The following is a 144179-nucleotide window of genomic DNA, read 5'->3' as shown; positions in this document are numbered from 1 at the left end:
CACGGAACTCTTCTTCTATGGAAAGGCTAGCTTCAGATTCAACTATATAGCTCTATTTCACTGTAATCTGCAACCTTAAGAAATTCATTATCACTGACATTTGAATCCATTTGGAAATACTTTCCCTTATATTGTCCTCATCTATAAATCCTTCATCTTCCTCAAGGCTTTGAGCGATAATTACAAGGCTATAGTCCTCCCGTAAGTCAAAAAGAGATTAAATATCCACATCAGTGACAAATATTCCCTATTACCGAATATGGATAAAGGGATGACTAAGGCTGGAATGATCTCCTCACATTAATAGGGATTAGGGTGTCTCTTTGCAGAGCATCAGTATTAAATTGCTCACCAAGATGCTTTATTTAGAAAGTTTTTTTTTTTTGCTTTAGATTCTCAGACTTTGTCTTCCACTTCAGGGGTTTCATTTGCTACCTCCACTATCTTTTTACCTTCATCCTCCCTTCATCATCATTAGAAATAACATGCAAGTAGCACATGAAGGCATAATAACAATTGGCAAGTCAACTTTTTGCTATCAACACTTATTTCATTAATTTTGGACTTGTCAATGTACAAATTCATTTTTACATATACTTTTGGACTAGTTTTCGGATAAAATTTAAGAAAAAACTCAATCTTCAAAGCACAGATGAAAATGTAAAAACAAGCATTTTTTAAAATATTTTTAAAGGAGATGAAACTAAAATTATAAAATTTAACACAGTTTAGATAAATTACACCAAAAAAATGAGATTCAGCAACTTTGTAAGCTCTTTAGTATTTATAATGGTGTTAACAACCATCTTCAAAAGTTACAGTATTAAGGAAACTCACAATATTTATAAAGGTGTTGAGAAACACCAAAAGTTACAATAAGCCTGAGATAAGTTACACCAAAAAATAAGATTCATCAGTTGTAAACTCTCTTAATATTTATAATGGTGTTCAGTAAACACCTTCAAAAGTTACAAGTGGACAGAGCAAACTCTCACAATATTTATAAAGGTGTTGACAAACACCAAAAGCTACAATAAGCCTCTCATTGGAAGGCAAATCTATTTTCTCTTGAAATCCTACATTTAACCCATTCAAGGGCTGAGTTCATCTCATCATCATCGATGTAGTTAAAACTATAGAAGAGAAGTAAGGAATTATGAATTTTCTCTTGTATAGCACTTTGTTTATTCCGAATGGGTTATGCTTCTTAGGGTGGAAATCTTCCATAACGAGCCACACATGAAGATATCTCACTTTGAAAGTCTATTAGCTCTTCTATATGAATGCAATTTATCTATTTCACTAGTAGCCGTACTTATTTTTCCTTTCTCCTCCTTCTCTAAGCCCTTTAGACAAGCAAACTCGTCCTTCTTGTACTGGGTTAACAGAGTTGGATTTCTCTTTCTCTCCTTCCTCTTCCCCTAGTTCCCGGCAATCCATTCTTTGCTAGTGCTAATGGCTTGCTCAACGGAATCGATGACTTCAAAAAGATCCATGGAAATCAGAGGAGGAAGGTAACAAGAGGAGGTAAGGCAAGATGGAAGGAGTAATCTTGAGGAGAGGACATAAGGCTGCAAGCAAGATGGAAGAGTAAGCTTGAGGAGAGGAGTGGACTCCCTTTTGATGCTTTGGTTTATACTCCTTGGGGGTATGTTGAATCTCAACTTTTACGGTGGCTGGAGTCGATTGTGATGCTTTAGGAGTAGACTCCTTCAAAGGCTGTGATGGATTGAAAGTATATCGAGTCTCTACTTCCTCAAGAGTCTTTGATGCAGACTTGGGTGTCTCAATTATTTTAGTTAGAGATTGAGCAATTATGAATCGAATAGTATGAGCCACAAATGTAGATAGTTCTACATCGGAATATGTAGACATTGAGGATTGTGAGCCCTTCACATCAAATATTTCATCAAGGAGCAACTTGCAGTTATAGCACACTCTCCACCCACAGCTGTATGGATCATTTTGCTCTACAACCTCGCATTGTTGTAAGTCCATTGCTTCTTACAAGTCACCAACATAGTTTGTGACTTGTTCAGTTGCACTTATTAACCTTGATGTGGACCTATCCATCATAACATACAAGGGAATGAATAAGTGCATCACAAAAGATACATACAATGAAAGTTACAATGCATTAAGAGCAAGTGTACCACAAAAGTTATATACTTACACTAACACATTGCCATGATATCTTGGCATTGAATTGGCAAAATAGCATTTATTGGCTTGTAGGTCCAAAGCTACCAAACTCCAATGTTTCCTAGATGACCAATTAATAATCTTTTTTATTTAACTCCATCTTACATCTTGCAAAAGTAAATATCAGGTTGCCATGTCACTTACGTCTCATTATATGGAAAAATGATAACTCATATGTTGTCCATATTGAGAGTTTGCAGGTAGGTGTAGATATCTTCTAGTGACTTTTTAGTATTGTTAAGCCATATAGAAAGAAGGGAATCTACGATATATACACACTTTGCAAAATTTAGAGGAAACCAAGAAATCATTATACTACATCAAAGAATAACCAAACATTAGCTCATTAGATTTAATCAATATATAAATACTAAGCCAAGATAAAGAAAATAACCAAACATTAGTTCATTAGATTTAATCAATATATAAATACTAAGCAAAGGTAAAGTTTGTATCTAACTTGAGGGCGGCCATTATGACTATCTCATTAACCTCTTTTCCTCGATATCTTATAATTTGAAACTCTTCTGGACCAAATGATAGATATTGAGGTCACTGTCCAATCACAAACTGAATATCAAAGTTGCTTCCTATTTCTTGTAGCTTGGATAAATCTTTAGAATTCTTAAGCATGAGCCACGCCATCATCATATCCTCTGAGTTCCCATAGAAGCAAAGTAGTTGACTCTCTATATCAGGAAAGTCTTTCGGTGATCCTTTTATTGTCATAAATATTTCACTTTCAGTTTTTCGAGCAATCATTATATCAATTAAACTTGAAGGTAATAATGTGGCCTTCCTGACTTCAAATCCACGTGAACTCATTTCTTCTTCCTTCCCCTCTGCCATCTGTAAAAAATACAAAAGCTTGTGAGATTGATAGGTTAGAGTTAAATCTAATGCTAGTAAAAGAAAAGTAAAGGGTCATACCAGGATATGTGTCTGTGATTTGTTTGAGTAATCTTGTGAACCAAAAAGATCATCCATGTCATCGTCTACATCACCTTCATCTTCATACAGGGAGCCATCAAGATCTTCCATGTCATCATCTCCAATCCTCTTATGTTCCACCTCTTTCTTGTAGCCAATAGTTAGATCAGCTTGCAAGTGGAAGTGTGTCATGTAAGCCTTTCTTTCAATAATATTAGTGGAATATCCTTTTCTGAGAAGATCTTTGAAAAGATATCCCATCCGTAATAGGGTGACCTCCCAATTAGGTGGTTGCAAGTATTCCAGCATAGTAATCAAAAGACTTCCACTTTTTGGAGGACATTCATAGATTTTGGAGTGTACTTGATGATGAGAGGACTTGTGGATTTCTTTCTCCTCTAGCATGAGACACAAACTATTTGAAGCGTTAGAGCTATATATAGCTTTCCCTAAGTTGAACTAGGTCTCACCTATATATATATGTAACTAGCGATCAATATGAATCAGTCTTTGGGAGTCTATTTAGTGTGTCTATCATCTCTTCTTCTTCTCTCTCAACATGGTATCAGAGATACAAAGGTGTTGCTATTGTATGCTCACTATAGTGAAGAAAGACAGGAAGTATTAGTTGTTGATTTGATTACATAGTGCTTTCAGTATCTCATCGCTTATTTTCTCTTGCTGATTTTGACATATCTAACTTGATGTGGTTTCTTGGAGGTATTCTGGTGCAAATTTGAGAAAGTTATCAGTGGAAAATGGATTATAGATCATTTGTAGAGTGCATCTCTCATTGTGCTCTTCATTCTGAGCACTTAAATGCCCTAATCGGACTTCGGAGCAGAAAGTTACGTCAGTTTTCGTGACGACTACTTTTTTCTTGGTTTCGTGATTGTCACGCCCATACTGCTTTTCACCAAGAATCTTGTGGCTACATGATAAATGTATTGGTTTCATGATCGGCACAATCATAGTGCTTTTTACCAAAAAAACCTCTGTTTCGTGATCGACAAGTTTTGGTTTTCTCCAAAAATATCATGGTTTTGTGATCAACAAGCTCAAAGCGCTTTCTTGGCATGCATGCTATTTCTAGTATACTCCTGTCTCATGTTCTTTCCTTTTTTGGGGTATCTCGAGTTCTATATTTTCAAAGCGACCATGGTATTCTTGATCATTGATGTGAGCTCTGATAAATGTATTCTCCCGAAGTATGATGGCAACGTCTATAATTGTCAAATGGCCTTCCTTCTGGCCGATAGACCATGCCAAGAGACTCTCACTCAATTGTACTAAGGGCAGGGGTTATCATGAAGCTAACATTGTAGACAGGGTAGTCCAATCATCCATTTGGTTGTGCCAAAGTGATACCTATAGCATACCTCAATACAATAGCATGTACATGGAAAATCACATCCCACCTTGGATGACATAAAATGGGTATGAAAATTTGGACATAGCCATTGTGACCATTCATGAATGAGTACATCTTGTGGCCTGCAACCCGGTATAAGATGTTGTTTATTGAAGGGAATTGGGAGCAAACATTAGCTTCCTATACCGACACACACTTGTAGCTTGTGAAGAGAGTGGGAGAGAAGTAAGGAGTCTCACTTGCAGCTTTCTCACATACACAATGTGGGAATACACACAAAGGTGGAGGCTGAAAATAGTTTTCCTCTTCTTAGTTGTGAAAGCCAAAAGAACTCTCTCTAAGTACAAAAGGAATAGATGAACCCTTATGTGGGTCTCAAACCAAACTCAGCTAACCTAGGTGGCATACTAACTGAGCCACTAACTAGAGTACATAAAGATAGCTGTCATCCAGCTATTATTCATGGGTGGTGTACCAACCGCATCTGTAGCTTACAAGTCAGTGACATAAATGCACAACAGTCACCTTGGCATATCACGAGTGGAGCTCGATATCTCAACACTCCCCCTCGAGCTCAATACGTAGCTTCTCTATGCCCAATGCCTTTGTGAATATGTCAGCTACCTAATCCTCTGTATTGACATAAACTAGATCAATAAAACCTACTAGAACATTCTCTCACACATAGTGATAATGCACCTCAATGTGCTTTGTTCTAGCATGATAGACTGGGTTATTTGCCAAGTGTATACTGCTCATGTTGTCACAATAAATGACAACTGGCCCATCTGTAGACTGATGCATATCATAAAGTAGCTTGCGCAACTAAGCTACCTCACATGCAGCCATTGCTGCACCCCTGTACTCAGCCTCTGTGCTCGACAAGGCAACTATAGGCAGTTTCTTGCTGCTCCAAGTGATTGCAGCACTCCCAAAAGAGAACACATATCCATTGGTAGATCGTCTATCAGAAATACTACCAGCCCAATCAGCATCAGTGTATCCATGCAACTGTATCTGAACCCCAGTCTCATTAAATAGTCCATACTACAATGTGGACTTAACTGAAAAATGAAGAATCGACACAACCATTGCGGCCTAAAGAAATACAAAAGATAGAGGAAGAGGAAGAACGAGCCAAGGCCACTTTGGTGCAACCTATCAAAGGAAAAGAAAGACACAAAACAAAAAAAGATTAGTACTACAAGGGCCATAGTTCCAAAGGCTACTTTCATACAAAGACAACGTTTCTCCATTCAGAAAGTACAGGTAAAAGATAGAGGACACAATTCCAAAGGCTACTTTGAAAAAAAGGCAATGTTCCTCCATTTAGAAACTTCAGGTACAAGAGAAAGAGGAGGACATAGAAAATATAGAGGAAGAAGAGTCAGATCAAGAGGTTGAGGAAGATCAAGATGAGGTCATGTTAATAAAGAATCGCAATTTGTGTCTCAATGAGACGATCACAGTAGATGATGTCAGATATATATGGGGACAAAAGCCCTATGCTATGAATGCTCGAGATGTGGAGTCAGCATCTATTTTTACCAATAATAGAAATCTTGATATATCTTATGCGATGCAAATATTCAAGGCTTTTGTGGATGGCAAGAAACCCGTGGTCTCTAATGTGGTCTTACGTCCAATCATGTTCTGTCCAAATATACATAGCCATGACAATGGAGTTACGTTTAAAGGACCTACCCATTTTGAGGAGACTTTCAGCAAATTCTTCACACAAAGCCTTTGACAAATTTTGCATGAATAGGGTGAAGAGGAAAATTCAAAGGAAATTTTGAAAGAGGCAAAGAGAAATTTCTTGCTGCATTATAAATTTGAGCCGATTGATGGTCAACATCATGCATATACCTGTACTGAACTTGCTAGACAAGCAAGGGATTCAAGAAGACTCACTGTAGAGCAAATGTCAAAGGTTCTTCCCTTCAATTTTTATATGGCTACAATATGAATTTTTAAGCCTTTAAAAATTATTTGATTGAGTCTGAAAGACTCAATCATGATATTTTTGCAAAATGTAAGATAACCTCGACATCGAAAATCCTAATGAAAGCGAGGAATCTATGGACTACACTTGGTTCTCTAGCAACACATTTGAAAAGAATTGCCACAAAAGCAGATGCAGACACATTAGTCAACTTTTATACTTGTTTAAGTGTAGTTGTACTAGGGGAAGTCAAGAAAGGGAAGAATCTCTCACAAGCTTCAAGGTAGCGAGAGATAGATATGCTGACCACACAAGTATAATTTTTTGACTTGATGAGGTTTTTAAGTTATCATAGTTTGCAGTGCATACGAGAAGCGTGAGGTTACTTATGAAGACCCTTTGTTACTATCACAAAAGTCAAAGGTTGAGAAAAAAGAGGTGACACCAAGAATGTGGAGGCCTGTGAAGTATTTGTTAGATAGCTATGTAACAATGGCAACAGAAAAACTCCTCAAGAAAGAATGGTTTCACTACAAGGCACAGGCCCTTTTTCGATGGAAATATTGACCTTTTTTACACTAAAAAGTTTTTTTTTGACGGGCGTAAAGGTCGGTATTTATGTCGCTATTAGCATCAAAAAAGAATGTTCGCTATATAGCAACACTGGTAAACATCGCTATATAGCAATATTGGTAAACATCGTTATATAGCGTGTTGATTAACAGAAGCTAAAAAAAACATTAGTGGGGCTAAACACGGCCACAATAAGCCCTGTTTTACTCCACTAATGTTTTTTTTAAAGTAATCAAATGCATATGCTTATGAAAAGAACATAAAAGAGGATGAAAGAGAGGAAATAAGAGAGGGGAAAAGAAGAAAAAGAAGAGAAAGGAAGAGGGGAAAAGAGAAGGAAAAAAGAGAGGGGAAAAGCATATGAGCATATGAGCATAAGCATAGGCAAATCCATATGCTTATGAAAAGAAGAGAAAAGAGGATGAAAGAGAGGAAACAAGAGAGGGGAAAAGAAGAGAAGGAAGAGGGGAAAAAAGAATGAAAAAAGAGAGGGGAAAAGAGCATAAGCATAAGAGAAGGAAAAAGAAGAGGGGAAAATAAGAAAAGAGAGGAGAAAAGAAGAAAAGAGGGGACAAATGAGAAAAAGAGAGAAAGAATATGCTTATGCTTATGAATGAGCATATGAGAATATGCTCATGCATAAGCATAAGCTTATGAGAGATATACATAGACAAATGAATATGCTTATGAAGAGAAGAGAAAAGAGGATGAAAGAGAGGAAATAAGAGAGGGGAAAAGAAGAGAAAGAAGAGAGGGGAAAAAACAAAGAAGAGAAAGAAAGAGGGGAAAAGAGAAGGAAAAAAGAGAGGGGAAAAGAAGAAAAGAGAGGAAAAAATAGAGAAAGAGAGAAAGCAAATGCTTATGCATCATGAGCATATGAGCACATGCTCATGCATAAGCATAAGCATATGAGCATAAGCATAGGCAAATGCATATGCTTATGAAAAGAGGAGAAAAGATGATGAAAGAGAGGCAATAAGAGAGGGGGAAAGAAGAGAAGGAAGAGGAAGGAAGAGGGGAAAAGAGAAGGAAAAAAGAGAGGGGAAAAGCATATGAGCATATGCTCATGCATAAGTATAAGCATAGGCAAATGCATACGCTTATGAAAAGGAAATAAGAGAGGGGAAAAGAAGAGAAGGAAGAGAAAGGAAGAGGGGAAAAGAGAATGAAAAAAGAGAGGGGAAAAGAAGAAAAGAGAGGAAGAAGAGGAAATAAGAGAGGGAGGGAAAGAGGGGGGAAAGAGGCAACAAAAGAGGAAAAGAGGGCAAGAAGAGGAAATAAGAGAAGAGAGGGGAAGAAAGGGTTCCTACACCCATCATTGTAGCTAGTTGTTAAAGTGCTACCTGCAGGCCAATGCAAATAACAAAAAGTTAAAAAAAAAAAAGAGGAAGCACTTTCTTACTTGGAAAAGTCCCACTCAGTGTTTCATCGAATAGCCCTATAAAAGAGAGGAAACATACCATTTTTCAAATAACTAGTTAGAGGAAGGAGGAGATTAGAGAAGCAACTTTCCAAAGGGATTGGATTGAGGGGACAAGCATAAGCCTACAAACAAGGAGAAAGCACGAAAGGAAGGGAAAGAGGAGGAAGAGAAATACCAAAAAGAGAAGAGGTGAGTCTTCTTTCTTTCACCAAATCTCATTTTTTGTCCTTAATCTCTAAAAATCAAGCATGAAAATTAGCACATAGGGTTAGCAATGCAAGGAGAAACATGCTTCAGCACTCACAAAACAAAATCTCACAAAAAATGAACCTACATTGCTTAAAGAGACACACCTTCTTGAAAAACTTCCTTTCACACAAGCAGAGAGGGAGAAGGGTGGAGAGGGAGCACAAGTGTTGGGAGAGGGGCTTGCAGGTAGGGGTGAGGAGTGTGGGGAATAGAGGAGGAAAGCGAGGTCACCAAATATAATGTGAGAGGAGAGATTTTTGCTTTTCTCACAATAGAGTTGTGAAAGACGGTGTCGCACGGGGTTTCGAGTTTTAGTCCCCCTAGCATCACTATATAGCGACACTTATACACTAAAAGTATTGCTACATACTTATACCCTAAAAGCATCGCTATATAGCAACAAAACAAGTCAAAGCATCGCTATATAGTGATGGTTTAGGGCACTTGATCTAAGAAGAGAGGGAAGGAGCTCATGGGTGGCTATTTTTTGGATCTTGATGGATTTCCTTGCATTTTGTGTTGTGATTTTGGAGGTGTCCAGATGGAATGGAAGTTTGTCAGATGATGCGCCAATGCTCAGGAGCGCAAAGTGGCTTACGGAGAGGTTGTATTGTCATTGCACTCATTGCAAGTGAGAAGTATGACATCAATGCTGTGTTATGCATCACTTGAGGATGTATGGGGAGGATCCCAAACTAGTACCCATCGTTGGTGGTGCACGTGGTGATGGATCATCGAAAAGTCAATGCTATTTGAGTTAACGTCAGATTAATATTGCATGCATACATGACACAAAATCTTAAGACAATATCTTATATTTACACAAAACCTTGAGACAAGATGAGGAGGGTGGCAAGGGTGTGTGTATAACTTCACACTTTGAGAAGAAGTATGGTCTCTTGGATGTGCCAGATGATGACAAGGGTATGGTGGACATGATGGGATTCCATTTTTAGGGGCAATGCACACCTGATGTCCGAGTCTGAGGCCGTGTACATGGCACCTTTGATAGAGGAGTTACAAATCTTATGGACAGGAGTGCGGGTCTTTGATATTTCCAAAGCTCCTAGACATACCAATGACATTTTTGCATGGAACACATCGATTGAAAGAGAGTCATGTATGATTGTGGAGTCATGGATAACTTCACACAAGATAGCCAAGCAAGTGCTTCAGATACCAATCTTCTCTCCTCGTAGTTGGATTATTGTGGGACCATATGCAAAATCTATGAAATTGATTTTAGACGATTTGGTATTTTCATTCTTGATGTAAAATGGTTTAGAACTATTTACGATGATCTTTGTTCTTCCTGAGCATTGTATGCAGGTAGAATGGCACCAGTGCCATTCTCCAAACTTCAACTCATATAGAATTCAAATTATTTCATGTATGTCAAATTATCACAGATGATGGTTAGAGAGTGGCACTGGTGCCATATGATTATATTCACAGTGGCACCTATGCCATTAATCACAAGGATTGAGCAGAATGTCACAAGTCCCATTCACCATTCTCCAGTCTCCATGTGATGAATGGTATTGCATTGAGGAGAATGGCACACATGGTTTGAGGAGAATGACACACATGGATTGAGGAGAATGACACCAGTGCCATTCTTGATTCTCCATGTGATGATTGGCATTGGATTGAGGAGAATGACACCAGTGCCATTCTCCATTCTCCATGAGATGAATGCCATTGGATTAAGGAAAATGACACACGTGGATTGAGGAGAATGGCACTAGTTCCATTCTCTATTCTCCATTTGATGAGTGGCATTGGTGCCATTCTCAAAATATTCATATAATGCTCTCTCTCTCTCTCTCTCTCTCTCTCTCTTAATTGGTCAAAACCTTATCCATATAGTGATAACCTATGAAGAGTTTTATGGCCAAATCTTTTGGTTATGGTGGAAATCAATTGCATGAGGCTAGAGGATTAAGCCATGGTGGCAAATGGTCAAAAATATAATGCCATATGGTCCAAATATTATGGCTCTAAGGTCTAAAAAGGTTTTAAATTCTTAGGACATAATGTCTAAACATCAGGCTAGATGGTCAAAACTTTAGCCATATATTGATTAATATCATGGATTACACACAATGGTTCAGGTCCCATTCCCTAGATGTCAATGTTATCGCAGATGATGGTTAGAGAATGGCACCAGTGCCATTGTCCACCACACCATATGAGTAAAATATTGATATTGGCACCTATGCCATCAATCACAAGGATTTAGGAGTGTGGCACCAGTGCCATTCTCCATTCTCTATGTATGAATGGCACTAGCGCCATTCTTCAAATATTCATATGATGTGGAGAATGGCACCAATTCCATTCTCCAAAGTTCAACCCATATAGAATTCAAATTATTCCATGCATGTCAAATTGTCACAGATGATGGTTAGAGAATGGCACTGGTACCATTGTCCATCTTTCTCTCTCTCTCTCTCTCTTGGTCAAAACCTTATCCATATGGTGATAACCTACGAAGAGTTTTATGGCCAAATCTTTTACATATGGTGGAAATCATTTGCATGAGGTCAAAGGATTGAGCCATGGTGGCAAATGGTCGAAACTATAATGGCATATGGTCGAATTGTTATGGCCCTAAGGTCTAAAAAGGTCTAAAAATCTTAGGTCATAAGGTCTAAAAATCAAGCTAGATGGTCAATTGAGGAGAAATTCTCCATGTGATGAATGGCATTGGAGCCATTCTTCAAATATTCATATGATGTTGTGGAGAATGGCACCAGTGCCATTCTCCAAACTTCAACTTGCCTTGTGAAAAAAATTCAAAATTAGGCGGGAAATTTGAATTAAGAATTCAAAACTTTCTCAAATTTAAAAATTTAAGTTCAAAAAATTATAATGTTAAAATGGAACATTTCAATTTTGAATTTGAATTTGCATTTGCAATACAATTTCAATTTGAAGTTGAGAGAGCTCTCTCTCTCTCTCTCTCTCTCTCTCTCTCTCTCTCTCTCTCTCTCTCTCTCTCTCTCTCTGTGTCTCTCTCGCGCCCTCTCTCGCTCTCTCTAGGTGTGAGAGAGAGCATGAGCGGCATGAGAGTTGCACGAGAGAGAGAGAGAGAGAGAGAGTAGTTGCAGCAAAGAGTAGCTTTAGGAGAGAAGGGAGCATTGGAGGGAGAGGAGAGCATCGTAGGAGAGGAGAGCATCAGAGGAGAAATTTGATGAAACCAAGTCGTAGGATGAGAGTCAAGAAAGCAAAATCCCAATATGCCAAACCTATGTATCGATTCACCTCTTGCCAGATGGATTGTTATCGCCTTCCTTCAGTTTCTAAACTTCTTGTGGATTGCACGGACGAAACCAGCAGCTTCTCAAATCTCGTGAAGATTTGACATGACAAGCAGCACATATCAATTCCGGACTGTGGATGCAGATTTCGAGAGGAGGATGATGATGATGAATTTTGGGAGCAGGCTAGACAGAGGTGCGAGAGGCAACAGAGGCAACCTGGGGATTACGGAGCCCGAGGGCAAAAATGTGATGCAACTTTAATGCTCTCGAAATTCAGGATGTTGAATTTTGAGAGCAGAATGACGATGCCATGAGCTTGGATGATGAATTCGAGAGACAATTTTAATTCATTGAAGGGGAGCGTGGATGACAAAATTGAGATGTTGCTAGAAGTTGCGAGGGGAGGCCCCGGGCTGCGTCGTCGTCGTATTAGAAACAGAGGCCGTGCGGATTTTGACCTTGGAGGGAGAGGAGGAGGTAAGGTCTTTTGATTTTTTTAGGCTTCTTTTTTTTAATCATTGCTTTTTTTTTTTTGCTTTCATTTTTTTTTCATAAGACATTGCCTAAACTAATAGTGGGCCTAATCATAGTGGCCACTAAAGGAAAATTCAAAATATTATTCTTCAAGCTATGTTGAAGAGTAATACTTGGACCCTCATCTTGAAAAATCTTTGACTTTGCCTCTTAAGAGGTGGATTACGGTAATCATCCAAATTGATTACCACTTCTTTACGCTTTCTCATCTAGTCATCGAGAACATTTGGACACCTCCTAGAAACTACTCCTCTCTTGGTAATACTCTTCTAGTTGTCTTTCTAGGAATTTTTCCGGCTTGTTGTTGCTCGTCTAAATGTTGATCCTCCTAGGTATTGGATCTCTACCTCCACCAACTTAATGGAACGGACTACTCAGAGCTCTCCAAGGCATAAACTATCCTTTTAATTGTGGAAAAGTACCTATGGATAGATGCCAAGTACAAAATATTCAAGCTTCCTTGCCTTAATTGCATGTAGCCCAGAACAAAATTTTGCTATGATGGCTACGTGCACCTTAATAGGCCACTGAACCCACTATACTCTTGTTCAACTTCACCCACTGGTGGTATTCACCATCTTGGCCTGATAAGATTCATGCACTCCATGAGTAGCTAATTCAGCATTTAATGAGTTCCTCAATTGAGAATGCTTCTTACACACCCCTTGTACTTAAAATCCCCTCATGCACAAAGCATAGGTGCTAGTGAGTGGAGTGGATAGGAGGATCCCCTCTAATGGATATCATTCTCTTGTGGTTGGTACAACCTTGCTATCTATAAAACCTAAGTGGGAGAGCCTCTAATGGACTTCCTTCTCTTGTGCTTGGTACAACCTTGCTATCTCTAAAATCTAGCTGAAGTCAATCTTAGGGTATTCAAACTTAACAAAGTGTCAAGGTTCGACTCAACAAACTATCAAGGTTTGACTGAACAAAGGATCAAGGTTTAACCATTGTAGCCATCCATTGACTTCCCCCTTGTGACCAAGGGGTTTGTATTGATGGAAGTTTTCAACTATAGTGAGACACTTGCTACCATAGCTCAAATGAAGGCAATACCAATGATAATTGCAATGGTATCTTATTCAAAGTGGTACATCTTCTAGATGGACATGAAATGAGAATTTTTAAATGGAGATATCAAGGACATTTATATGAGAGAAGCCACCTAGATTTTGAATGTAGGGTGACCAAACGGGGAAAGTGTGCATAGTCTCAGAAACATTGTATGACTTGAAATAGGCCCCTTGAGCATCATACCAATGGATCTATGACTCCTTTGGAAGAATCATCTTGATATAGAGTGCATAAGTTGTAAACATCTATCAAGAATCATCTTGATATAGAGTGCATAAGATGTAAACATGAATCTTCATTCAAAGGGGCCCAAGAAATAAATGATGATTTTATACATTGATGATTTGATCATAAAACAACCCACTAAAGGGATATTAGGTTCTTGACCATGATTACACTAGCTCACCATGTCAATGATATTGATATCCATGTCACGGTAAAACCTAAGCGTTCCAAAATTCTTGATCAAAACCCTCATCCTCATTCTCACAATGTATATCTCATAGAAATTAGAGTATCCAAACTATGCAAGTAATTAATGAAATATCACATGCAATGTAAAAATCTGATTATGTAGAAGATTAAAGAGAAACTTACATTAAAGGAGGGGTGGCCCTCTCTCTCTCTCTCTCTCTCTGTATATATATATATATATATGAAATTCTTACCAACAAATAATACCTACACACAAACAAATGCAAGTTCATGATGATGGTGGAAATAATTCATGCTTTAGAAAAAAGTTCTATCAAAATACCAAAATTTTTAGGGACTCATTCATAGATTCTGGAGATTGGCACTAGTGCCATTCTCCAAAAACCCATGAGGGGATTGGCATCACTGCCATTTCTCTATGTGGGTTTGGGGAGAATGGCACAGGTGCCAATTTCCATAAACCCACATGGAGATCAGCACTAATGCAATTGTACATAGGAAAGCTAGACTCATATGGAGAATGGCACCGGTGCCATTCTCCACAATCCTACATGGAGAATGGCAATGGTACCATTCTCCCCCACTTCAGGGACATCTTTGTTGATCTTATGAAATTTTGCACAATCCCACATGTCTCCCCCACTTCAGGGACATCTTTGTTGATCTTATGAAATTCTGCACAATCCCACATGGAGAATGGAACTGGTGACATTCTCCATAGGAAAGCCGGACTCACATGGAGAATGGCACCAGTGCCATTCTCCACAATCCCACATGGAGAATGACACTGGTTCCATTCCCCATAGGAAAGCAAAACTCACATGGAGAATGGCACCAGTGCCATTCTCCACAATCCCACATGGAGAATGGCACTCGTTCCATTCTCCATAGGAAAGCCAGACTCACATGTAGAATGGCACTGGTGCCATTCTCCGCAATCCCACATGGAGAATGGGACTAGTGCCAGACTCACTTGGAGAATGGCACCAGTGCCATTCTCCACAATCCCACATGGAGAATGGCAGTGGTGCCATTCTCCCCCGCCACAATGACATCTTTGTTGGTCTTATGAAATTCTTTGGTTGTAGTTTGTTCATAATTAACATCCTATAATTGTAATGAGAGGGGTTGGCTATCAGATGCAGTGACAAGGTCATGATGATGGTGGAAATCATTCACGCTAAAAAAAGTTTTATCAAATTACCAAAATTTTAGGGACTCATTCATGGATCTTGGAGATTGGCACCAATGCCATTCTCTAGAACCTACTAGGGGAATGGCATCAGTGCCATTTCTCTATGTGGGTTTGGGGAGAATGGCATTGGTGCCATTCTCCATAAATCCACATGGAGATCCACACTAGTGGCAATGTACATAGGAAAGCCATACTCATATGGAGAATGGCACCAGTGCCATTCTCCACAATACCACATGGAGAATGGCAATGGTGCCATTGTCCCAAACTGCAAGGATGTCTTTGTTGGTCTTATGAAATTCTGCACAATCCCACATGGAGAATGGCACTGGTGCCATTCTCCATAGGAAAGATAGACTCACATGGAAAATGGCACCAATGCCATCCTCCACAATCCCACATGGAGAATGGCAGTTACGGTGCCATTCTTCCCCACTACAAGGTCATCTTTGTTGGTCTTATGAAATTCTTTCGGTGTGGCTTGTTCATAATTAATTTCTTTTAACCGCAATGAGAGGGGCAGATGCGGGGACAAGGTCATGATGATGGTGGAAAGAAGTCATGCTTTAGAGAATAATTTTAGGGAAATAATTAATAGTTTCACAAAAAAATTGTATAGACTCATTCATGGATTCTGGAGATTGGCACCAATGCCATTCTTCAATAACCCACTAGGGGATTAGCATTGTTGGTAAACTGAAAGGAAAGCAAAGAGTGGACACAAACTCAGAATACTTGCATTATAGAATGAAGAAGAGTGAGGTCCTTAAGTAGGCACCTCATACATGCTCACTGACATCACTGATGACTTCAGAGCTCCACAATCATCTCCTCAATCTACTCCTAGATTCTCTCAATCATCCTATGTGGCTTTCCACCACCTAACTATGCTTATGGGCACCTAACTGTGCCTCTAGCACTCACACATAGAAACCAAGGTGTGCTTGAGGCATACACCTTGAGATATCCCAACATACCCCCCCTCAAGGGAATGCCTCAGGCTATGTCAAGGATACATCTAGTCTCATAGTTTCTCATGCCATCTCATGGTGGTCAAGGATAAATCTATGGCTAGGTTCTCATGCTAGCAAGGGTTCCCATGGGTGTAAGGTAAACAAAAGGGATACTAAAAGACCTTCCAATGGTTATCTCCCCTGCATGTACATGCACACAATGTCTGCAGGAGGTACCATGGAGCAAAAACACATACACATGGCCTACATCATATGGTGACCAGAGGTGTTTACAAAACACACAAAACACAATAGTTTATTTCATTCATTTTGGAGGACTATCCAGGCTGAGTACCTTGACATAAAAAGAGAGATCTGGAGCATACATAGAGATGATTTAAAATGCATAATCTTCAAAGGATGCCTCATCTTGTGGAGGCTTATCAACTGAAAGTAGATTTGCATTTTCTATCTTTGCTTTGGCTTTGCAAAATTTCTCATGATGGTTGTTCTTGCCACAGTGTTTGCATGGATTAATTTTGAAGCAGTATTTTGAAAGGTGATTTGTCTTTCCACAGTGATTGCAAGGGGTAAACTTGCCCTTCTAGACTTTTATAGCATAAATAGTGTCATTGCCTTTCCTGAGCTCCATATGCCTTTCTTCTTCTTGGAGCGCAGAGATAATACCTTCAAGATTAGGATTAGGAAGATTTTTCAAAGTGGTAACTATATGATCATAATCTTCAGGCATACTCTTAAGTAACACTGCCATAGCATCATTTGGAGTAATAGGAGAGTTGATAGAAGCTAATTGAGTCATAAGACTCTGCATGTAGTTGACATGAGCTACCAAAGTAGTGCCACTAACCATCTTCAATTCAAACAAAGAGATTTTAAGTGATAATTTAGAGATGTGAGAGCTAGCACCAAAAATCATGTCAAGCTTCTGCCAAGCTTCTGAAGGAGACTCTAAGTCAGAGATGTGGTGAATATAATCATCTCCTAAAGCAAGAGCAATGATACCATATGCTTTCTCCTCTCTAGTGGGATCCCTTGTCGGGCATGTCAGAGTTGAGGATTCTCCAGCATTGGAGGCTATAGAAGAAGCGGTTGGAGTCGGTTTGACAAGTCCCCAGAGGTTCTCCCTCATCAATGCAAATTTTCACCTTCATTTGCCATGTGTGGAAGCCCTTTCCATTGAACTTCTCTAGATTCAATAGGGTAGCCATGAGAGGGTCTAACCCAGATATTGGGCAGTGTCTTTCTCTCTTACAAGGCAAAAAATAACTGAGAGGCTTCCAAAATATAAGCACTTGATGTAGCAAAGACTAGTGACCAATATTCAATCAATGATGCTTTTTCTTACATGTTCCATAGAGGTGGCTTAAAATGAGAACTTTCCAATCAAAATCAGGTATATCAATTCAAAGCACAACTGAAGCTACACTTGTACTGATGTTATTGAAAGTTTCAAAAAAACAGAAATGCTAGAATAGCATCTTATGTAGCATCATCTTCAAAAAGCTTGTCAAAACTATCAAAACCAAAAGGCTGAACTTGGAGGGCTTGTAGCTTACTCTTCAGAGCAAAGGAAAAGGGGGTTTTTGAGGCAAAAGAGAGTTGATATACCATAGAAGGTCCTCTGGTAAGAAGAGGTGCAAAAACGCATCAAAACTCCATAGCTTGCCCCTTCAAAGTCGACTTGTTTTTCACTGATTTCTCCTTGAATATGCAGCCATTGCTGCTCAGATTTTAGCACAGGATAGCGCAAGGCATGGAGAATCTACCCCTAAAAGGAATTAGAGGAAGATGAAGTATGCTGAGAGAAAATGCAGAAGCAAAAGTAGATGATCTTCGTGTAATGGCGACGAAACGAGGGTGTCTTTCTTCAATTCCTTTCAGCCAGGGGTTTGCCCCTTTGAGATAGATCTCCAGTAGGAAGGGCGTGGGAAATGGTTGAGAACCGGAGGAGAACAAGCTTAAGCAAACTTTGGGAAGAACAGGAAGAGATGGTGAAGAAGAAGATGAAGAAGAAGATGATGAAGTGGCAGAAATGGGCTCAAGGGGGATCAAAGGGCTCTGATACCATGTTGGTAAACTGAAAGGAAAGCAAAGAGTGGACACAAACTCAAAATACTTGCATTATAGAATGAAGAAGAGTGAGGTCCTTAAGTAGGCACCTCATACATGCTCACTAACGTCACTGATGACTTCTGAGCTCCACAATCATCTCCTCAATCTGCTCCTAGATTCTCTCAATCATCCTATGTGGCTTTCCACCACCTAACTGTGCTTATGGGCACCTAACTGTGCCTCTAGCACTCACACATAGAAACCAAGGTGTGCCTGAGGCATACACCTTGAGATATCCCAACAAGCATTAGTGCCATTTCTCTATGTGGGTTTGGGGAGAATGGCACTGGTGCCACTCTCCATAAACCCACATGGAGATTGGCACTAGTGCCAATGTCCATAGGAAAGCCATACTCACATGGAAAATGGCACCGATGCCATTCTCCACAATCCCACATTGAGAATGGCACTACTGCCATTCTTCCCCACTACAAGGACAACTTTGTTGGTCTTATGAAATTCTTTGGTTGTGGATTGTTCATAATTTATTTACCTATAATCGTAATGACATGGGATGGCTATCAAATGTGGGACAAGGTCATGATGATGGTGGGGAATAAAGTGGTTGGAATTGATGTAGTGTGTGCAATAGATTCGGAGGGTCGAGGCCTACTGTAGAGGTGTGAAGATTGGGGCAGAAAATGTATCAGTGATAATGGAGAAGTCTATCAATAGTAACATGCTCTTGCCATTTCCCACTATGGATGCAGTGCTTATTGGTGAGGCACTTTGGAGTGTTGTCAAGTGGTCTAAGGGCTCTCTAAAACATGTTGGTGATTCTTTAGATGATCCTATGACTCAAGAAGGTGGACCAAGTGAGCCTGAGCCACCTTATGTTGAGGTAATGCAAGTTTCTTCATTGAAAATGAAAATTTCATTTGTGAATCTTGGAAAGAAAAAGATTGTCTTGTGGGATGAGAGCAAAACAAAGACCATGGGGGAAGGTGTGATCTTGTATGTTTTCCCAGGTGACTCTATAAACTTTGACCTATTGGGTAACGATTGCATTGGTGTGGGTATTGAAAAGAAAGAACAAATTACAAGAAGTGGGTCTTCTATGCAAGCTGCTAGCTCTCTCAACCTAGTTAAGTGTCCCATCAAGCAGATTACCTTACTTGATGGAAGCCCATTGCAACAATATGTGCCCATGGACCACGTTGCTGGCATGGATGAGATGGTCAATGATCGAATGTTGAAAAGGGGTGATCCATCTTCAAAGAAAAGAAGGTACACTTTCATTAATAGGGTGCCTAAACAAAGAGACCCGAAGTCTGTCACGGATGCCATGACAACTTCCATTGCAAGGGCTACATACACATGTACAAATTTGTTGCTGTCAAATACAAGAGAAAACCCACCCTCTTCAGAGGGAAGTGTTGTTGTTGAGCCACCATACCAAAAGTTGCCAAAGAACTTGCTACTCCAACTAGATAATTGTGGGTGTGAGAACAAAAATTGTTTGCATACCTTTCTCTTCTTGTAGCAAGGGGCATTTTCAAGATAGTTCAATTGGTCTTCTTGATGGCAAGACACACCCATGAGGACATTGATGCAATGTTCAGTAGGCTCTATGAGAGCTTCCAAGTGGGGACAAACATTCACTTTCCCTCATTTGATAGATACATTCAAAAAATGTACATCATCTTCACCAGCACCATTTCTTCTTACATGGGTTCCTAACTTCAAGGATTATGTGGATTGCTACCTATGTGATGGGAAAGAAATGCCAGTTGGTCATGCAAAGCCATTACAATTTCGATTTTACATGCAAGGTGACAGACCTATGATGTAGTACAAGGTGCATCCAAAATCACCGAATCGGATGCCCACCACTGAAGGGGAATTGAGCTGTGGAAGAAAGATAGTGAGGGTCAACCATTGTTGCCAACAAGTTGTCCAGATATACTGCCAATGGCTGCATTTGTGAGAGATCACTTGCAATTAATGTCAAGCATAAAGGATTACAGTAAGTTTTGGGAGAGATTTGCAAGTGGAAATAATGCATCGTATGAGTCCTAAATTAGGCCAGTGATAGACTACTAGAAAACCATGATTGTTGAGCTCGAACAGGAAAACATCTTAGAGATAGGAGTGTACAGAGATTTTTGGCCAAGAACACAATTGCCTCATGAGGAGGATGATATAGATGCTTGCATTAATGAGTTCCAAAGCTATGAGGAATGGAATGATCACTGGTGGATGTTAAGCAAGGCGACTTCGTCTTGGTGAGGCCATCAGACCCTATATACCCCATATGACTTGGGGTTGCCGTATCAAGTGCCAAGATGTCCTAACTTTAAGAAATTATTAATTCAGTATTGGACACCATCAATTAAGAGAAAGGGGCTCAGTGATGCAGATGCCTATGTTGACTACTAGAACAAGTATTGGGCATAGAATAGGTTGGATCCACAGGTATGGGAGTGTATTGATGCATTGGTCTAGTCATGGACATTAAAAGCCATAAATAGACCCAAGAAGATTAAGATTCCATGGAGTGTATGTATCAAAGCATAGGAGAGTTTGCTTGGTATTAGAGCATAGAAAATGGTGATGATTTTCTCCCTCTTGATCTCCCAAACTTCTGTCGTAATATGTGTTCTCATGTGATGTTTCTCAATTGTTGTTATCTTATCAAGGGATATTTTAGAAGTTGTCTTTCACCACTGACAACTTTGTTTCTAGTGGTTTACTTTGCACGGTGTTTGTTAACACCACCAACTGGTGTTTATTAACACCTCAAATAAAATATACGTGTTGTCCGCAAACAGTGTTTATTAACAGCACCAAATACATGATTTTCAAACTCTACCACAAATGCATGCTTTGTTTTGGTTATTATACCCAATGAAACTTTTCACAACCAATGAAGTTTTTCATAATCATTGAAATTTCCAAATATCAGCATATTCAATATTGGAAGAAATCCCACAATCAATGAAAATTTTCCCAAATTTAATGAAACCTTTCCCAAATTTAATGAAATCCACCCAATTTCAAAATTCCCAAAATGCAACTTTTGTCCCACTTTATCTAATACGGTGGTGGCAAACTTGAAGCAGTGAGAAGGTGAGATGATGCATCAATATGTGGATCGAGCGGCCATGCTCTTGGACCATTTAATTGCCATGCAGGAGGATAATGGTAGATTTTGGGCTGGAATGATTCAACATGTGCTGGGTGTGGGAGTTAAAGGTCACTGTGCCTTAACCCCAGTTATGTACAATACTCAAACACATATATAAATGAATGAAAAAGAAGATTAGGGTGGTTTTGCACCCACCAAACTTGTGTGGCTCTCTGTCTCTCTCTCTCTCCTTCTTCCGTTCTTGCTTCCGTTGAGAGCACTCTCAACTGGTATCAGAGCCCGGGTGATCTAGCTGAGCGTGCGTGAATGCTTGAAGCTCAGCAGCTCTGTGAGAGGAAGGAGAAGCTCTGTGGGAAGCTTTGTGGGCGACTTTACTTGCATCCGAGTGTGCAGAGACCTTGGACGAACATTTGGAAAAGTCACTTTGGCTTTACGAAGTGGTTTTGAGAGCCTGTTAAGAGCTTTCAAAGAAAAAGTCGTTTTTTGAGCTTTTCTCTGTTCCGTGCGACGACAGAGACTCCATATTGACTTGTAGAGGCAACTATTGCTTGCTTTTGGTGTCCACTTCACTTCAGGAGCTTGGAAACACCTTCATTCTTGAATCTGGGATCATTTCGGTGGATTTCTGACTCACTGTGTCAGTTCCTACGTTTTTTTGCCTGGGTGTTGGAACTCAAGTTTGGAGCAACCATTTGCAGATCTGTCAGTTCCGGTGGACTCAGGAGGTCCTAAAACTTCTATGTTGCTCATCATTCGCACTCCGGTGGAGTTTACAGATAGCTCTGTTTCAAAAAACGTTTTTCAGTCCGTGTGTTGGACCCAGTGATTGAGACCACGGTTTCCAAAACCGTCTGTCCCATTGCGTTCCGGACGCCCAAAAACCCCTACCTTTCAGTTCTTGCGTGATTCGGTGGAGGATTTTCAGAGTTATAAATCTCTGTGTATTCGATTTCGTCTCTCTGTTATGCATTTTTCATTCTAAGGTTTTGAAACCTTAGATTTATGCCACATGGCAGTGGATAAGTGTTGACTCCCATTTCTCACTCATCGGTTGGGATTTTGGAGTTCTGGCAGAAGAGAGATATTTGCAGATTTTCTTGTTGAGTCCGATTATGCAATGGCGCCCATGTTTTGAAGCATCTCAGGTTCTATTTTCAGTAGCGCTCATTACCGTGGGACTATGATTTCTTGAGCATACCTTATGCAGATCACTCTGGTTGCAGGTTTGAGCAATGTGCGCTCATTCGTGGTATGCATTGGGTTGCAGTGGATGATTTATAGGCCATTTGGATGCATTGCGGTCCTTGTTGGATGCGCTGATAGGCCCAAATTGCCTTGTGGGATGCTATTTTTTATGGACGCTTTGCACATGGATGCTATTTTAAGCTGAGGGACAGCTTTGACACATTGCAGGTGATGCACTGATAGTGCTATGCTCTCTTGGATGAGACATTATTGATGCATATGCCAGTGGACAGTGTTTATGCTTGAGTCATTTGGCACTTATTGGCATTTTTTTTGGGCCAGATTTGCTCATATGGATGCATAGTATATGCACATGAGTCAGATGCTTTGAGCTTTGAATTTTGGTGCTATTTCACTCTATTGTGGCATACACATTTGGGTGCACCTGGTATTTGGTGTGATTCTCTCTTGCAGGTACTAGCATTTGGGATTTTGCTTTATTTGCATCATGGCATCCTCTTCCACGTCTGAAAAGGAGTTTTTCAGCATTAAAAAGTTTGATGGGACAAACTTTTCTTTGTGGAAAGAACAAATAAGGGATGTGCTTATTCAAAAGAAGCAGATTAAACCCTTGGCAGGGATGGAAGCTAAGCCTGCAAATATGTCTGACGATGATTGGAATGAGTTGGATGCATTAGCAAAGTCTACTATTAGACTTCATCTTACAGAGTCAGTTTATTTCACAGTAGTAAATGAGCAGACTACGGAAGATTTGTGGAAGAAACTGTGTGCCACTTATGAGAAGGAAACTGCCTCTAATAAAGTTTACCTCATGAAGAGGTTGTTTGAGCTGCAGATGAAGGAAGGGGTCTCCATTGCTTCTCACTTGAATGAATTCAATATTATTTTCAGCCAGCTTCAGGCTCAGAAAATGAATTTTGATGCGGAGACTAAGGCAATATTTCTCTTATGTTCATTGCCATCCTCATGGGATACCTTCCGTACAGCTGTCAGTAACTCTGCACCTGGTGGAGTACTGAAATTTGATGATGTTGTGGGTAGCTTGTTGGCCGAGGAGATTAGACAGAAGTCTATGGATGGCAACAAGCAGGATGCAGCCTTAAATGTGCAAAGGGGCAGATCACAGTTCAGGGGGAAGTCCCAAGAAAGAGGAAAGTCTCGTAGCAAATCCAGGGCACGGAACATTGAGTGTTACCATTGTGGCAAGAAGGGCCATATGAAAAAGGATTGCTACAAGCTGAAAAGAGAGCAAAAGGATAAGAAAAAGAATGCAAATTGGGGTGCAAATCAAAAGGAAGAGAGTCCAAGGGAGGACAAAGGAAAAGTGAAGATCGAGGAGATTAATGCAGTCACACGTGATAGTGACAATGATGTTCTCTTCATGTCTAGTTTATCTGCAGAGTTGCTTACCACTTCAGATGATGCATATTCCCAGGATTGGATTTTGGATTCTGGTGCTTCATTCCATGTTACTCCCCATAGGGAATGGTTCTCCACTTATGATAGTGGAAAGACAGGTTGTGTGCCTCTTGGAAATGACTATGCATGTGACATAGTGGGAGCAGGTGACATAAAGTTTTCTTTTGCAAATGGGTCTGCATTTGTTTTGAAACATGTGAGACATGTGCCTAAGCTGACCAAGAGTCTTATTTCAGTGGGTCAGCTAGATGATGCTGGTTTTCACACCACTTTTGGCTTTCAAAGTTGGAAAATTCAAAAGGGCTCTATGCTTTTGGCTAGGGGTGCCAAGTGTGGGACTTTGTATCCCTTACATGTATCAGGGGTATTTGATCATGTTGTTGCAATAACCGAGCAGCCAAGCACTTCTTTGTGGCATTGCAGGTTGGGGCACATGAGCCAGAATGGAATGAAACTCTTATGCCGTTTGGGTTATGTACCGCATTTGAGTTTCTCTGATTTTGAATTTTGTGAGCACTGTCTCTATGGGAAGCAGACTAAATCAGCCCATAAAAGAAGGGGAAAGAAAGAGCTTGAAATGCTTGATTTGGTGCATTCAGACGTATGTGGTCCCATGCCTACACGGTCATTAGGCGGGGCTGAATACTATGTGACATTCATTGATGATGCAACTAGGAAAGTGTGGGCTTATGCTATAGCTCGGAAGAAAGATGTGTTCCAGGTATTTCAGAAATGGCTGGCCTTGGTTGAGAATCAGTCAGGTAGAACGCTTAAATGCCTACGGACTGACAATGGTGGAGAGTATCTCTCTCATGACTTTCAACATTTCTGTGATACACGTGGGATTAAGAGGGAGCTCACATCCCCTCGTACTCTAGAGCAAAATCCAGTTGCAGAAAAGATGAACCGTACCATTCAAGAAAGGTTGCAATGCATGCTTTCCAATGCAAGTCTTTCTGGTGGTTTTTGGGCTGAGGCAATGAAGACTGCAGTGCATGTGATCAATAGATCACCTAGTAAGAGTTTGGATGGTGGTATTCCTGAAGAGGCATGGAGTGGCAAGAAGCCCTCTTACTCTCATTTGCGTATATTTGGGTGTGAGGCATATGCACATGTGCCAAAAGAGCTTCGAAAGAAGCTAGATCCTAAGTCTAGGAAATGCATCTTTCTGGGTTATGGTGAAAGTGGAGAGATGGGCTATCGTCTCTGGGATCCAGAAGCAAAGAAGATCATACGCAGCCATGATGTGGTCTTCAATGAGAAGAAGATGCATAAGGCACCCATGAGGGATGTGGAAATGAGGAGAATCACTTTCCAGGATGTGAATCCACCTACATATGAGTTAAACAACTCCAATTACGGTACATGGAAATACCGAATGGAGACCATTCTTGTGCTTTAGGATAAATGGGAATATGTTGATGGGTCTACACCTAGACCATTGGCCAATCCAGCCACTAGTAGCTCTACTCCATCTATTGTCACAACACTAGCAATAGAATCTACATCGGGATCTACATCTACACAAACAGTTTCAGCACCAGTAGTAGATCCTGCCATTGCCCAAGCTCAAGCAGAATGGGATAAGAAAGACAAGTATGCCTATCATCTGATCAAGCAGAATGTGCAAGATGTCATGATAGGACAACTCAACACAATCAAGACATCAAAAGAAGCATGGGATATGTTCGCAGCTCTCCACGAGTCCAAGAACATATCCAAGATTCTCACCCTGAGAACCAGAGTTTCCGCAACAACAGTGAAACTGGTCATGCTTATGTACTCCGTATTAAAGACTACAACAATCAACTTGCAGCAACAGGAGAGACTATGAACCCCACAGAAATGGTTCAAGTTATTCTAAATGGACTAGGAGAGGGATACGAGAAGCTAGTCTAGAGTATTGCCATCCAACAGCAAATTCCAACACTGGAAGAACTTCACTCAGTTCTACTTGGTGAAGAACTCAGGACTCCTGAGTTCTCAGGCCATTGAAGCACGTAAAGGTCATTCTAATGATCAGGCATTCATAGCTTCAGACAGAAGCAGAGGTAAAGGTAGAAGCAGAGGTAGATCATATCAGAAAAGTGGTCATCATCAGCAACAAAATCAAAGTCAGAATTAGCATCAGCATCAGCAGCATCCTCAGCAACATCAGAATCAGCAAAGAGGAAATCATTCCAATCGAGGAAGATTCCAAGGACGAGGGAATGCATCCACCAATGTGTCAAACATTCAATGCAACTACTGTCACAAGTTTGGACACTATGAAAGAGATTGCGCAAGAAGCAGTACGACCAAGCGGTCAATCCAACAGTAATCGAGGGAATTCCGGAGGAAGAGGAAATCATCGTGGTGGACATTCTAGTCATAGTCAATTTGCAAATGAACATAGAAATATGTTTCTTGCAAGCGAGGAATTGCATCAGACTGATACAATGCACCTAGACACTGATTTCAATCCCAAACAACATTTCAGTTATCAAGTCGACCAAGTGGAATAGGATCCTTGGTACATAGATAGTGGTGCATCATCTCATATGACAAATCATCAAGAATGGTTCACAGAGATAAAACCATTAGAAGGACATAAAAATGTCATCTACACAACAGACAATACACCGAATCTAGTTCAAGGGATAGGTGTTATCCCTATGAACAATTTCACTGGTACAAAAGGATTAGTCAAAGATGTGCTCTATGTTTCGAAGCTCAGCAAGAATTTTTTGTCAGTAGGTCAAATGACAGAACACAACTACAAAGTCATCTTCGATGGTGACGAATGCACTATCAGAGACAAATCCAAAAGATGTCAGCTAGCAGCAAAAGGTGTCAAGGAAGGACACTTATACAGAATGCTAGCTACAGTACTAGATAAGCATGGTTAGATCTAAGGAATCAGAATATGGCAATTGGGATTCCGAAGCTACAATCTCTTGGAAAAGTTTGCGAAGCATGCTGTTTCGACAAACAAAAGCGAACCAAGTTTGTCAGAAGTACCTCTCGTGCACGAGATATTCTTGATTTGATACATACAGATGTATGGGGTTATGCCCAGACCTACAGCATCAATGGTTTACTTTATTACTTGACCTTCATCGACGACTATAGCAGATATTGTTGGGTCTAATTTTTGAAAGAGAAATCTGAAGTGTTTTCCAGATAAGATCAAGGTCATGAGATCAGACAGAGGAGGTGAATACATGTCTTTAGCATTTATGAACTTTTGCAAAAGTCACAGCATTCGAAGACAATTCACATGTGCAGATACTCCTCAGCAGAATGCAATAGCTGAAAGGAAGACTAGACAGTGCTAGAGCAATGCTTAGTGGAAAGCATCTTCCAAATCAGTATTGGGTAGAAGCAACAGCTATAGCAAACTACTTGCTTAATCGGCTTCCTACCAAACCGATACAGGGTATGACTCCTTATGAAGCATTCACTGGACACAAGCCACACATTAGACATCTCCGCATATTTGGTTGCATAGCATATGCCCACATACATGATGATCATCGCAGGAAACTGGATGCGAAGTCACGCAAATGCATCATGGTTGGCTACAATGAAGAAAGCAAAGCATACAAATTGTATGATCCCATCAACCGCAAAGTCATTATCTCTAGCGATGTAATCTTTGATGAGGAATCAGAATGGAAAACCTCACCTACACAGGAGATTGAAGCATCGACTTCACAGTCATCTACAGAACAGGTTGATGAAGAAGAGCAAGAATTGCCAGCAATACCCCAAGCATAGCCATAGCAGCTCAAATGGTCTACTAGGGAAAGCAGACCACTAGCCAGATTGACATGCTAAAAAAGGCAAAGCAATTCAGGTGGAAACCACCAACTATGCTCTTATGACTACCATCATGGCTACAGAAGAGCCAGTGTACTTCGAAGACGCAGTAGACAAGCCAAAATGGCAAACTGCTATGAATGAAGAAATGGATTCTTTGTATAAGAATAATACTTGGGAATTATGCAACCTTCCACCAGGAAAGAAGGCCATAGCAAACAAATGGGTATACAAAGTGAAGTACAATCCAGATGGCAGTATTCAGAGATACAAAGTTAGATTATTTGCAAAAGGATTTGCACAACAATATGGTCAAGACTATGATGAGACTTATGCTCCAGTAGCAAAGATGGATTCCATACAGTTCTTGATATCACTAGCGATACTCAGTAAATGGAATGTGTATCAGCTCGATGTCAAGAATGCATTTCTCAATGGTTATCTAGATGAGGAAGTCTACATGCAACAACCAGTAGGTTATGTTGAACCAAGAAAGGAGAACAAGGTTTGCCATCTCAAGAAAAGTCTCTATAGCTTAAAGCAAGCACCTAGAAGTTGGTACAGTAGAATTGACAAGTATTGTGCTGATCTGGGATACATGAAGTCCAATGCCGATCATACTCTCTGCTACAAAGTTCAAGGGGAAGACATTACTATTGCACTTTTGTATGTAGATGACTTGATTGTGATAGGACGCAAGGATAGCTTCATCAGAAAATTAAAACAAGACTTATCTGCAGAGTTCGAAATGAAAGATCTTGGACTTATGCACTATTGTCTTGGAATTGAGTTCTGGAGAGATTCAGATAGCACATTCATGAGTCAGCTCAAGTATGTTGACAGTCTCCTGAAGAAGTTTCATATGGCAGATTGCAAGATTGCAGCCACTCCCATGGAACAGAGTTTGAAACTTACTAAAGATTCAGAAAAGCCTATAGTCAATGACAAATACTACAAGCAACTTGTCTGATCTCTTATATATCTCACAATCACACGGCCAGATATTTGTTATGCAGTAAGCTCACTAGCACAGTTTATGGCAAATCCAAAACAATCTCACTGGTGGAATGCAGTCAAAAGAGTCTTGAGATACATCAGAGGTACAAGACAGTTTGGGATAGAATACAGAGGAAGTCATCCATGGTTGCATGGATACTGTGATAGTGACTATGTTGGAGATCATGAGACCAAGAGATCGACATAGGGATATGCATTTTTCCTTGGTCAAGGTGCTATATCATGGTTGTCAAACAAACAGCCAACTGTTTCTTTGTCTTCGACTGAAGCAGAATATAGAGCACTCACTACAGGTGCATGTGAGGCTATATGGCTCAAAAGACTATTGTTAGAAATAGATTACTTTGATGAGTCAAAGCCAATAACAATATACTGTGATAATCAATTGGCTCAAGCATTGGCCAAAAATCTAGTATATCACTCCAGGACAAAGCACATTGATGTCAGAGAGCACTTCATCAGAGAAAGAGTGTTACTTAATGACATCACACTGCAGCATTGTGATAGCAAAGAAAATGTTGCAGACATCTTTACCAAACCACTCGATAAAGAGCTATTCGAGAAACACTGACTAGCTCTTGGTTTGATGCAGAGGAAGGACATTCCCATTAAAGGGGTGTGATGGAATGTAATGCTCATTCCTTCTTCGATTCCCCAGAATCATCATCTTGAGGGAAGGCCTACTTCATGATGTTGATCTTGAGGGAAGGTGTTGAGAGTTCATGCTCAACATCATGTGATCATGTGTGCATAGCACCATCATGTGATCATATGTGCATAGCACTAACCTTATAGAGTGCTATAAAGGAAAGGGTTAGATCCCCTAACCCTAACCCTAACCCTAAAAGGGTTTGTATATATTCTATTTTTTCAACTAAATCTAGTGTACAGTTAGTCATTTGTGGTGTGCTCTCTAGCTATGCCCTCTCTCCTCATTTCCACTCTTCTCCTCTCCCCTCTTCATATTTTGTCATGACTTCCTAGGCTATGGGGAGTATTCACATAAGCATTTAACTTTTAATTATGAGTAGGCAATCAATGTGGCACCCTGAACCCACCTTAAACTCTTAATTGCATCTATTTTTCAGGTCTCACTACATCGGGTTACCATGCATGTCCTGTTTGTGGTCCTTCGCTAGTTGCCTCACGGGCAAACGCATTGAATTAGGTCATCTATGAGAATCACCATTGATTTTGCCCACCTGATCATCCTAGATATGTCGCCCCTTGGAATGCAGTCCCTCCATAGTCACTCACTGTAGGAGATTGGATGAGAATTTGGGATGGTTCCACGATGACTCTACCACTTGGCGTGAGCCGGTAAGGGTTTATAACTATTGTGTGCTATATTGAATGGAAATAAAGATTGCACACTAACACCAACTTTTGTTTAGATACTCCATCTTTTATTGACTACCATATTGGTACCCAATCACCTGCTTGATCCCATGCATATCTTCAAGAATGTGGCATCTACCATTTGGGAACATTTGAATGGGACATGAGATTTTGCAGGCATAAGGGAGGATCTACACACCACAGGGAGGATGCATGAAGCCTTGCCACAAGAGAGGCCAAATGGGCATGTCTTTTTACCTCGTGCACCATGGAGGTTATCAAAGCTAGAGTTGGTGGTGGTGAAGCGAGCTATCACTACAATTCGTACTCCCACTGGATGCATGAGGTGTTTGAAGGGGGCCTTCACAAAGAGCAAGAAAATAGGTGTAGAGTAATTATATGGTTTGAAATCTCATGATTGGCACAAGATGCTCCAAGTAAGTATTTTATATGCATAATATCTTTTTCCTTCCAAATTTGTGAGTGAATTAGAATCAATTAATCAACCATTCCTCGTGTGTTTAGTTCATACTACCTACTAGCATTCCTCGTGTGTTCAGTTCATTTGTGAGTAAATTAGAAGCAACTAATGAACCATTCCTTGTGTGTTCAGTTCATACTACCTAATAGCATTTCTTGTAGTGCATCGAAGGATGTGAAGGATTGTATTTACAAATGAGTGAGCTTGTGAGGTACATTACGTGATACAAAATAATAGTTTTCTGCGCTTCAGTTCTCTGGACTGCCGCGACTTCTGGTTGCGGGCAGTTTTTTGTGCGACAGTTCTCTGGACTACTCTAGTCGTGGACTGTTTCCTGAGCCCCTGCAAAAGAGTAACAGCAGATCCCGCGCCCCCCTATCTCTTCTCTTCTTGTTCTTCTTCTCCTTCTCTTTCTCTTCTCCTTCTCCTCTCCTCTCCTCTCTTTTTTTTAAAGAGTAGGATTGGAACCCAAGACCTCCCCCTTCACAAAAGAAAGTCTTATCATTGGGCCAACAAGTTGGAAGTGGTAAAATTGTAATGATTTTTGTTCATATATTGAAATCGCGGGAGCTGTAACTCTCTAACCGTAAGGAGTTTGCTCTTGTTGTAAAAAGCAAAAATATTTCATTTTATGTGCTCTATCCACATCTCTTGCTAGATTGCCAATTCAGAACTTCTCCAAGCTCATTTCACAAATGCACGCCTCACGAGAAGGGTGGACATTTATGTCACTTCTCGACGCGTTTAAGGAATTGGTGCCTGTTCCTCCGCACCTTACGGCTACCAATGCACGAGATGTCTTCCTTGATCTTCATGTCGACCTTCAACGGCTGATTGTCCAGTGCATTATTGATGGTGATGACAGGTGGAATGACACACCGTGGATGATTCATGGTGATGAACTACTGATACGCTGGGAGGATTTTGACTTTACTTCTACTCATTGTGCGGTGATCGAACTACTTGCTGCTTCAGAGGTAATCAAAATGGTTTCCTTCTTCGAAGGGTGGGATGCTCCCCAAGCTTGGGGGAGATTTGGTGCATCTGCTTGTTGATTCCTGTGGAAAAGCTCATCCTAAATGGTTTATTCACAATCTCATTACAAAGGTTTCTAGGCCTTGGCTATGGTTGGTAATGTTTCGACCAAGGAATCCATTTGTACCTAATCAGCCTTTTTGCCTCAGTTCGAGCTTCAAATTGTAATTATTTTTGGGCTTAAGATAAACTATCAACAAAGAATTGCAAGCTTATTTGGTGCTGAACGTTTGGCTCAAGTGTTGAATTCTCCCCACCCTCTCCTCCTACCTATCTTGGACTACCGAGAAACTTGGGATGTCCGAATTCTCGTCTTGGTGTGATGACATCTTGGATTCTTCAATTTGATGGAGCTTACAAACCTTCGACCAAGGCAGCTGGCGTGGGTGTGAAGCTCACTTCATCGGGTGGTGAGGAGTTTTGTTACAGCAAGTCTTCGCCCGCAAGTACTTGCAATCAAGCTGAGTACTCGGCGCTCATTTTTGGGCTACAAAAGGCACAAGAACATCATGCCAAGCAATTGGAGGTGCAAGGAGATTCTCAACTAGTGTGTGAACAAGTTAGTGGAAGGTGGAAGGTGCGGAGCAAAGGCTTGGTTCCACGACATCAACAAGCCTTGGAACTTTGCAACCAATTTGAAGAGGTAAAAATTCAGCATATCCCTCGAGCTCAAAATCTTGTTGCTGATTTCTTGGCACGTGAAGCTTGTATTTCAATCACGCATGACGCGAGTGGAAGCGCCACCCCAACAAAGCCGCAAGCCACGAAGGAGGGTGATCATTTGTAAGGAATGCAAAGGTTGTGGTCATCATGAAACTAAGTGTTGGGCATACTTGATACGAGCTCACCGACTTCAGAAGATCATCAGGAGGGTTCTCAAGGACATTGCTCAAAAGAAGGATGCCAGACCGCACACCCCTTGAAGAAATAGCATGGCGACTATAAGAACTAGAAGAAGCTGAAGGTGATGTGCAAGCTCTCCAACTGCTGACATTTGTCATGGCATTCTTGTTTGCCTTGATGAACAACCTCATGCAACGTCGCACTTCTAACCCTCGCGTGTCATGATCAATGTGATATCATGAGGATTGGTCCTTTTAAGATTGTCTATGTGCTATTCTATGCTGAAGATTCTTCTCGTGTAATATTTCACACTACACCAGTCACACCCTACCCTGCCTATGTGTGCTTTTTGGATGTATCTTCACCCGATTTTCAGTTCAAGCTTCCTCTTACTATTGTTCGTCCATAGATAAGCCCCTCTTTTCCATCTTCCAAGCATGGCTGACATTCCCGTGTTTTGTGGACGGGTAGAAGAAAATCCAAATGAGTATCTTGTGGCTTTCAAACGCCGTTGTGTCTCTCTCAACTTTCTTACTGAAGACAGATGGCTATTGGTTCTTCCCACATTTCTAGAAGGTTTGGCTCAAGTGTGGTATGAGAAGCAAACCGAAGATGTTCGCCAAAGCTGGCCAAGGTTGACAGCAGCAATGATTGAGTATTTCGGCAAAGAAGAAGAGCCGGAGAATGTGTACTTGCAGGTGGCAAATTTGAAGCAGTCAGAAGGTGAGACGGCGCATCGATATGTGGATCGAGCGGCCGTGCTCCTGGACCGTTTGATTGCCACACAGGAGGACAATGCCAGGTTTCGAGCTGGAAGTTTCGAGCTGGAATGACTCAGCATGTGTTGGGCTACCTTGTAGCAGGAGCGAGTGATGAATTCCGCCTCAAGCTTAAATGGAAGAATCCATAAACTATGGTGCTAGCACATGAGATTGCTCAAAAGTTTGACAAAGTTCAGTCTGACCCCGCTTCAAAGAAGACGATTGTCCCTCCGCATCCCCCTCCATTCCTGCAACAACAACCTGGGGGGTCTAACTCAGGGGCATACCCCCACCCCTCATTAGGAATGTATCCACCGCCTCCACCTCAAATGTATGGTCCTCCCTTAGATGCTTACCCTCAACAAGGTGGATATCCTCATCCTCTGCCTCGAAGATTTCCCCAGCCTCGCCCACGAGCTCCCCTCCTCTCTACTCTCGTGGCCCCTCCAACTAAAGAGGCCCCCCCTGCAACAGAACCTGGAGTCAATGACCTAGCCAAGGCCCTGAATGATCTTCGGCTTGAGATGGTGGGCATCAGAAATCAAGCCAACCGCCCTCCAAGAGATCGTGCTAATGTTGTATGCTACGAGTGCCACCAGAAGGGTCATTATCGCACAGAATGCCCCAATATTCCCAGAGTGAATCTTCTAAGTGAGTCAGGCACTGAGGATTCTGATGTGGAGATCCTTGATCTCGGGAAAAGAACTCGTGCTACCTCGGACCCCTCTCCAAACCGTGGACCGGGCCGCCCCAGGAAGAAGGTGTCCTTCTCAGAGCCCTCTGATGCTGAGATGGCAGACCCACCAACAGAGAAGACTAAAAGATCGCGTAGGAGTAAGTGGTCACCCTCGGATTTTCCCATCAGCTCAGGGCAAGAGGACTATTCGGTCGTTCAAGACCTTGCTCATCGTTCTTTGAGCATCACACTCCCTCAACTAATAGCATTAAGCCCTAAGGTGAGACGTGAGCTGCAGCAAGGTCTCTCAACAAGGAAGAGCAAGAAAAAGGGAAAGGTACGAGAGGTATCTTCTATCTCTGAAGAAATTGATCGGCACCCACACACAGTAGATGTCATCATAGATAATTGCCATGTCAAAAATGTGTGTGTTGATGGGGGAGCTGCATGTAATATCATGGTGCCCCGCATCATGAAGAAATTGAATTTGAAATGTACAAGGCGTTCCTCCACTCGAATCAAGGTAGCAGATGGTCGACGACTCGCCACCATGGGAGTCATTGAGGATTTGCCCATCACTGTCAACGGGTTGACCACCACTGTCAATTTCTATGTAGTGGACATTGAAGATACAGGCAGAAGTTACCCAGCCATACTCGGGAGACCATGGTTGAGAAAAAGTGATGCAGTCAGCTATTGGAAGACAGGACACATGTCTTTTGGTGCTTCCAAGGAGAAAATCCCTGTGCAACCTGGCGCCATGGAACTGGAAGAAGAAGAGGAGCATGACAGTGATACTATCTCATCTTCAGTGTCTGAGTCCATGGAAGAATCAGACGGGGGGGAGGAATTCTCAGAGGAGGAAGTTTACATGATGGGGGTGTCTCCGACCCTGCCACCTGCAGAAAAGATAACAGCTAGTCCTCAACAGCTCGAATCAATGCTTTCTCCAGACCTCACTCCAGGTGAGAAAGATGAGTTTCTTGAAATGTTCAAAGATTTCCCTGATCTCTTTGCAACTAGCTACCACCACCTTCGCCATGTGACTGCCATAGAGCACAAGATAGAGCTAAAGCCTGATGCAAAGCCTGTGGCTCAGTAGTATTGGAGATTAGGGCCCCTGCAGACCGATGCTTTACGCTCAAAGTTGCAGAAGCTTGTAGAGGCTGGGTTTATTGTTCCGGTACACAATACTGAATAAGTTTCACCAGTGGTAGTCATCCCAAAGAAAAACAACAAGTGAGGGTCTGCATCGACTATAAGAAGCTCAACGCTGCCACTAAGAGGGATCATCATCCTCTACCCTTTCAAGACCTCATTCTTGAGAAGGTAAGTGGTCATGAGATGTATACTTTCTGTGATGGTTACTCGGGGTTTTATCAAATCAGAATTGCCGAGGAAGATGTGCTTAAAACCACATTTGCCACACCCTGGGGGACATTTGCATTCAAAGTAATGCCATTTGGCCTCACCAATGCTCCTGCCACCTTTCAAAGATTTACGCAGATGGTGTTTGCTCCTTATTTGGGGGATTTCTTAGAGGTGTTTTTAGATGATTTCTGTATATTCTCATCACGTAAGGAGCACATCATGAAGGTTAGATTGGCATTCCAAAGGGTCAATGATGTAAATGGCAGTCTCAACCCTGAGAAATGCACCATTGGAGCCACTCAAGGGAGGTTATTGGGACATGTTGTCTCATCTGAGGGCATCAAGCCTGACCCCGAGAAGGTAGAAGCCATCCTCAAACTCTCCCCACCTACAACCAAACGTCAGGTACGCTCATTTGTCAATCTAGCAGGATACTATCGCCGCTTCATTGATCAGTATGCTGCTTTGACACGGCCCATGAATATGCTATTAAAAGATGGGGTTGATTTCTCTTGGAATGAGGATTGTGATCATGGGTTTGCACAAATCAAGAATGCTCTAGCTTCAGAACCCATTCTGCGCAATCCAGACTGGTCAAAGACCTTCTATATCAATCTTGGGTTTGGTGAGCACACTCTGGCAGGTATTCTTCTCCAGCAAGGGGAGGATCGGTTCATGTATCTCGTTCGATTTGCTTCTCGACAATTGCTCGACACTGAATGATGCTATTCAGAGGCCGACAAGCATGCCTTGTCTTTGGTGTTTTGCATTGAGAAATTTAAGCATTATGTGGTTGGAAAGTCCTTCTTTATACTCACTAGCACTGGTCTTGCAAAGCAGGTTCTTCAATCACCAAATCCCATGGGCCGGTTGGCCAAATGGTTGGCAGTTCTACAAGAATATGATATTTCTTTCAAAATTGTAAAAGGGGGTTGTTCCAACTTGAAGAATGCTTTGATCGATTTAGAAGAGTGCCTTGATGTAACCCTGGTAGCAGCCATAGAAGTTGGGGATCCTTGGTATGGTGGTATCTATAAGTTTTTGACCGCTTTCTCCTTTCCTTCAGAAAGTACAAGCTATGAGAGAAAGAAGATCCGCAGAGATAGTAGGCGCTACACCCTCCTTGATGGGGTGTTGTACCGTCAAGGCATGGATGGGGTACTCAGACGGGCCATTGATGCAGATGAAGTGCCTAAGGTCTTGAAGCATTATCATGATGGATTTTGTGGAGGCCACTATGCCAGTGACTATACAGCTAAGAAGATTTTACATGCTAGATACTATTGGCCGACATTGTTCAAGGATGTCACTTTGTATTGCAAAACCTGTGAACCATGTCAATTCTTCGGTAGGAAGGATTTGCGTCCCGGGCAACATCACCCAGTGATGTCCATCCATCCGTTTCAGAAGTGGGGAATAGATTTTGTCGGGCCCTTGCCCATGATTGCCCGCAAAAAGAAGTATCTTTTGGTAGCCACTCAGTATGTCACTAAGTGGGCTGAAGCTATCGCTCTCTCTGCTGCAAATGGAAAGGCAGTTTCAAGTTTCATATTTGAACGTATCTGCACAAGGTTTGGGACACCCATGGAGATAGTCTCTGACCATGGGAGTCCATTCTTAAATGAAGCAGTGGAGTTACTCATGGATCGCATGGGCATTGATCATCACACTTCTAGCATCTATTATCCAGCATCCATGGGTCAAACAGAGCGGACCAATGGCCTCCTCTGTAAAACCATAGGAAAAATGGCCGCAGGGAATAGGAGCCAATGGGATCAGAAGGTCACTAAAGCAGTGTGGGCTTACAACATCACTCATAAAACATCTACAGGTCACACCCCTTTTGAGTTGGTGTATGGTACTGAGGTAGTTTTACCACTAGAGATAGAGATTCCAGCCTTGAGATTGGCGCAGGAACAGAGGATGACAGAAGATGAACGTGTAGAGGCCAGATTGGTACAACTTGAGAAGTTAGATGAGACCCGACGCCTTGCACTACACCAGACAGAGATCCAAAAGAATCGACAAAAGGCCCGATTGGATGCTAAGATTCGCAAGGGATGGGAAAGACACTTTGCTGAGGGGGATGTTGTGCTATGCTTTGATAACAGATTGGACCACCAAATGGATAAGAAGTTTTTGCCACTGTGGGCTGGTCCATACAAAGTCATCAAAGAACGTAGCAATGGGTCTGTACAAGTTCGTTGTACATATTCCATAATAGTAATATTATAAAATGCAAGGTGGCATGGCTCCTCCATGTGCCACCCCTCCACCTAGGATGCAATAATTGAGATATGGCTCAAAGTCCATGGGAGAAGCAATATAAAATGGGTGGAGATGGCTATTATATTGAGTTATTCCCTCCATATGGGATAGGCCCATGTGGGGGAGGTATAGAAGGACAAAGAGAGCTAGTTAAATAATGGGGAAAGTAGGATGAGCTGGCAAGATTCCTTGTGCCAACCCTCCACTTGTCCTCCTAGAGGTTTGAACCTATTATAAAATTGGAAAGAGACCAAGGGAGTATCATAGACTTGAGATATGGGGCTTGATTTATGTGGAAAATCGAGGCAAAGGGTTGTCGCACACAATTGAGAGTGCGTACCCACCTAGCCCACATGGAAGACTTTTCCACACACACCATGCATGTGGGGGGATCCATTAATGTAAAGAGACCCCCTCTTTTGGCTATAAAAGGAAGTGGTATTCTTTGATGAGACACGCTCATTCTTGTAAAGCCACCTAGCTAGTATTTTGATATTTCCCTCTCATCCCTTCTTTCCAATAAAGTATGGTTCACTTCCCTTGATGTCTACATCTCAACATTCCTCTTCCTATCATGAACATGCTTCTCTTCCCCCTCTCCCTTTCCCCTTGTGTCATAGTCTCCCTTTTCATTCCCTCCACTTCTAATTCCTTGTTCACCCCTATGACATCCCTTCACCCTCGTGATCTCCTTTTCTCTATGGCCTTTGAGCGTAGCCATACTTAGTCTCTAGCCTCTGATCTCGATAACTTTTCCGGCTAAAAGTACATGCATGATGGTTGTTCTTTCTTGAGCGCTTCATGAAGACCTTGAAGGGTTTCATGAGGCAAAATGCAAGGCCCGAAGGAAGCATGGCTGAGGGTTGGTTGGTACAAGAGTCACTTGTATATATTTTTTGAGTTTCTTGTTGATGTGGATAGCTCTCTCCCATGACTATGGAGAGATAATGAAGACCTAAGGATGACCTCTATTATGCCTCAAGGGAAAGGATGGAGCAAAGTAATAGACACGGAGTTGCTTAATAATATCAACCTTTATTGCATGCTTAATAGTGATGTGATGAAAAGATGGGTAACAAGATACGAGGATGCAAAGGAAAGAAGACTAGGAGAAAGGGCCCTCTTTCATACACACCATGGATCTCGTGTGCTATACCCTCAGCATGTACGAGGACTTCCAAAGGATATTCATGTGGATTGGCTAGTTGACGAAATGGAGAGAGCAGAGAGAGACGAGGGGGGGATGCATATCACAATGGAAGAATGGGAGTATACTAGGGGATGCATGAGCAAGGTCGGTATATAGAATGCTATGCATAAGTTAGGAGCTTTCAATAATTTAGATTGCTTATTTAATTGATTTTGTCTTGGTGTAGTGTACTATGTTCAATGCTATATGGTGTGAGGGGCGAGGGCAAGCATTTTCAGACACAACGGATTGATGATAAGAGAAACATGGCATCATTGCTAGCTTTGCTCAGGGAGCCAATGGAGCCATGGATGATTATTGTGGCATAATCCAAGATATTATGAAGCTTGACTTTCAACGCTTCTTTGTCTATGTTTTGGATGTCAAGTGGTTTAAGGATGTGGTGGAAAGAGGCCCTAATGCAACAATCTAATGCCATGCAAGTGGCTTTGTATCTATTGACTCCACAAAGTTTTGGCAAAGTAAGAAGGACACACTAGTACTACCGCAACATGTGAACAGCTATTGTAATATACACATATAAAAATACTCACTTTTAAATAATAGCCTACGTGCTAGGGTCAAAGAAATCTACCCATCTCTTGCTTTCAACCCATTCGATCAGCAAGACCTAGGTGTGTGAGAGAGTCCCAAAAGAGGATAGAGTGAATGCTGTGAAGGGAAAGTGCTTCGAAAGAATTGCATTCTTTTGTGAAAACCCACCCTTCACATTGAGCGAAACCACTAATAAATTCTTGATGGATTCCATAGTTCGTATGTAACCTCAATCGGAGCTGCTGATCCTGGTAACTATTTGAGTGTTCATTGCACCAATTCAGCCAAAAATTTAATTGCTTATTGCTTGGATAGCTCATTGGAGAAACAATTTGAAGGACTTTCCTACAAAATTTATATCATACTTTCTCACCTTTGTCAAAATTTGATGCTTTGTTTCTTAGAACAACAATCTGAGGTCACTCCGCCTAAATTTTGATCAACCTTCCTCGCCATTGCAGAAATTTTGTCGTCATTTATTCAATTACTTTTACAAAGCTAATCCATGATGCAATGCCAATCATGGAGAATCAAAATCCTTTTGAAACTATGACCACAATTGTCTACACGGTGCATTTGAAGATGCACAACACCCAAAGAAGTCCTGGCTTGGGTGACTATTTGCTTGCAAGAGTTGATCCGGGAAAAAGGGGTTGTATCGAAGGATGGAAGTATCTCTTTTATTCTTATCTATGTGTTATGCATTGATAAATATACATTTATGTTTGAAGTTTCTGGCAAGCTACTTGACTAGGGATGTCGATGCCCACATAAATTTTCAATGGTAGCTTTTTGTGGACCATCAATCCACAATTCCCAGCTTTTCACATCGATTCCATGTGGAGACTTACATATGGATAAATATACATTAATGTTTGAAGTGGAACACAAATTGTGGCATCCTTCTTGACTGGGGATGTCGATGCCCACAAAACCTTCACTGACAGCTTTATGCAGAACATCAAAATCCACAATACCCAACTTCTTGCATCAATTACATGTGGAGATTGACTTAGTAATAAATATACATTCATGTTTAAAGTGGAGATTTGACAATTCGATCATGGAAGATTAGACAATCCGCTCCCTCCAATCTAAAGAGAGGATACCTTACCCATAGTAGCATTCCAAGCTCTCCTAATATTTTTGAAAGTCCTGTGTGTAATCCCTCCGTAGTCTCTCGTTTGGCTTCTTCTACAATTGCTCTAGTCCTCTACTTTTGGGCTCTAATTTTCTCTTCATAGGCTGTGATTTTCTCTTTGTACACTTTTATTCTTTCTTGGGAGATGTTGTACATTCCTTGAATGCAAATAACCAACCCTACAGTAGAACCAACAGCCGCTAGAATCTGCCACAACCCATAAGCATTTCATTTCACGAAATGAAACATATGCATAATGCTAGGTACCTCGGCCTCACGCCCCTTACAATTCATGATGCGCTCAGGCCCTTGTTCCAAGGTTGCCCAGACCCCTTCCCATTGATGACAGCTGGTTGCACTTCCCATTTGCACTTGGGTCTACCATGTTTCCAAAGAAGAGGACACAAATCACAACAAAATCATGTCACAACTCTTGTGGAACATATGTTCAATCTACTGAAAGCAACCATGGAAAAGGTGAAGGGGCAAAGAATAAGGGAGTTGATGGACAAACTCGACCCAAGGAAGGATGAATTGAACGTCGCACTCTTGGTAGCAAGCTGATACAAAGAAGGCGTTGATTCGTTTCTCAAACCCAAATTGCTTACACGTGGCACTTTTCCTCTCCTCCAAGCTACCATGTGTCATCTCTTTGTCTCTGGTTAATAAGGGTGTTTACACACTTGGCCCACAGTGGGCATGCCCAAGGTTCATGGATGGGCAAGATGGCCCCACCCATGGTGAAGATGCATTCAATGAAGGTTGGGCGGGCTTGGGCGCCCATAGTGTGTAAACACCCTAAGTAGTAAAGATAACCTCACATTCGTTTCACCGCGTGAGCAACCACTTAAGAGCCCATTCGCGCTATGGTGCAAATGCTGCATCCTAGCAAAATTTTCAAAAGTTTGTAGTGTTCTCACGAAAAGCTCAGTCAATAACGGTGCTAAACTTTGACAATTCATCGCCGGGGGGGAGACGGGAAAAGGGCTCTCCCCCCGGGCATTTTGGGGCCAAGCTACCTAGAGCCAATGCCTTTACAGCTTTTCTTCTCAATTGAATGCTTTCGTTTCAAGTTTCTTGAAGTTTTGCAGGTTCTTTTGACCTAGTGGTACATGGGAACACGTTTTGTCAAATGCCTAGTGAATGCTGAAAGTGAACCCTACATAAGCATTCCAGAGCATAGAGTAGGAACAGTCTCTAAGCTAGGCTTTTTGGGGGTGCTATGTGCATTGGCAATAGGTGCAAATGGTAATTTTAGAACTATCGGCAATGACGTCGTCCAAACTCAGCCGACACTTTAATCCAAAAAACATTGCAGAATTTTCACCAATGTTTAAAATTCACGGTGGGCTGTTCTCAGCTACTAGTCTATGTATACATGGTTAAAAATTCGCCAGCTGGTGCAACGCTGAGGCTTAGATTTGAATTCTTCGCGTGAACAAAATCGCTCAAGCATTTATTACTTCGAAGTACTTGCACTGGAGCCATCTGCATCATCTGATGATCTCCACTGAGATATGTCTTGGGTGCAGAGTTCTCCATGCCCATTTCTTATTGGCTGGGCAGATGCATGAACAACATTCAAAGGTGTGGAGCCTAAGGTCAGAGCCAGATGGCACGCTTCTAGTGGGTTAAGGAGAAATCACTCATCATTGCTGAAATCTGCACCCTCCAAAAATGAGGTGCGAGTTTGAGCTCCATTGGCTCTCCAAAGCGGCATATAGATCCGTGCCGAGCTTGAAAACACACCACCAGCGTCCCATTGCTGGGATCTTGTGCACAAAGCCTTAGTTCCAGAATTCACGCTCCAGCTACTCTGGATCGTCTCCCGTACAATTTTGTCAAAACGTTTTCCACTTTAGATTTGGTGAGCCGAGCGCCATCTGCTGGTGGTGACATTTGTTGCGAGGAGATTTTGCTTCAGACAACGGTCAACCAGGTTGATCCCGCATGAAGGAATTTCTATGTACCGCTTGTGTCATTGTCGAACAGACAGGGAGATGCCATCTGTTACAAGTTGGAAACTTTCGTTATGAAAGCTATGGCGGGAGTACGGCGAGTGCCATGGAGAAGATGTGATGTACCTTCGTTGAGCTTCACATGCAGTGAGCTTTGATTTTGTGCAGCAAGTGCCAACTTGCCGAGGCCACTCCCTTATCTCGCTTCTCAAGTACTCTTTGGAGTCCCCACTCAGCAGTCTCCTTTCGTTCAATCCCTGGAAGATCGTGAATGTGATGCACAGCAACATCAACATTCAGATCTGTCGTTATTACCAATATTGGCCATGGAGGTTGGGCCTTGTTCTGCAATCTGCATGTCTGCATTGGAATTGAAGAATATCAGGCGCGCACGGCCGATAATGCAGCACTCGAGATGCTTTTGCCCACATGACACCACGTGAAGTTCTAGGCTTTTGGAGCTTACAAGTGGGCATAGCCACAGCATTGAAGCATCCGTGTCCTGGCAACGGCTGTGCGAGAGTCGAGACCACTAACGAGGGACCAGCAACCCAGCAGGATCCGCATTGCGCAGCGCGTCGCTAGCGCGTGAGAGGCCTGGCGGCTTGCACCGCGTTGTGAGAGCAACTTTGTATTAGCGTTTGTACACCTTGCAGACTTTACAGCGTATCTCATGCTATAGCAGCAGGATGACAAGGACGCTCAATGAATTAGCTTTGCAGTTACGCACGCGCGCACCAAAATGCCCGTTTTTCACCAAAATGGTTCCGATGCAAGAAAGGAAACTCTTGCGCACAGAACCACCCTTCAAACTAACAGATTTCCTCGATAAATTTTCTCACAACCATAGGAAAATAGTTCCCCTTTCATCCAAGCCCAATAGATCAAAGACATCATACTCAATAGCCCAATTCCCTGAAGTCGTAGGAGATCCGGACACACCATCCTAGACCACTGCTCCAGTTTCTCTCGTTCTCTACCAAATTCATTCTGAATTTTGCTTTACATCATCGCTACTTTTAGAATGCTACAAAAAAACCAGCCATTTAACTAGAATGAAAGCATTGAAGATCACAATGAATTGAAACGATTAGTAACAATAGCAATCACACTCTACCATCAAACATTTTTTGGTCTGCACCAATGCATCAGGACATGAATAGGGGCAACCCTATAATTGTAACACAGAATTAATTTTCCTCTAGCATCTCTCCTAAAAACTTATTAATGAGTCTATCTCTCCCTAGCCTCCCTGCACATTAGCGAATTAACCCATTGTGACAGAGAATTAATTTTCCTCCACTCTCTCACTACCCCCCCGCTTCCTCCCTCTCTGCTCCTCCCACCACTTCCTCCTCCTGTCTCTACCTCCTCCTCCCTTTCCCTCCTCTACTTCACCCACATACAAATAATACTCCCAAATAACCACTTGAGACTTGGGAGAGTTGTCAATCCCATTGAGTTACGATTGTGCATGAAAATAACTAATGTGTGCTTTGGGTTTCATTTGGAACCTACAAAAGTATTCCAGACTAATAGAAAACTCAAAGTGCAATGCTACACCATATATAGAATGCAGAATGACATTACGGTTAGCGCAAAGAATACATCATGGAAATATAATATAGAAACTCATAACATGATTTGGATTTGCAAAGAACAAATCAACAGATCTAGAAGAAGGGAACGGCAAGAGATATAGCAGGGGAGTGGTGTGAGACAAAGAAGAGAGGAGGGGGGACTTCAAAGATTGAGGGAGGATGAAGCGAAGAAGGGAAAAGCAAAGAAAGGTACAAAAGCTAAGGAGGATAAAGCAGATAGAGTGATGGAAAATGTGATTGGTGCAGATTGTGGAATAAAGGAGAGTGGATGCAATAAAGTTTCCTAGAATTATCTTTTTGGAATATATTGGCTTGTGCGATATATACAATTTTTTGAATAGAAGTAAATGTGAATGTAGCTTGTTTGTACCCCAAATCCTTTTATAGATTTTGAATGAGTGCCCTGATATGATTTGTAATGTGTTTTACATGCCCATATTTGGTTGCTTTTTTCAAACATATTATAAATGGAACACCCTCCTCCTGGACAGTCTTCCGTAAACCCCAAACGGCTTCCCCATGTTGCTGTCATTCGGAACATTGATACTCTGCTATCACATGTAGCAGAAAACATTGTGCATGATGCAAATTGGATATTAAAGTTTAATGTTGAAGTGCATGTGCGTGGGTGGGGTCTGGACTAATCGTACCAAGAGTAACATTTTTTTCATGGTTGCACAAAACAACCTACAAGGTCTCCACAAGCTTTGGAGAGACCCCTTCGAGCCACTCATTAAAAAGGAGGAGACTATCAAAGACATAATGATTTGTGTAGACATCTTCTTGGACTGTGAGTGCATTGTACAAGAAAAGTATCAATATATATTAGAAGAGGTGGAAGATGAGGTCCCGAGTGACCCATCTACCCATGAGGAGGAGGATAGTACGAGTGAAGGTAATGCAAAGCAGTAGAACTACTCCTCTCTTTAGCATATGCATGAGAATGTCTCTTTTGGAGACAGTTTTTGTTTAAGAATACTCTTTTTGTGAGAATTTTTGTACATGAACACTCTTTTGGATATAAATTTTGTACCTGAACACTCTTTGGACCCAAATTTTGTATATGAATACTCTTTTGGATACTCTTTGGATACACATGGTAATGTATTTTATGGAAATATATGATAATATACGATGAAGTATTAAGTAAATTGTCATTTTATAGTTTTAGTAAATTGAACTTGAGTTTAAGTAGTAAATTATCTTTCAAGTAAAGTGTAAGTATTTATTGCTTTTTTTGCTTCTTACCCGCTCTTATGTTTGTGTTTGTTTGGCTTTTTTGGTCTATGTTTGCCCAATCTCCCAAATTAGACATGTCAGCAAGTCACACATCTGGAGAGCACAGACCCTGTGATCATGGGACCCATCATAAGAGGAGATGGCATGGGTGGTTCTCTCTAGATGACCTCGATTCCACTCAGCTGACTCCTCAAGGGCTTACCTCTGTGACTACCCTTGGGTGGAGTTCCCATGGGCTAAATCTTTAGGGGCCAACCCTTGTGACTACCCCTCAGGGAACTCCTTTGCTAGTAGCCCATAGCTTTGTCAGGAGTCCCAATGAGTTTTTCGCATCCATGAGCGATGGATAGACAATGAGATTCTCCTATCCCAAAGGACCTCAATTGTTCCCTCGCCTACACCCTCGGAGGTAGATCAGGGGCATCAATGGCTTTACCTACTCTATAGTCGTCTTGTAGGGTCATCACCTGGGCATACCCATCGTAGGTCTAGAAAGAGTAGCCTAGGGTGGAGGAAGTTGTGGTGGCATGAGGGATGTAGATGAGTCTGCACACTCCCACCCTGCCAGATCTCCCCTATATCATGACATGCAGCACCAGTCAGGTCCCTTGCCATCTTTATTCACAGGCCGTAGCACCCCATAGACCACTCGATCCCTTGCTCCTCACTCCTTAAGCACTCGCTCCATCCCTTGCTCTAGCTCTGCTACTCCATCCATCATGAATCCCTCGGACTTTGTTTTGCCCAAGGACCTATCCTACAGAGTGAACAACATTGGGAAGGTTATACAAGATGAGGACGGGAAGGTGGTCACAAGATACATGAGGAGGTTGGTGAACACCCACTTCCACAACTATATATTCAAACCTTGGAACCAACAGGACAATAAAGCCAAGGAGGCCATCATAGATTGCCTCAAGAGACAATTTCCAAATCCTAAAGGGTATGAGTTTGATCAAAATGCCATGCTTACATGGATGGGGGAGCTCCTTAAGTCTCATAGATACAAATTAAGGGATGTTGTTAAGCATGGTAAGCACAAGCTAGGGTGGGTGGACCCAAAGCATTAGAAGAGAGAGAAGAAGGATTACAAGGAGAATCTAAATGTGTTTGAGCCTCAGTGGAGGGCGGCAAGGATATGCTTGACTGTAGGTCCTTTGGGTCCTCAAGAGCGGTGGGAGACTCCACAATGAGGCATGGTGGTAAGTATATATTTATCTTCTATTGAATTTTTAATATGTTCAATTGTTCAAATGTCCTGTCATTCATATCTAACTAATTGAATTTGGATCCATAGGAATCGGAGATTGGAAAGCCTCCAAATAATGAGGAGCATAGAAGGGCATTCAAAATTGGAGCCAAAAAATGGTTTAAGGAGAAGGACAAAGACATTCCACATCGATTGGGAAAGGGTTGTGGCATGTCATGTTAGTCTACCCTATTCCTCTTTGTTATCGTTTGACTATCACCATTGTCTTACAATCGACGTTCTTAGCTTTTCTAACTTGTTTCATTCTTAGGGAGGCATGTTCGACCCATATAGAGATCTGGATGAAAAGTCTGGATCTGAATAAGAAGAGGTTAGGCTAGCAGAAGAGGAGGGCGAGGGATTAGGCACATATAGAGAGACTGAGGGCGACTAGGGTGAGGAGGATGAGGAGAGCTCATGTAGAGAGACCAAGGGCGAGGAGGAGCAATAGTATGATAGGAAATTTAGTCATTCAGTATTTCAGCAATTTCACCCTTTTGTAGTAGATCACTTCCGTGGGTTTTCCATTTTGGAGTTTGGCATTTTGCCATTTTATAGTCCATTAGCACATTACTTCGATGGATTTGCCATTTTGTAGCACATTGCTTTGTAGATCTTTTTTGCAAAATTGTAATGTACACCTTCGCATTTGTAACATTTAATCGTGATTTTAATGCGGGGGGAATTCCATGGGGCAGGATGGCACTGAAACAAGCCCCATCCTACCCCACAATATATTTTTAAGCTTCTGTAAAAACATCGATATGTATCGACATCTGTATTGACACTACTCCATTTTTTATTTTTTCTAAATTCTTCGTAGTTAGCATCGCTATTGGTGTTCGAAAGCGGCCCATGTCTTGTAGTGAGAGCAGCAATGAAGGGAATAGAGTACACAGACCAAGACATAGAACAATCATATACAAGAGTTAAAATTGTAGAGGATGTACTTCCATCTCCACCCCATACAACTAACCCCAAAAGGAAGCTTATGAAGTTGAGGTTTAAGTAGGGAGCTATCAAATCAGAGACCAAGCAAGACAAGGGGATGGAAATCCTAGAATCACCACCCAAAGAAAAGGAGGCATGGTTTGTAGAGCAAGAAGATGAGAAGGAAAATGCAAATCAAGTTGAAGAGCTGCCTATTGGAACATTGGGAAAAGATCAAGCAGTAAAGTGCTAGGCTTTTATTTTAATCCCTTAACTAGATAAAGAGCAAGTACAACAGCAACAAATACCAATTTTGAATCTTCCCAAGACACTTTTTAGAATATACATTCATGATCAAAAGGAACCAGAGAAATATCTGAGGAATTGGTTCATTTGGTACTAAATAGTGTCTTCATTTAATATTTTGACTACATTTTCATTAGTCGCAAAGGCTAAAATCTTGGCATGAGCAAATGTTGATGGAGGAACTGGAAATGGAATGACAAGTGCATAGGCCTTTCCTGGAGGGTCATGGGAGGTTTAAAAAGCATATGAAGAATAAGATAACTAGTCTACAGACTTAGCTAAGACAACTCATAGATGAAAAAACCATGTGGACTTAGGAAAGAAGCTAGTTACTACAACATAAGGAAGCTCAGGATAGGGAAGTAGCTAGCATGTTGATTGTGGGAGAACTGCAACAACAGAATGCATGGATCCTGGAAAAAATATTGTCGAGGATGTCCAGAAGTGGTTGGCAGATGTCAAAAGCACTTTGACATAATAATTGAATATTTTGATGGAGGGAAATTCAAAGCTGTCTATTGAGAACACAATCTTGTAGGCTAGGGTGGATGAATTGTCAGAAGTGGAAACTTAGATCAAGGTGATGAATGATGAAGAAACACTTGAAATAGAGGGTATGTTTATGAGTAGCAAAAGAATGGAGGAACTACAGAGGAGACTATATGACTATATGACCAAGATGTGGTTCGACATCAAGGAGAAACTATTGATTGTAATGGAACAACCATTTGGAGAGCACATCAAGACTACAAAGTCAATTTGTGTCACAACATTTTAGGAGTAGTTGGAAGTGTTGCAGAAGGAATTGTATGCAAGGAGAAAATTCCAAGCAAATTATATTGAAAGCATCTATGTCTGAGCTGGGGGAGTCCAAATTTACAAAAGAGGATTTCAGAACATCCAAGGAGCAAGAGGTAATTAGAGCACCAACAGCTAAAGTGGGATGAAAAATAGTGAATTTAGATGAAATAGAAGAGGAAGGAGATGAAAAAATAGAGTTAACATTGCATACATAGTTTAACGATGAGCAAGAGAATTTTGATTTACAGTCATTTGCAACATAGACAACATTAGAGTTAGTGGATAGAATTTGTGATATTTTAGAACAAAGGAAACATGTAGGTCAAGGAAGGTTGGAAAGAAAGGAAAATGTTGGGCTTGTTCATTTGCAGAAAGAGTTGAAAAAAATAGCAACTAGGGCTATAGACACATGTTGAGCACCAAAGATTTCATCAACTGATCTTTTATATCAGTATAACTTTCTTCTTTCAAAAAAATCACCAAAAATGTGTTTCTTAATATAGCTTATTATTACCAATCACCCTTTTAAACACAAAAATGTACAAACAAGATATGTTTATATTTTGTAAATAGTTTCAATTTTGCTATAGAATACAATCATTCTAGATTCATAATATTTTTTTGTAATCCATATAAGTAATTATGTGTAGGAATATTTTGAGTCTTGGTACTTCACCATGCTCTTTATAATGAAAACATTTCAGTGGGTTCAGGTTCAGGAATTTGTTTCGAATTCCTATCCACCGGGTGTGCCAGTGATAGGTAAATAATATCTCGATAGTATTTTAGATGTATTTAGGCATAGTTAAGTGCTCATAGATACGAAGGGTCACCACTTGTCGGGTGTACCTCTTCAATCTCATGCTTGGAATTGTATGAGAACCAAAACGTGATGTTCAGAGATTATGAGTGTGGAGAGATATTTTGATCTATTTTTGTAAGAAATTTACATTTCAGAATGACTCCCACTCCGCTACTCCTCGTCTCTCTCTTGTCTCTCTCACATTGCTTCCTTCTTGTTGCTCCCTTCTCATTGCTCTCTCTCTGCTACTCCCAATGGTCCCTAGCCAAGAAGCTCTGATAGCATACTTGGAGGAGTTGTACCGTTAGTATTACAAAATACAGGATGGGGAGGTAGATGTGTCCTTGGGGCGCATCTGTGTCCCTCCACACACACCACAGGTGAGGATTATCTCGACCAGGACAAGACCGATTGTGAAATCCTGGAAGATTATATTGAGTGTATTCTAAGCTACATCCAAGATGGCCACATGCCCAAGGAAGCTCCTTGGAGTAAGGAGCAAAAGAAAAAAGAAATGAAGGATAAGAAGAAGAAGAGAGATGACAAAGCAGAGGCTAGCACTTCATCGAAGACCAAATGATGATAAGACCAAAGTGTTATAGCGTACTCTGATTTGGAGAATGTAATTATGGTTTCTAGTATATGACAGGGAGCCATCTTTTGGATATTTGTTATAATCCATCTTGGATAAGTTGATATAATTATATATTTATATATTACTTAATATATATATATATTTATCTATATTAATATTATAGGGCAACTGCCCCACCATACAGAGAGGAAGGAGAGAGAGGGAGGAGGACAAATAGAGGGAGATAAGAAAGAGAGGGTAAGATAAGATAGAGAGAGGAAGCAGAGAGGGCGAGAGAGAGAGAGAGAGAGAGAGAGAGAGAGAGAGAGAGAGAGAGAGAGAGAGAGAGAGAGAGAGAGAGAGAGAGCACCATATCCATATATATATATATATATGGCTCTCTCTCTCTCTATATATATATATAGGTAGATAGATAGATAGATAGATAGAGAGAGAGAGAGAGAGAGAGAGAGAGAGAGAGAGAGAGAGAGAGAGAGGAGAGCCATATCCATATATAAATAAATATATATATAGAGAGAGAGAGACAAAGAGAAGAGGTGAGAGAGACAGAGGAGTATAGAATATAAGAGAGGGAGAGAGATAAGTGCATAATATTTATTATACATATATATATAGATAACAGAGAGAGTGAGAGAGAGAGATAGAGATAAATATACAATATAATATATATGTGTGTGTGTGTGTAGAGAGAGAGAGAGAGAGAGAGAGAGAGAGAGAGAGAGAGAGAGAGAGATACAAAGATAAATTTAAATTTAAGAGTGATCACATTTATAGAGATGAAACTAATGGATATAATCAAATTTTGAAACAAAGGATAGAGGGCTAGATGTAAGTAACAAATCCAACTAGCCAAAAGTTTGTCTTCTTCTATGTGATGGCCAAAGAGCAAAGGATACAACTATCTGAGGTTTAGAAATTCATAGAGAACTTGAAGACTAGCAATGACTCTATTGAAGCTAAGATTGAGGTATTGCAAGCCGCCCTATTTGTCAAAGTTTTTGGGCATTACCCATAAATTTGTTGGTTGACAAGGAATCTTTATGCCAGACTATTCATCATGTTGAGCTAAGATGGGATGTTGCTGGAGAGATGATGCATGGATAGATCAATATGTTGTAGAGCTAAGTACCTAGCCAAGTCGGTACATCTGAACCAATTTTATTATTTTGAGTAAGAGCAATCCACCACACTTTTATCATCATACCAAGCTCTTTTTGAATGTCTTTTAAGAGCTACTTCAAGTAGAGATGAAGCTTTGTTAGGGCCAAGAAGTTCCCCAAGGTCATAGAGATATCAATAGTTTGTTACTCTAGAAATAAATCCTTTGGAGTCCACCGAGCTTAGGTGGGAGGTTGTTGAATAGAGTTTTGCATCATACATCATACCTAGATTTTTCCCTCATTGGTTCATTATCTACTAAAACATATAGCAAGAATCCACCCACTTAGAGAGAGAGAGAGAGAGAGAGAGAGAGAGAGAGAGAGGGAGAGGGGAGAGAGAGAGAAAGAGAATGTTTCCACACACCTAGCTACAATAGGAGTCAAGGGAGAGAGAGAGAAAGAGAATGTTTCCACACACCTAGCTACAATAGGAGTCAAAATTACTTGTCCCCATCGAGTTATTTGCCATGTGTGAGTGTGTACACATAGATACATACTTTATATAAAAATACCACACAATACACACATGCGTTTAACACACACACACACATAGACACACACACACACACACACATGCATGCACACATGCATGTGCATGTGTGCATGTGCATGCACACACCCCACATATAGAGACAGAGGAGGAAAGAGACAGCAAGATGGAGAGAGAGAGAGAGAGAGAGAGAGAGAGAGAGAGAGAGGAGAGCCATACATACATATATATATAGTTATAGTTATAGTTATAAAGAGAGAGAGAGAGAGAGAGAGAGAGAGAGAGAGAGAGAGAGAGAGAGAGAACCTGCTCTACTACTTGTCTCTGCCAATCATTCTTGACTTGTAGCCTCCCGCTCTCCCCTTTTGATTTACCCCTCTCCCAGTCTCCTACGAGTCTCCTCCTCTCCTCTCTCCTACTCTCCACCTAGGATTTTGCCTCTCGCTCTCCACTCTTCCTCTTGCCTATCGAGATCCCACTCTCCCATGCTCCTTCTGCCTCCCACCCTTCCACTCTCCACTCTCCACTTTGAGTCTTTGAGATACATCACCATAGCCGGCAATCTTAATTGTGATGTCGTGCATCCCGTTGAACTCTCAGATCCTACTATTGCGCTAGTGAACATTGCGGCTTAGCACACCGCACAAGGGAAAATAGGAACTATGTTGGCCTCAGGCAGTCGAAGAGGGCCTTGAAAAGGTGCACACTCTTCTAGGGGTTGAGTGAAGATAAGAGGGAAGGCAGGGAGGGAGCAGGGAACACATGTATATTTCAGGGAAGGCGGGGTTATGCATGAATATTTTAAGGAAGGTGGGGGGAGGGGGGAGGTGGGACAGAGCGGGGGGGATGGGGGAGGCATGAGGGAGTAGGGGAGGCAAGAGGGAGCAGCGGGTAGGCAGGGGAAGGTGGACTGGGGGCATGGAGGCTAGGCATGGGGAAGCAGGAAGGTGGGGGAAGGCAGAGGGGGGGCATGGAAGCTAGGCGGAGGGGGAGTGGGGAGGCGGGGGAAGGCCAAGGGGGGAAGCTTAGGCTAGGCATAGGGGGGCATGTGGATGATCTTAGTTAATTTAATCTAATCTAATTAATTTATTATGTTAATTAATTATTTATTAGTAAGTTAGATTAACTAGGTCATTAAGGTTATATTAGGTAAGTCTGTAAAGTTAGGGTAGTTAAATTAGTTAACTAATTAAATAGTTAATTAATTAAAAAATTTGATTGAATTTTTAAGTTTAAATTAAGACTAACCACGTTAATTAAGTAGAATATATAATTATAATTGGATTAATTAGTTAATTAAGGTTACGTTAGGTTAGTCGGTTAAGTTAGACTGGTTAAATAAGTTAATTTTTTAATTGGTTAGTTAATTAATTAGATTAGTTATTTGTTACGTCAGCCATAATCTTGAAATCGTTTGGTGTGGTTATGGTGAAGCGGGAAACCAAAGGGCTCGACAGTGCTTGGTTGATGGGAGCCTAGAGGGTTGCAGGGGGCTAGGAATTATCCTAGGCCTAGGTAAGAATGGGGAATGCAATGTTAAGTCCTAAAGGGCAGAAAGGTACTAAGGTCCTTTATGGACATGTGGCACTCAGGTGGGCTCCAAGTGGCAAGCACTAGGTTCCAAGGAGGTTTCTAGAGAGAGGCTCCACAAAATCAAGAGAGGAGAGGGAACTTGGGAGAGAGTTCACGTATGAATGTAAGAAGGAACACTCTAGGAATCGAGGCTAGGTGGTGAATTAGAGAGAGCCCTCTTTTGTGGTCTTGTTACATTGGTATCAGAGCAAAGGGGACGAGAGTTCTGGGAAAGTGAAAGGGACGAGGATGAGAGTTATGGCATCAAGAAATACCATAGAGGATTTGTAATGCTTGAGCCATTTGTGGTGGATGATGATGGCTTGTTTCACATGAAGAGACGACACAATGATTTATAGGCATTGGCAATGAAGAGCTTGGAGCGTGGATGTTGTGGAGAACCGTGCAGACATATCTGCTGCAACCTAGTACTAGTAGGCTACTAGTACTCGGAGTAAACCATCTGGGCTCACTTCTCTACATGCTTTGCTATCCAATTGTCCCTGGATTCAGTTTCATGGTGCATTAATATGCTCGAGAGTCGGTGTCTCTTCCCCTGTGTCTATTTCGCATTCAGGATCTAGGGTACATTTCATTTCTAGCTTTTTTCCCTAGTCATCAATCCAAGAGCTATATAATCTATCATAGCTGCTAGCCTACTGTTAGTTAGTCTGTTAGAGGGTGCCACAACCAGAAGACTTTGAAAATGGAGAAGCAACAAAATTGGCATGGAGTTTATGAGGATGGCAGGGAGTCCAATGATTGCATCATTGCAGAGGGCGAGCACTCAGGGGCTTGGAGGAAGAAGATAATTCGGTTATGCGAGTCGAGATCAACACAAATGCCCAAGGTGGAGGAAACCGTGACGTGCCACATCATATAAGGTCTTTCACCTTTAGAAAAAGCCATGTCATCCCTTCCCTTTTTACCTCTCTCTACATCCTTTCTACATTCTAAGCTTTCCAAGGTCCCAAAGTGTTCTAATTATCTTCTTAGCCTCACCAAACTCAAAGAAGAGGAAAAAATATTAGGTTGAGGAGTTCAAGATGTTGGATTGAAAGGCGAGTCCGTGAATCAAAGAAAGAGAGATGACTTCAAAGACAAATCCAATGCCTTGAAAAAATACAAGGGAAGTGGGCATCACATTTTTCTCTCTGACATAAACTGCTTTGCTTTATAATTTTTGGAAAATACACATTTTTAGAATGACAACTCCAAAAAGGGATGATAACATTTGCGAGCACGAGGAAAGGGCTAGAAAAGAAAAAGCGATACTTGGATAGGAAACACATGATGAGGTACAAATTGAAACTCAAAAGAATAACGTGGAAATGGAGGACATGGACTATGGTGGTTATGGAATTCACTAAACAACACTGTATTAGGAAAAGTGGGAAAACCCTAAGTCCCACTTTTTTTGGCACACACAATTTTGATCTAATAAAAGACAAATTTTGAAACAAACTTTTATCAAGATACGTGGCATGAATTTGTGAAAAGCACTACACTCATCAGTACATATTGAACTTAGTACGATCAATAGGTACAACCTATTGCCAACAATCAATGGAAGGTTTGGCTTCAAATCCTTTATTAGTGCACTTAAATTTCAATTTTGTTATACTAAAATTCACTTATATTTACTTTTTATTCATGCAAATTGCATTGTAGACATTTCTTGGATGCTTAAAGATTTGCCTTAAAATCCTTTATCATTGCATTCATTTTTTATTTTTTAATACTAAAATTCACTTATATTTGCTTGTTTTTTATTTTTATTTTGTATATTTGTGCAGATGCATTTAATGTTTTTTATTTGCAAGAAAAGGAGAACGTTCTTTGCTTTCAATGTTTTTTTTAATGCTCTTTCTTACCTCTTGCATTGCTTCATTCTTAGCAATCCAAATTATTATAATTGTTAAATTTTCATCATATTTAATATTTCTACAGAACCACATCAGTAGACATCCATATCATTATATAATACACATGGAATAAATTTACATCATGAGTAAACTTCCCTCAATCTTTTAGATATTAAACATAATTAACAAAAAAAACCTCATGAGTCAAGTCATATTGTTTTTATTACAAGAAATTTGGACTACTTTACAACATCATCTACATGGTTCACAATGAATCTATAGATTTTTGTGATGCAACTTGTAAAGGCTATGATGCTCTAGATTTAGACTGAAACTCTCCTTCCTTATAGGCTATGATGCTTTTGGAGCAAACTCAGTCTCTTCTTCCTCTACAAGTTGGGATTCTTTCGGTGTGGATGCTTTATCTCCAACTCTGCTAGAAGCCGTGATGTTTTTGGAGACTCAATTCTCCATTGTGTTTCTTTGGGTGTAGACTTAATCTTGACTACTTCAATCGCATGCTGTTTCTTGATTGTAGCAATTACATCTTGAATGGTCTCAGCCGTAAAGGCCTATAGATCGATCTTTGTATATTCCTCCATTGAGGGATGTGAGTTCTGTTTAAAAATTTTGTTGAGGACTACCATGTAGTTGTAGCCCACTCTCCACCCACATCTGTGCCCATCCTTTTGTTTCACTACTTTGCGTTTCTTGAAATCTTTTATGTCTACTAAGTTACATTGGTGCTGCTTGATTTCTCCAAAAGCAAACACCAATTTATGTGCTGACCTACCCATCAAACATATAAAAGGATTGAGGCTCTGTATTGGATAACTTTTGACGATACATAACATGGAAGTGACAACATATTAAGAGAATACTTACAATAACACCGAGCCATGAAAGCCTTCAGTTTCGGACATCCATTGCCGTCCGTGAAAATTTTCCAGATTTTGAAGAGTTGTTTGCTCTTCTAATTTTTGAAGAGCACAGAAATGGGGGTGCATCTTCTTCAGGAGGAACTTCAAAAGAAACTGTCTTCTACTCAAATGCTGGTAGAGGTAGAGGCAGAGGTAGAGGAGGCAGATCTGCAGGCCGTGGTAGAAATTAGAATATGCAGCAAACACAAGAAAACCAGTCCTATGCAGGAGGACATGGTAACTCTAGAGGCAGGGGGAGCCAAAGAGGCCGTCGTGGATGGCAGAGAGGCCAAAATGCAAACAGCAATGTTGAATGCTACTACTGTGGCAAAATGGGTCATATGGCTAAGGACTGCTATAAAAAGCAGAATGACATTATGAATGGAAAATTGCAGCAAGGCAATTATGCATCTTCTAGTAGGCAGGGTGATGACAGAAATGAGCATCTATTTATGGTGCAACATATGACCAATTCTGTGACAAGTGCAGAAGAACAAAATGATGTGTGGTACGTTGACTCAGGTGCGTCAAACCACATGACAGGTCATGCAGAATGGATGCAAGATGCAAGGAAAATGGAAAAGCCAGGATTTGTGGAGACTGGTGATGATACTACACATCCTATTGTGCAGATTGGTAAAATTCCTTTGTCTATGCAGGATGGGAAAAAGAAATACCTGTCCGATGTATTTCATGTCCCGAACATCACCAAGAACCTGGTTTCTGTTGGTCAAATGGTTGAGCAGGGCTTGCAAGTTAGATTTAATCCTCATGAATGCTTTGTTGAGGATATGAAAAATAACGGTCGCTTGATAGCAAAAGGAAAGAAGAAGGGAAGGATGTTTACGTTGGATGCAGACATGCCTGAATTGAGTGCAGTAATGTTTGCACATGGGACCGGTGTAGTTGCAGATATTGATATCCGGCACAAACGCATTGGTCATGTTAATATACAACGACTTAAATCAATGCAAGCCCAAAATATTGTTGTAGGATTGCCTAAATTCAAGGTTGCAGAAATGCACAAGGTTTGTGAAGCCTGTCAATTTGGAAAACAGGCAAGGAAACCTTTTCCTAGGCATGTTCGAGAGAGTAAAAAGCCATTGGAATTAATCCACTTTGATGTGTGGACTACTAAAGCTACATCTATTGGAGGCTGTCACTATTTTGTCACATTTATTGATGACTTCAGCAGAAAACTTTGGGTGTATTTTATGAAAAAGAAAAGTGAAGTGTTTGGGCACTTCAAAGCTTTTAAAGCTATGGTTAAAAAAGAAACAGGCCTGCAAATAAAATGCCTAAGGTCAGATGGAGGGGGAGAGTACCTCTCAAATGAGTTTGCAAGGTTCTTTCAGGAGCATGGTATAAAGCAGCAATATTCATGCAGTCATACCCCACAGCAAAATGGAATTGCAGAAAGGAAAAATAGGCATATTGGAGAGGTATCTCGGGCTATGTTAAATGAAAAAGATCTATCAGATTATTATTGGGTTGAACCAGTAGCTACAGCAGTTTATATAATGAACAGGACTCCCACTGCAGCAATACATGGCATGACGCCAAAGGAGATGTATACTGGTAGGAAACCAGATATTTCTCATTTGAAAATTTTTGGTTGCATTGCCTATGTCCATGTGCCAGATGAGTTGAGGTCCAAGTTGGATCCAAAAGTTGAGAAGTGCGTCTTTATTGGTTATTCTCTACAAGAAAAAGGGTATAGATGCTATAACCCTTCTACACGTAAGTTCACAAGGAGCAGAGATGTTTTTTATGAGATGAGTAGCTGGTATAAACCAGTAAATGTGATGATTGATGTAGATGCACAAAATGGTAATGCTGCACAGAATTCACAGCAGCAATCACAAAATATTAGTGGACCTAGAGTGTCCTCTAGCAGTGGTAACATACTTCGCCATGGACAGGCAAATTGAGATCAGGAGAATCTCCTCAAAGCAATGCAGAGAGTGGTATGCAGGTATCCCGAAAAGGAAAAGAGAAGGTAGATCAGCCCATGTTTGATGTGAATGCAAGTCACTCTTGTGTGGATGGTGAATCCAGTGGCTCAGAACAAAGCATTGATGATGAGTTCGGTATTCCCTCTGTTGTTACACCCGAAGTAAGGAAGACTAGGGATGTTTTCATAGCACCTAGAAGTGAGCCTATTTTGCGCAAGTCTACCAAGGTTAGGTATCCTATGGATAGGCTGAAATATGATGGATTTACAGCCATTCACTATGCCTATATGGTCAAAGTGATACAGGAACCAGAACCCACTTCTTTTGAGCAAGACATGGGAAATGAAAAATGGGAGAAAGCCATGGATGAAGAAATGGATGCCTTGGATGCAAATGCTACATGGGAATTGGTGCCTTTGCCTAAAGACAAGAATGCAATTGGCTGTAAGTGGGTTTATAAGATCAAGCACAATGCAGATGGTTCTGTGAATAGATACAAGGCAAGATTAGTTGTCAAGGGGTATGCACAGACATATGGCATTGATTATGAAGAGACATATGGCATTGATTAGTTGTCAAGGGGTATGCACAGACATATGGCATTGATTATGTCAAGGATGGCAACCGTAAGAGCAGCATTGCTATGGCTGCATCAAAGGGATGGTCTTTACATCAGATGGATGTAAAGAATGCCTTCTTGCATGTGATTTGCAAGAAGAGGTCTTTATGGAGCAGCCAGCAGGTTATGTTCATGTTACTCATCCTAAGTTTGTTTGCAGGTTGAAGAAAGCCTTGTATGGCTTGAAGCAAGCACCTAGAGCATGGTCTAACAAGATAGGACAATATCTTGTCACAATTGCCTTTCAGATTTCCAAGGCAGATTTCTCACTCTATGTGAGAAAAACAGAGAAAGGGATTATGCTGCTAGTCATTTATGTTGATGATTTGATCATCAAATGTGATAGTGATGAAGATATCCTTCATGTGAAAATGTTGTTGAGGCAGAAATTTGAGATGAAGGATTTGGGAGAGCTACGTTATTTCTTGGGCATTGAGGTGATTAGATCACCAAGTGGGATACAGCTCTTGCAGAGGCACTATGGATTGGATCACCAAGTGGGATATAGCTCTTGCAGAGGCACTATGGATTGGACATGCTGTCCAAATATGGGATGACAGGCTGTAAGCCTATTTCAGTTCCTTTGGAGCAGAATGTGAAGCTGAGCACAGATGCAGGTGAGCTTTTGGAAGACCCTACTATGTACAGACGCATAGTAGGAAGTTTGATTTATATGACTATTACCAGGCCAGATCTAAGCTATGCTATTGGATTGGTAAGTCAGTTTATGCAGGCTCCAAGGCAACCGCATTTGGATGCGGCTAGACGCATACTCAGGTATGTGACGTCCACATTGCAGTATGGACTATTTTATGAGGCTGGGGTTCAAATACAGTTGCATGGAGACACTGATGCTGATTGGGCTGGTAGTATTTCTGATAGACGATCTACTAGTGGATATGTGTTCTCTTTTGGGAGTGCTGCAGCCACTTGGAGCAGCAAGAAACAGCCTACAGTTGCCTTCTCGAGCACAGAGGCTGAGTACAGGGGTGCAGCAATGGCTGCATGTGAGGTAGCTTGGTTGCATAAGCTACTCTATGATATGCATCAGTCTACAGATGGGCCAGTTGTCATTTATTGTGACAACATGAGCAGCATACACTTGGCAAAGAACCCAGTCTTTCATGCTAGAACAAAGCACATTGAGGTGCATTATCACTATGTGCAGGAGAAGGTGTTACTAGGTCTTATTGATCTAGTTTATGTCAGCACAGAGGATCAGGTAGCTGACATATTCACAAAATCATTGTGCAGAGAAGCTGCACAAGTTCAGAGACCTGCTTGGTGTGTAGGAATTGGGATTGAGCTCGAGGGGGAGTGTTGAGATATCGAGCTCCACTCGCGATATGCCAGGGTGACCGTTGTGTATTTATGTCACCGACTTGTTAGCTGGAGGTGCGGTTGGTACACCGCCCACAAATATGATAGCTATCCTTATCTACTCTAGTTTGTGGCTCAGTTAGTATACCTTAGTTAGTTGAGTTTGGTTTGAGACCCACATATAGGGTGCTTCTATTTCTTTGTATGTGAGTTCTTTTGGCTTTCACAACTAAGAAGAGGAAAATTGTTTTCAGCCTCCACCTTTGTGTGTATTCCCCCATTGTGCATGTGAGAAAGCTGCAAGTGAGACTCCTTCCCTCTCTCCCACTATCTTCACACCTGCAGGAGCATGGCATAAAGTAGCAATATTCATGCAGTCACATTAGGAAAAAAGGGAGCTCATTTTGGGGCCCTGTAAGAAATTCACTATTTTCTCTTTTCTCTCTCTACAAAAGCAAAAAAATATGGATACTTGCGTGAGAAATGTCAGTGTGAAAAGGAATAAATATATTCTTTCACATGCTTTACATTCAACGTTCATATAAGAGCAACACTTTTCTGTGTAGAATTTGGTGATTCTGACACCGCAGGTGCGTCCGGAACGGCACAAAACCCCAAAAACGGCACTGGAAACGCTGGAATCGGACATCCGGAGGCCCGGAAACGGCCAAAAAAGGCCGAAAAGTAGGATTTGCAGCAAAACACGATCTGGCACCTTTGGAAATTGTGTCAGAATCACCAAATTCTGCACAGAAAATAAATTTTTAAAAGATTCAAATTAGATCACCTCATTAATGTGACATGCTTCTACGAACATATAGTACTATTTCTTTTTCTTATTTTCATCTTCTTTTGTTGAATTTTCAACGTTACGTTGGCCCACTCCTGATTGGTTGAGAGCCTATTTTCTCTCTCTTCTAAAAGGCCCCAAAATGAGCTCCCTTTTTTCCTAATGTATCCCACAGCAAAATGGACTTGCAGAAAGGAAAAACAGGCATATTGGAGAGGTATCTTGGGCCATGCTAAATGAGAAAGATCTAATAGATTATTATTGGGCTGAAGCAGTTGCTACAACAGTTTACATAATGAACAGGACTCCCACTGCAGCAATGCATGGCATGACGCCAAAGGAGATGTATACTGGTAGGAAACCAAACATTTCTCATTTGAAAATTTTTGGTTGCATTTCCTATATTCATGTGCCAGATTAGTTGAGGTCCAAGTTGGATCCAAAAGCTGAGAAGTGCATCTTTATTGGTTATTCTTTGCAGCAGAAAGGGTATAGATGCTATAACCCTTCTACTCGTAAGTTTACAGTGAGCAGAGATGTTGTTTTTGATGAGATGAGCAGCTGGTATAAACCAGTAAATGTGATGATTGATGTAGATGCACAAAATGGTAATGTTGCACAGAATTCAATGCAATAGTCATAAAATATCAGTGGACCTACAGTGTCCTCTAGCAATGGTTCACATACTTCACCATGGACAGGCAGATTGAGATCAGGAGAATCTCCTCAAAGCAATGCAGATAGTGGTACGCAGGTATCACGAAAAGGAAAAGAGAAGGTAGATCAGCCCATGTTTGATGTGAATGCAGGTCACTCTTATGTGGATGGTGAATCCAGTGGCTCAAAACAGAGCATTGATGATGAGTTGGGTATTCCTTCTGTTGTTACACCTGGAGTAAGGAAGACCAGGCATGTTTTGAGGCATGTTTTGAGAGCACCTAGAAGTGAGCCTATTTTGCGTAGGTCTACTAGAGCTAGGTATCCTGTGGATAGGCTAAAATATGATGGATTTATAGCCATTCACTATGCCTATATGGTCAAAGTGATATAGGAACTAGAACCCACTTCTTTTGAGCAAGCCATGGAAAATGAAAAATGGGAGAAAGCCATGGATGAAGAAATGGATGCCTTGGAAGCCAATGCTACATGGGAATTGGTGCCTTTGCCTAAAAACAAGAATGCAATTGGCTGTAAGTGGGTTTATAAGATCAAGCACAATGCAGATGGTTCTGTGAATAGATACAAGGCAAGATTAGTTGTCAAGGGGTATGCACAGACATATGGCATTGATTATGAAGAAACAATCAGTCCGGTTGCAAGGATGGCAACTGTAAGAGCAGTCATTGCTATGGCTGCATCAAAGGGATGGTCTTTACATCAGATGGATGTAAAGAATGCCTTCTTGCATGGTGATTTGCAAGAGGAGGTCTTTATGGAGCAGTCAGCAGGTTATGTTCATGCTATTCATCTTGAGTTTGTTTGCAAGTTGAAGAAAGCCTTGTATGGCTTGAAGCAAGCACCTAGAGCATGGTCTAACAAGATAGGATAGTATCTTGTCACTATTGGCTTTTAGATTTGCAAGGTAGATTTCTCACTCTATGTGAGAAAAACAAAGAAAGGGATTATGCTGCTTGTCATTTATGTTGATGATTTGATCATCATAGATGATAGTGATGAAGATATCCTTCATGTGAAAATGCTATTGAAGCAGAAGTTTGAGATGAAGGATTTGGGAGAGCTGCGTTATTTCTTGGGCATTGAGGTGATTAGATCACCAAGTGGGATACAGCTCTTGCAGAGGCAGTATGGATTGGACATGCTGTCCAAATATGGGATGACAGGCTGTAAGCTTATTATGAGATGCGGTTGGTACACTGCCCACGAATAATAGCTGGATGACAGCTAACCTTATCTACTCTAGTTTGTGGCTCAGTTAGTATGCCACCTTAGTTAGTTGAGTTTGGTTTGAGACCCACGTATAGGGTTCTTCTATTTCTTTGTACCAGTGTTCTTTTGGCTTTCACAACTAAGAAGAGAAAAACTGTTTTTAGCCTCCACCTTTGTGTGTGTACTCCCCCATTGTGTGTGTGAGAAAGCCGCAAGTGAGACTCCTTCCCTCTCTCCCACTATCTTCACATACACTACCCATGAATAATAGCTAGATGATAGCTATCCTTATGTACTCTAGTTCGTGGCTCAGTTAGTATGCCACCTTAGTTAGCTGAGTTTGGTTTGAGACCCACATATAAGGTTCTTCTATTTCTTTGTACTAGAGTTCTTTTGGCTTTCACAACTAAGAAGAGGAAACTACTTTTAGCCTCCACCTTTGTGTGTATTCCCCCATTGTGTATGTGAGAAACCTGCAAGTGAGACTCCTTCCCTCTCTCCCACTATCTTTACATGGTATCAGAGCCTGGTTCGTGGTAAGGAGCTCAAGAAAGCAAACCAAGTTCGCGGTGTCCTGGTAAGAGGACTAGTGTTGCTTTCCTTTTTTGAGTTTGGGAGAAAATCTCTGCAGGTAGCATAGCCAGAAGTGCAAGAGTGCACTGTCTCAGATTGAGATGCCCTTCGCGGTGTGGTGAGAGGGTAGTATATGCTACGAGAGGGTATTATATGCCCTTGGTGACTTTACTTGACTGATTCAAGGCCATTTCAGGGGCTGTTTTGAAGGCAGAAATTCTTCGCAGGCACTAAGAAAAAGGCCCTGTTTTTGCTATACGACCACTACTCTGCAGGTTGGTGAAAAGTTGCCAGAGAAATTGCATCGTATGCTAATGCACAGAGATATTGGGAGTTACAGAATCATCCTTATTGCCTATTCATGCAAAACCGTCACTAGGAAGTGACTATGTGGTCAAATACCACTTTCGTCAGTTTTGCAGATTTGCCTATGTGAGGCAGAAGCTATGTTTTTTGTAGTGATAGAATTTTTTGCGATGTTCTGTAATGGCGTCTGATTCTCGTGCATAGATTGTCATTGAAAAGCTTGACAAGAACAACTTCCAAGCATGGAAGTTTAGAATGACAAATTTCCTTATAGGAAAAGACTATTGGGAGTTCATTACAGGAAATGAAGAAGAACCAGTTCTTCCTGATGTTCCCAATCAACAGGAAATGCAGGCATTTAAAGGATGGCATGAGAGAGCCACACAAGTTATGTATTGGCTGTCCATCAGTATTTTGGATTCTATGATTGTGCATATTCAGGATGCAAGTACGCCAAAGGAGGCATGGGATACTTTGGCAAAAATGTACAGCACAAATATGCAAGCCAGGAAAATGGAGCTTAAGCAAGAGTTGCACAATGTGCAGAGAGAAAATATGAGCATCAATGACTACCACATGTTCAAGGTGAAGAAGCTTGCAAATGCACTTACTTCCATTGGGTCGCCAGTGGAAGATGATGATTTAGTTTTTGTGACCTTGAATGGTCTAGGAAAGGATTATGCACAGTTCTGGACATCCATTGTCGTCCGTGAAAAATTTCCTGATTTTGAGGAGTTGTTTGCTCTTCTAATTTTTGAAGAGCAGAGAAATGGTGGTGCATCTTCTTCAGGAGGAACTTCAAAAGAAACTATCTTCTACTCAAATGCTGGAATAGGTAGAGGCAGAGGTAGAGGAGGCCAATCTAGATGCTGTGGTAGAAATCAGAATATGCAACAAACTCAAGAAAACTAGTCCTATGGAAGAGGACATGGTAACTCTAGAGGCAGGGGGAGCCAAAGAGGTCGTGGTGGATGGCAGAGAGGTCAAAATGCAAACAGCAATGTTGAATGCTACTATTGTGGTAAAATGGGTCATATGGCTAAAGACTACTACAAAAAGCAGAATGACATCATGAATGGAAAATTGCAGCAAGGGAATTATGCATCTTCTAGTAGACACAATGATGACAAAAATGAGCATCTCTTTATGGTGCAGCACATGACCAATTCTGTGACAAGTACAGAAGAAAGAAATGATGTGTGGTATGTTGCCTCAGGTGCATCAAATCACATGATACGTCATGCAGAATGGATGCAGGATGCAAGGAGGATTTGTGGAGATTGGTGATGATACTGCACATCCTATTGTGCAGATTGGTAAAATTCCTTTGTCTATGCAGGATGGGAAAGAGAAATACCTGTGTGATGTATTTCATGTCCCGAACATCACCAAGAACCTGGTTTCTGTTGGCCAAATGGTTGAGTAGGGCTTGTAGTTCAGATTAATCCTCATGGATGCTTTGTTGAGGATATGAAAAATAACGGTCGCTTGATAGCAAAAGGAAAGAAGAAGGGTAGGATGTTTACGTTGGATGCGGACATGCCTGAATTGAGTGTAGCAATGTTTGCACATGGGACCAGTGTAGTTGCAGATATTGATATCTGGCATAAACGCATTGGTCATGTTAATGTACAATGACTTAAATCAATGCAGGCCTAAAACATTGTTGCAGGATTGCCTAAATTCAATGTTGTAGAAATGCATAAGGTACGTGAAGCCTATCAATTTGGAAAATAGGCAAGGAAACCATTTCCTAGGCATGTTCACGAGAGTAAGAAGCCATTCGAATTAATCCACTCTGATGTATGGACTACTAAAGCTGCATCTATTGGAGGCTATCATTATTTTGTCACTTTTATTGATGACTACAGTAGAAAAGTTTGGGTGTATTTTATGAAAAAGAAAAGTGAAGGGTTTGGGAATTTCAAAGCTTTTAAAGCTATGGTTGAAAAAGAAACAGGCCTGCAAATAAAATGCCTAAGGTCAGATGGAGGGGGAGAGTACCTCTCAAATGAGTTTGCAAGGTTCCTGCAAGAGCATGGCATAAAGCGGCAATATTCATGCAGTCATACCCCACAGTAAAATGGACTTGTAGAAAGGAAAAACACACATATTGGAGAGGTATCTCGGGCCATGCTAAATGAAAAAGACCTACCAGATTATTATTGGGCTTAAGCAGTTGCTACAGCAGTTTACATAATGAACAGGACTCCCACTGCCACAATACATGGCATAACGCCAGAGGAGATGTATACCGGTAGGAAACCACATATTTCTCATTTGAAAATTTTTGGTTGCATTGCCTATGTTCATGTGCCAGATGAGTTGAGGACCAAGTTGGATCCAAAAGCTGAGAAGTGCATCTTTATTGGTTATTCTCTGCAACAGAAAGGGTATAGGTGCTATAACCCTTCTACTCGTAAGTTTACAGTGAGCACAGATGTTTTTAATGAGATGAGCAGCTGGTATAATCTAGTAAATGTGATGATTGATGTAGATGCACAAAATGGTAATGCTGCACAAAATTCACAGCAACAATCCCAAAATATTAGTGGACCTGTAGTGTCGTCTAGCAGTGGTTCACATACTTCGCCATGGACAGGCAGATTGAGATCAGGAGAATCTCCTTAAAGAAATGCAGATAGTGGTATGCAGGTATCATGAAAAGGAAAAAAGGTAGATCAGCCCATGTTTGATGTGAATGCAGGTCATTCTTAGGTGGATGGTGAATCCAGTGGCTCAAAATAGAGCATTGATGATGAGTTGGGTATTCCTTCTGTTGTTACACCTGGAGTAAGGAAGACCAGAGATGTTTTGAGAGCACTTGGAAGTAAGCCTATTTTCCGTAGGTCTACCAGAGCTAGATATCCTATGGATAGGCTGAAATATGATGGATTTACAGCCATTTGCTATGCCTATATGGTCAAAGTGATACAAGAACCAGAACCCACTTCTTTTGAGCAAGCCATGGGAAATGAAAAATGGGAGAGAGCCATGGATGAAGAAATGGATGCCTTGGAAGCAAATGCTACATGGGAATTGGTGCCTTTGCCTAAAGACAAGAATGCAATTGGTTGTAAGTGGGTTTATAAGGTCAAGCACAATGTAGATGGTTCTGTGAATAAATACAAGGCAAGATTAGTTATCAAGGGGTATGCATAGACATATGGCATTGATTATGCAGAAACATTCAGTCCGGTTGCCAGGATGGCAATCGTAAGAGCAATCATTACTATGGCCGCATCAAAGGGATGGTCTTTACATCTAATGGATGTAAAGAATGCCTTCTTGCATGGTGATTTGCAAGAAGAGGTATTTATGGAGTAGCCACCAGGTTATGTTCATGCTATTCATCTTGAGTTTGTTTGCAGGTTGAAGAAAGCCTTGTATGGCTTGAAGCAAGCACCTAGACCATGGTCTGACAAGATAGGACAGTATCTTGTCACTATTGGCTTTCAGATTTCCAAGGCAGATTTCTCACTCTATGTGAGAAAAACAGAGAAAGGGATTATGCTACTTGTCATTTATGTTGATGATTTGATCATCATAGATGATAGTGATGAAGATATCCTTCATGTGAAAATGCTATTAAAGCAGAAGTTTGAGATGAAGGATTTGGGAGAGCTGCGTTATTTCTTGGGCATTGAGGTGATTAGGTCACCAAGTGGGATACAGCTCTTGCAGAGGCAGTATGGATTGGACATGCTGTCCAAATATGGGATGACAGGCTGTAAGCCTATTTCAGCTCCTTTGGAGCAGAATGTGAAGCTCAGCACAGATGCAGGTGAGATTCTGGAAGACCCTACTATGTACAAGCTCATAGTAGGAAGTTTGATTTATATGACTATTACCAAGCCAGCGAATACTCAGGTATGTGAAGTCCACATTGCAGTATGGACTATTTTATGAGACTAGGGTTCAGATACAGTTGCATGGATACACTGATGCTGATTGGGCTGGTAGTATTTCTGATAGACGATCTACCAGTGGATATGTGTTCTCTTTTGGGATGCTGCAGTCACTTGGAGTAGCAAGAAACAACCTACAGTTGCCTTGTTGAGCACAAAGGCTGAGTACAGGGGTGCAGCAATGGCTGCAGGTGAGGTAGCTTGGTTGCATAAGCTACTTTATGATATGCATCAGCCTATAGATGGGCCAGTTGTCATTTATTGTGACAACATGAGCACTTTACACTTGGCAAATAACCTAGTCTATCATGCTAGAACAAAGCACATTGAGGTGCATTATCACTATGTGCGGGAGAAGGTTTTACGAGGTCTTATTGATCTAGTTTATGTCAGCACAGAGGATCAGGTAGCTGACATATTCATGAAGGCATTGGGCGCAGAGAAGCTGCGCAAGTTCAAAGACCTGCTTGGTGTATAGGAATTGGGATTGAACTTGAGGGGGAGTGTTGAGATATCGAGCTCCACTCATAATATGCCAGGGTGACCGTTGTGCATTTATGTCATCGACTTGTTAGCTACAGATGCGGTTGGTACACCACCCATGAATAATACCTGGATGATAGCTATCCTTATGTACTCTAGTTTGTGGCTCAGTTAGTATGCCACCTTAGTTAGCCAAATTTGGTTTGAGACCCTTATATAGGGTTCTTCTATTTCTTTGTACTAGAGTTCATTTGGCTTTCACAACTAAGAAGAGGAAAACTGTTTTCAGCCTCCACCTTTGTATGTATTCCCCCATTGTGTATGGGAGAAAGCTACAAGTGAGACTCTTTCCCTCTCTCCCACTATCTTCACAATGATGAAAAGTACAATATCTTGAAGCTGTTATGTGCACTTCCAATTGTGAGAAGGGTGATTCTTGAATGCATGTATACACATTCTTTTCATGGTGCTGGTTGGTCACTTATCTTTGAAGATTTTTTTGAGGATCACATTGTGAATGGTTTTCAACAAGTGGTTATGCATAATAAGTTGGTCTTGGTATAGTAAGGCTCTATGGGATCTTGTTTGAGATATTACTTAGATCTTGGTGTTTCTTTTTTATGTTTCATCATGGTGAAGGTTTCAGTGTTTTGAGGGACCCAAGGGGAAGACCCGAAGTCTTATATTCGGGATTTTGTTCGAGGATGTCGGCTTTCTGGATGGTCCATGAAGGATCGGGCAGAGATTTTGCTAAATTTTCTTGAAGGTCTAGCCTTGAGTTGGCGTGAGGCCTTACCAAACTCTACCAAGGAGGACTGAGACCAAGTGGTGGCTACAATGAAGTAGAGATTTGGGGCAATGGAGTTGCCAAATGCTTTGATGTTATAGTTGGACCGGTTCTATCAAGGAGAGGGTGAGATAGTCTCTGTGTTGGCAATCCGATATGAAATTTTATGGACAAAGTACAAAAGGGTAGCTTTGCGAGCTGTGGCATCTGCATCATCAGCCCCTCAAAGTCTAATAGGGATGGAGCACTTAAATATGAGCAAATTTGTTATGGCTTGGGAGCCTCGTCTTCATTCAAAAGTAATGAGTAAAGATCCAACAACATACATGGAGGTACTTCATATTGCGACCAAGAAAGAAGCTCCTCTAAAGATCGAATCCTCTTTTGGGTCTTCAACAACTTCAACTTCTAAGGTGGGATGTAATGGGGATGCCTCAGGTACCAAAGTCCTCTAAGTTAGATCATAATATCTCCCAATTGATGGCAAAGTTTACTGATTTGAAATTGCATTTGGTTAATGCATGACAACCTAGAGCACCAAAGAGTGAAGATAGGCCTCGAGATAAGAGTGGGGTCACTTGCTATGAATGTAATGAAAAAGGTCACTATCACTCCGAGTGTCCTAGATTGAGAAAGAAAGAAGAAAAACAAGAATTGTTGTTAGAAGCTTCTTTAGGGGATGAGGAAAGAGAGGTAATGATGGCTAAATGGGGGGGTGGTAAAGCAAAAGAAGAAGAAAAAAGCAAGGAAGAAGTGGAGGAGGAACATCAGGAAAAGGAATGCCATATTAAGAAAAAGAGGGCATCTAGAAGGAGAATTAGCTAGTCAGACTCTCCGTTAGGACAAGGCAACTGAAGCTATGACTTGTTGTCCAACCTTAAAGAAAAGGAAGCTCATATCACCTTTGGTCAATTACTTGCTTTGTTGTCTCCAAAACTACGGAAGGAATGGGGAAAGCTAGCAAGCACAAGAGTGTCAAAGAAGAAAAATAAGAAAAGTACCATTCCTGTTGTTCAAAAGGTAGATATAGAGGTTGAGATGATGTACCTATGGTTGATGTGATCATTGATGGTCAAGTGATTTCTAATGTTTACATTGATGGAGGTGAATCGATTAATGTCATGAGTGAGAAGACCATGATAGATGCTGATTTAAAATACTCTAGTACTACCTCTCCTTATCGCATCAAATTGATTGGCAACACTAGGGTAAAGACCTTGGGAGTTGTGAAGAATCTAGAAGTGGATGTATGTGGAATTGCTGTGACGGCTACTTTTCAGGTGATCCCTACCAAGCCAGATGCACGTGCCTATCCATTGATTTTGGGAAGGCCTTGGCTACGCAAGGTGAAGTATATTCAAAAGTGGGATACTAGAGAATTGATTTTGCAGGGAAATGATAAGAAGGTGTGCTACAACATTAGAGGTCACAAAAAGGAAGTTGTCAAGGAGGAGTCTTCAACATCAGAGAGTTCGATAACCAGATGAAGAAGAAGAGACATGGTGTAGCTCCGAGGAGTCCAGCTCAGAGGATGAGGTGAAAGGAGTGGCCTTTGGTCTTTGTCTTAGTGCTGATTGGGATGAGTCAAGAGGGAACAAGGTGTTGGTACAAGAAGGTCCTGTAGAGACACTTCACGTGGAGGATGTGGAGCACACTAAACGATGCCAATGCAATGAAGAGCTTCTTGGTGATTCTCTATCAAGTAGTGAGAAGCTCGAGTACTTGGATATGTGAGATGATTTTCCATGTCTCTTTGCAACAAGCTATTCATAGGTTCAACCAGTCTCTCTTCTGGAGCACAAGATTGCGTTGTAGCCAGAAAGCAAACTAGTTGTGCAATGCTTAAGGCAATTGGGGGCGATCCAAGCTGAGGCACTAAAGAAAGAGGTAACACAACTACTTGAGGCGGGATTCATCTTTCCTATTGATGATTTCGAATGGATATCTCCTATAGTTTTCACACCAAAGAAAGAAAATAAGTGGCATGTTTTGTGTGGACTTTTGTCCTTTGAATACATGCACTAAGAGGGGTCATTTTCCTTTGCCATTCCAAGATGAAATACTAGACCAAGTAGCAGGGCATGAGATGTATTCTGTATGTGATGGGTATTTTGGGTACTTTCAAATTCGTATTCAAGAGGAAGATCAAAAGAAAACATCATTTGTCACACCTTGGGGAGTTTTTAATGCTTACAAAGTGATGCCTTTTGGGTTGACTAATGCACCAGCTACATTTCAAAGGTTCATGAGTCAAGTGCTCGAGCCTTACTTGCGAAAGTTCATAAGGGTGTTTTTGGATGATTTTTTCATTTATTCTTGGCACATAGATCACATGGAGAAGTTAAAGATGGCCTTAGCTAGGATTGATGAAGCAAAATGGTGTCTAAATCCTAGCAAGTGTTATTTGGCTCAAACAAAAGTAGCCTTGTTTGGGCATATTGTGTCTGAAGAAGGCTTGCAAATGGATCATGACAAGGTTCAAGCAATCATGGCATTGCCAAGTCCTCAAAGTGTCACTGGTGTTTGTAGAATTCTAGGAAAGAGCAAGTATCATCAACTCTTTTGTGATGATTTCACAGAGATAGTGCATCCCATGAACTTGTTGACAAGAAAAGGAGTTTCTTTCCAATGGGGTGTGGAGCAACAAGAGTCTTTTCAGCAACTTAAGGAGGCCATGAGTCCCTAGGGCCCAATATTGAAGCCCCCTAATTGGTCTCAAGACTTGGTCTCAAGACTTTTATGTAAATTCAAGTGTATCTTTGCATTCAGTTGGTGTTGTATTGCTACAAAAAGAAGAGGCAGGTAGAATGCAACAATCTATGATGCCAGTCGATAGCTTACAGAGGTGAAAACAAGGTATGAAGAAATGGAGCAGCAAGCTCTCTCTTTGGTGTTTTCAGTCAAAATGTTTCGCTCAGATTTATTACCTTGACCATTTTTCTTCCTTACCTCTTAGTCTATATTAGCATATCTAGTTCGCAAGCCCAATCCTGGGGGGAGATTCGCAAAATGGTTTTGTCAGAGCTTCAAGAGTTCTCTTTCTCTTTTGTCACACTGAAAATACCACTAGGTGGCAGATTTGCTCACAAGACGGCAGGATCTAAGAGAAGAAAAGAAATATAAGGACATTAATGAAGAAAGGGAGACACCACCAATAGCCTTTGTCTTGTATGTTGATGAGGATTTTAGTCCTTCATGCCAAGAAGAAGCCGAGGGGATAGTCTTGATGAATTTTGAAGGTCAAGAGGTGTGGGCAAGAGGATAAGAGCTTCCAAGTATAACAACTAACAATGCAGCTGAGTATAATGCTTTGATTCTTGGTTCGGAGGGTTGTCTTCAAAGTCAAGTTAAAGAATTGGAATAAGAGGAGATTCTCGACTTACTATAAAGCAAATGCAAGGGCATTACAAGACAAGAAGTCCTCATTTGAAGGAGCTTAATCAAAAGGCTATGGCACTATGTAGTCAATTTGATTTTTGCAAGTTTATTCATGTAAATAGAAAAGAAAATCAAAGGGCAAATGAGTTAGCTACTCAAGCCGCTGTAGTACAAGACTGGGGGATGGTTTCTTTGGTAAACACTATTTGGCCAGAACTGCAAGATGTTCAATAATATGTGGAAGAAGGCATGTTTCCTCAAGGATTAACTCCACAGCAGAAGCAGAGATTGGTAAGGAAGGATTGTCCCTATACTATTGTTGATGACATTCTTTATAAATTGGGAAAAGACAAGGTGCTCCGTCGGGTGGTCCATCCCATGGAGACTAGGAGAATCCTAGAAATGTGTCATGAATGCTCTGATCATTTTGCTTCAGCGAGCACAGTTAGGAGAAATCTTAATGTAGGTTACTTTTGGCCACGCCTCCATAAGGATGTATATGAATGGTATTGAAGTTGTAAAGTATGCCAAAAGTTTGGAAGGTGACAATTGATTCCTAGGCCCTTGAAGCCTATTCCAACATCTGGACCATTTGAGAGGTGGGGGTTGGACTTTGTGGGACCACTCCCTCGCTCATCTTAGGGTAAGCAGTATTTATTAGTGGCCATAGATTATGCGACTCAGTGGGCAGAGGCCAAGGCCGCAGTCAATAGCAAGGCAAGCACCATTGCAAAATTTCTCTTTGATCAAATTTATTCATGCTTTGGTTGTCCTTTGGAAATTCTCACTGATGGAGGAACCTCTTTTAGAAATGAACTAATTGAAGATGTGGTGCATAAGCTAAAGATAAATCATAGCATGTCCATGCCATATTATCCCCAATGTAATGGCTTGGCTGAGAAAGCAAATGGATTGTTGTGCAATTCAATGGGAAAGCTTGTAGACACCAAGAAAAGGCATTGGGACAGGCACTTGGCAAAAGTTTTATGGGTTTACAAAACCACACACAAGCTAGATATTGGGTTTACACCATTCCAACTAGTGTATGGAATAGAAGCCATTTTGCCCATTGAATTGGAGATACATCGTCTTCGCACTATTGTTGCAAGAAAAGAAGGACAAGAGGATGCCTATGCTCAATGCTTGGTACAGCTAGAAGCCTTGGATGAATGCATATTATAGGCCTTACAAAACTTGGAAGATTTTAAAAAAAGGCGCAAAGCCCATTTTGACACCAAATTACGCAAGAAGAAAGATATTGCAAAAGGAGATTTGGTCATGAGATTTGATAGCCGATGGGAGGGACAATATCGAGTCAAAAAGAAGTTCACGAATGGAACCTATCAGCTTGAGGATGTTGATGGCATGGTGATACCTAGACACACCAATGAGTATCGCCTTAAATTCTTCTATGCTCGACCACCTTGAGGGCCAGTAGACCCTCTCTGTCACTAGAGAGGATCTACTCGGGGGGGAAAGATGTGACACCAAAAATTATTATTATTTATTTGGCATTGGTATTGTTTTTCTCTATGTTTGATAAGAGTTTGAGTATCAAGTGATAGCCTAGTAACTCTCACTTATTTCTATTTTCTAAGATATTGTATGGGATTTAGAGGATGAGTGGAATGGATCATTGTAAATACCATGTGTCTGAATGATAAATACCTTGGTATGGGGTGAGAGTTATTTGTATATGGGATATTATGGGGTTTTTAGAAAATAGGAAGAGTGAGTCATATAAAGAGGTGGGCTCAAGTCCATGTATTCTAATAATATAAGAGAGATCACATGCCAAGCGTGTCAAAGGCATGTGGAGGAGTGTGGAGTCAAGAGGAATCCTTCTAGAATTCCTATGTGGAATAAGGAGGATGTGGACATATGGAAAAGAGAGGGTCCCTATGGGCCCATGTGGGGAGACTCTTGACTTTCTCAATATTTTAAGAGTCTTGAGCATCTTTTTATGGGACACATGGAAAGAGTAGCCAAAAAGGACATGGATGGTGACATATGGGCTTATGTAATTGATGGGAAAAAGAATCTACAGACAGCAATTGTCACAATGGGTGAAGGAGCATGAAAAAATCTATGAAAGGAGCCCTCCTCTCCCTTGTTCAACATCTCTTCCACCATTAGGCTGCATGTTGCTGTAGCTCTAGTCTCGTCAAGCCTCTTCTATGAGCCTTCTCTCCCTCTTGTAGATATTATCTTATGTAGACTCTTTAGTCCATCTCTCTCTAGTTCATTCTCTCTCTATGAGTAGTCTTGGAGCTTTCGCTCCCTCTTGTACGTGTCAAACCTCTTCTTCTCCCTTGTGTTTGTAGTATTTTGAGTTGCATTGGAGTGCAGTATCACTCTATTGGTAATGAAGGTCACTTCAGGTTCTCTCTCTTGAGTGTCTCTTCCCTTTTTTCCATTGTTTTCTCTTCCAAAGTGCTCAAAAGTATTGTCTATTTGGCTGCTCATTGCACGTACATGGTTTATCTATTTCCCAAGCCACAAAGGGGGATCTTACTTCCCTCCTAGGTGATCTTTGTGGGACTTGGATCGTTGATGAAGTCTAAGCATAGAGGTAGTATTCTCCCAAGTCGGCACCAGTAGGAGTAGGTGTTTTTCATGATAGTTTGACCCCCTGTTAGTAATTTTCTCATATCTTTGTGCTCGATGGTCCAATTTGGACGAAATTATATCAACGCAAAGATATCTCAAGGAGCATCATCTATGTCTTCAGCTATCATATTAGATGTCAAACCAAAAATCTATGTCGAGCTCTGTGTGTGACTGTTTCTTTTTCAGATAATTTTAATCCCTATTTAGTAAACTGCCCATATCTTTCCGATCGCTTCTATGTTTCTTAGGAGGCTTATATTAGAGCAAAGCCATTTCAAGGCACATCTCAATATGTGATTGAATATTTTATATCATGTCTCTGCTGAAAGTTATGGGTCTTTGTGTCTTATGATAGTTTGGAGAGTTTTTTGAGCTAAGTATAAAGGTGTCTATGAAGGAGGTGCAATGTTTCCTCAGAACCTACCCATCTGACCCAATAATCCCCTTTAAACTCCTCCACATATATCAGTTCATGTCATGTTGAGCTGCAAGATCTTCTTTCAATAACATATCACTCTTCTCTTTGGCGTAGACCCACTTACTAAGATTATGGCCTCCACTGATCCTTTCCTTCTCCCTATGCTTGAGTATAACATCACTTGGGATGTTACCATCTTCATTCTCATCTAAGGGAGCATAGTATGGGTTGGTCTCTTGGTATAAAAGCTTCTTTTTAATGTCCCCTTCCCAGTGATGAATATCTCTATCACTCATTTCGAAAGTAGTAGGAAGTGAAGAGGTGCGTGAAGTTTATTACCCCCAACTTCATGTCACAATAATTTAGTATTTTGTTTGGATCTAATGCGCTAACGTTCATTTATTTATTTGTGCAGTACGGTTATATCAAAGTTTCCAAGATTAGTACAAAATCATGTATATATGCTAGATTCTCTTCTTTCCTGTGTACTTAGTGATAAGACAAAGGCCATAGCTGATGTTTGTGCTTGGTTGCAACCTCTAGATTTGGATGGCATGCGAGTCATATTTATGGCATATTATGAGGTGTAAGTAGCATTACAAATTTATTTTTACTCGTTCATTGATAAGATTGTGTCAAATAATTCTTATTATTAATTAATCATGCAGCTTACATTAGAGTTTGGTGGTTTGGGATCTTGAAGATGAGAAATGTTGGCTTATCATAATCCTTTCCTAGACCATTCAAGGTCACAGAAACTAGATCATCATCTTCCACTGGCGACCCAATGGAAGCAAGTGCATGTGCAATTTTCTTCACCTTCATGTGGTAGTGGTTTATGCTCAAATTTTCTCTCTGCACATTGTGCAACTCCTGTTTGAGCTGCATTTTCCTGGCTTGCGTATTTGTGCTGTACATTTTTGCTAAAGTATCCCATGCCTCCTTTGGTGTACTTGCATCCTGAATATGCACAATCATGGAGTCTGAAATACTGATAGACAGCCAGTACATAACTTTCCTGGCTCTCTCATGCCATCCTTTGAATGCCTGCATTTCCTGTTGATTGGGAACATTAGGAAGAACAGGTTCTTCTTCATTTCCTGTAATGAACTCCCAATAGCCTTTTCCCATCAAGAAATTTGTCATTCTAAACTTCCATGCCTAGAAGTTGTTCTTGTCAAGCTTTTCAGTGAGAATCTGTGAAAGAGAATCAGATGCCATTACAAAACACTGCAAAATATTCTGTCACTGCAAAAAACACAGCTTTTGCCTCACACGGGCAGATCTGCAAAACTGATGAAAGTGGTATTTCACCACACAGTCACTTCCTAGTGACGATTTTGCATCAACAGGAAACAAGCATGAATCTGCAACTCCCAATATCTCTGCACACAGGCATACGATGCAATTTCTGTGGCAACTTTCCACCGACTAGCCGCGTAGTGGTCGCACAGCCCAAACAGGTCCTTTTTCGAAGTGCCTGCGAAGAACTTCCGCCTTCAAAACGGGCCCCAAAATGGCCTCGAATCAGAAAAATAAAGTCACCAAGGGCTTTGCCTAGTCCCGAAGCATATAATGCCCTCTCACCACACCGCGAAGGGCATCTCAATCTGAGACAGTGAACTCTTGCAAAGATTTGCTCCCAAACTCGAAATAGGAAAGCAAAACTGGTCCTCTTACCAGGACACCACAAACTTGGCTTGTTTTCTTGAGCTCCTTACCACGAACAAGGCTTTGATACCATGTGAAGATAGTGGGAGAGAGGGAAGGAGTCTCACTTGCGGCTTTCTCACACACACAATGGGGAAGTACACACACAAAGGTGGAGGCTGAAAACAGTTTTCCTCTTCTTAGTTGTGAAAGCCAAAAGAACACTGGTACAAAGAAATAGAAGAACCCTATATGTGGGTCTCAAACCAAACTCAACTAACTAAGGTGGCATACTAACTGAGCCACAAACTAGAGTAGATAAGGATAGCTGTCATCCAGTTATTATTCGTGGGCGGTGTACCAACCGCATCTGCAGCTAACAAGTCGGTGACTTAAATGCACAACAGTCACCCTGGCATATCGCGAGTGGAGCTCGATATCTCAACAGTGTACCAACCGTATCTATAGCTAACAAGTTGGTGACATAAATGCACAACGGTCACCCTAGCATATCACGAGTGGAGCTCGATATCTCAACAATCATTTGCATAGCAAAAGAAGTTGAAAGCATTGAGAATCACCACTCCACTGTTATAGTCAAAAACTACCCAAAGACTCAACTCTTCTTCACATGAAGCTACCAGTGCATGAAATGTTCCCCAATCTGTCATTGAGCCTATTGACAGTGTTGTCGATTCACCAACATATTCAAGAGTGCAAACATAAAGGATATGATCATGATGATCATGCAAATAGCTTGAGCATCACCTTCACAATCTTCTAGTTCTCTTAAACGGGTTGAAATCTCTTCTAACAGAGTTCTTCCAGGCATCTTCTTTATCAAAAAACACATGCCTATAGAATGCATAACATGCAATCAAGTACACCTGAGACCATTTCGTAAGGTGGGATGAAAACAATACCAAATATACTCGACGTTTTTGCCAAAAGATGTGACAGGAAGTCAGGGGTAATAAACTTCACACACCTCTTCACTTCCTATTGCTTTTGAACTGAGTGATAGAGATATTCATCACTAGGAAGGGGACATTAAAATGAAGCTTTTATACCAAGAGACCACCCCCTTCTTTAGATGAGAATGAAGATGGTAACATCCCAAGTGATGTTGTACTCAAGCATAGGGAGAAGGAAAAGATAAGCAGAGGCCATAATCTTAGCAAGTTGGTCTGCGCAAAGAGAAGAGTGATACATTGTTGAAAGAAGATCTTGTGGCTCAACATGAAATGAAATGATATATATCGAGGAGTTTGATGGGGATGACTGGGTCGAATGGGTAGGTTCCAAGAAAACATTACACCTACTTCATAGACAATGTTGAACTCATAGAGAAAGTATTGCCTTATCTCCTTGAATTGAGACATGTTTTAGATGTCCAATCAATGATCATAGCAGATCCCTTTGGTTGATGTCTGTATGGATACTTTAATAGCGTTATCAAGCATTTTCAAAATTTATGGAGCGATATTCCTCCTTCGAAAATATTTTGGGAAGAAAGTTACTCTTCCTTAGACAAGGAGAAGAAACCACAAATTTTTCAAAGCAAGATAAACAAAAACAAACTAAGCAATTAATGTGAGAACCAGAACCACTAAGGAGATTGTCTATGGAACAACTTGACATATTACAATCAATGCGCAATGTGGATTCAATGAGTGATGTGGAGGCAATATGGTAGAATATAAACCGAAGAATTCAATCACTAGAAGAAGTAGCAAATGAAAAGTTGTCTTTGTTCATGGTTTGGGGACAAGAGGAATGTTACATGAGGCAAAATCCTCCATTATTTAGACCAAACAACCAAAATGTAGAAGCATTTTTCAAGCCACTTTATACCATGTGGGAATCATGGAAAGGACAATACGATCAGATAAACACTGTCTTGATTGATGATAGCCCATATAAGGGTTGAGTAAATCCTCTCGGTACTTGTTTGTTTCTAGAGTCATTTACACTTAAGAGTCAATCCAATGTTGAACTCATAGAGAAAGTATTGCCTTATAATCTCCTTGAATTGAGACATGTTTCAGATGTCCGATCTATGATCATAGCAGATCCCTTTGGTCGATGTCAAGTTACACCAGGTCATCCCTTGTATAAATACTTTGATAGTGTTATCAAGCATTTTCAAAATTTAAGGAGCGATATTACTCCTCTGAAAATATTTTGGGAAGAAAGTTACTCTTCCTCAGACAAGGAGAAGAAACCACAAATTTTTCAGAGCAAGATGAACAAAAACAAACGAAGAAATTAATGAGAAAACCAGCACCACTAAGGAGATTGTCTACGGAACAACTTGACATATTGCAATCAATGCGCAATGTGGATTCAATGAGTGATGTGGAGGAAATCTTAAGGGCTAAACAACTTGGTTCTTGGGTCGATACATTACAAGCAAAATTGCAAGAATTTATCTTCGGCCTTTGGAAGATTGGAAAAGACAACATGGAAGTAAGAGAACAAGTAAGAAATGATCCCATTTGTCAAACTCAATTATATATCTAATTCCTCTATAAGTGGTGCTACTGTATAAGTTTTCCTATTACTCATAAGAATTTGCATCAAGCTTTGTTTTCAATTAGCGTGGCATTGAAAATAACACAATGTTTATAAGCTTCAAAGAATTGTACTAACTCTAATGCTTTCCTAGCATCCATTCATATTGTTAAAGGACTTGATGCCCAAAAAACTTAAAAGTAAAGGAAATAGTGTAAGCTCTCCAAGTTTTGGACATTTGATTTAGCTGAAGCAATCTAGCTGACCACTTTTTGATCTAATCTGTTGCAAGCACAGATGAGCTGCAGAAGCATGAAGATATGATATTAGCTATTACAGATATTACTTCTGGAAATGTAGGTGCATTGAAGGAATTTGGAAGCTCGTTTGATGTTAGGGTTATCATTCAACAGCAACCTCAATACTTGTCATTTGGTAGAGAAGATATCTCAATCCTCTTAAATCCTTTGAAAGATGTTAATGACAAAGTAATGATGGCCATCCTCAGGTTTTTGATACAAACTTTTTCTTTTCTTGATACTTTGATGCCAAAATTTTATATTTTTTATTTGGCATTGGTATTGTTTTTCTCTATGTTTAATAAGAGTTTGAGTATCAAGTGATAGCCTAGCGGCTCTCACTTATTTCTATCTTCTAAGATATTGTATGGGATTGAGAGGATGAGTGGAATGGATCATTGTAAATACCATGTGTATGAATGATAAAACTTGGTATGGGGTGAGAGTTATTTGTGTATGGGATATTATGGGGTTTTTCGAAAATAGGAAGAGTGAGTCATATAAAGAGGTGGGCTCATGTCCATGTGTTCCAATAATATAAGAGAGATCACATGCCAAGCGTGTAAAAGGCATGTCGAGGAGTGTGGAGTCAAGAGGAATCCTTCTAGAATTCCTATGTGGAATAAGGAGGATGTGGACATATGGAAAAGAGAGGGTCCCTATGGGCTCCATGTGGGGAGACTCTTGACTTTCTCAATATTTTAAGAGTCTTGAGCATCTTTTGATGGGACACATGGCAAGAGTAGCCAAAAAGGACATGGATGGTGACATATGGGCTTATGTGATTGGTGGGGAAAAGAATCTACAGGCAGTAAAATCTCCATAAAAGGAGCCCTCGTCTCTCTTATTGAACTATTCTTCCACCATTAGGCCTCATGTTGCTATAGCTATAGTCTCCTCAAGCCTCTTCTATGAGCATTCTCTCCCTCTTGTAGATATTCTCTTATGTTTACTCTTGAGTCCATCTTTCTCTAGTTCATTCTCTCTATGGGTAGCCTTGGAGCTTTTGCTCCCTCTTGTATGTATGAAACCTCTTCTTCTCCCTTGTGTTATAGTATTTTGAGTTGCATTGGAGTGGAGTCTCAGTCTATTAGTGGTAATGAAGGTCACCAGGTTCTCTCTCTTGAGTGTCTCTTCCCTTTTCTCCATTGTTTTTTCTTCCAAAGTGCTCAAAAGCGTTGTCTATTTGGCTGCTCATTGCACATACATGGTTTATCTATTTCCCAAGCCACAAAGGGGGATCTCACTTCCCTCTTAGGTGACCTCTGTGGGACTTGGATCGTTGATGAAGTCTAAGCATGGAGGTAGTATTCTCCCAAGTCGGCACCAGTAGAAGGAGTAGGTATTTTTCATGATAGTTTGACCCCCTGTCTGTATTTTGCTCATAACTTTTCGCTCAGTGGTCCGATTTGGACAAAACTTATATCAACATGAAGCTATCTTCAAGGAACATCATCATGTCTTCAGTTATTATATTAGATGTTAAATAAAAAATCTATGACTCTCTGTGTGTGACTGTTTCTTTTTCAAACAGTTTTTACCCCTATTCAGTAAACTGCCCATATCTTTCCAACTGCTTCTCTGTTTCTTATGGATATATAAGAGTGAAGCCCATTTCAAGGCGCATCTCAATATGTGATGTTATGGATAAAATTGTCTAAGGAAAAAGGCATTAATATGTGTGTGTGTTTGTATGTGTGGCAATAGTATAATAAAATATGGTGTGCATAGGGCCCAAGGTTGAGGTGGTAGGGCATGACCATGTGCCACCCTTCCACATAAGAGGACCCATAAGGTGTGTTGTACATAATCCATGGTAGTAATATTATAAAATGTAAGGTGGCATGGCTCCTCCATGTGCCACTCCTCCACCTAGGCTGCATTTAGTGAGATATGGCTCAAAGTCTGTGGGAGAAGTAATATAAAATAGGTGGAGATGGATATTATATTGGGTTATTCCCTCATAGGATAGGCCCATGTGGGGGAGGTATAGAAGGTCCAAGAGAGAAAGCTAAATAATGGGGAAAGTAGGATGAGGTGGCAAGATTCCTTGTGCCAATCCTCCACTTGTCCTCCTAGAGGTTTGAACATATTATAAATTTGGGAAGAGACCAAGGGAGTATCATAGACTTGAGATATGGGGCTTGATTTATGTGGAAAATTGAGGCAAAGGGTTGTCGCACACAATTGAGAGTGCGTAACTGCCTAGCCCACATGTGAGACTTTTCCACACACACCATGCATGTGGGAGGATGCATTAATTGGGAGAGACCCCCTCTTTTGGCTATAAAAGGAGGGGGCTATTCCTTGATGAGACACGCTCATTCTTGTAAAGCCACCTTGCTAGTACTTTGATATTTTCCTCTTATCCTTTCTTTCAAATAAAGTATGTTCCTCTTCCCTTGATGTCTCCACCTTTACATTCCTCCTCCTATCATGTACATGCTTCTCTTCCCCCTCTCCCTTTCCCCTTGTGTCATAGTCTCCCTCTTCATTCCCTCCCCTTCTAATACCTTTTCCCCTCCCATGATAATGTTTTGCACTCATGATCTCCTCTCCTCTATGGCCCTCGAGCATCGCCATGCTTAGCCTCTAGCCTCTAGTCTTGATTTCTTTTTTGGCTAATAGAAATGGTGTGGCTGCTAGGATCGAAATCTCCATGGCTAGTGGTGAATCTTCTGCTCATATCGGTCGCATCTACAAAACTGTACCATCTGTGCTCCTTCTAAGCTACTGCATGCGCATTTGATTCATGCATCTACTGTGTTCACCCGTGTGACAGTTTTCTAGGCTCCTGCATCTTCTGGTCACGGACAGTTTTCTCGCTTCGCGTGTCTACTATGTTCACCCACGTGAAGTTTTCTGGGCTATTGCGTCTTCTAGTCACGGACATTTTTCTCGCTTCGTGTGTCTACTATGTTCACCCGCGATGTTCACCCGCGCGACAATTTCCTAGACTCCTACATCTTCTAGTTGCGGACAATTCTTCTGAGTTTCTGCAAAACTGTAACAGCAGATCCCACACCCCCCTCTCTCTTCTCTTCTTCTTCTTCTCTTTCTCTTCTCCTTCTCCTCTCCTCTCCTCTCTTTTTATTAAAGAGTAGGATTTGAACCCAAGACCTCCCCCTTCACAAAAGGGAGACTTATCATTGAAGCAACAAGTTGGAAGTGATGAAAATGTAATGATTTTTATTTATATATTGAAACCTCGGGAACTGTAACTCTCTAACCATGGGGAGATTGCCCTTGCTGTAAAAAGCAAAAGTACTTCATTTCATGTGCTCTATTCACATCTCCTACTAGATCGCCAAGTCAGAACTTCTACAAGTTCACTTCACGGATGCACACCACACAAGGAGGGTGGATATTTATGTCACTTCTCGATGCATTTAACGATTTGGTGCCTGGTCCTCCGTACCTTACGACTACCAATGCACGAGATCTCTTCCTTGACCTTCATGTTGACCTTCAACAGCTGATTGTCCAGTGCATTTTCAAGGAGATGATGGGTGGAATGATACACCATGGATGATTCATGGTGAAGAACTACTGATACGTTGGGAGAACTTTGATTTTACTTCTACTCATTGTGCAATGATCGAACTACTTGCTGCTTTAGAGGTAATTAAAACGGTGTCCTTCATCGAAGGGTGGGATGCTCCCCAAGCTTGGGAAGAGATTTGCCACATCTGCTTGTTAATTCCTATGGATAAGCTCGTCCTGAATGGTTTATTCTCAATCTCACTACAAAGGTTTCTAGGCCTCAGCTATGGTTGGTAATGTTTCGACCAAGGAATCCATTTGTACCTAATCAACCTTTTGTGCCTCATTTTGAGCTTCAAGTTGTAATTCTTTTTGTCTAAAGATAAACTATCAACAAAGGATTGCAAGTTTATTTGGTGCTGAATGATTGGCTCAAGTGTTGAATTCTCCCCACCCTCTCCTTCTACCTATCTTGGACTACCGAGAAACTTGGGAGGTCCGAATTTTAGTCTTGGTGTGATGACATCTTGGATCCTTCAATTTGATGGAGCTTACAAACCTTCAACCAAGGCTGCTGGCATGGGTGTGAAGCTCACTTCACTAGGTGGTGAGGAGTATTGTTACAGCAAGTCTGCACCTGCAAGTACTTGCAATCAATCTGAGTACTCGGCACTCATTTTGGGCTACAAAAGGCACAAGAGCATCACGTCAAGCAACTTGAAGTGCAAGGAGATTCTCAACTAGTGTGTGAACAAGTTAGTGGAAGGTGGAAGGTGTGGAGCAAAGGCTTGGTTCCACGACATCAACAAGCATTGGAACTTTGCAACCAATTTGAAGAGGTAAAAATTCGGCATATCCCTCGAGCTTGAAATCTAGTTGCTGATTTCTTGGCACGTGAAGCTTGTACTTCAATCACGCCTGACGCAAGTGGAAGCACCACTCCAATAAAGCCGCAAGCCACGAAGGAGGGTGATCGTTTGCAAGGAATGCAAAGGTTGTGGTCATCATGAAACTAAGTGTTGGGCATACTTGATACGAGTTCACTGACTTTGGAAGATCATCAAAAAGGTCCTCAAAGACATTGCTCAAAAGAAGGATGCCAGACCACACACCCCTTGAAGAAATAGCATGGCGACTACAAGAACTAGAAGAAGCTGAAGGTGATGTGCAAGCTCTCCAACTGTTGACATTTGTCATGGCATTCTTGTTTGCCTTGATGAACAACCTCATGCAGCACCATGTCTCTAACCCTCGCTTGTAAAGACGGATGTGATATCATTAGGGTTGTTCCTTTTAAGATTGTCTATGTGCTATTCTATGCTGAAGACTCTTCCCTTGTAATATTTCACAATACGCTAGTCACACCCTACACTGCCTATGTGTGCTTTGTGGATGTATCTTCACCCGATTTTCAGTTCAAGCTTCCTCTTTCTATTGTTTGTCCATAGATAAGCCTCGTCTTGCCACTCTCTTTTCCATCTTCCAAGCATGGCTGACATTCCCGTGTTTTGTGGACGAGTGGAAGAAAATCCAAATGAGTATCTTGTGGCCTTCATGCACCATTGTGTTTCTCTCAACTTTCTTAATGAAGATAGATGGTTGTTGGTTCTTCCCACATTTCTAGAGGGTTTGGCTCAAGTGTGGTAAGAGAAGTAGGCTGAAGACATTTGCCAAAGCTGGCCAAGGTTAACAGCAGTGATGATCAACAAAGAAGGGGAGCCAGAGAATGTGTACTTGCAGGTGGTAAATTTGAAGCAGTTAGAAGGTGAGACGGCGCATCGATATGTGGATCGAGCGGCCGTGCTCCTGGACCGTTTAATTGCCACACAGGAGGACAATGCGGGATTTCGAGCTGGAATCACTCAGCATGTGCTGGGCTACCTTGTAGCAGGAGCAAGTGATGGGTAGCAATGCTGCTCTTGAAGTGATGGCTCATCAGCTGCCTCATGGTGGCCATCACTTTTTTGCCCTTTCTATCTTCTATTATGTCTCCGATAGGTGTGATTTGATAGGAGAGATCCCTTGATGAGTAAGGAGGACTGATGGTAGCAGAGTCAGAAAGAGTGGAAGCTGTGCGAGCACTTCCAGAGCGAGGAGTAGTAGTGGGAGTAGGAGAGGGTAAGGGACCTAACTGATACTGTGTATCTGGACCAAGTGGATACCTGTAGGATTATGAGTGTGCTGACTCGTCTACATCTCCCCAGTCAGCACAACATAAGCTACCCTTTCTACTCTTCCTTCCCTTTGATAGGCATGTGCAAGTGATGACCCCTCAGTCGAAGGGGCACGAGGGGATGGCTGGGTAGTACGTCCAATCGTCGGTGTAGGGGAGGGAATTGCTTAAGACCTCTAAGATAGCAGAGAGAAGAATCTCACTGCCTCCTCATCACTCATCTGCACTACTAACTCGTCGGGACTCCCGACAAAGCCATGCGCGACTAGCAAAGGAGTTCCCCGTGTGATAGTCACAGTGCTACGTGGAAGAGGAGTCGGACTAGGGGTAGTCCTCAGGGTAGTCACCTGAGAGGAATCAAAGTCCTCTGGATCATATAGATCATGAGCTCTCCTCCTACGAGGCTTTCCGTACTCATCGGCGGATGAGCGATGTGATCCCATGTCTAACATGGACACAAACACGAAAACAAAAAGAGAAAGAAGAGGAAGAGGAATCTGAAGAAGAGGGAGAGAAGAGGGAAAAGAGAAGGGGGAGGAGAAGAGGAAGAAGAGGGAAAGGAAAGAGGGAAAGAAGAGGAAGAAGAGGGAAAGGAAGAGGAAGAAGAGGAAGAAGAGGAAGAAGAGGGAGAGAAGAGGAAGAAGAGAGAAAGAAGAGAGAAAGAAGAGGGAAAGGAGAGGGGAAGAGAGGAGAAGAGAGAAGAAGTGGAAGAAGAGAGAAAGAAGAGAGAATAAGAGAAGGGGGAAAGAGAAGGGAATGAAAAGAGGGAAAGAAGAGGAAGAAGAGGGAAAAGAGGAAGTGGATGAGAAGAGGAAGAAGAGGGAAAGGAAAGAGAGAAAGGAAAGAGGAAGAAGACGGAGAGAAGAGGAGGAAGCGAGAAAGAAGAGAGAAAGAAGAGGGAAAGAAGAGGGGAAAAGAGGAGAAAGGAAAGAGGAAAAAAGAGGGAAAGAAAGAGAGAAGAAGAGGGAAAGGAAGGAGGGAAAAAGAGGGAAAGAAAGAGAGAAGAAGAGGGAAAGGAAGCAGAGATTGGAAAAGAGGAAAGAGGGAGAGAAAGAGAGAAAAGGGAAAGAGAGAATAAGAGAAGGGGGAACATGCATCTACGGATCCCGATATGCCGCAAGCTTGGCATAACAAGGATGATGATCGCATCGTTGGTGAGGTTCCCCAAGGAAAAGTGATTGAAAGAAAGATGAGCGAAGAGCAAATGGAGAAATTCAATGAGTTTTGTATCCTCAAAAGCCCTGAGATGCAGAAGTGGATTGAGAGATATGAAGTGGCCAAAGCAGAAAGAATAAATGCAAGGACGAGATTCAAAGTAATGTACAGGCGATCACAACCTTATCCATGGGATCTGGCTCTTCTCCCTACTCACATGTCACTTGATTGGCTACAACTGGCTCTACATAAAGCCAAACGTGATGGAGAGACAATAAACGAGTGCAAGCGAGAGTTATCATCTGGATGTATGGTGCATGTAAGTTTCTTACATCTTGACATAATTAAGTAATTATTTGTGGAAATATACATTATAAAATAGATGCATCTTCATTGTTTTAATGATGCTCTTTTATAGTACAAAAAGTACAGTGTATTATGGTCATATGGACGACATTTTCACGTGGAACACATCGATTCAAAGAGAGTCATGTATGATTGTGGAGTAATGGCTAACTTCACACAAGATAGCCGAGCAAGTGCTTCAGATACCAATATTCTCTCCTCACAGTTGGATTATTGTGGAACCATACGCGACATCTATGAAGTTGATTTCAGACGATTTAGTATTTTCATTCTTGCTGTAAAATGGTTTAGAACTATTTACAACGGTCCCCATGTGACAGGGAGAAAAGATAGTAGCGGTTTCTTTGCGATAGACTCCACCAAACATTGGACCGATGAAAGTGATACTTTTGTTCTTCCCGAGCACTGTGAGTAGGAGCAAACTAATGATTTAATTAATCGAAGATTTCATTTTTAAAGATCCATTGATACATGTACTTGAGCATAATTTCATATATATAATTGACGACATTTGGCACCCATCTTCAATATAGGTGGTTTTTCATCCGGATCCTCGTTCTGATCCAAGATGGTGGTATGTGATCCAAGTTGCACCACGAAGTAAGCGAATTTTTGAAGATAGAGATGTGGATATGGAGATGCCACTACCAATGCCGGATCCAATTGATGAATCTAGCGAAGAAGATGTAGATCACCATATGAGCCAAGAGAAAGATGCGCATAATAACATCGCATGGGAGGAAGATGGAGATCACGATATTGAGGAAGAAGACAACGATCATCAAGAATCACCACACTTTATTGAAGAAGATGATCAAATACTTTTAGGTGAATGTACGATGCTAGAGTACGATGATGATATAGGATATCAACTCGGTATAGAGTTGGAGATATACTTGTTTGGTGCCTTAGACTTGGCTCAAGATGAAACAGTTGAAAATAGTTTGAGTCATTTATATATGAAAAAAACTATCAAATAAACTATATCATTTAAAATAAAGCAATCCAGGGGTGGAAGGATTATGTGCCTTCCTCGATGCTCTCCATATCATTCCAAAATTATGTCTACATAGATTGTGAACACATAACACTACAAGGCATAGGCCATTTTCCGACAAAAATACCAACGCTTCTTACATTAAAATTCTTTCTTTCACGGGCGCAAACGTCGCTAAAAGCATCAAAAAAGAACCGTCGCTATAAAACATCGCTATATAGTGATGATGATAAACGTCACTATATAGCAACACTGTTAATCCTCGCTATATAGCGACATTAGTAAATGTCGCTATATAGCGACGATTAATAGAACTGAAAAAAAAGGATTAGTGGGGCTAAACAGGACTTGCTATGGCCCTGTTTAGCCCCACTAATCCTTTTTTTTTTGGTAATTACAAAACAAAGATTTTTTATAACAAAATTTCCCTTGCGAAAAGGGTGATACAAAATCGCTCAAATGAAATGATCGAGCAACAAAAGCATATACATGTTGAACATATACAACATTGTTTGTTACAAAATTACCCTTTCAAAAGGGCGATACAAAATTGCTCAAACGAGTAGATATACAAAATGACATATAGGGCGAAGGAAATGCTACTACCACTACTACTACTACTACTCATCCGAATCCAAATCATCCTTGTCTTGTTGGCCTGTTCCTTGGTCCTCATGAGCTGCACCTTCTGATCCCTGGCCCTGGTGATTGCTCGCCTCTGATGATGGGACGCTTGAGCTTTGACCCTAAGAGTGAACCATATAAATTGAAAATTAGATTGAACTTAAAGAATAAAACAATTTAAAAAGTGAGATTACAAGTAGGAGTAAACTTATACTGTGCGAGCAGCTACCTCAGCCCAATCGACCGTCGCTCCCATTGCCTCTTGCTCAATAAACCACGGCTTTGTTCCTATCCGAAATGTGCGTCGCATCTCTGCATCTATAGGAAGATGACCCATCGTAGCTTGCTATGGATCCAATTTACGAGAGTTAGAGTTAGGTAAAGTACATGTAATATGTAGTAAAACAAATAGAACAATACATTAAATGAGAAGAAGTAGACTTACCATGGTTGCCTCGAATGCCAACTATCCGCCTGCACCAAAGTGCGAAGTACCTACGACGTCCAGCCATCTCTTCGCAGCCCTCCTCTGACCCTCGAACAATTCAGGATGGTCCCTATTCTGCTTCTTGAAGAACTTCCAATCAACTTTGTCTGCCCAGCTGGGTTTAGCCAACCCCTTTGTGATGGAAGTACACAAGGTTGATCTACGATGCTTCAAGACCAAACCCATGTGCTCTCGCATATAATTCTCATTAAACTCCCAATTTGGTGAGTTAGCCTATTTTTGTTTTAATTCATCAATGACCGCCTGCTTCTTTTGGTCATCTTGATATCGCCAATCGGTAGCAATGCCACTCTTGAAGTGATGGCTCATCAACCGCCTCATGGTGGCCATCACTTCTTTGCCCCTTCTATCTTCTATTATCTCTCCGGCACCTGTGATTTGATAGGAGAGATCCCCTGATGAGTAAGGAGGATTGATGGTAGTAGAGTCAGAAGGAGTGGAAGCTATGCGAGCACTTCCGGAGCGAGGAGTAGTAGTGGGAGTAGGAGAGGGCAAGGGACTTGACTGATACTGTGTCTCTAGACCAAGTGGAGACATGTAGGAACATGAGTGTGCTAACTTACTTCAAATGAACCTCCCTTTTATAAATGAGGGTACTTACATCCATATGCTTGCTCACATGTGGGATATCTCCTCCATGCCATGTGGTAGCTTGCCCTTTACTCATACCTTTGCTCTACATGTGCTCATGGCACCACAACTCTCAACACCTCCCCTTGGTGCCATGATCCTTTTGCTATTGCAAGGTTGTCAGATGTGAGTTACAAATCCATCACCTCCCCTTAGTGCATGCATTGCTACTTAAGGTGGTCAAGTGTGGTCTCTACATGTCAATACCTCCCCTGGGTGCTTTCATAGCTACTCTCAGCTGGTTAGGTTTGATTTACAAATGTGTGGGCTGAAGGTGGCAAGGATTTTGCTTTTCAATGCTTCATGTCGATGGCATTCGTTTCTTCGCTTGACGTAGCTTGATGCATGATGCTTTGTTCTTCCATGTGCCTTGATGCTTTATGTGTGGATGCCATGCTTTGTGCTATGGTCATCTCATGCACTTGAGCTTTTGACATGCTTATGACAATGATGTGTGCATTCATGCTTTGATTTGTCATTTGTTGCTGCAAAGGTCTTACCAATTGATTTCTTTCAATATTGGTAGTGTCCAATTGCATACAATGATTCTGACTTGATAGGTGTGTAGAGCTCAAAAGGGCAATCACTTTTCCTTTTTGGAGCATGTGCAAATTCTTCCTAGATTGCAAGTTATGGCTTGTCAAAGATTCTATGAAGAAGAGGGCCTTTGATGATGTGGCATAGGGATTCACATGTAGAATTCAAAATTGTGCTTAACAAGAGGTTTTGTGCTTACTGTGCATGCTTATGTGGTAGTTAACCAACCCTAACTCTAACAACGGTGGGTTAAGTTAACCAAACCATGATTGTCTTATTTGCCACGTGGCTTTTTCCTAAGGTCTGAGACCTTGGAGACAACAGAGAATTGGCAATGATGGAGAAGACATGGAGCATCTGGTGATGCAGAGATTCATCGATTTTGGAGATGGAGGGAGTCGCTTAGTCATTGCAGAATATCGTGAGGTCGCTCGTTTGGAGAAGGAGGCCTTGAGAGCGTGTTGGTGCTACGATACTAGACTGTTGGAGCAATGGTCGTTAGTGGTGCCGGGAGCCTTCAATGGAGCTGTTGCAAGTGCTACAGCTCATGGCTGTAGGTGAAGAAGTGATTGGTAGTCGGCTGGTTGGAGCTAGCCCATGGCTAGAGCGTATTTAGAGGATGGTCAGCCCATGTGCATGGAGCGAGCACTGGAGTTGGCGAGGGAGCTGTTGATGGTCTTGTTAGAGCTTGCTGGAGCTCTGAGCTGTTGAAGCACGCATTGAAGACATCGTCGATGCTCTGTGGACGTCGGGCTATGCTTATCTAGCGCTACTCATTCGAGCTACATCAGGAGCTTATATGTTGAAGGAGTCTATAGTGGTAGGTTGAGTAGCAATGGAGGCCGAGTTGCATAGGCTACTCATGGGTTCTAGGCTCTTTGTTGTAGTCATCTGAGATAGATCAATTGTACAGAGGAGGTTGGTCGTTTGGTAGCCAACTGTTGGTCGATGAAGCCTAGGACATGGGAGTTGTTCGAGGCTACTGCTTAGCTCATTGGTCAGCTCTACTAGGCACCGTTGAAGGAGTGCTTGTGTGTGCTGCTTGCCGTCGACTAATTGCAAGTCGCCATAATTTTAGCTAAGAGCTTGGAGTCATTGTGGGGAGCTTGACCTGTAGCTTTCTTAAGCTATCTCACTTTGGAGAATAGAACCGAAAGAAGAGCCTCTTGAACCTTAAGGAATTTTACAATCTCAAAGAACCAAGTGCCCTTCTCTCTCTCTCAATGGAGAGTCGAGACCTCCCTCTTTCTCACAAGAAACACTCTCATGAAATGGATGGATGGAAATTTTCTCTCTCAAGGGATGGAAATTTGTTCTCAATCAAAAATTAAAACTAACCTAGGAGAAAAACATGAGCTCATAAGGCATGCCTACAACTAATCTAGGAATGGGAGCAATCCTAGTGAACTACTAATGAGGTAAACTAGGAGAGCTAAACCTATGCTTTGATACCATGACAAAACATGTGTGCCTCAGGATATATGGAGCACTCTAAGGTGGATGAAACCTATGTGGAAACATGATGAAGAGAGTGCTCATGACATGTACCTCAAGTCAATTAGGTTCCAAGATAGATTAGCTTGGACTCATAAAGAGAATCTTGAGATAGTGCAAAGTGCTTGATTGATATTACTTCAAATGAACCTCCCTTTTATATTTGAGGGTACTTACATCCATATGCTTGCTCACATGTGGGATATCTCCTCCATGCCATGTGGCAACTTGCCCTTTACTCATACCTTTGCTCTACATGTGCTCATGGCACCACAACTCTCAACATGCATGAGTGATCATCTAAGTAGATGTGCATGAGTGCTCATTGAATCAACCCAAGGTCAATTTGATGAGCCTCGCAATTGTGATAAACAAGCTTATCAAATCAACCCAAGGTGGATTTGTAGTGTGCATGGGTATTGTTTAACAATCTTGTATGTTTGTGTAATAAATTATAATGTATTATATGTATGTGTGAATCATAGAAAACATCCTTGAAGTGAACAAATCAGTGTCTTTGTATTGTGTGTAGGTATGCCATTCATGTTTGTGTCAGTGTGTGATCATCAAACCGACCCAAGGTTGATTTGGAAAGCCTACTAGTTATGATAAACTCTCAAAATGTTTCTTTGTATGTAAGTGATCATCTAAGTAAACAAGATTCTCAAATCGACCAAGGTCAATTTGCTATGTGTGTGTGTATATGTGTGTCTAAGTAAGCTCTCAAAATGTTTTTATGTATGAGTGATCATCAAATCGACCTAGGGTCGATTTGCATAGCATGTCCATTATGTTCAACACCCTTTGCTACGACATCTCAAATCTACCTAGGGTCATAGCATGTCCATTGTCAAACATCTTAAGGTAGGAGGTCTCCTACACCCATTGGAGATTCCATCTGGCAAATGGGAAAGCATCTCCATGGATTTCATTATGGGATTACCTAGGACACAGAGGTGGCACAACTCTGTGTGGGTAATTGTGGATCGATTGACCAAGATGGCTCATTTCATTCTTGTTAATGAAGATGTTAAAACTCCAAAATTAGCCAGGCTATTTGTGGAGCATATTTATAGACTGTATGGACTACCAGACGGTACTGTTAGTGACTAGGATAGCAAATTTAACAACCCTTTTTGGAGGGTTGTGTTCAAGAGGTTAGAAACTTCATTGAATATGAGCACCGCGGATCATCCACACAGTGATGGTCAAACTAGATCATTGAGGATATGCTTCGAGCATATGTAAGAAAATGGCAAACTAATTGGAAACAATATCTGCCCACATTAGAATTTGCATATAACAGTGCCAAAAATTCAACTATAGGTTTTAGTTCATTCATGATTGTGTATGGATTTCAACCAAGAGCCCCAATGATAGTGGGACTTCCATTTTCGAGAACATAAACCATTCTTAAGATGAAGTGAATATTATGTCAGCCATAATTCTGGAATCTCATCTAGTGTGGTTATGGTGAAGTGGGAAACTAGAGGGCTCGACAGTGCTTGGTTGATGGGAGCCTAGAGGGTCGGGGACTAGGAACTAGGCCTAAGTAACAACGGGGAGTGCAATGTTAAGGCCTAAGTAGAAAAATTCGAATTTGTGTCAAGAAAATCACTCGAATGATTCGAATGGAAGAAAAAATCGATTAAAAAAACGGTGACACATCATGTTTTTTAAATAAATCACCACGTCATCACCACATATTCGTACAAACAACTTTTATTCGTACAAATAAGTATTCATACGAATAAACTTGTATTAGGACAAATACATTCCTTCGATTTTGCATATAATCTCATTGTTTGCCAATTTTTCTTATCTCACGCTTGGTTCCTCAGCCAAGCATAAGAGATCTAAAAAAGAAAAGAAGGAAAACAATCTTTAAGGTTGTGAAAGCAATCTAGAAGGTCCACAATAAGATAGATTTTTGTTAGGGAGCTTTAGGATCTCATTCTGAGTTCCTGAGATCTCTTGTTTGGATTTTGGTTTTAGTCTTTTCTTTTGTTTGTTGGAGTTCTAGGTTCCCTTTATTGAGTACCTTTAATCTCTTATGATAAAAATATTTTAGATATTGAGGTGTGTGAAATTTGTTTGTGGGAGTTGTAGGTTCTCTTTATTGAGCTCCTTCAATCTCTTGTGATAAAAATAATTTAGATATTTTTTGTGTTGAAATTTGTTTGTGGGAGTTCTAGGATCTCCTTGTTCAGTTCCTCTTCAGTTCCTTAGATCTCTTGTGAGATAAATTTTTTTGTGAGAGTAGAGGATCTCCTTGTTGAGTTCCTTAGATCTCTTGTGAGAAATATGTTTGTTTTTGTGTTTATGAAATTTTTTTGTGGGAGTTCTAAGATCTCCTTATTTAGTTTCTTAGATCTCATGTGAATAGATTTTTGTACATGGGAGTTCTAGGATCTCTTTGGTGAGATCCTTAGATCTCTTGTGATAAATGAGCTTGTTTTTGTGTCTATGAAATTTGTTTGTGGGAGTTCTAAGATCTCCTTGTTGAGTTTCTTAGATCTCATGTGAATAGATTTTTGTACATGGGAGTTCTAGGATCTCTTTAGTGAGTTCCTTAGATCTCTGGTGATAAATGGGCTTGTTTTTGTGTCTATGAAATTTGTTTATGGTAGTTCTAAGATCTCCTTGTTGAGTTTCTTAGATCTCATGTGAATATATTTATGTACGTGGGAGGTCTAGGATCTCTTTGGTGAGTTTCATAGATCTCTTGTGATAAATGGGCTTGTTTTTGTGTCTAAATTTTGTTTGTGGGAGTTCTAAGATCTCCTTGTTGAGTTTCTTAGATCTCATGTGAATAGATTTTGTACGTGGGAGTTCTAGGATCTCTTTGGTGAGTTCCTTAGATGTCTTATGATAAATGGGCTTGTTTTTGTGTCTATGAAATTTGTTTGTGAGAGTTATATGATCTCCTTGTTGAGTTTCTTAGATCTCATGTGAATATATTTTTGTATGTGGGAGTTTAGGATCTCCTTGTTGAGTTCCTTAGATCTCTTATGAGAAATGGGCTTGTTTTCGTGTCTATGGAATTATTAAATTAGTTTGTAGAAGTTCTAAGATCTCCTTGTTGAGTTCCTTAGATCCCTTGTGGGAATTTTTGTATGTCAAAGTTTTAGGATCTTCTCATTGAGTTCCCTAAACCTCATGTGAGAAATATGATTTTATTGTGTTTGTATTCTCACACTTTCTTTGAATGAATATGTAATATTATTTCAATAGAATGTGAAAGAATATAGAGTTTTAAAGTGTACGAATTGAAAGTTTTAAAAGTTATTAGAAGAATTGTCTCACTCTTACACTTTCTTTTGAATGAATATTTAATTTCTTTCAATAGAATGTGAATTATTATAAAAGAGCGTGATTGAATGACAATTAATGCATTGCATGCTTGAACATGTTTTTCAAAGCATATGTGTTGTTTTTTATAAAATGTGTTGCAATATATTTCTATCGTATACTCAAATTAGTTTTTTTTGCATTTTGTTTTTGGCAACTTCAAAAGCATGGTGCGTGGCAAGATTTGGTCATATGTGATTGAGATATGAAAAGTACATGCCTCGGTCTCTTTCTTGCAGTGTAAATATTGTGGACACAAATTCACAAGTGGTTATATTCGCATCAAGCAACATTTTCTCAGAATAGGCGGTGACATTGGAGCTTGCACATGCACTTCCGTTATGCAAATTATATTTAGAGAAAGTGAAGAAAGTGGTTAATCTGACCCTAATAAGAAATTGTGCAAATCAACAAGATGTGAGCACTAACATTGATGAGACGGTTGAAGGAGAAGCACCAATAAATGCGAGAGTGTATCCATATATGAAGGCAATGTAGATATGCTAGCAAGCAGGCCGCAAGTGAGTTTTGATGCGACTAATGTCTATCAGGTAAAGAAGAGAAAAAAGGGAGAATAATCTTCTACGGAGGATGGATTTCTTCGACAACAAGTGCATGAAGAGCACTTAAGATGGACAGAATCATTTGTTAAAAATGGTATACCATTCAATGTCATGAGAGATTACACGTTTCATAATACCTTGAAATCATGTGCTAGACCAGGATTTATTTTGCCAGATTATAATAAAATGCGTACTGATCATCTTGATAGAGTCAAACAAACTATGGCGGATTTCTTGGAAAAAAAGATATTGGACTTTATTCCTATATATGGGTGCACTCTTGTGTTTGATGGATGGACTAGCAAGCAGGCCAGACCCTTGATAAATGTAATGTGCATTACTCCCAAGGGAACTATGTTTTTGGAGAGTATTGATACGTCTCTAAAAGGAAAAACTTTGGCATATATTGTAAAAATATACGGAAGAGCAATCTGCAAAGTTGGTGGCAGTGAGAATGTTAGTGCATTAGTAATAAATAATGCATCGAATTACAAGACTGCAGGTGAGATGGTCATGGCAAAGTATCCCACTCTGACATGGGTGCCATGTGGCACTCATACTCTCAACTTATTGTTGAAGGATATTGGACAATTACCATTTGTGCAACCAGTACTGCAAGATGCTAATGTTGTAGTGAGTTTTATAAAGAGTCATCAATACTTGCATGCAGTATTCAGAGAGCACTCTATGAAGCAACTCAGGAGATTTTGTCAAAAGATTTGCCACTTCTTTTCTAGTTCTTGCTAGATTTTTGGAAGTGTGTCAAGCTTTAGTCGACACTGTTGTTGATAGATGATGGACGAATTGGCTAGAAAAAAAGACGTTGTTTGAACAATGGAGTGGATCCAAACTTGGATGATATATAAAACTAAAAATGTTACAAGTTCCATGATTGGTCACTCATGTTACATCTTAGCATCCAAGAAAGACTCAGTCATTGGCTGGTCTAAGTCCTTGGTTTGGACTGAGCTGTATATGACATCTTGGAGCAATGTCAAAAATCCCACAAAAATCTGTAGTACTTGGACGTCTATTCGGTTCGGTTGACTTTCCCTGAACCGCAAATCGTCGTAAATGCCTGATTAGAGCTTCTGCAGACCTCGTACTTGGTGATGGTGCACAAATGTCCAAGATTTTCAGGATGTGATGAGACATGGCATACACATCCTATGCAACATCGAAAGGTGGGGGATTGGTGCAAAGGCACTCTAGAGCAACATGACAAAACCTAGCAATGGAGCTTCGCATAGTGTCGGGGCTATCATTGAGTAATGTGGGAAAGTGCTTGCTAGTGCTACATGAGGTCATCATTCCCCAATCACAAATGCCTAGATACACCTCCTCGAATGACTCTGAGAAGTGTAGCATAATGTTTTGCACATGCAAATCATTATGCAGGACATTGTGTTGGTGCATGTAATGAATAGTGTGAACTAGTGCACTTAAAATATCAAATACATGCTGACGGACCCATGGAGCTCTAGCAGGCATTTCCACATCATCTCTGTGAAACACCGGAGATGGTCGTTTTTGGTCATGTCCGAGGTAGGTTAGCCATCTTTCCAAATGATTTCCATTCCAGAATGGAAATAGTATCATTGGGTTATCATCATGGACTAGAGCTATTACCTGTATGATGCTCAGATGTACGACATTGCCCAAGCATGTGGCTTCTTCCAATGCATTGGCCTTCAATGCATCAACAGACACAGAAACTCTCAGCACCTTACATGTATAAATCTTGTCCCTTTCAAAAGGAGCGACAAGAATATTACACATGTTGACTAGCCTTTCGTGCCTGTGCCCACAGCTACACTAGGCGTGAATCAGATGTCTCATCGCTGAAGCAGTATGGGCCGCATGTGTCTTGGCACTTCTACATGATCACGCAAGCCATGTGATGTGCATGGTGCTTGTGCAGGTGAGAATGAAGCAGATGGGAATCTATCTGCTTGTGCATTTGTGGTGTAGGTGAAAATACGGGAGATGAAAACTGGTCTGTGCATGCGGTAGGAGGCACAAAAGATGTGGTGAAATGTGATTGTGCCTGTGGTGGGAGATGTGAAAAAGGAGGAGGAACTTCTTGGTATGAAAGATCTTGGAAAAAAGGGATACGGGGTTTGACATGTTGTGGTGGATGCACTGGTGCATACGCATGGCATGGTTGTAGTGGTGCTTACAGCTGCATTGGGTGGAATGCGACATATGACTGTGGACGTGGGTGCATTGGTGCTTGTGGTTGTGGTAAATGTAATGCAGCATCTAATTGGGGGTGTGGGTGCATTGATACTTGTGGTTGTGACTGTGCTTGGGGACATGGGTGCATTGATGGAAGGGTGGTCGAGGTAGCTCCTTTGCCTTTGTAACCTGGCCAGGAATTCTTGATGTACGTGACCTTGGCATCTACAGCAGGACCCTCCCACTTTGTGTCACAACATAAGTTTATGTCTCGATCTATTTGATCGAGGCATCGTCAGCCCTCCATTGCTAAGTGGTACAAATATTGGTCTATAGACTCTACTGTGAAAACATCTGGAAATCGATTACGCAAGGTCCTCCCTCCATGCTCTGCCATTGTCCTCACCATATTTTGTACACTACTTTCACCATTTTGGAAAGCTATCTCAATGATGTCCTCATCGACATTCATTAAGAAGTGCACATTCTCGTTTTTCAGCACCTTGCTCTGAGACTTTGTGAGATCAGGTTGTTGGCACTTCCTCTTCTCACCTGCATGAGCCATCTCATATGCAGTAAGCTACAACATAGAATTCAAAAAAGAGTTTAGTGCCAGGTGCAATAAGAAAATAAATGCAAGCTGTCTAAGAAATGCAAGCAGTCTAAGAAATTACTTAGGTATAAGCTCTCAACTCAAGCTCAAGCCTCAAATCATGTAACATACTATAGAAAGTCAAAACACAAAAAATGACCTAGGTATAACCTAATCATGGACTTCACCATCTAACACTAGGATTCAACTGCAACACACAACTATCAAGGGACAGTTGAGTGCCAGACTAAGTGTCTAAAAGCACATCGCATGATTTCTAAGTTAGGCTGCAACACACAACTATCCAGGGACAATTGAGTGCCAGACTAAGTGTCTAAGACAACATCGCATGATATCTAACTTAGAGTGCAACACACAACTATCAAGGGACAATTGAGTGTCAGAATAAGTACTTGAAAACATCTCTAAACTTAGACTATAACACACAACTCTCAAGGGAGATATGAGTGCCAGAATAAGCATCTATGAAGACATCACTAAGCTTGGACTGTAACACACAACTCTCTTAAGAGAGATGAGTGCCAGCCCAAGAGTTCCTACAAACAAACATTTTTATACAAACTGAGACTGCAACACACAACTCTCTTAAGAGAGATGAGTGACAGTCTCAGGTAAAAGATAATTATTTATATTATAATTAGAATTGCAACACACGACAAAAACAGACTACAACACACAACTCTCGCAAGAGAGATGAGTGCCAGCCTGCTGTCAACACACTTAAATACAATACAAAGTAAATATTAAACAATTTAAAAACACTGCAACACACAACTCTCCAGTCTTAAACAAAACAAGAGAGAGAGAAACATTGATTACTAACGAAAGACTATAATAAAAGTAAGGTGTAGTAAGGTACCTATGACTGGAGCTAGTAGGTATGGAAGTAAGTAAGAGGTAGCAGGTAGGCAACCAAGAGGTGGTAGACAAGCAAGCAAGTGGCTCAAGAATACAGCTGGTGGATGTGTTTGTACGAATACCAAAATAACAATTGTTTCATTCCTACGTTTATTCGTACAAATAACCTCGTTGATTCGTATGAATAACCTATTCATATTCAATCAATTGCAATAACCGAGCAATCCAGCATGTCCCTTGCCAAAAAACAACATCATGCACTGTATGAAAAGGAGGACTCTTTTGGGTGGCAGGGTCTAAAGGATACAAGTTTCCATCCACCCAAAGGTCAAGATGCTTCTTCCCTTGCAATCGAAGACTGTGGAGCACACTTTGAGGAGTTCCACTATATCTAAGGAGCATGTGCTTGCATATCCTACCTCCAATTATAGGTTTACATGGTACTCGTTGGATATGTCCTCAAATGGTGCCATGAGTACTCAAAGAGAGGTATCAGTGATGCAAGCTAAAATGTAGGGGAGAGTTGGCAAAGATGGAGTAGTGAGAGGGAGAGAGTAGTAAGGAAGAGGGAGAAGGAGAAGCAAATGAGGGCAAGAGAAAGAGGAGGAGAAGAGTAGGGCGATAGGTATAGAAGGGATGGAAGGAGCTGTTGTAGAAGGGAGGAGGAGGGGAGTGCTATAGGAGGGAGGAGGAGGGGAGAGATTTTGCAGGAGGGAGGAGTAGAGGAGAGGGATCATGGGCGGCTGGAGAAGGAGGGGAGAGGAAGGAGGGAGGGAGCCAGAAGGAGGAGGAGGAGGGGAGAGGGAGGAGGGAGGAGGAGCAGCAAGACGAAGGAGGGGAGAGGAGGAGGGAGGGGGAGGGAGGGAGAGGGAGAGGGAGAGGGAGGGAGAGAGAGGGAGGGAGGGAGGGAGAGAGAGGGAGGGAGGGAGGGAGAGAGAGAGAGAGAGGGAGGGAGGGAGATTCGAAATTTGAAATTCAAATTTCAAAAAGTGGCTCCCTCCCCTCGTTGTGATGGGGGGAGAGATGGGCTCAAATGTGGGCTTAACCCACCTAGGTTGGGCTGGTTAGGCTTCTTTGGGACCCTCCAAGCCCCTTGCATTAGCCCACTAAGCATTCCCTAATCCATTCCTTATGAGGGCCTTTTGAGACCCCAATTCTCCCCTAATGCACCATCTTGGATCAGAACGATCCGGATGAAAAACCACCTATATTGAAGATGGGTGTCAAATGCCATCAATTATATGAAACTAAGCTTAAGTACATGTACCAATTGATATTTGAAAATGAAATATTCAATTAATTAAATCATTAGTATGCACATGCTCACAATGCTCGAGAAGAACAAAGACCGTCGTAAATAGTTCTAAACCATTTTACATCAAGAATGAAAATACTAAATCGTCCAAAATCAATTTCATTGATTTCGTGTATGGTCCCACAATAATCCAACTCCAAGGAGAGAAGATTGGTATCCGAAGCACTTGCTCATCTATCTTGTGTGAAGTTAGCCATGACTCCATAATCATACATGACTCTTTCAATCGATGTGTTCCACGCAAAAATGTCATTGGTATGTCTAGGAGCTCTTACATGTTTAGACGTCTAAGTTCCTCAATGTCTATTGTGCAAACCCCTCTCCAAGTGACATGTTGGCCCCATGAGAGCTAGCTTTAGTGAGCCATTAGTTGACAATGGGTTGGAGAGGCTTATCCTCCCAAAACAACTAATCCGTGTATGCATAAAGCATATATTGGGTGTAACCCCTCCTAAGAGCCTTACACTCACAAAAACAATATTAGGGCAAGGAAAGGGTTCCTTCTTTTTTTAAAGTTGGGAAGGAGTGCATGGATTCACTACTAGAATACATTACATGTCAGGTGTGCATTCAAAATGTGATATGCTTCAGCTTCCTTTCTTCTTATGAAATAACATTTTTGCACAAGTGAATTTAAGTCCCTTGATTTACTTAGAAATCTATAAAAATTTCATTTTTAAATCCCCCTTCTTTCACCAAGTTATAACCTTGCATATTTGTAGCTCATTTGTAGGTGCCCTAAGAGAGTTTTCTTATTTACACAAGATGCATGAGTTCTAGGGCATTATCTTGTTGGAGCTGGTGGCCTCCCCCCTTGTTGGCATTGGAGCAAGGTTCATTTAAGGGAGGGCATGGACGCCGTATGGGGCGATGGTGTGGGAGTCCTCGTACACAATGCACCTTGTGGATTTGGGGGACTTCAGTCCCATAATCAATTGTGGGCTTGTGTAGACCTTGGATATAAAAGGCTGTTTGAGACCCTCCTCATATCCCTCCTCAGACCTTTTGGGGGTATGAGGAGGTCTTGCATGGCTAGGAGGCAGGGAGTTACGACCCCTGTCTCGACGCTCCTAGTGACACGTGGCAGCCATGAAAGCTACCCAATAGTGCTATCAGAGCATACTACTGTCTATGGACCAGTGCTGCCTTGTTGGCAGCTCTCTATGCATGCAACACGTGGTGGCGTGGCTGACATTGGGCACTATGGAGTGTCGCAATCCATGGCGGCATTTAAAGTGAGACTGTTTTGGCAATAGCTCCTCTTACTGTGCAACATGTGTGTTTGCACCTTTTGTGGTCTTTGGCGGCCATTTTTCATCTACACTTCACTCTTTTTCTTCATTGTTTTCCTCATTTGCATTCGCTTGCTATCCCATTGCAAGGGTCATTGAATTTTATTTGATTTAAAAGTTTTAATGTAAAAAATTCATTTTAAAAACTTTTGAAACTAGTTATATTAGCTACCACGAAATGGCTTCAAATACAATAAACATTTAATATATTATCACACAGAATATTTAGATGATTTTCATGTCCATTTTCTCCATATATCAAAATTCTATGCATCAATATATTTCTTTTAAAGTTTCATCTGCCAGCTATGGTAAAGTATGTATAAATTTGACTTTTGTGCTAGTTGTGCTCACATTTATGTTGGCCTCCCTTAAACTATGGCAACCATAAGATCACAAAGGATGTGGGCATGGCCAAGAAGTTCACATTTGGATCTATAATCGGAAAGGTTGTCTTGGTTTATGCCTCTTGCACATTTGTATATGTAGTTTTTCGAATATAGAGATGCATGGAACAAAAACTATGTGGTCATGCAAGCATAGATGAAAATGCTCTTGAAGATTTTCTTGGGATGCCTTAGGGAACCAGCTCAAATGAACCTCGGGGCGTTCACCTCCAAAAAATAAATTTACTTTACCACTTGCGTTCAAAAGGAGAGGTATTTTACTCCCACTTTTATAAAAAATTTATCAAGGTTACAATAATAGGAGGAGTTTTTTTATTCAACTTTTTAAAAAAATCCATTAGTTCATAAGTAAAGAGGGGTAGTTTTATTGGGGAAAATATTTTAGTTAAAGGGTTTTTAAAATACCTCTTGAACGCATGTGATACCTAGGTTTTCTTAGTAGTGCACCCCCCAAGAGATGAACAAAAGAATGATGTGTACAATGTCATGCATGTAAGGACAATGTCGTTGTTAAGTAACACCTCGGTAACACATATCACACCCAATGTTGTATTTACTTGATAGAAGAGAACAAGCAGTCATTGTTCAGCCGTTGGCTTCCCATGACTCTTAAAAATGATGACAATACAAGGCTAAGTTCATATGTATCACGATGTTGATCATGGAGATGCCAAGAATGTGACCATCTTCAACTTTACCTTAAATGGTGAGAAGGTAAGTAGGTGTGTAGAGAAATGCATGCAAGGTAAATGTTTGCTTGGGTGTAGCCATTTTTGGTGAGGTTTAGGGCAATTTTTGTATATAGGTATATTGCCTAACCCATAGCTTATGCATTGCTCAACGGAAATCGACAAACTTGGTCTTCAAGTTGTACACATTTGAAATTGAACATGAGATCAAAAAAATATGGAAGAAAGATTTGGAATGAGACCATTTAAGCATTACAATTTCTGTATGTGAAGCATGTATCCGGAAGAGTATAGGGTATAACAATTTATTCAAAAACATCAAAATTTTAATATGCACATACATGCATCCAAGCAATCATTCAAAAGTACACTATGTGAGAGTATCCTCTACCAAAGGGCACACCTAATTGAGAACATTAGATGATCTAGCATGAAAAAAAATTGCCCCAATTATCCAACATCACCCTAGGTATTCTTTCCTTTTTCTTAGAGCAGTTAATATTGCTTTAAGGGGCCTCCAATGTTGTGCTAAAATTATGCACACCCCTTTGAGGGAACACTCCATAACTTTTTTTTGATTAAAGTGAGCCAACCTAGTGGGACTACTTCATGGTGTTCTTAGAACATTGATAGTTGGTGATGTTGGTATCTATATTCACCCTAGAGGGCTGTATATAGGGATGGTAGGGTGATTACTCGAGAAAGAGGAGATAAGGAGGATAAAGAAGCGAATGAAGAGGGAGAATTTTTCGATGCAATTTCTTGCTATGGCTCATAATCTTGTTAAAGGTCATTCCATTTCCAAATATACAGCATCAAACCCAATAGCGTTCCCTTTCGCCTATTTGTGTTTTGAATCAATTTGGGCAACATTGCACTTGCTTGAGAGCAACCGGTGTATCCAATTTTGTTGACGTGTATTGTCGGAGGTGGGAAATCAGAACGGCTGAAAATTTTTCTACCCCAGTGCACTTTCAAAATTTCATCCCTCATGTCTTGCAAATCTTTGAGTATAAAAGTACATACTCCTCCTCCCGCCATGCAACTTGGACTCTGGTGGTTCAATGATTGTTGCCATGGCGTCAATGGCAAGATGGAGCTCATCATGGCTTGTACAGAGGTTACAAGATAGGAAAGTTGAAACTATTGTTTAAGGCACAAGGAACAGATTGTTGGATAAGGAAATAAATGGCATCGTATTGAGGCAGCAACGGAAACACTTTTGCAACATTTGTGAAGGGAGAAATTACAAGAAGAAAGAAGACTTCTTGTAGAGTAGTTACAGGAAGATGTTGCAGCCCGAAGTGCCACTATGTAAAAACCCCATATAGCATGTCTGATCAAGTGGTATTAAAAAAACCCCCCTACCTACAGATTTTTATAACCTATATGCACCCCTTTTGTAAATTTTGAGATGATTAACGTATCCCTTATGTATGAAAATTTTCACTTTTTGATTTTAAAAAACCCCTTATGTATGTATATTTTCAGTAAGTCCATAAAAATATAAAACCCCATCCATTGATTGCACGTGCTATCTTACATATTTCTTAGTGGCCCCCTCAGGTGTTGCAGATGCACGCATTCAATCATTGCCATCAGAGCCAAAAATAGAAGTTATGGTCTGAATTAGTGGGAGCATTCGACATATCAATATCCGGTCATACCAATCTCATAATCTTCACAACACTTATCATGCACCCTAAAATTTGTACATTAACAACCCTACCAACACCTCGGGAGATGCATGCCCAAAAGAAGATGCTCTCTAATCTACGAGACGGCCCACAAAAAGTGAAAGGGTTGCACAACTTAGATCAACTAGCTACATAGAGGAAAACATTAGCTATGTTGGCATCCTGCAATGCAAAGAAGAAGCGGCTTGGGTTCTCGATGTCAAAGATGTTGTTAATCACAAGAACCAACATGGCTCCGGCAATATGACCTCAATCCGCGAAGTCTATGGGCTTCAACAAGGAGAGATCCTAAGTATGGAAGTCATTGATAGTGTGACAATGTTTTGGCACGAGAATACAAGATTTTTGCCAAATAAGAAGGAAATATGCAAAAAGCGGATAGGATGCAAGCAGTGGGATGAGCACATCGCACATGCTTGGTACAACACAAGTCAGTGGTTGCCTAAACTGGCCTAGTAGTTGTCTGTGATTGAGTTTTGAAGTAGTTTAATTGTTTAATTCTTGCTGGACTTAATGTGATTGTCCTAAGCCGGCCCGGTGGTTGGAATATCATATCACTATGCTGGTTCAGGGTCAAGAACTAGTTATGTGAATGTCCTAAACTAGCATGCCAGAGTAGCAATATATTTCAGATGAAAATAGACAAAATACTGTTATTTTCTAATTAATGACCAGCTCGGTGGTTGAAATTGATGTGTTTCCCAGTAGTCAAATTAGTCAAGTTTAATTTTTCGGGTGGTTTGGTTCATATACTATTTAATTTCTAGACCAAGCTATCTTGGACATAATGTGATTGTCCTAAACCATCTCATTGGTTGGAACGCCATGCAATATGAAACCATGCTGGTTTGGTTCAAACGGGAGTTATGTGATTGTTCTAAACCAATGTGGTTGAATATAAATAAACAAAAATATATTTTCAATAGAAATAATTGATGACTAGCCCGGTGGTTGAAATTGCTATGTTTCCTAGTAGATAAATTAGTAAAGTTTAATTTACTTATTGGTTCGCATCATATACCAGTTAATTTCTAAACAGGCCTAGCTAGACTTAATGCCATTGTCCTAAACCAACCTAGTAGTTGGAACATCATGCAAGCCTCAATAATCGTGATTTCACAGACACTTTGAGTACATTTCTTGCACCATGTCTACGACTAGCAACCTCAATTTGGAGGCATCTGCTAAGCTAGACAAATCCAATTATGGCACATGGAAATACCGAATGGAGACCATTCTTGTAATTCAAGACAAATGGGAGTATGTTGATGGGACTACACCTAGACCATTGGATGATCCAGCCAGTAGTAGCGTGACTTCACCTATTGCCATAGCATCTATAGCGAGATCTACGACAAGATCTACAACTGCACCAACAGTGACCGCACCTGTAGAGTAGTAGAGTAGATCCTCCCATTGCCAGAGCACAGGTAGAATGGGACAAGAAAGACAAAATTTATGCATATCATTTGATCAAGTAGAGTGTGCAAGATGTCATGCTAGGATAGCTCAACACAGTCAACATCAAAAGAAGCATGGGATATGAACTCACAGCTCTCTATGAGTCTAAGAACACTTCCAAGATTCTCACACTAAGAAACCAAATAAGCCAGAGTTTTTGCAATAGCAATGAAACCAATCTTGCTTATGTACTCAGGATCAAGGATTACAACAATCAACTCATAGCAGTAGGAGAGACTATGAATCCCACAGAAATGGTTCAAGTCATCTTGAATGGACTAGGAGAGGGATACGAGAATCTAGTCTAGGGTATTGCCAATAGCAAATTCCAACACTTGAAGAGATTCAGTCAGTTTTACTTGGTTAAGAAATCAGGACGCAAGCCATTCACCTATGTAAAGGTTATTCCAGCGATCAAGCATTCACAACTTCATATAGAAGCAGAGGCAGAGGCAGAGATAGATCATTTCAGTGAAGTGGTTGGTGATCATCAGTAACAAAGTCATCAACAAAGTCAGCATCAACATCATCCTCATCAACATCAACATCGAAATCGAGGAAATCATTCCAATAGAGGAATGTTCCAAGGACAAGGGAATGCATCCATCAATGTGTCACACATTCATTGCAACTATTGTCATAAGTTTGGACACTATGAAAGAGATTGCCACACGAAGCAGTACGGGAGGTCAATCAAGCAGCAATCAAGGGAATTTCTGAGGAAGAGGATATCATCGTGGTGGACATTCAAGTCATAGTCATTATGACAATGAACCTGAGAATATGTTCCTTGCAAGCAAGGATATGCAGAAGACTAAAATAGTGTATCCTGACATAGATTGCAATTTGAAAGGAAAATTCAATTATCAATGTGATCAATCAGATTAGGATCTTTGGTACATCAACAGCGGTGCATCATTTCATATGACAAAGCATCTGGAATGGTTCACAGAGATGAAACCATTAGAAGGATAGAAGATGCCATCTACATGATAATACATCGAATCTAGTTCAAGGGAAAGGCATTGTCCCTATGAACAATTGCATTGGTACGAAAGGATTGGTGAAAGATGTACTCTATGTTCTGAAGCTCAGCAAAGAATCTCTTGTCAGTTGGTCAAATGACAAAAAAAACCTACCGAGTCATCATTGACGTAGATATTAGAGACAAATCTAGAGGATATTAGCAGAGCTAGAAGGAAAAGCAGTCAAGGAAGGACGCTTGTTCAGAATGCTAGCTTCAGTACCAGATTTGCATGAGCATATGCTCATGCATAAGCATAAGCATATGAGCGTAACATAGGCAAATGCATATGCTTATGAAAAGAAGAGAAAAGAGGATGAAAGAGAGGAAATAAGAGAGGTGAAAAGAAGAGATAGAGGGGAAAAGAGAAGGAAAAAAGAGAGGGGAGAAGCATATGAGCATATGGTCATGCATAAGTATAAGCATATGAGCATAAGCATAGGCAAATGCTTATGCTTATGAAAAGAACAGAAGAGAGGATGAAAGAGAGGAAATAAGAGAGGGGAAAGAAGAGAGAGAAGAGAAAGGAAGAGGGAAAAAGAGAAGGAGAAAAGAGAGGGAAAAAGCATATGAGCATATGACCATATGCTCATGCATAAGCATAAGCATAAGCATAAGCATATGAGCATAAGCATAGGCAAATGCATATGCTTATGAAAAGTTGAGAAAAGAGGATGAAAGAGAGGAAATAAGAGAGGGGAAAAGAAGAGAAGGAAGAGGAAGGAAGAGGGGAAAAAGAATGAAAAAAGAGAGGGGAAAAGAGCATAAGCATAAGAGAAGGAAAAAGAAGAGGGGAAAATAAGAAAAGAGAGGAGAAAAGAAGAAAAGAGGGGAAAAAAGAGAAAAAGAGAGAAATCATATGCTTATGCTTATGCATGAGCATAGGAGCATATGCTCATGGATAAGCATAAGCTTATGAGAGAGATACATAGACAAATGAATATCATTATGAAAAGAAGAGAAAAGAGGATCAAAGAGAGGAAATAAGAGAGGGGAAAAGAAGAGGAAGAAGAGAAAGACAAAAAGAGAAAAGAGAAGGAAAAAAGAGAGGGGAAAAGAAGAAAAGAGAGAAAGCATATGCTTATGCTTATGCTTATGCATGAGCATATGAGCATATGCTCATGCATAAGCATAGGCAAATGCATATGCTTATGAAAAGAGGAGAAAAGATGATGAAAGAGAGGAAATAAGAGAGGGGAAAAGAAAAGGAAGAGGGAAAAAGAGAAGGAAAAAAGAGAGGGGAAAAGCATATGAGCATATGAGCATATGCTCATGCATAAGCATAAGCATATGAGCATAAGCATAGGCAAATGCATATGCTTATGAAAAGAAGAGAAAAGAGGATGAAAGAGAGGAAATAAGAGAGGGGAAAAGAAGAGAAGGAAGAGGAAGGAAGAGGGGAAAAGAGAATGAAAAAAGAGAGGGGAAAAGAAGAAAAGAGAGGAAGAAGAGGAAATAAGAGAGGGAGGGAAAGAGGGGGGAAAGAGGGAGGAAAAGAGGAAAAGAGTGAAAGAAGAGGGAATAAGAGAAGAGAGGGGAAGAAAGGGTTCCTACGCCCATCACTGTAGCTAGCGCTTCTATAGGCCAATGCAAATAACGAAAACAAAAAAAGGAAAAAAGAGGAAGCACTTTCTTACCTGGAAAAGTCTCGCTCGGTGTTTCGTGGACTGGCCCTACAAACGAGAGGAGACATACAATTTTTTAGATAACTACTTAGAGGAAGGAGGAGTTTGGAGAAGTAACATTCCAAAGGGATTGGATTGAGGGGACAAGCATAAGCCTACAAACAAGGAGAAAGCACGAAAGGAAGGGAAAGAGGAGGAAGAGAAATACCATAAAGAGGAGGTGAGTCTTCTTTCTTTCACCAAATCTATTTTTTTGTCCTGAATCTCTAAAAATCAAGCATGAAAATTACACATAGGCATAGCAATGCAAAGAGAGACATGCTTTAACACTCACAAAATGAAATCTCACAAAAAATGAACCTACATTGCTTAAAGAGACACATCTTGTGGAAAAACTTCCTTTCACACAAGCAGAGAGGGAGAAGGGTGCAGAGGGAGCACAAGTGTTGTGAGAGAAGCTTGGTAGGGGTGAGGAGTGTGGGGGATAGAGGAGGAAAGCGAGGTCACCAAATATAACTTGGGAGGAGAGATTTTTGCTTTTCTCACAATAGAGTTGTGAAAGATGGCGTCGCGTAGGATTTCGAGTTGTACCCTAAAAGTATCACTATATAGTGACACTTATACCCTAAGTGTTGCTATATAGTGACACATATCCTAAAAGTATCGCTACATACTTATACCCTAAAAGCATCGCTATATAGCGACGAAACAGGGCAAAGCATCACTATATAGCGACGGTTCAAGGCACTTGATCTAAGAAGAGAGGGAAGGAGCTCATGGGTGGCTATTTTTTGGATTTTAATGGATTTCCTTGCATTTTGTGTTTTGATTTTGGAGGTGTGCAGATGGAAGGGATGAGTGGAAGCTTGTTAGATGATGCACCAATGCTCGGGAGCACAGAGTGGCTTACGGAGAGGTTGTATTGTCATTGCACTCATTGCAAGCGAGAAGTATGACATCAACGCCGTATTGTCATGCGCCACTTGAGGATGTATGGGGAGGAGCCCAAACCAGTACCCACCGTTGGTGGTGCATGTGGTGATGGATCATCAAAAAGTCAATGCTATTTGAGTTTGTGATTAATATTGCATGCGTACACGACACCAAATCTCGAGACAAGATCTTATATTTATACGAAACCTTGAGACATGATGAGGAGGGTGGCGAGGGTGTGCGTATACCTTCACACTTTGAGAAGGAATATAGTGTCCCAGATGTGCCAGATGATGATGAAAGATTGACTAAAGCCTCTACAACGCATGTTGATGGGTGCACTCCCAGGGGGTCAAAGTGTCACATGAAGACGAATTCAAACATAGAGATTGGGGAACCTTGGATGAAGGTTCAATTCATGAGATGAAAGGGGGTTTCAAGAACAAAGATTCTAAGAACTTGGAGGAAAGGTGGGTTTGAAAAATAGAGATTGGGGAACTTGGAGGAAAGTTCAAGTCCCTTGGGAAGCTCCTTTCTTGTGTGAGCTTAGGCCGCGGGAAGTTGGTCCCTCAATATAGTTGGCCATGGGTGTATGTGCGAGAAAAAAAAATCACAAAAAAAGATGTCTTCGAGACGAAATAAAAATCAGAGATCGGTTGTCCGCCTAAGGGTGGGAAATACTCCTTTTTTGGCTTGCCCGGAGGAAAGGCTATAGTGAGGAGTGAGTTTTATGAAAGATGGGAAATTTTCTATTTTTGCCCGGTTTGCATGTCAATATGGCATTTGATTGTTTCTCCCCCTTTCTCTCTCTCTCTCTCTTCTTCTTCTTCTTGCTTGCTATTTTTGTCCCCACTTCTTACTCCCCTTTTCTCTCTCTTCTTTTTCTTGCTTGCTATTTTTATCCCCACTTTTTACTCCCCCTTTCTCTCCTCTTCTTCTTCTTGCTTGCTTTTGTCCCCACTTTTTTCTCCCCCTTTCTCTCTCTCCTCCTCCTCCTCTTCTTCTTCTTCTCTTCTTCTTCATCTCCTTCTCTCTCAGCTTCCCTGTTCATCTCCTTCTCTCTCAGCTTCCACGGCAATGTATTCAACTTTTCGCAATTGAGAGAACATTGATATTTAAGTCGGGTTATACGTGGCATAATTACGGCTTAACAACAATTAAGCGGCGTAGTTACAAATTTTGGCTCGACAAAATGCGTCCACTCTGATCGACTAAGTTAGCAACAGGATTGGAAGCTCAGCTTCTATCGACGCCGACGCCAAGAAAGACGACTATCCTCAAGCAAATGCGCGCGGCTGATGATGAGAAGCTGGGTGGTCGAAGAAGCATTGCATCCCGGGATGATTCATCAAGCCCGGGGGGGGAGGAACTGCATCAGGGAACAGATTTGGAGCTTGTCCGGCGCAGCTGAGATTGTTAATGTCGTTATTGCTCCTGCTGTTGCTAATGCTCGTGTTAAATAGATCAGTCGCGAGCTGCAGATCGGGCGCTGAGCAAGCCACATTAGCGGTATTGTTGTTGCTGCAAAGATGGATGTCCGAATTGTTGTTGCTGTCATTGTTGTTGATGTCGCTGTTGTTGCAAAGATTAACCTCCAGAGGGCAACCCACATTGTTGTTGATATTGCTGCTGGAAATATTAACGTCTGGGAAGAGATCTCGAGCAGAGGCGCAGCCCAAATCGTTGTTGCTGCTACAATTGTTGTTGTCGTAGTTGCAGTTTGCGTTGCAAACATTGTAGAAAGGTTGATTTGAATACATGAACGATCTCCTGGACCAATTCTCCAGCCTCTCGAGAGCTTGAACTTGCATCTTCAAGAACTTCAAGTAGTGTATGGCTTCATCCAACATGGAGGCAGTGTCCATCTTTGTACCCCCAGGCACCAGCCTCTGCAAAATCCTTATGCGGTCGCTGATCCTCTCCCTCCTCCTGCGAGCTGCAACGCTCTGCGGGTCTTTGGATATCCTCACGTTCCTCCTCTTGGGCTTGCTTATGCCTTGTATGCTGCTCAAATCGATAGGCTGGAAGGCAGCAACCCTGTACAGTAGCTCCCTCATGCTTGCCCGATCGCCAGGAGCACAGGCTGCTCCTGCTGGTCCTGTTGTGGTCATCAATGGAGTCGTTGCCACATGACTGAAGAGGCAGCTCGTGTTCGCACCCATGGGAGCTTGATCTGCTGCATTAGCCATTTCTACAAAGCTTGCTGGCGCAGCCTCATCTCCTTCCAGCATCGCCTCTGCTTGATGGCAGGGATGCCCCAATACAACCGTTGCTCCCGGCATCCCTACACATTCAGATGCTTCTCCCACCGCTTCGTAAGGCTGAGGAATCATAGGATTAACGTCGTAAGGCTGACCTCTCCATTCCGTCATCTCGCGCCCTGCCTGATCCAAACAGTCCGCACGCTTGGACCCCTGGTCGAACTCTCCTCGCTGCACAACTTCGGCTGCACTCGACCCTGCCTGATGGCCTTCATTTGCACGCCTGCTCTCAAGTGTCACAGCCGAGTCCAAAGACACCACGGAGCTCGACGTCCTCATAAACATCAGCTCGTCTCCTGAACCTCCCCCCTCGAGAGGAAATTTTGCTGGAGCCTCCTCAGCACTTGTGTAAAACCCATCATCTTCTATGAGCTCGCTCGTTGAATCTACCATGCTGCTGAGGGAGGAAGTATTAGCCTTATCACCTTCCACACAATCTGGGGTGCTATCGACCTCCAAAGATTCAAATGCTGACAGTGTTCTGAAATCCCCAGAGAATGGATGCACGCTGTCCCCTACATTGACAGCTGCTTTGCTCAAAGAGGACCCATTCGAGGCAAACGGATCTTCCATTGCTCCAGCAGCCTTCTCCGTTGGATTGTTTAAAGCCGATGTAGCCAACCAATTGCTCAAAGCATGACTCCAGCCCATCCCTGTCGCCCTGCTGGCAAGAACGGCGTCCGCTGCGAATTTTATGGCTTCATGACGTTGCCCGAAGTCCAGTTTTTCAGTCCTGCTCACCAATTGCAAGGCAGGAAGAAGCTCGTTTACGTACTGTTCAAGCTGCTCTTGAGAAACACCAGGCCCGCTTGGAAGAGGAATTGGATCTGACGTACCCAAGAATGATGGAATTTGATCGGAAGCAGGACTAAATGAGTCTTGCGGAGGCAAAGTGAGCGTTTGCAATTCCAATATCCCTCTGAGAACGTCAGCGAGCTCCCGAGCTTGGGAATCTCTATGCCTACAAGGCGCTGGTGGGGGGGTGGTGATTTCTTCTGTCTGGAGCGTAGGTAATGCCCAAGAAGAGAAAATAGGACCACGAGACATAGTCTCAGGGTGGCAGAGGGGGTTTCCGCAGCCCGGGTAGAAAAAAGGAGAATCGAGATCATCATTGAATTTCGCGGAGGCCATTGATCCGACGGGAAAGAGAAAAAAATTCAGGAAGTGGGTATATGAAGGAGAAAACAGGAAGGCTTTCACAGAAGACTCCGATCCACTTATACAAGCTTTCTAATATACAATGTCACGATCTGCAAGGCGATTTGTGTAGGTCTTGTTGGAGATCTGATGCAGAGGTTTGCAACGTCGCCATCTTCGGCCTGTTAGCACTCATGTGCGGGGCAAGATACATTACAACGGATCAATCACCTTCTTCTGTCCTGTGCTCCAGAGCCTGTTCGATAAACACAGCACTATCAGTATAAATTACGAGAGCAAAAACAACATAAGAAAACATAGATCCCAACCACATTCTGAGGGCTCTTTGAATTTAAGGGCAATCCTCTTCAGATATAGAACGGTACCAAATGCAATTTGAACGAAGCACTATATTTTCGTGGTTCTTATAAAACCATGCATTTGGGGCAGGCAATCCAGAACACTAGCCCAGTCAGTCGCCCAAGCTAGCTCAAATCAGTTACGATTTCAACCTAGCTAAGTCAGTCACCCTTTCAAGCTAGCTAAGTCTGATCATCGTAAAGTAAAGTGAGTTGGGGCTTGTCAAACGTGGAATGTATATACAAGTGGCACTAGCTTTTTTTTGTGAAGAAAAAACTTCGATCTGTCTAAAACAGCAGCAAATAGGCAATTGTCTCATCATGTGTCTCTTCCCCCCTTTCATTGGAGCACGACAACATTGGGACTTTTGGGAGTGGACTGCTACCAAATTGTGAAAAGTAAGCGACAAAAAAACATGGAGATAAACAATTGCAAACCACTGCCAATGTCTTGGGATCTACAAATTAGCGTAATAGACAACAGACTCAACCTGTCATGTCCACACAGGAAACTTGCTCGTTCAGAAGCTTGAAAATAACGGTCGTATTTGTGTCTCCTTACATTGACGAGACAACGAAAAATCGGCGAGGGAAAAGAAATTCCACAATCTGCAGCTACCAAGCTATGATCTAGATCCCTATGATGTAGCTAGCTGGGAGGGGGACAAAGGGGCAGAGCACGAGTGGAGCTCGAGTTATAAATTGAAGTGAGAGACAGCAGTAGAAGAGAAAGGAGCGAGGAGAGGAAGCGGCAGGCTGTGACACAATGCGCACCAAGGGGAGCAATTTATCAGAAAAGATAACGGTAAGGGATCACAAGGAGGGGGGTGTGGCAAACGTGGGGAAATTCGATGAAGCGGATTGGGTGGAGGGGGAGGAGGGAACAAGAGGCAGGAGGCGGGGGGGGGGGGGGCGCATGGGTGATGGGACAAGGAGCTGGGAGGAGATGGAGGATGAATCGAGACGGGGTGTAGGGAACAAGGTGTGGGAAGGAGAGATGGAAGCTAGGAGGTGATGGGAAAGGAGGAGGTATGATATGGTGATTGCTGAGGAGGGTGGTGGAGAGGAAGAAGGTGGCTATGGCGAAGGTGCTTCTCTTTCTCTCAGGTTTAAGGTGATGGTGCGAGACACAGCGGTTTCTCAAAACCACGACGGTTTAGCGGAAAGTCGAAGCCTCCACGTTGCCCCCCTCCCCACGTGCTATTCCATCCTTAACATGCTGACCTTCCAGATACCCATTTCTCTTCTCCCCCCCCCCCCCCCCCGCCCTCAAACTCAACCCTCGTTGCCCTCTCAATGCCTCCTTTCCCACCGGGAAAAAAGGTGGGGACCGCATGTTTACCACCCTCGCTTGTCTTCCTTTCCCCACCAGGGAACATGGTGGGGACCACATGCCTCCTTGGCATCAAACCTCCCCACTTGTACCCATACAGGGCATCTTCACGGGCCCACGTTGCGGAAATGTGTGCCCTCAATTAGCGGATACTATCCAAGGAATAGTCTCTTGGAGAGATTTTCGCCTTCCTCTTTGGTTTTGTAGAAGCACGTGTTAACATCGGCGATTTGAGTGAGTGAAGATAGAGAGTCCTAATGCATCAAAGCAACCACTCTTTGCGCTGAGATGTTCCCACAAGGTTACTGCTACGACTCACCCGGTGTTAATGATTCATCACGAGAATGTGCTCTCAAGCCTTTAGAAGTTAACTTCAAGCACCACTCAAACTAGGCATGCGTGCGCACTTGCACACGTGTGCACCCACGCACACATGCGCACCCGTCCATGCACACACACATGCAAGAATCCTCAACCACAGGTCATTCAAACATAGCATTTTTGGTTCACACATGCTTTGTGCATTTCCACAATCACGACCACCAAATAACAAAGACACAAGCCCTATCACAACTACAAGGACGCATATTTGTATCACCAACATAAGGGACCTTCCCTACGTTGGTGAGCAGCTCCAAACGGGTGCCATTAATAGTGTAACAAATGTAGAGCATGGATGATTTTTTCTTGTTAGTTTCGTTAAGAAGTGAAACTTTTATATTGGTATCGAAAGTTTGAATGCCCTAATAAAAATAAAGGTTTTAAACATTTGCCAGGTTTCGAAACTTTTATGTGAAAAAATTTAAAGTTTCGCCAAGATTTGCAACTTTTTCTTCAAAATTCAAAAGAAAATATATAAAATTGCAATATCTTCTATCAGCATTGTGAAACCAAAAAATTAACTCAACAAACTTTCACCAAGATATTATATTAATATATAATAATAGCTTTGATAAAAACATCCCTGATGTAGAGGGACTATTCCTAGCTCTACATTGCCAATCTAACAGCCTCTAAACATGCTTTTGCCATAGAAGGCTAGAATGGAAGACACATAACCCCTAAGAATGTTTAACCTCTTCCAAAGCCTTTGAGAAATCATTCTCTTGCAAGAAGCTACTTGAGCAAGTAGTCCTCCTAACTCAAAACCATCCAAGGCAATTGGAGTGCTGGTAGCAATGAAAAGCAAGTCATGCTAGCACAGTTGCTGGCATTCCAAGTGTGTCGAACCATGCCTTGATTTCGGAAGAAGAGTGATCTTGAACTTGAGCACCTTCAACTAGCTAGCGAATGCAAGGACACCTTTTGGTTTAGGCGTTACGATGTGAGGATGCGAGAATTTAAACCAAAAGGTGTCCTTGCATTCGCTAGCTAGTTGAAGGTGCTCAAGTTCAAGATCACTCTTCTTCCGAAATCAAGGCATGGTTCGACACACTTATGTGACTTCAAAGTCCATTCAATTCTATCCTAATACTCGTAGCCATTTTCCCATGTAACACACACTCGTAGACTTATCCATGGTTTACCTTCAACTGAAACTGTGGTCTTTTTGGGGGCAGCCTCTTGGAACTAGGCCACTATGGAGGGGCAGAAGCAACTTTCCTTGTTGAGTGGATGGACTACCATGATATTCTTGGGGTTGTAAGTGTGGTTAAGAGGGCAACAACTATGCATCATGAGTGAATTCTTTTTTTAAAAAATCTATGTTCAAATAAAGTACCTGACCATCTCACACATAAGGAATATGATCTTCCATTGTGGTAGTGGTCACTAGGTCACGAGGCAGGCCAAGGATTGCATCTTTACCAACATGTTGCCCATTCAAACAATATGCTCATCTCAGTCTTCCAATATGCAATCTTATGGCTTAAACACTTGGGTGTTGGGTAAATTTACTATAAAACATTATAGTTACTGAAAGTGGGGATATGAAGTCAAAAGATCTCCAAAGTTAACTATATGACAAGAAGGACACTTGTTTCACTCTATAATAGACACTCTATTCAACTTGTTGTAGGAATGTGACTGGGCCCTATTGGTGGACAGGAACTATCACAATGTACTAGAGACACATTCGATGGGAGAGGGATACCAATCAACTTTTCCCCCATTAAATAAGAAGGATATTGTGCCATTTTTCAATCACACTAATCGAACTAGGTTAGGAAAAGGAGAGTACTTGGTGAATTACAATGCTTTCTCAGAGGAATGCATTGATGTTCACATGGTAGGGAGAAATGATCCAAGGCCTATGTTAGCCACGGATGTGCTTAGATTAGGAATCCAAGCAGGAAAGTGCATTGTGATGCACAATTGTAACCTTGATAGAGCATGCTCCAATCATATTGGATAGGATTGACACATTGGTAGTAAACTTGGACTTCATTGCGTTTTGCATATATGTTAGGCCCTCCATGAAATGATCAAAAAGCCATCATGGTTGACAAAGAACTCGAATTGCCAAGCACAGTTGCTGTATGCTACTTCTATGATATAAAATATTGGTAGAATGGCCTTGCTAGGATAGGAGTGGATGCCAAAAGTCATTTTCATTGTAAGGAAAATGGGATCTTGGGCAATTCCTTAACATCAAAGTTCATGTCGAGGCTTAGGATCAAGATCTTATAAGCCTACAACTAATGACACATAAGCTACTTTACTACAAAAAACTGGTCTCAAGTCGGTGAAAACTTATGACGTTGATAGTGACCTATAAGGCAACCACATTAGTTAGCTAAGATCTTTTGCAAAAGAAAACGAAACAATGTGACCATTGGTTGGCAATCTTGAGTAGATCGACGACCTTCACATGGTCAGTTCCCCAAAACCCCTCAAAACAAAGACATGTGCACTCACTTGTGTGCACCCCATGCACACACACGCACGCATGCGTGCGTGGCCCTAACACACACATTTTTTATTTTTTGGGTGAAATCCATGTATGTTTAATATTACAAGAAACATCCACAAAGAGGGGGCATGCAATTTACAATATCAAAAAATTTCAATGTAAGAGAAGTAAACAGAGTAATCTATCTGACGAATGTATAGACAATCATAGAAAGATCGCTTGAGTGACGTGTGGAAGTAGTGAAACTTGGACAAAGTAGAATCTCCAAAGACATTGTGATTTGTGTCTTTCCAGAGAGTCTAAGGTCCCTAGTATTGAACGTGAGTGGGAAAAGGATCAAGCTAATGCCTGCATGGGTGAACCTTGGAAAGACATGAAGCTTGCCGAAGCAAGCAGTAGGAAACCAGGCTTGGAGAGTTGCGCAAACAATGATAGAAAGATTGGTTGAGTGACATGTGGAAGTAGTGAAACTTGGACAAAGTAGAATTTCCAAAGACATTGTGATTTGTGTCTTTCGAGAGAGTCCAAGGTCCCTAGTATTGAGCCCGAGTGGGAAAAGGATCAAGCTCATGCGTGCATGGGTGAATCTCGAAAAGACATGAAGCTTGCCAAAGCAAGTAGCAGGAAATCAGCTTTGTGTCTTTCGAGAGAGTCCAAGGTCCCTAGTATTGAGCACGAGTGGGAAAAGGATCAAGCTCATGCGTGCATGGGTGAATCCCGGAAACACATGAAGCTTGCCAAAGCAAGCAGTAGGAAACCGAGCTCGAAGAGCTACGCATGCGCGCGTGCACACACACTTTGTTCACTTGATGAGTTAACCCAACTGCAAACACACTTTGTTCACTTGATGAGTTAACCCAACTAATAAGTAGAAAGACAAAATCCTAGACATTCCGGCTATTGTCGGTTGGGGTGGAGCGTTAAGGCTGAGATGGCTATGGCCGCATCATCCCGCATGGCGTCGTCTAGCAACTGCCATTTAGCTATGGCGTCTAGGAAGCAATTGCCATTTGGCTTCCAAGTTCCACCGACATTTCCCGGCTCTCTTTCACCCCGCCGGGAAGACTTCCCTGCACAAATGCCGGCTGCTCTCAATTTTCAAAGTTTGTAAGACGTCCATGCAGCCGGCAGCTGCTCCTGTTTCTGGAGAATCCCACCTCGCTGGATCACCCCTCCTATTCCGGTTTTAGCGGCAGTTCACCTCCCCCTGGCCTTGCAGCGTTCACGTGGCCCCTCCAGCAATCTGCTGCTTTTCCACATGCTCCGCAGGTCCCTTAGTAATAACCTTTGCGGGAAGTTGAATTCCTCACGCAAGTTGACAAAATTGTTTGTAGCTTCGGTTAAACTTTATCCTCGTGTCTTCTGACTAGGTGTGACATCTGTGCCACAAATTACGCTGTCGTCACGGGTAGTACTTACGGGTTTTATAGCTCGTCGGGTTCAGAATTCAAGCCCGGGTAGAATTCTAGCATTTTAGGGTACCGCGTTCCAGCTACCGAATCCCGACGTCATTTATGCTGAACAATGAGCGCAGCTAAAGCGTTCCACCTTTCATCACCAACGATGGACCAGGTTCAAACTAGATCATGCACACTGGAACAAAAATATTGAGGTCGAGAAGAATCGATGTCGCTTCATGGAAAACTTTGGAGACCATGGCAGAGTGTAGTGATTCACAAATCGTAGTCAATTTTAGGCATTTAGCTGGCTGCTGCTGGCTAGTGAAGGATAAAGTCATCGGCCTTGGAACCGACAGTTAGTGAGCTTCTAGATGAACGCTCAATTTAGATAGGATGGAACGATTCTTGCTGAAGCTGACTTTGTCTCTAGGAAGGAGGACACCTTAAAGATTACGCGTCTTGGTACCCAGGTAAGTGCAGATCAATCATGGTAAGTTGCAAGCTTGCTGCTTCAGCTTCAAGCGGTGCACATTTATCAAACAGAAAGGCCAACTTCTAACTTCCAAGTTTCAGGAGAAGGCCATCGAAACAAACAAAACAGTTGGACTGCGGTGCATAATTTGCATTATAGGAGCAACAGACGATCAGACACCACAGTGGAACCCAAAGCCGATTTGTTTCCCTCGTCTATTAGAAATCAGTAGCGGATCTTGTAGCCGCCTATGATTGCTACGTTGACAAAGCCAAAGGTCTAACAAGCTCTGAACAATTACTAGAAAATTTCTGACAGGGAAAGAAACTCGACGAAACTACGGAAGGCGAAATCTAGATCAGCTGACGAGGAGAAACAAGGCGGATGGATAAACAAACAATTATAGACGGATCTATGGTTTCAGACCGAGATTTGGATTCCGCAAAACCCATTTTCGGAAGTCGCAGAAGCAGACAAATGCTCCGCATTTCCAGGTTAAAAGCCACGTGAGCTCTGCTGTGCTGGCGCTCTGTCATTGGCTCCAAGACTGTCCGCCCTCGTGGGAATATACGCGTGAAGCTCCCTCGGCTCTTTTACACTAGCGACTCCCGTCCCCGTCTCTAGAGCGATTCAACGGAAAATGACGTGCATTTCTTTGGTTTTGCACCTCGGATTCATTTACGCTGGTTTCACAAACGGGTGCCCACAAGTCCCTCGACAAGTGCTCAGCCACCAATGGAAAAAAGTAATAGGAGTCTAGAGGCGAATGTCCATTTCAAAAACGGGTGGACACCTTCTGTGGAAAAGGTGACATGGTGGCTGACTCACACCTGCGTGTGAAGACATCTTGGGCGACGTCAAGAGCCCCGCCCAAGAAGTTGGGGGGATGGGGGACCCATTCGTGTTAGCCAAATGTATGCATCGCAACGATTTGAACCAAGGACCATCCTTCAAAGATTCTACATCCTTACCATACCATTGGTGCAATTTAGTGCTCACATTTGTTATACATATGTATATTCGTCCGCCCCTATGCGAATTGAAGGCCGACGTCCTCCACTCTACTATTCGAAACAACTCGGACATCTATGGCCTCAATTTTCGTAGGCGCCAGATGTTTTGCGGCTTGGATTCGTTTAGTTTCCTAAGTTTCAAGTTGGTTGCAGAAAAATCAAAGAACAAATTGGCTCAAATGTCTCCAAATTTCTCTCCTCCCTATTTCATCCTTAGTGTTGCCAAATCCCCAAAGGTAGCCGTGGAAATAGGGAGCTCCTCTATAGTCAATGAAGAAGGAGGATTTCTTGGAAATTCCCTATTCTTGGCCCATAGAAATGGGACATAGAAAGGGCATAGAAGTCTCAAGATGGGAATGCCCTCTTATGAGGTTTAATGGCATGGGGGAACATGAAGATGCCCCTTCTTGCTCCTTGATGTCGTCAAAACCGTACTTTGCATTGACCTTGCTTACTACAGTACCAAGGTTTTGTTGCAACATCTAGTACTTTCAAAACTAGTTTCACTCTTAGGAGAGAGATTCTTTCCCTCTCTTAGGGGCCTATTATCTCAAGGAGGAACAAGACAAGTTTCTTGCAGATTGACCAAATGATCCCTTTGCCTGAAAGGTGAACAAATGATGCTTGTAACACCTTCAATGAACATGAATGTTGAATTCTCCTATTTTCCATTGATTTCCTTGCATAATAAGAGTATAACAATCTACAAGATAAGTGAAATTCCACTTTGTAAGAGCCACTTGATAGTGTATATTGATGTAGCTTCACTTTACCTTGGGGCACCAACTCCTTTTAGTAAGAAAACCTATCCAAATCTTGAGTATGAGATGAATTTCAAAATATGCCATGATTAACATGGTTGTCCTATCCAAATACTTGAACCCCTTCACATCGAATGACAAGTCTTGGATATTATAGGAGTTGATTTCTTCGACGAAGAGGATGTCTTGCTCCATGGTAGCTTATGGAATCCTGTGGCTATTTTGGCTTCATTTGCTTCGACACAAGTCCTTTGGCCTTCACAAAATTATGCTTTGGTGGCTAGCTTGCTGTCATTTTGGTTGTGGGGTGGAGGCTAGTGTAGGAAAGAGTTTGAAATACTTGGCTTGTGAATGGAAAAAGTAAGCTCTCTCCCTTGCAGGGTCTATACATGTGGGCTTCTTAGATTCTCCTCCCCAGTGGCCTGTTCACAGTCAAATCATTGTTGAAATCTAGAGTTCTCAATGGGAGAAGAGGAAATCTCACGTGGGAGAAGGAGAGAAGCAGATGGTGATACCAACACAATAGGACACAATCAAGGTTATATTAGCTATCACGTCCCTGAAAATGGAGGGCTAGGATGATCCACACAATGCAAGGGCATGCCCACCCACTAAATAGGAACCAAGTCTCCATCATCCACCTCCAATACCATAATTTTGATGAATTAGAAAAAGACCAAAACTGGGTCCCTCTTGGGTCGACCGAAGGGAAGTTGGGTTTCCAATCTACTAAGAATGTACTATGCAAGCTAGATGTTCTCATCAATGGAGATGAACTATTCAATGATCAAGAAGGAGCCTTGGGGACGGGGCAATGTACAAAACTTTGACAATAGCTCTTGGGAAAACCATTTGTCTCCTATTTAGATCATCAAGCACTACTCTATACTTGATCATCAAGATGATTATTATGCCACAGTTGATCCCATGGATGATATTTCTCCAAGAATTCAATCTCAAGATCATTAACAAGATATATTGTCGAGATGATCACTTTTCTTGCACCAAGATAAGAAATCTAGTGAAGGATCAATGATAGTCTTCCCGATGCTAGCCTATTTGCAATGTCAATTATCAATGATAGTCTTCCTGATGCTAACGTATTCGCAATGTCAAATGTATGAAGGCAAGCATGAAGGGATTATCCATTAACTCTGATGATAAAATTCCCCAAAGATGCAAGAAAGGAAGAATAGTGAAGGGTTGCACTAAAATCCTAGAGCTATTCCCTCATAGGTAGCTACTTGTATACAAAAGGAATACAGATCTTCCCCGAATGATGAGTCTTTCTACAGAATACAAAAATCCTCATGGAAGAATCCCATCAAGGGATTCCTCGTGGTCACTTCTCTACCAAATTCATGGTTCGATAGGTCCTAATTTCAAGATACTAAGGAGCACTATCTATGCAGATGTGGCAAGCAATGCATGCATGGGAGCTATTCCAAAAATGGGATTCAACCTCATTGTTCCATTCAACATTCAACGCATCCAGCATGAAACTAATATATCATATTAGCAATTTCCTCTGTCACCAAATGGGACAAAGCAAAGTCTTTTACGAACACGATAGCTTGCAGCACAACAACTTAGGTTCTTTTATGAGAATGTCATGTGATGATTTGGGTGTCCCATTGAGACCATATCTGACCAAGGGGCTCATTCCACCAATACACTCATTGTTGTCATAACGAAGGAGTTTTTCATTCACCACAGGAAAGAGATGACATACTATCCAGATGCAAAAGGTCTAGCCAAAGCAACAAACAAGATTCTAAAAAAATCCTACAGCACAAGATGGTGACTGACCGCCGAAATGATTAGGATCACAAGTTGCAAACAACACTCTAGTCCCATTGAATATCTTTTGAGGTCACAATGATGCATAGCCCATCCTAGCTAGCATTTGATCTTGAATTAGTGATACCCATAGAATTCCTTGTGCCAATATTTAGGGTGGCTATACAACACACAAAAGTACAAGAAGAAGCCATTTCCAAGAGACTAGATGAATTGGATATGAAATTGGTAGCCTGGTTGCAGAAATGTAATCCAGTGAAGGAGAAAGGCGTGACATGAATGCCACATCAAGAACTGATCCAAATGCTTGTACTTCTACAAAGTGCCTCGTTGGGAGTGATGAAGCAAAGTCTACAACATCGGGCACGGGTGGGAGCATACAAATTAGAAAGTGCTTTAACGATGGAATAGTCACACTAGAGGACGTAGAATGTAACCAATTGGCAAAGCAAATCAATGGAATGAAGTCAAAGTCTTTTGACAATGGGACAGTCATGCTAGAAGACCTAGAAGGCCACAAATTGAAGATCAAAGTGTTAGGGCCACAGGTGCGGTTTGCTCTAAACAATTTGTTGAGAAAGCCCTAAAGCACCAACTCATGGGCATCGACCCAAAAGAGTCCTTCCGAGTAAAATCAAGAATAGTAAGTCGATCAAAAAAAATCATAAGGGAAGCTCCATAATTGGTCATAGACTCATTTTAAATAGCCATGATTTCATGTGGGATGGCCTAATCATGGAAAGGAGAGGCAATGAGAGGGCGGTGATTGTTAAGAATTAGACATCGGGTTGATTAGCAGGGTCTAAATCAGCATTCACGTGATTGGTGGAAGTGGATGTTGGATTGGTGTTGGACGTGCATGATGGATACTTAGTTTCTTTTTAATGGGTGGACACGGCCTTGTGTTGTGTGGATCTCCTTCTCCCATGTGAGCTTTCCTCTTCTCCCATTAAGCACTCTAGATTTCAACATGGTGTCAGAGCACCTGGTTGCTCTTCTTCCCATTTTCACTTCTTTCCTTCCTTGAGTGCCACTTATCCAATTAGAGACATTGCTCTATCTATTGCTGGCTGTTCATTTTTGTGTTCAGTTCTTCCATGCAATATTATAAGGTTCTACCTCTTCTATTGGCTTAGTTCTTTGTATACAGTGGGATGTGGATATTGTGCGACTTGTACCTCTGAAGGCTATGACCATGAAGAGATTCTCGACAAATTTTGAGTCCCTAAGGTTGCCATTTTTTTTCCCAAGCACTCGAGTTGACAAACTCTCATTCTCCTTGGAAGTATACTACTGTCGAGAGCTAGGTATACTCTTCTTATGCTTCTTCCATCTGGTCTTGATATATTTGTGTTCTGAGGCAATGATATTCTAAGCTTTAAGGGGATTGTGCTCTTGAGACAACAGTGTTTGTGAGTTCCTCATATGAGACGACGGGGTTCTGAGCTCCTCAACTGGTTTTTCAAGTCATCGTTCTTCCAATAGTCTACATTTTTTGCAAGATCGACTTCCTATTCTTCGATTTTACAAGGAAATGCCCCATTTTTTGCAAGAATAGGATGCCATAAGCTGTTATTTAGTGCGCATTACCAGGAGCTACTCTATTACTCGTTGTGCATCTATATGTCAATCGGTTTCCAGATGAATGTCTCTCTTTCTACATCCATGTATCCATTCAAGGGTCTTTGAGGAGCACATCCCTGATGCATCAACATGTACATGGAAGATCAATTTCACCAATTGGGGTTCATACCTTGATCAAAATCTCCTACAATGCTTTTCTTTCTTCTTGGCTCCATTCAAAATCCATATATTCTCTAGTTAATTGGTGAAGTCTTTTGGTGAGTCTTGCAAACTTCTTGATGAAGCATTAACCTAGAAGCTAAGGAATCCCATGAATGAGCGTACTTGCTTCACATTGTTTGACTCTTCTATCTTTATTATGCTAGATCGATCTTGGATTTTTTGACCATGACTCCTTCATCAGAGATAGTGTGTCCTAGCAACACCCTAACAACACACAGAATACACAGTCCGGGGGTTCACCTAAAAAAAATTTAGTGTACCACCTGCATTCAAAAGGAGGGGTATTTTGGTCCAAATTTTTGAAAACATTTAGCAGAATTACAATAATAGGAGGGGTTTCTTAATTCAAGTTTTGGAAAATTTTAGTTAGTTCATACTATAAAGAGTGTTAGATATGCTCAATGCCCCACCCTCCTGGTAACCACTAGTGGTCCAAGGTGCTCAAGTTGTAAGGCCCCCATATGAGGAGAAGCCATGTGTGAGCCTGGGACACTGGATGGATCCTGACTTGCATGTTAGTTCAGGTCTATCAATGAGACCGTTCATGGTAGAAAGGTGATCTATGTGAGTCTAGCCTATGGGCTAGGCAAGGTAAGTAAGCTGGTAGCACAACGAGGCACATTGTCTTGATTGTGTGGGAGCCCCTTACTCTTGTTGAGGGAATATTCCCTGAATATTCAATGGACGACTAGTCGGTTCCACGGACTAGGTTGACTGGTCGACTTCACTGACTAGGTTGACTAGTCGATTCCACCGACTATGTTGATCCGACTACCACCCTCATAGCTATAAAGAGGCAACCTACCCAGTCCATTGGACAAGATCAGATTCTTCTAGTAGAGATCTTCTAGCTAGTAGCTCTTCACCTAGTATCTGTCTAGATCACCATCTAAGCTCCACTGTGGGAGCGCAGAGGTGGATGGAGCCATTAGCTGTACTATATCACTATTGAAGGAAAGTTTTATTCATCTCCAGTTTGCTGTGTACTTTCTATTCTTTGTTCAGTTTCTGTTCCACTGCACCGTGTAATTTAACATGATATCAAAGCCCAGGTGGCTCTAAGGATCGAAGAGTAGAAGAGAGGTGAGGGCTTCAATAGCATACGGAGTGATGGCAACAGGAAGCGGTTCCAGCAGCTGCAGTTGCACCAGCTTCACCAACAATCCAAGCGTTGAGGATTCACCCACCAGCCTTCACTGAAGGCAAGCTAGATGGTATGAACTACACTCTATGGAAGTTTAAAATTAATGCTATTCTGGATTCATATGAGCTTTTGGAGACAGTACTGGGGATTGAGACCCAGAACCATAAGGAACCCTCGACCCAGTAAATCTGGGGAGTACGATACCTCCTAATGTCGACCTTCTATGAGCTTGAAAATGCAGGAATGCAGATGATTTGTGTGCCCTGGTTACAAGTACTACTGATAGTGTTTTGACCTTGATTCAACATACATCTAAGGCACCTGTGGCCTAGAACATATTGAAGAGTCAGTATGAGACACGGAATCAGACAAGGATCTAGAACTTGGAGAATTAGCTCGTAGCTGAGAAGTTTAATGAAGGAGAGACAACAGAGGCGTTCATAACCCGTATCAAAAATTTGCGTGATCAGATGGCTAGTGCTGGGATACAAAAGACTAGCAAAGAGCTAGCTCGGTGGTGTCTCCGGGTATGTCCACCAAGGTTTTATGGACTGGTAACAACCGCTTAACACTCAGGTGAGACCCAAACCATTGTCATTTGAGGAGTTCTGTGCTTTACTTATGGAGGAGGAATTGAGGCTTAAAGCTTGAGATGGAGGCGGCAATGGGGATGATGTGTTCTCTGCCATTGCGAAAGGCAAAGGTGGTTCCTCCACCAAATATGAGTCCTCTACTAGTGGTGACAAAAAGAAGAAGGGCGGCAAGAAGAAGTTTCAGGGAGAATGCTTGTACTGCAAGAATAAGGGCCATGTGATTGCAGATTGCCGAGTCAAGAAAGCAAATGAAAAGAATGGTACCCTGAAGAAGACAGATAAGGGGAAAGAGACAGCTAACACAGTGGAAGTACAGTTGGATCTATTTCTGGCCATTGAGTAAGAGTGTTCCTCAGTTCAAGAAGCCATGCAGCCTCTATAGGAACCCATCACCATGATAGTTGGTAATAACGCAAAATGCCCTGTTGAGGTGATAGGTACGGTTTCATTTTTTTGTGTAAATGAAGATGTTAAGAAACTATCTAATGTGCTTTATGTTCCACAAATCAAGAGAAATTTGCTATCAGCTGCTTCCATAACTGACCTTGACGATGAGGTAAGGTTCAACAAGACTAGAGCAAAAATTTTGGATAGTGCAGGCAATCTTGTTGGCACAAGAGTAAGGAGGAACAACCTGTATGAGCTAAGTGCTCTTATAGCCACTACTGGAGTGGGCACAAGTAGACTTTGGCACAAAAGATTTGGCCACATCAGATTTGCAATGCTGAAGTAGATATAGAAGCAAGGTATGGTTGCTCACTTACCTGCAGTCACAGAAATCAAAGAACCGTGTGAAGCTTGCATGATGGGCAAGCAACAGAGAAAGGCATTCCCACAAGAAATCAAGAATAGAGCAAACTCTCCTCTAGAGTTGGTGCATGTTGACTTGTGCGGTAAGATGCCTACACAGGCCTTGGGGGGATCTTCCTATTTTTTATTGATTGTCGATAACTATAGTAGGAAGATGTGGGTGTACTTTCTTTGTGAAAAGGCTCAAGCCTATGGTAAATTGAAAGAATGGCTATAGCTTGTTGAAAATGAAACAGGGAGAAAAGTGAAGAAAATCAGATCGGATGGTGATGGTGAATTTTTTTCTACAGGTTTGGAGATTTTTGCAAGAGCAAAGGGATCAAGCGACAAATGACGACACCACATATACCTCAGCAAAATTTGGTTGTTGAATGCCAAATGCGAACTACCATGGAGATGGGGAGGTGTATGTTGAAAGATGCTAGACTGCCAAACCACTTTTGGGTTGAGGCTGTCAATACTATGGTTTACATCCTTAATTGCAGCTATACAAAGGCACTGAAAGGTAAAACACCACATGAGGCTTATAGTGGTAAGAAGTCATATGTCTCCCACTTCAGAATGTTTGGGTGTGAATGCTATGCACATGAGCCAGACAAAGAGAGAAACAAGCTACAACGAAAAAGCACCAAATGTATCTTCTTAGGCTATTGTGATGAGAAGAAAGCCTATGAGTTGTATGACTGAGAGGAAAAGAAGATCATAGCGAGCTGCGATGTGGTGTTCAGGGAGCAGCGACATGCAGTGGAGGTAGAGAAGAGCTCTTCCACTTTATCATCAAGTGAAGAGGTAATTCACTATGGACCTGTCCTAGGAGCTATAAAGGAGGAGGAAATATCAGATGATGAAGGTATAGGTCACAACCTGTTGTTACACCACCGGAAAAGCCATTGCCACGATGGGTAAGGTAGCTCTCGACCATGATAACTAGATGCCTATGTCTATTGAGCAGCATGCAGATGGACCAAGGCGGTCTCAGAGAATCGAGGAGCAAAGGAGGGCTTCTGCTCACATAGTCAATATGGCCTTGATGGTTGAGATTATTAACACTTATTTCATTAATTTTGGACTCATATGTCTACTTTTGGACTATTCCTTAAAATCCTTCCCAAATGAAAAGTTTACTTTATGAAAATGTCATTCGAGAATCAAAAGTTTACTTTTTGGCACTGTCATTTCCACATAATATATTTCAAAATCTCTCTACAATGTTGTACTAATAATGCAAAAACTACTATTAAATCCTAAATTTGTATTTCTTGTTTATAAGAATCGTATTCTTAAATTAAAAAATCCAAGTTATTAGTATAAATCCATGAAAAACCATGCTATTGAGGATTCATAACACTTTAAAAAATGTATAGATAAGAGACCTGCAAGACTCTTTTTACTTTCAATGCAAAAAACTATAACACTCTTGAATATTCAAGAAATTAAAAGGTTTATATAGACATCAGACATGATGGAAGCCTATTTTGTACTCCAAAGAATAGCAATAGCTATATCATATCATAAGTTTTACAACAAATATTGCTCTGGATGAGTCTTTGTACAAAGGATCTCCTGTGGCCTTTTCAATAATTTAATTTTTCCTTTACAGTGAGTTTAGTACAAATGGGCGATCCAAACATTTGCTTGTTTGAATGTCCTTTTCTATCATCACAGAAATGAGCGATCCAAACATTTGCTTATTCATAATGTCCTTTCTGTCATCACTTGTCGCTTGGGTGCCATCTTCATTCACTCTCATCTGACTACCACCACCACCTTCACTCTTTCTTGATATTTGAATGGTGTTATCATGGGCATTCTTCATTTGCGCTATCTCCTTCTACTTCCTCCTGGGCGAGCATCTTTATGAACTCTATAATGTGCGAAGTAATTAGTTGTGGTAATTTTATTTTGTCTTCTACATCATACCCCATGTGCTTCTTTGTTTTCTTTGACCTTGATTTCCAGGATACTATGACTGTCTCTGTGGAAAGTCTTGAAATTGCATCATGGTTTTGGGACCCATTCCTTTTTTAGACAACCACTATACATTGTACTGTTATCTTGGTTCTCCTTCCTACCCCTTGGGTCTTAGGGTTTACGATGTAGGATTTAGGGTTTAGGGTTTAATGTACAGAAGGTCCCAAAACGGACATACAGATGCATGAAACGACAACAAGTCTAGGCAGATCCAAAAAAGCAACCAAAGAGAATAAGAGTAATGAATGAAGATGTTATGATAAAAGCAATGCGATCTACATGCTGTAAGCATAGATGTATGCAATCCATTAACCTACATGACATCAAGGGCTGTAGAGAACATGTCTGGCAAAGGAAAGGGAGTAGAAGAAATGAATACCTACTCACAAGACTGTCTTGCTTTCTTGTAAATGATAAGAGAAGGTGAAGTTCGGGACAATAGATAAGGCCTCTTATAAATGGAAAAAGTGTTTGCAATAATGCATATCACATTATTATAGGATTATCACATGGCACATATTGGAATTTGGCTAATAAAGCAAAGTATGGAGTTAAATTCAACATTCATGGAAACATAGGAAGGCCCAAACCAAGAGCCTCAACGGTTGTGGCAACAACAATTTTGAAAGATTACATTTATGAAAATGCTTTACCACAACCCCATCTATCAGAAATGCATCTTCCAATAGGTTTGACTAAAAAAGAAGTATTTAACTCTATTGGAGAAACACAGAGGCAAAGAGGCATGTGCCGACATCTTTTCATACTTTGTATACTCTGGAAAAAAGCTTTGGACATGTTAAAATCCCAAAGAGGCAAAAAATGTCAAAGTGCAACGACTGTGATGATCTAAAGCGAGCACTTGAGAGTGCAACATCTCCAGAACAAAAAGAACCTTATAAAAAAAAGAGAGAATTTCATCATGGACTTGTTCGACATTCTAGAATAAAATATGCATTTTGGAAGGAGCAAGCTATTTCTCACCCAAATGAGTACATGTGCGTTATTGTAGATGGTATGGATCAAAATACAACAACATTACCTCGATTCATTAACATTCCACCTAAGCTACAAGAAAAATACTTTTTAAAGACACATCTATGTGGAGTATTAGTGCAAGGATTTAAGTTTTTTGCAGACATATGGATTGATTCCTTGCATTTACATGATAGCAATCAAGTTCTAACATCCGTTATGAAGGCAATTCACAATGTACATGCAGAAAAAGGTCACCTACTAGCAACTTTGAGAGTACAAGCAGACAATTGCGAATGAGAGAAGAAGAATGTACTCTTCTTTGCATTCTGCTCAATGCTAATCGCTCATAGAATCTTCAATGAGATTGAAGTTGGGTTTTTGTTGATTGGGCACACACATGAGGATATCGATCAGGTATTTAACACGGTTTCAAGAGAACTAAAACACAAGGACATGGAGACGATGGATGACTTGATAAGAAAATGTGGGAGGCAAGTTGGTGGCCGTAAGGAAGGAACAATATGCTCAATGGTTGAGAGGATGTATGATTGGAAGAGCTTTATTCTACCTTTCATATAAAAAGGTGGTGATGCCCTGATAGGTCATAGCGCTCCACACTATTTTTGCTTTTCTTAAAGGATGAAAAACTAGTGATGCAATGGCAACACTATTCTATTGATACAAAATGGGAACTTGAAGAACCTTACTCTCTCTTAACTTCAATCCTGAGCAAAGAAATGCATCCAACATGGGCTCCTATAAAAGAATTCAGCGAGAAATCCAAAGGTGAAATAGAAGGCTTAAAAGCTTTTATTACATACAAAGAGGAAATGCTCTAGAGAATTCTTGATTGGAAGCCCTCTTGGAAGGAACACACTACTTTTGTAATTAGCAAGACCTACCAATTGATAAAGGACCCTGCAAAAATGCGAGAAGATGATATTAAGGCAGGACGGCCTTTATTTTGGCCAAATGTTGGTAATGACTTGCGTCTAACATGTGGTCTCTTTGAAAATGAATTTTAATCGTTGCTCGCATGTCCATATTGTGGACCCAAGAAGAGAGAGTTTATGCCACAAATAGACATAGACGTCCATTGTTTTGTTGTAGTTCGACCATCAGATGATGAACATGAGAACGTGAAGTTTTGGGTTGCGAAAGTAGTTGACGTGAGCATGGATGACCGGGGGAGAACTACAACATTTACAGTGGTATGGTAAGTGGGGGTGGGAGGATGGGAGTGGGAGTGGGAGGGGGAGTGGGAATGGGGGAGGTGGGGGTGGGGGTGGGAGTGGGAGAGGGAGTGGGAATGGGGGAGGTGGGGGTGAGGGGAGGGTGGGAGGATGGGAGTGGGAGTGGGAGGGGTGGGGTGGGAGGATGGGAGTGGGAATCGGGGAGGTGGGGGTGGGAAAATGGGAGTGGGAGTGGGAATGGGGGAGGTGGGGGTGGGGGTGGGAGAGTGGGAGTGGGAGTGGGAGAGGGAGTGGGAATGGGGGAGGTGGGGGTGGGGTGAGGGTGGGAGGATGGGAGTGGGAGTGGGAGGGGTGGGATGAGGCAATTGTGCTGAGGTGTGACAATCAAAGTTGCATGGCCATTGCTAAAAATCCAGTGTTTCATGCACGCACAAAACATATAGAGATTCAGTATCACTATGTGCATGATTTGATCGAGGACGGGATAGTGGAATTGGTCTACTATCCAACAGAGCAAAATGGAGTAGATATCTTCACCAAGGCACTCGGGAAGGATCAACTTCAGGGTCATTTTCAGAGACTTGGGATTGGGCTGAGAAGGTAGTTCGGGTGGACATTGAGGGGGGGTGTTAGATATGCTCAATGCCCCACCCTCCTGGTAACCACTAGTGGTCCAAGGTGCTCAAGTTCTAAGGTCCTTATATGAGGAAAAGCCATGTGTGAGCCCGGGACACTGGATGGATCCTAACTGGCATGTCAAATGAGGTCTATCAATGAGAGCGTTGATGGTAGAAAGGTGATCTATGTGAGTCTAGCCTATGGGCTAGGCAGGGTAAGTAAGCCGGTAGCACAACAAGGCACATTGTCTTGATTGTATGGGAGCCCCCTACTCTTGCTAAGGTCTAGGGCGAGCTGGCCCCCAGCTGGGGGGTCTGGCCCCCCTGGTGGGGGTTCGGGAGCGAGAGCCCCTGAGGTGATGGTGTAGGGAATATTCCCTGAATATTCCATGGACAACTAGTCCGTTCCACCGACTAGATTGACTGGTCGGCTTCACTGACTAGGTTGACTGGTTGGTTCCACTAACTACGTTGATTTGACTACCACCCTCATAGCTATAAAGAGGTGACCTCCCCAGTCTATTGGACCAGATCAGATCTTCCAATAGAGATCTTCCAGCTAGTACCTCCACCTAGTATCTGTCTAGATTGCCATCTAAACTCCACTGTGGGAGCCCACGGGTAGATGGAGCCATCATCTATACTACATCAATATTGAAGGAAAATTTTCTTCATCTCCAGTTTGCTATGTACTCTCTATTCTTTGTTTAGTTTTTGTTCTGCTGCGCCGTGTAATTTAACAAAGAGGGGTGCTTTTCTTGTGGGAGAAATTTTAGTTGAGGGGATTTTTCAATACGTTTGAATGCATGTGATACACAGGTCTTCTTAGTAGTGCACCCCCCAAGACTACACACTTGTATAGATTTCAAGGGAAATTTGTGTCATCAAGGAATAGTGTGAGGAATGTGTCAATGTACTATTGGAAGGTTACACCATGAAGCATTGAAACATATTCAGTGCATTTTTCATCCTAAAAGGCATCCCATTTCTAAAGTATGCTCCCCTTGGATGATGAAGGTCTAATTAGTATTCTTGGATTGTACCCACTGTATGCATATATGAGAAAATACATCTGATACCTTACTACCCTTTTTCTTTTTTGGCACAAACAAAGGAGATTATATTAAAAAGAAAAGGGTGTACATAAATGAAAGGAAACTATGGAGAAATTTATAGTGCTCTACAAGCCAACCTAAACTCCATCTATTGATGGCTGAAATATTGTAGTATCCTTGGTACATTATTCTAAACAAACCTGAAAGGACTCTGACTCCATGAAACACTAGCGAGTAATGCAATATCCACACATGCTTGATGGAGACAATCCATAGTACTTGAGCTATCCAATATTGCACCTTATTTAGGTCACCCTTGTCACCCAATAACATGATTTACAATTTGAATGGTAGGCATTTTTTAGCACATGTTAATAATATAGGGAAATCAATATTGCACACCCCACCATTTTCTTTGCATGAATCTCACAAATTCTCCCAAATGCACAAACCCCTATCATGTAATATTTTCACTAGTTGATGGCTTATCTACACGTGAGCTATGTGATTGACAAAAGGCCATTTATTAAGATAGATATGTTAAGCCCTAGGGACTGATCACCACCAAACCCAAAAAGTTTCACCCAAAATCAATCACCAATTTTTTCTCTCTCCAAACGTTAGTAAGCTTAGTAAGCAACTCAAAATGGGGTATCCTTACAGAAAATTGGATAGGAGAAACTTGACCACCTTGTGGTGCCATCCCTTGAAATTTTAAGAACTCTCTATCTAAAATTGGGAGATAATCGTGCATGATTTATCAAAGAGAATATTTGAAATCGATTTCTTGCATAAGCATTCACATTTTTTGTGAAACAACTCCAGTGCAAGTCCACCAGCCTACTTGGGAGTTTTAGTGACCAATGAGAAAGATTGCCATTAATTTCTCACAAGTCTACTTGGGAGTTTTAGTGATCTCCAGTGAGAAATATTGCCATTGATTTCTTAACACAAAGTTCTGATCTAGTTTATTTGCAATAGAGAAACAATTCTGAGAAAAGTGCAAAACAGACAACATAAGACAAGGCTCCAAAATGTGCTCTTGTACAATAATCCTTCCTAAGAAGGATAGATGTTTATCCTTCCACTTATGGAACTTTAGCCTGGGTCTTTCGCATAACCTAATAATTGACTATAACTCCAAAACCAAGAGCCTAGATATTTATATACTGAGCCTATTGGTATTTGCTAGAATTAAAACTATGAAATAGTATGAAAGCCATGAAAGTTATGCATCCCAATATAAGTAGAGGAAATGGACTTAGTTGTAAGTCCAAAACTTCAACAAAGGCTAAAACTACTCAATATTAGCACAATCTTATGCCACCATAGAATAAGTGTCATCATCTAAAAATTGCAAATCAAATGAAGAGCTATTAGGGAGAGTAAGATGAAGAATACCAAGCTCCATGTGATAGCTAATATTTTTAAGGTAGCAGCTCAGTCACAACAGCAATTGGTGTGAGGGGGATCATTGGCACAAAAATGATTAATGGAGAGATTTTCCCTACTCCACACTTGCTTCTCCATGCCTCCAAGCTCTCCCTACACTCGACTACTCATGACACCATTTGAGGACCAACAAATACCAAGTTTATAGTTGGAGGATCATGATCCAAGTGCACACAGTTTACGGTTGAGGTGAACTTTTGAAAATATATTCCACAGTCTTTGTTTGCAAGGAAAGAAACATCTTGGCCTTTGGGTAGATGGAATCTTGTCTACCTTGCCACGCAAAAAAACCCTCGTTTTTATACAATGCATTGAATTCTTCAAATTTTTGGTGATGGAAATGCTGGATTTCTTAATTATTGCAACCAATTGACCCATTATTAGATGATGGAGCTATAAAAGAAAGGGAGGTGCATAGAGACCAAGCAAAACTATTATTATATTTAGGAAATAGTACCATTGTCGCAATGCACAACTCTATACAAAATCTTTCAAAGTCAAAACAAGGATCTTCACGATGACAAAGCTAATGCATTGAACTTAGAGCAAAAGGAATTGCAAGAATTGCTCTATAAGCTAGTTGAAACAAAAAAAATATTTGGTAAGATCTATTTATTGTCAAGTTCAATGGGCCATAGAGAAGGAATGTGAGAAGACAGTAGAATGAGTGCAAAATATGAAGGTCCTCTCAATCTCTTCCTCCTCTCAACCTCCTCTCAACATCTTTCTCTTTGCTTGCTCTTGTTCTTTCTACAATGGTGAAACACTCCCCTTCCCCTAGGCCAAAGCTATCAATTCAATCTTGTGTGGGTTGCATTTGAAGGATGAAGTGATGTTTGGCTCCCTCAAGATCAGTTTAGGCTAATGTCGTGGGTCACAATGCAACCATCTACAATAGGTCGATTCAAGGTTTCTAGAAAGGATAGAGCAAAGAAAGAGACGCATTGGAAGGGTCACATTGTTGGGTTTTGTAATACAAAAAAAGGACTTAAGGTGAAAATTTAGCGTGTACATGGCTCGATACGTGAACTTGGACCTTGCAAGTTGAACTTGCTTTCCTTCAGATCATGGATTATTTTTTCAAGTTAGTTTTGCTAAGAAGCTAAAATTTTAAATTGGCGTTGAAAGTTCATATGCCCTAATAAAAATAAATGTTTGGAACATTCACCAAGACTTGAAAGTTTTATGCAAAAAAATTAAAGTTTCGTCAATATATACATTTTTTCCTTCAAAATTCAAAAGAAAATATAAAAAAAAAGTACTACATTCTACCAATATTGTGAAACTTAAAAAATGAGCTTGAAAACTGTCACCAAGATTTGATATTGATGTATAAGCATAGCTTTGATAAAAGCATGCCTACTTCAAATTTTCTCTCACTTTTACATTGACTTTATTTTCATTATTCCTAACAAAGTTGAAGCCCAACATATGGATAGTCTTAAGAGAACATTTCAAGCTTTCTATTCAAACATCGGGGAGTTAATGTTCTCAAGATAGAGTTGTGCCTCCTTGACAAAGTCTAGTCATTTTTTCTATAATTCATGTTACCAACAAGTACCTCAAAGAGAAGGTGCATGTGAAAGCCTCCATCCTATTCCTGTCCCTAACTTTGATAGTCCAGAATGGCGTCTTTCTGATCCATTCTCTATAGTTGCATTTAGAATGAAGATGAGATGAGATAATCAATCATCAATGAAGTTTAATTTTGGCTCAAAATCTATGGATGTTAGTTGGTTCATTCCCTCCATTATATTTATTTATTTATTCAAATCAGTCTTCATCCATAGAACAAAGACCATTTGGATATGCGAATACCTACCAAAGGAATTTCTTGATAATCTTCTATACCAATGTGGGATGTTAGGGAGAGTTTGTAGAACGGAGGCCTTTTTTTATGTATACTTTCTAAAGAAAGTACAATAATTAGATATCAAATATTGTAGAGTATTTCCTACATGAGATATGCTTACAGATGTTGGAAAAATAATCATGGCACATGGATATCTATGGATTGTAATGTAGTGGACACCACAAAGGTAGAGATACATATCCCCATTGGGGAAATCCAATATCTTGGGGTCACAGATAGTTGGATCTTGAGGTCACATTAGATAGTTGGAGCTTGATGCACATTTGAGAATACATCGCTGTCACGTTTGATGATAGTGATTGTTTCTTTACACTAAATGGGAAGATAGTGAGACGGTGACTCTATACCAATGTGGGATGTTAGGGAGAGTTTGTAGAACGGAGATATTTTTTTATATATACTTGCTAAAGAAAGTACAATAATTAGATATCAAGTATTGCGGAGTATTTGCTACATGAGATAGATTTACAGACATTGGAAAAGTAATCATGGCACATGGATACCTATAGATTGTGATGTAGTGGACACCACAGAGGTAGAGATACATATCCCCATTGGGGAAATACAATATCTTGAGGTCACAGATAGTTGGATCTTGATGCACATTGGAGAATACATCGCTGTTACGTTTGATGATAGTGATTGTTTCTTTACACTAAATGGGAAGAGAGTGAAACGGTGACTCAAAGGAACATAAATGATCGAAAAATGGAAGCCTCCTTGTAACTTGGCCATTCATACTGGTATTGCATAAATGTAATAGTTTCGGAAGTGTGTTGTTATCTAGTTTTTGTTAAGTGTGATGTCATTTGTACTAACATAATAAAATTAGTAGTCTTTTAGTTCACAATTTTTGGATTTTGCACAATGAGGCCACATTATCTTTATGAATATTTCAAACTTTGATTACTTTTGGCAACAGCATTGTGCTAAATTATCCTCTTTATTTATAGTATGCAATCATGGTGATGAATTTAAACTAGATCTATTAAAAAATAAGCCAATATATTACATCGCCCAATATTTTATTACCTAAATTGTAGTGTATTTTTAAGGGTCTTTAAAGACTCTAAAGTCAACTATATGAAGGACCATAGGTATGAACATATCCTTTATTGTTCTCACCTCCTAGACACAACCTCTCCCTACTCTTGCCATATTCCACAAACCTCAAATGGACACACCCCGCGAGACATACAATGACTTTGTCTCTTCTACTTGTTATTCGAGCAAAGAGGTGGAGTTGTACAAGATTTTTAATCATGAGATAGATGTCATTGGAATAGTCAACAAGCACCTAGATCTTTTTAGAGATGTAGTAGATCTTACATCCAAGAGAAAATTAAGTGTTACATGATCCAACGAGACATAGATAGAGTGGAAGGTGTTCCTATTAATATCCTCATAGAATGTCGCCAAGATGATAGTGCTTTTAGGCATAGGTTGCAAAGAATTTGTAAATCCCTTAGTCCAAAAAATTTTAGAAGAACTTCAAAGGATGAAGAGTTAGATCTACAAGTAAGTCCTGTAGGAACCTGTTTTGTATCCTTGGAAATAGCCTATTTTGTAATTCTTTTGGAAATGGAGGACATAGATGCACCTCCATTCATCAAGGTAGAGCCACATCTACTTCTAGCAGCAGAGCAAGATGTTGAGGTTAGAAGAATCTCAATGTGGTTGTAGAAGTCGCCCTTGCTCTACCATGGTCCAATGCAACATTGGGCAAGGGAAAGCACATAGTAGAAGTGGAGCACACGGCACAACTGTGGTTCCCAAAGAAGCAAGCAGAACATCATCCACAGGGCATCAAGAAGAAGGGGAGGAGGAAGGTATGCCGGATGAGGTTTTGATGCAAACCCTTCCATATGTTTTTGATCGAGAATAGAGAATATTTGTTTTTGATTCACATCCAATACATCAAAAAGCTAAGAGAAGATGAAGTACTAGGGGCATCTCCACTTGGGAGAGTAGTATCAACATAGACTACCCAGAGGAGCGGTTGGATAGGTACACATGTTTTGCTACTACAAACACTTTGGAGCATCTGGTCTTGACTGTGTGGAGGACATTCATGACTCCAGCAATGCAATAGCTACAGAGATGGATCTCCATGAGGCTCAAGAAAGATTGGAGGTAGAGAGGGAGAAAAAATGCTAGAAAGTTGAGACCACTATGGCAGCCTCATCCTCGGCACCACCTCCAACAATTGATGAGAGAAAAAGCTCCATTAATATTTCTCAACCGGGATATGACAAAAAAGATGCTTCCCCCATTGTAAGTTCATGATATTTTGTCAATATGAATGATTTTATGTTCTTAGTTTGAGATTAAAAAAGATTATTGGTGTTATCACAACTTCAGGATGTCATTGAAGTTGATACTTTTGCAACCCAACATGGGGGTCAAGGTGACAACATCAGCATGGATTCAGCACTAGGACACTATATGGGAATGTTCCATTGCCATAGCCTAGTGTGCTTCCATACTTCATTCTCTCCTTATTGGAAGGAGGAGATAATAAAGTGCAGGGAACTTTCAAAGTTAGTCTCCTTTTTGCCTTTATCCCCATCTGCGCACATGTGTATTTTGGTGAGGTAGGATTGAGCACTTTCCACTTTTGGAGAGAGACTAGTAGGAAGACTTATTGTGGCCACTTCTTTGGGTTCTTTGACAGGTGTTTACGATGCCACACAACTTGTAGAAAAATTCACAGAACCCACTATCTTGTCATCCTAGAGAAGAGAAAAATTTTTAGCTCAAGCAAAGCAATAAATTTTTTTGTAAAAAGTGCATCTGTTACAAGAAATATTGTATATGCATATCAAAAATTAATATATAGTTCTCTTTTTCCCCAGTTATTGGGTATTTTGCAATATCATTGAATTTGATTATGTCAATTTTTTGTGTTCTCATAGTAAACAAGTAGTGTACATCTTCAGGGATGCTTCCCCCAAAAATATTTTTTTAAAAAAGCCCCAAAATAGGGCATGTGTGCGTAGGTGTGAATTTGAGCCAGACGGGGACACTTGTCTAGCCCAAATGCATGCTTGCATGCACATGGCCCCCTTTAGGGCATATATTTTGGGGGAAGCATCCCCCATGGTGTATTACCTAGTAATACACCATGGGGGATGCTTCTCCCAAAACAATTTTGAAAAAAATGACCCTGGATAGGGTATGTGTGCACAGGCGTGACTTTGGGCTAGACGAGGGTCCCCATCTGGACAAATTTTGCACCTACATGCACATATCCCCTTCGGGGTTTTTTTTTTTTGGAAATTTTTTTGGGGGAAGCATACCCCATGGTTTACAAGGGTTTTACAAGCCCTAAATAATTCAAAGTTTTAATATTTTGATGCAAAATTTTTCATGCCCTTGTTGGGTCTTTTTTTTTTTTAATGTCTTTGATATGGAATTCCTAATTTTACTAATTTTGTTCAAGGTATTACTAACAATTAATTAAAAAAATAGAGAAAATATTGAATTATTTCACGAACACTCTTCATGAAAAATTATTGCAGGAACACTTTGCGTAGATCCAAATTATCAAGAAGAATTATGGTGTCCAAAGGTATTGTATTACTAGAAAAGATTTACAACCATCTATGCATAAAATTTTCTCTAACAACCAAAATTTGTGTCCATAGTCAATACAACAACAAAAAGTCACTAAATGATACACCAATTGTCTATGGCCTAAGTAGTGGGTCGCCTCTAATCCGCCTTGCCAGCTGCATGTCTTTTGTCACTCATGATCGTAACCCTCTTGGCATGGATTGCACAAAAGTTTGAGTCCTTAAGAAGGGATACCATAGCCATTTCTGCTACCTCTTGTAAGGCATCCAATCCAATTTATTGAATATGATAATCGAACCTCTATGATTGTAGAATCTCTTCGACCGATTGAGCAAATGGAGCTCTCTTGATTAGAGGCCCTATGCTCTTTTGATACTTCTTGGTCTTCAAAGGCACCCTCATTCCAAGCTTTCTGAGGTGCCTTCCTCTAGGGACTCCTCCACCTGCACCTCCACCTCCACCACCTCCACCTCCACCATTGCCTCCACCTCCACCACCACCACCACCTCATCTACCACCGCCTTTGCCTTTGCCTTTTACTATTTTGGAAAAGTTTTTCCACTTTATCTAGATCATGGAAAGTCCTGAGTGGCATTGCACCATGTTGGTCGTTTTGCTAGTTCTCCATTCATTGCCTTTCTTGTTGATCCAATTTAATCCTTATCTGCCTTGCATCTTCTTGCACTTTGGCCCATTCTTCCAATTTGCTTCGTCTGCGCTCTTGTTCTTCTAGTCTACTTTTTGGTTGTTGATGTGCCTTGTGTTGGTTCACCTTTTGTTGTTCCACCTCTAGCTATCTCTAAGGGTTTGATTTTCCCCCATGATCTCCTTCTTCATCATCTGTATGTTTATCACTTTCTATTTTCTCCTGCTGGTCTTGCCTCCTCTTTCAACTATCTTCAATCATTGCATTGTATACATCAATGGGGATTGGGAGTCTTATTTTGCGAATCAATCAGCCTTCCAGTTTGCTTTGTTCTTGCCATATCGGTGATGGTAAGGCTGCTATGGGCGATGTGAAGGTAGGGGAGAGTACCGTGGTACTGAGATAATGAAGGTATTTGCATTTATATAGAGGTACATTTATTTGCACGTTATTATTAATTACCCCCTCCCACATTCTCATCCTCCCCTGCCTCTTTCTCATCGGCCGCCCTCTCAAAACTCAAACTTAATTTCCCTTATGCTTGCAACAATTATTGCTTGAATGTGTTGGAATGTACAAATTAAGTGATGGGTCCACAAGTACAAAATGTAACTCTTCTTTAAAAAGAAAAATTAGCCAATTAATCAAATGCCCACAAGAAAGATTCAAGTGCTCTTTGGATTAACATCAATGTATATTTGGTTTAGATATCCAATGCTTTCCAACAGAACTTCTGGTTGCTATCCAACTTCTATGTTTCTGGGAAGCTTGCAAAGATATCAATGAATATCTTCTTTTACTCATTTGAGTTTGACAAATCCCTTGGCTAACTCTATTTTCAAAGATTTATTGATTGCATAGGAGGACCCAGTTATACGGCAATAGAACCACTCAAACATCTCATGAAGAGCATTACTTCTGTTAGGATCAACGTTTGCTCGGGTGTAGTCAATGGCAGAACAATTTTCGGGGCCATTTTGGGGCCGTGACAAGACATGCTCCTAGGTGAGATTTTGAATTTTGCGCGGACCCATGCCCTCGCAAAAAAATTTCCCAACATCACGATGCCCCACTAGCATAATAATGAGGCACAATATATTTATTCTAAAAATCATAGAGCTTGACACACGGTAGCTCTACACTACATCGTGCAATCTGTGTGCTGCTTTGCGCAGCATAGTCTCTAGCCTGACCACATGTCATTGTGTAGCCTTTTGCCACTGCCTTTCCACTTGTCACTGGGAAAATCTCCCATATAGATCATGAAAATTCAAGGTTGGCTTAGAGAGACCACGACATTGATTCTTGGTGCAATGATGAGATGCAATCTATCATTCTTAATACTGCCGCCTGACCACCTGTCATCGCGCAACCTTTCGTCATAGCTTTGCCATGTCATTAGCTAGTGTGCCCATGCAGACCATGAAAATTCAAGGTTGGCTTGGAGAGAACACCGCACTGGTTCTTGGCATAATAATGAGATGCAATCCATCATTGTGAACACCGCCGCAGTGTGCGGTCTCTAGCCTTGACCACCTATCATTGCCCAAACTCTTGTAGTAGTTTTGCCACCTATGATCGAGCAGTGTGCCCGTGTCAATCAGGACAATTTAAGATTGGCTTGGAGCAACCACTGCACTTGTTCTTGGAGTTATGCCTGTGTTACCTATTTTTACATATTACAAGAGGAGATTTAAACGACCACCGCACTGGCATATAGAAGGAGATCTATGACAACCACCGTTCTGGTTCTTGGAGTTATATATTAGTGCACTAAGGAAAATGTATTTTGTTGTGCAACCAAGGAAAATGCAATTCAAAATATGGCCCTTGGACTGCTACACATGAGTCCTATTCTGATGCTTAAGCATCGATGTTTAGCATGGATGGGGCGCTAATCATCGGTAACCAAAGCGAGATTCATTAAGTGTCATTGTATAGCGACTTTAGGCAAGTGTCACTATATAGTGATGTTTAAAAAGTGTCGCTATATAGCGACACTTATTAGACTTGTGAATGGTCACTATATAGTGACACTTATTAGACTTGTGAATGGTCGCTATATAGCGACACTGAGACAGTTTCCTATAGCAATGTTTTACAAAGAGTGTTTTCTCCCATACCGAATTTAAAAGATAGTTTCTCCCAATGATAAATTTTTTTTCCTTTTCATACATGTTTGATCCTTTGAGAGAATAAAAGTACAAGAGCATGTACATCAAGCCTTTGAAGCTCATATATTCATGTCCAAGTTTGAGATGGAAAAAATAAATGAAGAGCATTTACATCATTTACATCAATGGCTTGAGCCAAGTCTAACGCACCAAACAAGTCTATCTCTAACTCTATACCGAGTTGATATCCTATATCATCATCGTACTCTAGCATCGTATGTTCACCTAAGACTTGATCATCTTCTTCAATAAAGTGTGGTGATTCTTGATGATCGTCATCTTCTTCCTCAATATCGTGATCTCCATCTTCCTCTCGTATGATGTCATTATGCACATCTTTCTCTTGGCTCATATAGTGATCTTCGTCTTCTTTGCTATATCCATTCAGATCAATTGGATCTGACATTGGTAGTGGCATCTCCATATCCACATCTCTATCTTCAAAAATTTTCTTACTTCATGGTGCAACTTGGATCATGTACCACCATCTTGGATCAGAACGATCCGAATAATAAACCACCTATATTGAATGCTTAAGTACATGTATCAATGGATCTTTTAAAATGAAAGCTTTGATTAATTAAATCATTAGTATGCACCTGCTCACAATGCTCGGGAAGAACAAAAGTATCACTTTCATCGGTCCAAAGTTTGATGGAGTCTATTGCAAAGAAAGCGCTACTGTCTTTTCTCACTATTGCATGGGGACCATTGTAAATAGTTCTAAACCATTTTACATCAAGAATGAAAATACTAAATTGTCTAAAATCAATTTCATAGATTTCACGTATGGTTCCACAATAATCCAACTCTGAGGAGAGAAGATTGGTATCCAAAGCACTTGCTCGGCTATCATGTGTGAAGTTAGCCATGATTCCACAATCCTATGTGACTCTCTTTGAATCGATGCATTCCACGCAAAAATCTCATCCATATGACCATAATGCACTATACTTTTTGTACTGCAAAAGAGCATCATTAAAACAATGAAGATGCATCTATTTTATAGCATATATTGCCACAAATAATTACTTAATTACGTCAAGAGGTAAGAAACTTACATGCATCATACATCCATATGATAATTGTTGCTCGTGCTCGTTTATTGTCTCTCCATCACATTCACCTTTACATAGAGCCAGTTGTAGCCAATTAAGTGACATGTAAGTGGGGAGAAGGGTGAGATCCCGTGGATATGGTGGCAATCACCTGCACATTACTCTGAATCTCGTCCTTGCATTTATTCTTTCTACTTTGGCCACTTCATATCTCCCAATCCACTTCTGTATCTCCTTACTATTGGGGATACAAAATTTATTGAATTTCTCCATTCGCTCTTCGCTCATCTTTCTTTCAATCCCTTTTGCTTGGGACCCTTTTCCTTGGGGAACCTCACCAACGATGCGATCATCATCCTTGTTATGCCAAGCTTGCGGCATATCGGGACCCGTGGATGCAAGAAACCTTGTG

The 144179-nt window shown here is 41.2% G+C and overlaps 1 protein-coding gene across 1 annotated transcript; it reads right to left on the bottom strand.

Moving 5' to 3' along the window:
* Positions 1-110636: 110636 nt before the first annotated feature.
* On the bottom strand, positions 110637-113897 carry LOC147883431 (uncharacterized). Its single transcript, XM_087399722.1, has 2 exons — positions 113683-113897; positions 110637-113088 (listed from the first exon to the last, which is right to left on the bottom strand). Exon 2 carries the CDS (start codon positions 112824-112826, stop codon positions 110712-110714), a length of 2115 nt encoding a protein of 704 aa, XP_087255848.1. The 5' UTR covers positions 112827-113088; positions 113683-113897; the 3' UTR covers positions 110637-110711.
* Positions 113898-144179: the final 30282 nt, after the last annotated feature.

The sequence above is a fragment of the Dipteris shenzhenensis genome, chromosome 28 (assembly GCF_047967505.1).
Source record: "Dipteris shenzhenensis isolate YYH24624 ecotype China chromosome 28, Dip_SZ_1.0, whole genome shotgun sequence".
Taxonomy (NCBI): Eukaryota; Viridiplantae; Streptophyta; class Polypodiopsida; order Gleicheniales; family Dipteridaceae; genus Dipteris; species Dipteris shenzhenensis.
This window is presented reverse-complemented; position numbering and strand designations above follow the sequence as displayed.

What these genes read in the sequence shown, in the direction of transcription:
- LOC147883431 (XM_087399722.1), bottom strand. Translation starts at nt 112,826, where the DNA reads ATGGCCTCCGCGAAATTCAATGATGATCTCGATTCTCCTTTTTTCTAC.